The 144,179-nt window shown below is 38.1% G+C and overlaps 1 protein-coding gene across 4 annotated transcripts; it reads right to left on the reverse strand.

The window, feature by feature from the left end:
- Positions 1-10,116: 10,116 nt before the first annotated feature.
- On the reverse strand, positions 10,117-98,578 carry SMAD2 (SMAD family member 2). 4 transcript variants are annotated; one of them, XM_054460445.2, is made up of 11 exons: positions 98,445-98,578; positions 64,234-64,522; positions 38,166-38,255; positions 36,934-37,127; positions 36,012-36,146; positions 32,745-32,819; positions 19,456-19,509; positions 17,345-17,557; positions 14,519-14,656; positions 14,196-14,340; positions 10,117-10,825 (listed from the first exon to the last, which is right to left on the reverse strand). In XM_054460445.2, exons 2-11 carry the CDS (start codon positions 64,467-64,469, stop codon positions 10,702-10,704), a joined length of 1,404 nt encoding a protein of 467 aa, XP_054316420.1. In that variant the 5' UTR covers positions 64,470-64,522; positions 98,445-98,578; the 3' UTR covers positions 10,117-10,701. The 4 variants fall into 4 exon arrangements, with proteins under 4 accessions (XP_054316420.1, XP_054316419.1, XP_054316422.1 ...); XM_054460444.2 differs by lacking the exon at positions 98,445-98,578 and adding an exon at positions 98,007-98,336; XM_054460447.2 differs by lacking the exon at positions 38,166-38,255.
- Between the last annotated feature and the right edge of the window lie 45,601 nt (positions 98,579-144,179).

The raw sequence follows: 144,179 nt of genomic DNA on the forward strand, positions 1-144,179 counted from the left end.
AAGCTATCTAGGCCTTGTGATTATATGTGGGCTTCATAGCAGAACCTACCTGGCTTGTGGTTATCAATTTTCTGCTCACCATACAAGCAGTAGCTCAATAACACTGTCCAGTTTTCATGTATATCCAGACACACAGGTGAGAGTTCTGTTCCAAGATCTCATTTTGACCTTCTTCAAAGGTCTTCTTCATCTCTCCAAATTGAATGTATTCTTCAACCCTGGGCTTACTGTATTCTGCCCATCTTCTTCCTGGACCAAACTGTTCAGAAGTTAACTTCTTTTTCCTGTCATCACATCTCTTTCCTCAACTACTTTAGAACTTAAGTAATTTTATTTTCTCATAACATTTAGAAAGGTGCAGAGGCAGCCAACAAAACTATTGAAGACAGAATGTAAAAACTGGCAAATCCCCATCTCAAATTCCATTTATTCTATAACCAATGAAGTCATGCAGTTTGGACGGGAGTAATACATTCTGTTCTCATGTAGCTTCCTAAAGAGCATGCTTAGTCTATTGTTCATTTATCACTGAATCTGTTATCTGCTAAGTCTGATTCAATGTTCTTGCCTTCTATTAATGTGATTTTAAGAATTACTGCATGTCTCACTATGGCAAAATAGCATGACATTTGTTTTACAAAATCAGTTAAACCAATTCTACAAATATTTCCATACCTATTTATTGCAACAAAAGATAATTTTTATGTGTAAATTAGCTTTTTGGGTTTTTCTATTCCTTTATTTGTAAACTTATAATTTTTAGGTTGGGCTTACTGTGCACTTTGATGAGAACGGTGAATCTGTCAAAGGGGAAGCTGGATAACTGTATGTTGCAAACATGTTCATGAACGTTCTTCACCCAAACTTAGACAAACCTGGAGCTTAAAATAATTGCATTGGATGACATCAGTTTGATACTGATGCCTGCTTCCTGCACTAAGTGGCTTTCAATCTATTTTGAAGAGGGAAAAACAGAATATGCCAAGTAGGGAGACAGCCCAAACATAGACCTTAATACTTCTCTCATACTCTTCAGCTACTTGATGAACATGTGGAATTATGGATGCTGGGGCCATTATAAAAATCTCCTGATACAGAACAGTGTCACTACTTCAAGCCAAGCAGTGGTAGGCAAAGCCAGGCTGAGGTGACAATGTAGGAGGATCTCGAGTCAGCCCTCAATGTTGTTGTTCAATGTTGGGAAGTTCCTTTTAGATTATTTATATAGTGGCAGGTGGTAGCAATTACAGTAAATTTTCTTGGGTTTCTTCCTAATAAAAAAGTGTTGATAAAACTGCACCAGTCCCAAGGCTATTCAATGCCATGTAAAATAGTGTATTTTAGCATTTGAGGTCCCTTTTTGTTGCATACTAAAGCATGTTTAAAATGGTTTGCAGAAAACAGTCTGCTAACCAGTACTGATTCATTCACAGAACTGAATTCTTACAAGGCACAAAGGAAGTGTGGCTGACCTAAATATTTCTCATTTTTAAAATTATTCATACTGATTATATGAGATTATATCTTATCTAGTATTTTTCAATGGAGCCTTAAAAATGTTATTTTGTTAAAAGTATACTTCAGCAAATTTCAACTTTGAAGATGTTTTTGTTTACAGCATAGATCTTATGTATTAGAGCACTAATGTGGCATAGGCAAACGCTGAAATAAATAAAAATGTATAAATAGCATTGTGCAGTGTGTGGTGTGTGCCTGCTGTGGGGCTATATTAAGTAGTATAAATTTATCTCCCGGGGGGATAGGATAATCTTTTATATAACACCAAATTAAAAAAACAAAAACATGTACTCTTAAAATCATACGTCCATATGTGAAATACAATCACTTTTTTTGGTTTCCATATAATTTAGGGAGTGAACACCAAAATGTAATCCCATATAAAAAAAGATCAGTTTAAATAAAAATTAAAACAATTAAAAATTAGTCCCATAGTAACATGGTAAACAACTCAAATGGCTTTCTTTTAATGCTAGGAAAATTGTCCACCTTTCAACGGTGACAGGGCTGTTAACACAGGTAAGAGCAAACAAGGTAAAAAGTGAAAGCACATACAGATGATGCACACAAATATATATAAAAATTGACCAGAAATCACAGGACATGTAAGCAATGTTTTCTTAAGCAGAACTTTTTTTGTACTTTAAATAGACTAAAATATTTGGTGTAGGTGGGAGAAAGACATCAGTATTCAACAATTTTAACTTGAAAACCAGCTGTAATAAAGCCTCAGCTCATTGTTTAAAAAAGGAACCACATCGTACTTTTGACAATCATAGAACGAAAGCTTACAAAGAACACATTTAATATCTCCATCACAGTGCACCAAGGATGCAGCCACTGAGGACTACCAGAGGGAAACAAGAACAGGGTCTGCATCCACCATATTGCGTTACAAAGTTAATGCCAACAGAGGAAAAAAAAAATCTCACCTCACGTGCTCAATGTTCTAGCTGGTAAGCACCTTATGAGTATGAGGCTAGAATTGAGAGAAACTGCTCAGTCTGCATCAGGACACCCAATTCCTTCACTTGCCATTGGCTGATGCATTTAATCATTTTAACACAACATTCACGGAAAAACGTTAACAACACATTCTGGCTTCTTGAGCAGAACAGACTGGGAAACGCAGTAGACGCCACAGCATCAAAGGCCATGTATTTCCTCACAAGAAAAGAAATCTGCAACCACAATTGGTTTCCTTTTACTATGAAAAATGTAAATTTCAGGTTAAGTTTAACCCCATAAGGACGCATGATTTGTACTTACATATACACATAGGTTCAGAAGAACTTAGCTATCTAGTTGGCCTCTTCTCTGTTCCATTAAAACATCAGTTACCTTAGCTGGATCACTAAGTGTGAGTCTCACCACCATACTGGTACCTTCAGCTATTACCTGTGTTATAAATCTCATGTTCCACTTACAGTACTAAGTGACTGGATGGCACATATCCCAATAAGTATCAGAAATGTTGACAGCCACAGTGCAGCTGAGTTTAGAAGCAACTATGACAACATAAGGAAGTGAGGGTAAATCACAAGAACACCTAAGGTGGTCAGCTCCTTCTGGTGTGCCTGGGACTTGCTTGGGTTTAGCAAAAACTTTACAAGATTAAAAATCAGAGCAAATGAATTTCTTAAGTTCAAGATATGTACTCTCAATGGAGAATAGCTGTTGGGCAGTGGTTAAGGCCTCTGATTTGCTACTTATCAGAAAAATCCACATATACACAAAACTCTGCTCAAAGTTTTGTATCCAAGGAAAGTCCCACATCCAGGGAAACCCTCAGTCCCAGGCACTTTAGGGCAGCTGGTCACCCTGAGAACACTACCCACTCTTTCCTTAGTATCACTAGAGAAAAGGTAAGAACTTTCAAGGGTGTAACCTTTAAGGGCATCAGTCCCCAAAATATTTTTAAATCACTAGCTAATGGCTAGTTCTTCTAAGCTTGCTAAAAGGCTAGGAAGTCCAGAAATACTTTATTTAAACGTGTTAACTTTAAGAAGAGTTGGTAGTAATCAAGCAAATTAGTGAGCAGTGTATAAAAGCTCGCTCTTGAAACCTGTTTTCAGACAAATCTTCTAAAGGTTCTTCTAGCTTTGTCCAGTTATATGGCATTTTACTGTATTCTCTTTTTGCAATTAATCCAGTTTTGTATGTCTTTTCTTTTTTTTTTTTAGGTGAAAATATTCTATGCCAACTGTTTTCCACAGTCCTGCATTATATATTAAAACAAAGGCTGCCAGCTGGAGACACAGCCCTCCGATTACAAAGCCCCAGAATGTTACTTTTAACTATGCTCCACCAGGAGATCTGGCCTTGGGAAAAGACGGCGAAAGGAATATTGTCAGATATGAACAATTTTTATTCTGCCTACAATGCTGTGATCTAGTTCAACAACTGCAGAACTGTTCTCATCTTAATCGCTGTAGTTTTTCTTTCTTTACTCTTTTGTATAAAAGGTTAGTGTCACAGCTTCATTATCACTAATAAAAAGATACAAATATGCCTTTCAAGTCAGGGCTGGAAAAGCAAAAATGAGGTGTGAGGTTAAACTGGTCTAAGAAAGTACCAATTTGGGTTCTGTATTTTGTCAAACAGTTGGGTTTTTAAAAAAATTCAAAACTCATGCATGTTACCTACTTGTTATGTGTGAATTATTTCTCACAATTTTAATTAATCTGTGTGTATATTAGTTATATAAAGCAATGGATTTCCACATTCTTAAAGCAGGAATCTATATTCACCAGAAAAGGACCCTCCTGTTTCTCATCAAATTTTTTTTCGGCTTGAACAATCCAAGATTGGGAATAGTAAGAGTGGCAAACAAATGTTTTCTTAGGGACTTACTGAGAAAAGAAAAAACTTACTGGGAGAACAGAGACTTAGTAAAATTTCTATTACTACAGACAAATGCTAAAAACCAACTTTATAATAACAGCATTATAAAGGATAGAACTTAATATAGAACCAGAAATATGGCAAGTTACCTAATGATTAACATTGTAAAATAGTCAAAAACTTTAAAGCCACAGAGAAAGGAAAACAATTATGAAATGGAAAATATATAATATTTAAGTATTTTTATAACTCTAAAATTTCACTTTTGTCCTTAAATCAATATATTACGGATTTCATTGTTCAATAAATTACCATCTTTAATTAAAAATAAGTAAACCAAAGAAGATATTTTGGAGAAACTAAGAGCTGTTACTGTTTGGAGGGTAAAAGAATATTTTTCTTGAAATGTTTTTGAAGAAAAATCTAAAAGCCCTCTATGTTGAGTTAATACACCTTCTGACCCCCATCATCAGTGGCATTATTCTTCCAAGGGACTCTTACATCTAAGCAATGGTGAAGTTCTGGATTCATTATGGATCTCATGGCACTAAACCAACTGGCACTGAAGTTAAGTTAATATACTCCAGCAAGATCACCTGTGGGTCAAGGATGGCCCAGAGAATCTTGGAAAATCCATTTATGTTGAGCAAAGATCTGAATCCCCTTCAATCAGGCTGTAAGATACTAGAAAATTTGACCTTGTAGTATTATTTCCCAGGGTAACTTAGGCAGCAACCTTGCACCAGAAGAAGAATTAAAGAGGGAGCAATCTAGTATTACCAACAACAACAAAGTTAACCCTAAGTTAGTACATCCCAGAATCTGCTGGATGTATAATAATTTAGTAACGGTGTATATGACAGAGCTTTCTTTGATGTTAACAAATTTTGGCTGTGATTCTTAGTTACCAAGTTGCCAAAAAATGGTACACTAACTGAACTGCCAAATGGCAGATTAAGAAAATTAATGTACTCCGATGGTCTGTCCATGAAAGGAAAATGTATACAGACAAATTATGAACATTTTACCGGGATCTGAGATTTAAACAATGGAACAATTGTTTTAACTGTTAGAATGACCCCAACTGTTAAGTTTGTCTATGAGTGTATATGTATATATAAATTCATACACATACATTATTTATTTCCTACTTAAAAGGACTGAGGCAGTTCTGCTATATATAGTTAGCTACAATATTCAAGATAAAACAGTCCTTACTCAAAAAATTACATGAACACACGAGATAAGTTCTTATCGTAAATGCTATCATGAGGCTATGTAGTATAGCTCATATTTCCTGGTTGTAAGGCTCAAAACACAGGAATTCCACTCCAAGAGATAATTTGCCCCTCAATCCCCACATACAAAGTATAGTCTAAACAAACAAAATGGTAATAAAAAACTGAAAAGGAAGATATAAAAAGAACTCAATAGCAGGATTCTGACTACCTCTGGAGACCACACACTATCATTCCTGACTGTCTTAAATACAACAATCCAATACGCCCCAAGATGGAAATCTGGTATTGTAGGGAAAACATTGGCTGCAACTGTCAGAAAAGTTCATAATCTTAAACATAAATATAATTTATGCCATTTGCCAGTCACAAAGACATTTACTGAAGAGAATTTTTGAGCCATTTGTAAAATTAAAATGATTGATCAATTTGAATAGCAACCTTCATGATGAAGAAATTAGGACTCTAGGTATGAAAAGCATGTTCCTTTTTTGTTAATAAGTTCAAAGAAGAGAAACATTCTGATATATGCAGATAAAAATATGGCTAGGACGGGCGCGGTGGCTCACGCCTGTAATCCCAGCACTTTGGGAGGCCAAGGAGGACAGATCACGAGGTCAGGAGATCGAGACCATCCTGGCCAACACGGTGAAACCCCGTCTCTACTAAAAATACAAAAAATTAGCCGGGTGTGGTGGTGGGCACCTGTAGTCCCAGCTACTCGGGAGGCTGAGGCAGGAGAATGGCGTGAACCCAGGAGGTGGAGCTTGCAGTGAGCCGAGATCACACCACTGCACTCCAGCTTCGGCAACAGAGCGAGACTCCCTCTCAAAAAAAAAAAAACAAAAAAAACCATGGCTAACAAGAAAGAGGATAACCAGCAAGTACCACCTGGATGTGTGTTGTCAGGTAGAAAGGAAGAATAAAATTCAGGTAATGAATATAATAGATTTAGCAAAGTAAAGTATATGAAAAGAAGAAATGTTTGATATGTCTAAATATCAATGCCTTCTATCAGAGTAAGAAAAAAGGTATTCATTGTTCATGTCCACAGACTAGATATCTAAAGAGATACTTGGTGGGCAGGGGCTTGGGATGAAAGGCGCAAATTGGAATGTTCAGCTTTTAAAGCAAAGACTGTACATGAAGACATATTTTATGTACAGTGAAGATTGTCTTGTGTTACTTTATATCCCAACATAAACCTACCCCACCCTCAGACCAAGAGGGTATCTAATGCTGAATAAATGCTGAATCTATTTAGTAGTTAAAAAAGAGAAGGATCTTAAAGGTATATACGGGAAGCTTTTAAGAGGTAGAGAAACCAACTGGGTATATATTTTCTTTTATTTGATTTCAACTAGCAAGAGACTAAGACTGATGTTTGTTTGCCTGTTTTACCTTCAAAGTCTTAGTCTTAAACTGACAAGGGCACAAAAAAAGTGAAATTAAAATAATTTTAACAAAAGGGAAAGCGTTTGACAGTGTTTAAAAGACAGACAAATCAAGCAAAACTGAATGTGGCTTAAGGTAAAAAATACAACTAGGTATTAAACAATTTGTAAAAACTTACAAAGAAAATTTAGCTTTCAAGAAAAATTAGGTAGATTTCCTTCTGCCAAAGTGACAGGTCCTGAGAAAAAAAACATAACCTCTACAAGACCAAGCACAGCTCAAGGGTCAGGGCCCCATCCTAGTCATCTTTTTATTATTCAATATCTATCACAGTGGCTGGGCAAACAACAGACATCCATAAATGTTTACTAACTGAATGTGTATTATAAGGTATAATCGGTATAATTGATATAGCTCAAATCTAATCATGAAAGCTTCTTTAAAGTAGGATAAAAAGAGCACAATCAGTGGTATTCCAGAAGGTAGGCCTAAACCCAGTTATATTTTTCTAATCTCAACCAGTGGTTATAAAGACTTTCTGAGCTTCTTTTTAAAGCAATGAAACTCTTTCCAAAAGAAACCCCACGCAGTTCTTCAGTACAGAATAAAGATGCCACTGGCTAGACCAAAGTCAGTGAGAACTCCAAGAGCCTCCCCTAAGCCAGCCCCCAAGATGTCTCTGTGGAACCTACTGGAAAAACTATTACTCATCTTAGAAATGTGATAGAAAGCATGGTCATTCAGTTCTCAGGTCATCATTCCTAGAAAATTACCAGTATTGTGAAGAATAAATCCTAAGTAATGTTGCTAATTTAAATAAAGACAAAAATTCAACAAAGAGGGGATTCTATCACTTAGAAAAATGAAAACCACACCTATAAATGGGGGGAGGGGCAGAAAACAAAAAAAAAATCAGGCCACAGTAGATAAAATACAAAAAACATCATCTCATTAAAAAGCATCAAACACATTCAACACAAATGTAATTACAACCATGAAGTAAACTGCTCAACAGGTGTAACTGCTCAATAGGTGTTTTCAAAGAGTTGAGTCCCAATTTCATACTGTACAGAAAAATCACACCAGAACTGTAGAGATGTGCTCCACTACTGAAACAGCATAGTAGGCGCTGCTTCACGTTAACACAGTAATGCAAGAGTAACCGCCAAGATCAGGACCTTCTACCACTTTCAGAGTTGTTTTCTGCCCCTACAACTGTTCCCTAACACCATTACAAGTTCTCAAGTAAGAAAAAGAAGGGCAGAGGCTCCACTGAGTATCTCCTACAGGCCTGATAGTGGTATTACCTAGGACATTTACTCTGCTCACAAGATGGGTAGTAGAAGACATAATTACTGGACAGCACGAAGTCTGAAAGCAAGCAGCAGGGCACTAAAACAGTGAGAGTTTACACAAAGGCTTGTTAAATTAAGTAGTACTGATGTGGTGCAAATGAAATTTTTACAGCAAAGGTTGAGGAAGAAGATATATTAGTGAGAATGACATGAAGCAGACTATCACAAAATAAGGCCACCTTCAAAATATTATAAACTATGGAAGAACCATTCTGATCTTCAAGTTTGGATTTGTATAGAGGTTTCTGTATAAAGCATTAATACCTAATCAGGAGTTTCCTTTAGTGTGAACCTTTTTGCATTTGATGCTATTCTCTTTGCCAGGAATGCTTATCTCCCCTGGCTCATCACTTGGCTTGCTTCTTTAATGTCAGGTGTTAGCTCATGCATCCTTTCCTTAGAGGCTTTCCTTGATGTCCTACCTGAAGCATCCCATTTGTTATTCTCCAGTACAGTACCCTGTTTATCTCCTTCACAGACAAGTAAGATGATTAAGGGTTAGTGTAACTGCTGTCTCAGCAAAGGCAGGAACTGTAGTTGTCTTATTCACCTTTACCCAAAGACTAAGAAAGTTCCTGGTACAAACAAGTGAACAATAAATATTTGTTGAATGAATAAAAAATTACTATACCAAATTTACATGAACACATACATATACACACAAATACAGGAAAATGGGGAGTACCCAATAGAAAACCACCAAATGTTGAAAGTATTGAAAATGATACCTATAGAGACAGGTGGATGTGATTTCAAAGAACAAGTACCAAAGATAGCTTCAAAAATATGAAAATTTATGAAAAGACGACCAGGAGTGGTTATTTTCCATTTCTACTAAGATGCAAACAAGAAGAAATGTTTAAACTGCAATGAGTCAACATTAGACATAATAATTATTTGCTGCAGAATGAACTAGCAACAGAGTTTCGGAAAATCTCCTCTCACTACAGAGTATGAAATATTGTCAATCACAAAACCAGGATCAGTTAAGAACAGCTCAGACTGCAGGTAACTTATAAGCTAAAAAACTTGCTAAATAAATGGCTTTTCCCCCAATTTTTAAAATTCTGAATTCATAATTATGTGTAGAATAACAATCAATTTATAAATTGAATACAACGTACTTTAAAAACAGATGGCCCATATCTGCTGATCGTACCTCAGCATCACTTTTCTAGGTATTTTGCAGAAACAATTACATTTACAAAAGGTCCATTTCATAATACAATCTGGTAACTAAACCAAATCAAACTACTCGAAGAGCAGAAGGTCTGCTGTTGAAATATTTTAAAATACCTTTGGAAAAATGGTATTTATAGATTAGCTTTTTTAAAAAGGGATAAATATGTGGAAGTAATTCTAGCATATCCCTGAAAATAATTATACTGCCACCTATGCATTCTTTATGAGGTGGAAGGATAAATCAACAGACTGCTAGATTATACAAACCAATTATTCCTGTTGAAATTTGGGCATAAGACAAAGGGACTTTCTCCATATGAATTCTTACTGTACCCCAGAATTAACTGGTGCCAGCAGTATCAGTGCAACTATTACTGGTGATGATGTCATGTTATGCTGTTTTGATTATGAGGACAAAAATAGGAATGGAAAAGAGGCTTGGAAAGGTTTTCGGTATGGTTTCCTTATAATAAGATTTAGCAGTTAAAAACAAAAAAACAAACCAAAACAAAAAACCACAAAAAGAATGACTGTTTAAGCCCCACTGAACACATTAAGGTCAAGGATTTCAAAAGTTAATCCACTTTTCTTCCCCCAAGAGTTTATTTTTGGTAAAAGGCAGAAAAATTAGTTTTTCTACAAGGAAAATCTGCTTCTAAATAATTTGAAAATCTTGATATATATTATATATTAAAAAAGACACACAAAAATAACAGAGAAGTGGGAATAACAGATTAGGTACTGTAACTTTATAAAGGTTTGCCTAGATCAATAAGCAGCGCACACACACACCTCATCTATGCAAACTAAAAATGTATATAAACAGCACAATACTGTGATACTGGATCATGATACATTACCTGTACACATAACTACTACTGTTATTAATAAACCTTTGGGACACTCAGTTTTATGCCCAATAAGACATCATTAAGTCTTTAAAATCTTCTCTTCCTCTTTAATGGGAGAGTATTTCTAGACACTAATTTTCCCATCTAATATTCAAATATAGGAAACAGATTCCACAAGGTGCTTTAACTGATGAGACCTCAAGTGCTGTTTTCTCTCTTGAACTTTTGGATAGTAAACAGTCCATAGGGACCACACACAATGCTATGACAGAAGAGTTGTTACATTAAGTCTTTTCATGGGACTTGATTGGTGAAGCTTTATGACATGCTTGAGCAACGCACTGAAGGGGATCCCATCTGAGTTAATACTTTGTCCAACCACTGTAGAGGTCCATTCAGATGAAGTTCAATCCAGCAAGGAGTACTTGTTACCGTCTGCCTTCTGTTTAAAAGAATACAGGAAAATGATTATGAAATTCAAGTCCACAGGCAGGGAAAATGGCTATGTTTAGGTACACTGCATTAAAAATTTACAGAAATTAAAAGGTTGTGTATATAATTTTGGACACGATTATTCCGAAAAACGGTTGATCCTCAAAGTCAAAGTACTTCTGATGACCTTGTTTTAGAAGTGATTTACAAGAACATATTTTTCTCATCAAACTAAAATTAATAAGGTGATCTTATTATTCACCATCGTCCAAAATGGAACACCTGAGAGAGAATGTAGATACTATTAATATCAGGCCAGGGCCAGGCATGGTGGCTCACACCTGTAAGCCCAGCACTTTGGGAGGCCGAGGCAGGCGGATCACAAGGTCAAGAGATTGAGACCACCCTGGCCAACATGGTGAAACCCCGTCTCTACTAAAAATACAAAAATTAGCTGGTGGTGTGTGCCCGTAGTCCCAGCTACTCAGGAGGCTGAGACAGGAGAGTCACTTGAACCCAAGAGGCAGAGGCTGCAGTTAGCCGAGATCATGCCACTGCACTCTAGCCTGGTGACAGAGTGAGACTCTGTCTCGGGAAAAAAAAAAAAAGGCCAAAAGGAGACACGTGAATCAGGATTGTCCAAGCAAACCAAGACATAAAGTAACTGTACTTATCAAATCAACCACAGAATAGTAGATACTCAAATATCAAATGGAATCTACATAAAAGTATACCAAAGCAAAAACAAAATTTTGGCCCAAGCCAAACCCACATCACAGAGAGTGTTAAAAGCTGGAATTCAACTTTCTCTGCCAAAGCCAATGAACATCCCTCTTAGCAACACCATTCAGGCTTTTAATAGTGCTTCAACAAAAGGGGCAACTCTAAGAGAATTACAAATTATTCAATGACATCCTGTCACTTCCATGCACTGATTTTAGTTCCATCTTATTTGCTATACAGAATAAAATCAATAAATCCACTTGCTTCTACAAACAGCCCTTCAAATATGAGAAAAGCTCATTATCAACTCTTCATCTCCAAGCAACACATGTTCAATGTAATTTAAAACTGTACTTCCAAGGATGTCATTTTCTGAGGCAGATGGTATCAGTGCCCCACTATACCCTTTGGATTTTTCAGTGTGCTCTAGACAACTTCCAACTGCAGGTATCTGCATTTCTGTGCCCAGGAACTTCTCTGATATACCCAAAAAAGGCTAGAGGTGCCAGGAAATAAGCATCCCCAGGAGCAGCCCTCAACCAAGGAAACAGAAATTGACATTTACATGCCCAGCACTTCTGTTCCCCTGGGTAGGATAATTCTGTAGACTGTTTACTGTTTCCCAGAGGTTCCCCAAGGGTGTCAGTTCTAGTGACCCACCCACTGTGGTAGATGGCCTAACAATGGTCCTGGCTGCCCTGTTCTCCCCTGTCCCACTTCCCTTTCTAGAATAATTCATAATCCAGGTCACCCAAGGGGAGTAGGTTTAAGAAGGCTGCCACTCGATTAAATACGAATTCTTCATACATCTAAATTCCCTGTTTACTACATTTCCTAATTTTTGTGCTAATAACCAAGATGACATTAAGGAAATTTTTAAAAAATAGTTTTAGAAACCTAATCATTAGGTCTATTTCCTCAGCTCCAGAATGATTACAGACAGTAAGTTTCTGGTAGCTACCCACATATCCACAGATAGATGGATATTTGCCATTTTGATTTGTAAATGTTACAGGAAACTACTTGATTTTCCAAAGTCAGATGTACCTGACTCCCAATACTCATAAAAACATACTGCATATTACTGCTTCTGTAATTACAGATTTTACTTTATCTCTGAGTTAAAGAACAGCAGAGTCCACAGTGAATGAAGGGCAGTATCTTTACCAAGTAAAACTGTTCTTAGCAGATCTATAGATATACGTGGAATTCTCTCTGTAATTCACTCTTACTTCCACTAAATTCCTACCGTATTTTGCATTATTCTAACCTTTTGAAGAACAAAAAAAAGTCTGACCTGAAATCTTATTAGACAATATAATTTAAATCCAATTTTGCTATCAACTCAGGTCAAGTCTAAAGTTTTAAAAAACGGCATTCAGCATTCTTAACAGGTAACAACATCTCAAAAGGGTAATAATCAAAACAGAACTACAGGAAAATCACAAAATGAATTATTCTACCAATATAACTCAGAAAAAAATAGTGACAAGTTTTCATTCTCTGATACAAATATATAACATATATTTTTAAATGTATTCAACAAGTAGACCTCACATTTCACAATCTCAAAGTCAGATTTCTGACAAAACTTAAGATAGACAAGCAAGTCCAAAACAAATAAATTTGGAAGGGACTAAATTGCTGGAAGAAGCAGGAATACAATCACTATATTACATGAATATTTCTCAAGCAGGCATACGGAGTAAGCAATACGAATTGAAGAAAGACTAAGTATTTTACTTAATTCCTACTCTTAAATATGGTCAAGAAGTCTTCTCTCTGATGTGAAATCCAATCAATTGTTTAATTCATCAATAATCTAGACTATCCTATCCACTGATGACAAATTAGTTTTTCTAAAACTTAAACATAGAATTGTTACTACTATCCTTATAAAAGAGGTTAAGAGTCCAGGAGAACTATCTTCCAGTCCCATCTCAACCACTTATAATGTAACCTTGGGCAAATTATCAGCTTTCTATGTCTATTTCCAAATATGTATTAGTTTGAACCATTTGTTACCTGCAACGACGGCAATTTCATATATTTCAACCTTACAAAGAACGAACTGACAATAGAAATAGTAATTTTTAGATATTACACTTAAAACAGCACAGTGCCTGGCACATTAGCAAGTATTCCCTCTACTTTTGAATGAAGTTCCTCCTCTTAACCTACATCTACTTTGTCTCAATTTATTTGTCCAGCCTTATTTTTCTATTCTCCAAACTGAATTGCTATGCTGTTGTCAAGATTATCACTTCCCAACTCCGCCCACCCCATTTATGACTATTGAAATCCAATGCATCTTTTACAACTAGATCATGTCCCATCAAGTTTTCCTTGAGCACCGTGTGCGAACATCTCTCCTTCCATAAACTGACATAACCCTTCATATACACCCCTTTTATGATATTTAACACTCTGAATTACGTTAAAATGCATGCCTGTGCATGTTTTAATATCTTCCATAATGGCAACTCAGTAATTTGCAACAGTTTTGAATTTGGAGGCCTCCAACTTTATTTTACATAAAGATCAGCTGACTCTATAACCTCAATGAAAACAGATACAAATGAACTCCAGAATATGCAAGAATGCAATGAAACATAATTACACTGTGGAAATTTAAGAACCAAATATGTATTTCATACCGGTATTCTGCTCCCCACCCTTTCACAAAACTCATTCTTATGGTGCACATTCTAGTTAGCTGATAGACGGCTTCAAAACCCTGATTAACAGACTGAGCCAGAAGAGCAGCAAATTCCTGGTTGTTGAAGATCTTCAGATTACAGCCTATGATTAAAAAAGGTAAAAGAAACTGTCAAAAGAGTATCATTATTAAAAAGTAATTTTAAAAGGGTTACAAGTTTTAGAATATGAGCATGCAATCATCTACCGATTCCTAAAATTAGCAGCAAGAAAAACTAAGCAAGTTGACACGATAGGTTTATTTACATTATTGAATCCATACCTGGTGGAATTTTACACACTGTTGCAGGGTGCCAGCCATATCTCTGATTACAATTGGGGCTCTGCACAAAGATTGCACTATCACTTAGGCACTCAGCAAAAACTTCCCCACCTATGTAATATAAGCGCACTCCTCTTCCTGAAATAAAATACAAATGAGATTAGTTTTGTAACATTTACTATTTCAGTGTGACTTTGGAAGCATTTTCTTGGAAAAATTCTAAAATGATTTAAGGTATTTCCAGGATCTTTTTCACAGATAATGTCTTTCTGAAGTCTAACTTTAAATATACTACTGTATATTTCTCCCAAGTATTTTCTAACAATAATTTTATTGATTTTAAAATACATGTGTACTGACTGAAAGTATTTAAACAATGTAGAAAAAGTACACATAGTAAAATAGTTTCACACAAATGATATATATTAAGTAAAAGACTGAGTTAATTTTGAAGGAATTCACTAATGTTTGGAGAAATATATCTTCATTACAACTGTATTTTCTTAGAGATCCCACTTACTGTTAAGAAAAAAGATGTAAAAACATCAAGAGGTTAAGAGTCATTTGCCATTTTAAAAACTATATATTATGGTGGAAACCAAACCTCTAGATGTATAAGCATGATTAGGTGAGAAAAAATTCTACTGGGAGATTTTTAATATACTTCTTTCAGAATCTGAGAGATCACAGATGCAAAATAATATGAGATATAAGAATTAAAAAAAAAAACAATTGTGAGAGGCAGAGTTCTAACATGACACCTGAGAGTCTCAGCCCTGAAGTGCACATACATTCTCTGTTAATCAAACACTAGGTACTGCTGTTAAGGATTTTTTCAGATGTAATTAAGGCAGCAAATCAGTTAACCTTAAGAAAGGGAGATTATCTTTGGTGGGCCTGACTTAATCAGGCAATCCTTTAAAAGGGACTAGACTGTCATAGGCTAAAGTGATTCAAAGCATGAGAGGTATTCAACACAAGAGACATTCTCCATTGCTGACTTTGAAGATGGATGGCACCATGTGACAAGAATTCAGGAGGCATCTAGGAGCTGAATTCTGCCACAACCATGTGGGCTTAGAAGAGGACCTCAAGCTCCAGATAAGAACACAGGCCAGCTGACACCTCAATTTTGGCCTTGCTAAACCCTGAAAAGATCGCCTAACCCATGTCTGGACTCCTGATCCACAGAAACCGTGAGGTAAAAAATTGGTGTTTTAGGCCACTGAGTTTGTGGTAATTTGTTACACAGCAGAAGAAAACTAATAAAACAACTAACATTCCAGATTTAATACAGAACCTGGTACGCTGGTTCTGTTAAGACTATGGAATATTTGTAAAACAGTCATGCATGTGGTCACTGAGAAAACACTAAGTCCAAAAAGTAGAGATTTTTCAGGCTATATTCCCTGATCAATATATATCACCTATAAAACTAGAAATCAAAAATTTAAAAAAATCTAATAATGACAGCAATCTAAAACTTTGGAGAGAGAAGAGAATAAAGCAGAGAAAACCCATTAAATTTTTTTGCAGAACCCCAATTAAGACACAAAAACAAAAAACTATTTTAGTTAAAGCACCTACAGCGATACTGGGTATCTTAATAAGATTATCCAAATTTATACATCAAGCAAGATTTGAGAACTTCCACTTGGAACCAAGTAATAGATCTTCTAGTCACTATCATTTTGCAGTATCAAAATCACACTTTGATAACCACCATTACTTCTCACAGGAGGTAATGGTTAATTAGAAAAAAAACAGAAGCAAACTACTGTTAAAAGAAGTTACTTTAAGGTGATGAGAATGATGTTCAATTATGAATGGCTCTCACACTTTTTCACTTCATTGTTAAGGAAATACTGAGGACCCCAAAGAGCTTTTGTTTATGTGAATATTATGGAAAATGACCGTATTAGATATAAAAACTGAGATTTAAAAAATTCATTTAAAAATCAAATCCATTACATATTAACAATGTTTATAAAAAACAACTGTATTTCCAAAGCAAAAAAAAAAAAAAAAATAGAGTGGCAACATTTCACCATTTTTGTCTATGAAAAACAACTATATTTCCAAAGCAAAAAAAAAAATAGTGTCAACATTTCAACATTAATGTCTAGTGTAACAGAATTGGAGTCTCATTATCAAATCTACATTTCATCTCTTGCAAAATCATATGCATGTAGGCTCTGGAATACTCCACTGTACAGTCATGAGAGAATGAGAGTAGAAATGGCAAACAGCATCTCAGTACTACTATGAAAATAGCTTTGACCTCACAAACTAGCTGAAAGGGTTTCTGGGACTACCAGAAGTCCCCAGACCACATTTTGAGATGTCCCTGAATTATATTTTGAACTATATTAAATGCAGTTCTTGTTTTAGATATCTCATTTCAGATGAACAGCAAGCACATTTCATTTAATATATAAACTCACAAAGGGGGAAAAAACCTGGGAGCTATATAAAGAAACTGAGAAAAAAAAATCATGATTTATAAAAAAGTATTAACCCCCAAATCTGAACATGGCAATTTTATGACTGGTAGAGACTCAGCAAATTAAACTTATCTTAACACATATTTATTGAAGAACTTTCCAGTATCAAGGGTGCCAAATAAAAGTTGAAGAGTTTGCAGCTGAAGCATCACCAGGATCTATTAGAAGCAGTGAAGCCTGTGCACTTAAATGTGTCAGCAATTAAACCACCAGAGAGAGAGCTGGTTTTACTGCACACAAGCTCTTGATGTGGCACACCATGCAATGCCTACATTATGAGTATACAGCATTGATTTTTCACAACAAGGAAAATAAAACATACCTATATGCCTTCTTGTCATTTCTACTGTGGCATTTCGGTTAACATTGGAGAGTAAACCTAAGCAGAACCTCTCTGAATTTGATGGATCTGTAAAGCCATCTACAGTGAGTGAGGGCTGTGATGCATGGAAGGTTTCTCCAACCCTCTGATTTAATTCATAATATGCTATTGAACACCAAAATGCAGGTTCTGAGTAAGTAACTGGCTGTAAATCTGAAAAAGAAAAAAAATAAAAAAATAATAAAAGGAAGAAATGTGTGAACAATTCAAGCCAAAAATAGATTTAATATAATCATCTTTACATGCTCTATGCCAGCCTGCACTGGCAAAAGCTCAGGAAGTAGACATAGTATCTGTATCGGTTTCCACAGATAATACCAGATTTTCAGTATTTTTCACACAAAATTCCAGTTTCATAGATCATACCAGACTTTTTCAAATTTCTCCCATGTCATTAAATCACTTTATGTTGGATTCTTTGTTTTACCAGTAGTTTTAGTCTAGCTCCTGTTCAAATACAAAACAATCACACGCAAAGTCAGTCAACTTGCCATACTTGGTGCATTTCTAAAGCACGTAAAAAAGCTAATATGGGGTAAGATAAAGCCAGAGCAAAGATTAATGAGTCAAAAGCCACACAAAGAAAAACAGTAATAATAAAAGGATACAAAATATGACATATTTTTGACGTCTGTCCATTTTAACATCAAACTCTTGGTGAGATACCCTAGCTACAAAAAGAGAAAACCCACTCATACATAAGAACCAGAAAGCAGTAACACACAAAGATCATGCAAGTGGAAACAGACCATAGAGTCAAAAGACTACTTATTTCACTGGAAAACTATATATTTAGCTTCTGTAGTTTTGACTAAAACATATCATAAGGAATACTGCAAAAGAAAAAAACCTCACAATTTTGTAGAATAAATTCCAAACATGTAACAACCAAAGAGAAATTGTGAAATAGCAGGGTAAAATGAGGGCAAAAATAATAATAGTAATACAGAAATGTATATATATATATATAGTCATCTCTTGGCATTTACAGAGGATTGGTTCTAGGACCGGCTCCCCCTAACTAAAAACCCTCAGATGTTCAAGTCCCTGACATAAAAGGGTGTAGTATTTGCATGTAACTTAAATTCACGTCATCCTGTATTCTTTAAATAATCTCTAGATTACTTATAATACCTAACAATATAAATGCTATACAAATATTTGTTATACTGTATTTCAAAATTTGGGCCCAGTGCAATGGCTCAAGCCTGTAATCTCAGCACTTTAAGAGGTCAAGGTGGGTGATTCGTTTGAGGCCAGGAGTTTGAGACCAGCCTGGGCAACAGAGTGAAACCCCATCTCTACTAAAAATACAAAAATTAGCTGGGTGTAGTGGCATGCACCTGTAGTCCCAGCTACTCAGGAGGCTGAGGCAGAGAATTGCTTGAACCCAGGAGGCAGAGGTTGCAGTGAGCCGAGATTACACCACTGCACTCTAGCCTGGGCAACAGAGCAAGACTCTGTCTCAAAAAATAAATAAAAATAAATAAATAAAATTTGTATTAGTTCTTATTGTTGTATTGTTATTTTCATTTTCTCCCAATTATTTTCAATCTGCAGTTGGTTGAATCTGCAGATGCTGAACTCATGGTTATGAAGGGACCACACACACACACACACACTTGCACATATATGCGCACACTCTCATATATATATATAAAACCCCCATACTATGTATACACGTATACATATTTATGTCAATGTGTATATATAATACACATACCTCTTTTATTAATTACATCATAAAATAAACATAACCATAAAAATCTAGCCATAATAGGTTATATAATTTTCTATGAGGAATATGATTTCAATAATAAATAGATTATACTTATTTCTTATATCTGCCAGCAGAAAAGACTTTTAATAATTTTGAGGGATGGTGTCAATATTCTTTTTAAAAAGCACTACTTTAACCGCATACAGAATTATTTGGCTATTCATTAGGATCCCTTTCTCGGATATATAAAAAATAACTCCTAGAGATGATTTTTATTATTAAGTAGGTGATACAGTATAAACATGATGAGGGGAACACATTTGCAACTTACCCAAGCTATGATTAACAGGGGAAAGAGTAGTAGGAGATAGTTCTGCTGGAGAGCCTAAAACAAAAGGATTTAATTTAAAAATAAATGAAGTATTTCCAGAACTTCTGATCAAGTAATCATAAAACTAGCTTTATCTGGTTATAATTATCAACAATAATACAAAGATAATTTAAATACCAAGAATTCAGAATATGTAAGTGCTTAAATTTAGTTTAATTTGTGGGGGGTCAGGGGAAGAGAAGGGAGGGGTTCCAGTATAAAAGGTGCAACAGTTTTGGCTTCTAGCCCACCAGTTCATCTTCCCAAAGATATCTAATGTTGACAGTTCCTTGGGTATCTTTCCAAAATATTCTATGAACCACATAAGCAAATACATTTTTGTTCTGTGTCCTTTCTTTTCATATACAAGTGGTAACCGTTTTTCATCTTCTATATTATTCTATCAGATTGTTCACAATGTGTTTCCCTATTTGTCTGTCTACATATCGATTAGTTACATAACATCAGGATCCCATATTGATGGATATTCAGGCTATTTTCAATCTTTTGCTATAAGAACCAACACTTTAAGACTGCAATAACTAATCTTGACCGTTTTGCATGCTTCCAATCACATCTGAAAGATACATTCTTAAAGAAACTGCCAGGTCGAAAGGTTTGTGTATTTGCAATTTTGATAGATTTGGGTAAAATTATCATTCATCAAGGTTGTACCAGTTTACATTCCCAGTCACAACATAGTAAAGGGATGCCTGACATGTTATTGCTTCTAGATGAAAACATGGTCACAAGTACAGTTTTAATTTTGAGTAGCTTTACACGTTTATATTATATTTCCTTTCTGTAATAGTCTGTTCTTTTCTTTTGCAATGTTGATCATTTTCTTACTGATTGTTTGAAAGCTCTTAATACATATTAGGGTTATAAGTCTTATGGTATGAGTTACAAATATTTAATCATTGGTCTTATGACTCTTAATCCTAATTTTGATCATGTAGCACTAAAATAAAAGCCCTTCTACATGATTTATCAATCATCTTTGGGTTAGCGTCACACTTTGGGATAAAACAGTGATGATGGTGGATATCTTACTCTTGACTTTTAGGGTAATGTTTCTACCATTTTCCCATTAAGCATGGCATTGGCTTTGAGGCTAACAGCAATAAAATATTTATTTAGGATTTTTGCATCAATAGTCTCAAGCAATACAAGCCTGAAGATTTACATGAGTGCTATGTTTGTAAGGCTCTGTGGTCAATGTTATGACAATCTAGCAGCTTTATCCTCTGCAAAGGTTTAAATAGTATTATAACAGCATATTCTTTAAAAGTTTGGTAGAATTCTTCTGTGAAATTATTTATAGTTAGTAACTTTCTAGGGTTTACTATGAGACATTACTCTATGAAGGTTGACTTGTTCAGATAGCTCTATTTTCTGGAGTCAGTTCTGGTAAATTACACATTCTTAGAAAATGATCTGTTTCTTCTTTTGGGTCAACAGGCTAAATCTAATCAAGAAAATAAGGGGGCACAAATATACAAAATAAGAACCACCAGAGACAACATATGAAAAATCATGGCGCAACTAGTCTGCTCAGTTCCATGCAACTCAATTTTAAAACAATTTGCTATAAACGTTGTTAAATAATCTTATTAAAAATATAAAATATATTTTATTTTATTTTATGATCATCATTCTCTACACGTTTAGGGAAAGTTACCTAAAAGAGCATGACCCAAGCTTCAAATGTATACCAAGAACATAATTGTAGAATAAGATAGGTCAGGCCGGGCATGGTGGCTCACGCCTGTAATCCCAGCACTTTGGGAGACTCAGGTGGGTGGATCACGAGGTCAGGAGTTAGAGACCAGCCTGGCCAACATAGTGAAACCCCATCTCTACTGAAAACACAAAATTTAGTCGGGCGTGGTGGCGTACACCTGTAATCCCAGCTACTTGGAAGGCCAAGGTAGAAGAATCGCTTGAATCCAGGAGGCGGAGGTGGCAGTGAGCTGAGGGCATCCCACTGCACTCCAGCCTGGGCGACAGAGCAAGACTGTCTCGAAAGAAAAACAAAAAGAGTAGGATAGGTCAGACCGTCTTACACACCTCCTCCCTACCACACACTACTATAACCATGACATAAAATACCACGCAATAAAGGTGAAATGGTAGCCCCTAGATAAATAAATGAATCAGGGAAGAGATGCTTAATTTTTAGAAGACAGAACGGTCTTCCATAACATAATTAAGTTATGTTCCTTTTTTCTCAGTTTGAAAAATCTGCTGGCAAGTCACAACAGGTACAACTAAGAAAGGTCAAAATATATTTGGAACAATGAGCTAAAATTCACTGCTGTTTCCTGAAGCCAATATAAAATAAACAAAGCCACTATTAGAAATGGAGGAAACTGCCCAATTATTCAAATCTTTTAACTGTTTACTCCTCTATTAAATACTTAGAAATGACCAGTAGGATCATTTAAATTAACAGGCGTTCAGTCAGATGTGACAGGTTAGAATTACAGATTACAAAAAAGACAAATTTTAAAAACTTAAAATAAGCTAACAATTAATAGAAGCCTTTAAAAAAAAAAAAACAAAAAACCAGAGGCAAGGAACTGATGATTAGCCTATGAATTATTCATACATAAATGCTGCTATTGGAGTCTCACCTACCACAGGCCTTCCACTTAGAAGAAATATAAATATCCTACTTGAGATCCAGTGTGAATTAGCAGTGTCTACTTACAGCTAAACCATCTACAGAAATCCCTGTGCATGTATCTTCACATACACATTTACATCTATTTGTAGGATACATTTGTCAAACCTTTGACAAATTAACAAATGTCAAATAAAATGTGTTAAACTTTTATAAGTGCCAAAATACCCTCTCAAAAATGTTTCATCTCACTAAGAATTTATAAGCTAGTGTTTCTTCACACCGTGTCACTACAAGTTGACATCTGCCAATATGATAGGTTTAAAGGGAGCAATTTTTTAATTTCTTGTTTTTGTTGTAAATAGTGTATTCCTGTTCTTTTAGCCAATTCTATTAACTGATCTTTTTCTTCTTGATTTGTAAGTTTTTAAACTTAAAAATCAGTTCTTAGACTTGTCATCCATTTGCAAATATTCACCCAGGTTTTTTTTAAAAAATCTGTTATATCTTTAAAGGTGACATTAAATTGTTTTAATTTAAAAAAGACTTTTTTTTAGAGCAGTTTCAAGATCACAGCAAAACTGAACAGAAAGTACAAAGAGCTCCCATATGACCCCTGCCCTGCTTCCCCAAATTCCCTATAACATCCACAAACCACAATGGTCCATTTGTTATAATAATGAACCTACACTGATACATCATTATCACCGAAAGTCCATAATTTACATTAGGGCTATGTTATACATTCTCTGGGTTTTGACAAATGTATAATGACGTGTATCCATTTACAGTTTCAAACGGAGTAGTTTCACTGCCCTAAAAATGCCCTGTGCTCCACCTAGTCCTCTTTCCCTCCCACAAAGCCTCAGTAACCACTTATCTTTCTACTGTCTCCATAGTTCTGCCTTCTCCAGAATGTCATATATAGTAAGTCTTCATTTAACATCTTCCATAGGTTTTTGGAAACTGACTTAAGCAAAATAATTGTACAACAAAACCAACATTCCCCAATCATCAACACTGTAACGAAATGATATTACTTGAGGACCTGTTGTACATTAATTGGATATATCAGTTTATTTATCTAGTCACCTATTAAAAACATCTTGGTTGCTTCCAAGTTTTGGAAATTATAAATAAAGCTGCTATGAACATCAATCTGCAGGTTTTTGTGTAGACCTAAGTTTTCAATTCATTTGGGTAAATACCAAGGAGAAGCAAGACTGCTAAACCATATGGTAAGAATATAGTTAGTTTTGTAAGAAATCACCAAACTGTCTTCCAAAGTGGCTATACAATTTTTCATTCTGATCAGCAATAAATGAGTGTGCCTGTTGCTCCCCATCCTCACCACACCAGCACTGATGAACTCCCTCAGCTTTTGTTTGTCTGAGAAATTTTTTATTTCTCCTTCATTTCTGAAGGACAGCTTTACTGGTTATAGTATTCTTGGTTGGCAGGGGTACTTTTTTTTTTTTTTTAGATGGGGTCTCACTCTGTCACCCAGGTTGGAGGGCAGTGGCACAATCTTGGCTCACTACAACCTCCACCTCCTAGGCTCAAGCAATTTTCTCACCTTGGCCTCCTGAGTAGCTGGGACCACAGGTGCATACCAACACACCCAGCTAATTTCAGTTTTGTTTTTTAAATCTTTCAGCACTTTAAATACACCACCCATCTCTCCTGGCCTGCAAACTTTCTGCTGAAAAATCTGATTGTCTAATGAAGACTCCCTTGTTATGTGGCATGTTGCTTTTACTCTTGCTGCTTTTATTCACAATAGCAAAGATACAGAAGACAACCCAAGTGTCCCATCAACAGATGAATGAATAAAGAAATGGAGGGTTATACAATTGAATGTTATCCTGCCTTAAAAAGGGAGATCCTACCACTTTTGGCATGGATGAATCTGGAAGACATTATGCCAAGGGAAATTAGGTGGACATAGAAAGAAACACGGCATAATCTCCTATGTGGGTTTTTTTTTTTTTTAAAGCCAAATACACAGAAACATAATAAAATTGTGATTACAGGTTGGGGGGAAAATAGGGAGATTATAGGTCAAAAGGCATAAAGTTGCAGATATGTAAGATATGCCCAGAGATCTAATGTACAACCTGAGGACTACAGTTAAAATATTGTGCTGTATACTGGAAATTTAGTGAGTTGATTTTAGGTGCTCTCATCACACACATAAAAAGGTGACTATGTGAGATGATGGATTTAGTTGACTACGGCAACCATTTCACTACATACACCAAATATCATGTTATATACCTTAAACATACACAATAAAAATGTATGCTTTAAAAAGTCTAATTTACTGAATACAGACCAAAGTGTTCACAAACCTTCCAGAAAACTGGGAATCATCCTGGGTTGCTTCTTCAACCTTAATCCAAATATGATCACTAGTCATATTCTAAGCCTCGGCAATATGTACCAAAAGCACCCACTTCTCCCCCATGTCACACCTAAAACCAGCCAGAGATATAGTGTAATAAACAAGAACAGGAACTCTAGAATCTGACATCCTACTGAATTTCTCTATCATTTTCTAGCTATTTTTTAATGAGGTTCATTACAGCATTTTTTTAAAATTTCTGGTAAAAGTTGAACCTTTTAAAATTTTAATTTTTTGCTAGATGCAATTACATGTAATGCTTAAGTTTTCCTGTTTTGCCTAACTATGCTAATTTTTTATAATGAACATCCATTTGTTGTATAATTCGAAATGCTGTATCATAATCTTATGTGTAGAACACTGTTTAACTTTTATCTGACACAGAATAATGGCAGAAATAAGAGATTAAGCTTCCCTGCCAAAGTGATACAACATTATAATTGTCAAATTCAGCTTATGAAATATATAATGCATGAATGACCATTTTTTCATTTCTTGTTTTAAAAAACTTAATCCCCAATGCTATAGCATCTTAGGTTTTATATATTTCCAATTTTTCTATGAGAGCATAATTCTGTTCATAATGAGAAAAAAGGCTGCTTTTGTTTTTATTAGAAACTCCTACAGAGTTCCCCTTATAGTTAGTATGTAGAAGATTGGGGAAAACCTTTGCTTCTGAAATAGCAGTAAGAAAATAGTGGATAAACAAAGAAAAATTCTATTTTTCTTTAAAGTTATCACACAGATATAGATCCAAATAAGTCCACAGGAACTAATTTACAGAGAGGGATGAGCTCCTCCCCAGTTAACAGAGAGTGGTAATCACTTTCACTACTGACAGTATCTGCCAAGTCAGGACACAGACAAAGGACTGAGCTTGCCAAAGGAGAAGCCAACTAAAATTTCAATGGCCATGCAGACTACAGGAATCTAAGAAGCTGCAAGCACAGAGCTCCTCTTCACCAGTCAGTTCCAATACATGTCTTTAGCTGAGTACATGGTAGCGTAGGAAGTCCTGGGCAAGGCTGGAAAGAAATAAGAATATGCAGTCTTGCCATATTCATATCTGAAAGTTCTGATAAGGTAGGGAACTGACCCTCCCTGAAACCTGAGTGATGTGACATTAAAGCACCAAATTATCACCTTTCTAACTCAAATCCTAAGGGCAGGGAAAGGATCAGCTCCTCAACTTAGCAAATGGAGAGAGAAAAGAGTTGGTCTTTCCAAAGAAAGTGTTATCTATTTTAATCTCTAATATTATTCTATATACAACACCCACTATCCAATTAAAAAACAAGAGATATTCAAAGATGGAGGGGGAAAAAAAATGACTCCATAATCAAGAGATAAAACAGTCAACAAAAACAGGCCATGTTACATATTAACTGGACACAAATTATCAAAGACTTTAAAATGGAAATTATATAGCTAAAAAATAAAGGATCTGAAATGAAAAATTTATTTAATTGGATTAAGAGCAGACCCAAAGTCAGGGTCACATACAATTATCACTTGATTTTCAACAAAGGAGCCAATGTAAATCAATGGAGAAAGGAATGTCTCTGCAAAATGGTGCTAAAACAACTGAAAGAAATGTCTGTAGTAAAGGAATAAAAAGCAGCAAAACTGGTAAATATGTAGGTAAATATAAAACACTTCTTTTTATCCCTTCTAATTTTCTTTAAAAATCAACTTGATATCAAAAGCAAAAAGTAACACCGAACTTTGGGGTTTATACACTTTTATTAAGTAAAATACATGTCAATAATAGTACAAACAACAGAAGCAGATGAATGAAACTAGAGTGGTGTAAAGTTCTTAAATTTTACATGATGTTGTAAAATATTACAACTTAAATAAACTTCTAGGTATAACATAAGTACAATGTAATCACAAGAATGCCAACTGAGAAAATAATACTAAGTGTTACTGGTAAAAAGCCAAGAGAGTAAATAGAATGAAACAAAAATTATTTGATTAGTCTAAAAGGCAGGAAAACAAACAGATAAAAACCAGAGAGAACAAATAGACAAACAATTGCAAAATGGTAGCCTAAACCCAGTATCAATAATTCCTCTAAATATAAGTGGACTAAATTTTCCAACTAAAAGACAAAAGTTGTTAGATTAAATAAAACCAAAAATATGCTGTCCACAAGAAACACACCATAAAGATTCGGATAGATTGAAACAATTAAAAATATATCATGTAACCAGAGGTAAGAAAGAAGATATGGTGATGTTAATATAAAATGCATTTTATAATTAGGGTAAATTAATTAGGAGGATGTAGTAATTCCAAACGTGTATCATCTAATAACAGAGGTTAAAGACACATGAAGCAAAAACTGACAGGACTAAAGGCACAAAGAGATGACTCTAAAATCAGAGCTGAAGATTTTAACACTTACCATAACTGACAAAATAAGGAAATTTTAAAAAATCATAAAGAATTAAGAAGATTTAAACACCATCAACCACCCTGACCTAAATGACATTTGGAACACTATAGTACATACATTCTTTCCAACTATATATGGAACTCTTATCAAGATAAGTTACAAGTTATAGCATAAAATAATTTTCATAAATTTCCAAGGACTAAAGTCACACACACTACATGCTGGACTGTTAACAGAATTAAATTAGAAATCAATGAAGAATCTAGAAAATCCTCACACTCCTAAGAAAAACCCAAACTTCTAAATAACTCATGAATCAAGAAGAATCAGAAAATAATTAAGTGATAATTTCAAAACAACATAAAATTTGTAATATAGAGCTAACATAAAGCTTAGAGGGAAATTTATAGCTTTAAATGTGTACATTATAAACAAATCAATGATCTAAATGTATACCACAGGAGGCTAGAAAAAGACCAGATTAAATGAAAAGCAGACAAAAAGATGAATACAAACAAAACAGAAAAGAGACAAAGACAACAAAAAATGACCAAGACAAAAAATTGGTCCTTTGAGACTACTGATTAATCCATTACAAGACGTTCTAATAAAAAATTAAAAAGTCAAATTACTAACATTATAAATTTTAAAATGGATCTCACATATATGAAAGGAATAACAAATATCAGAAATAACTTTATATCAATACATTCTCCAGCCTGGGCAACCTGGTGAAATCCTATCTCTAAATAAAACACAAAAATTAGCCAGGCGCAGTAGCATGTACCTGTGGTCCCAGCTCCTCGAGAGGCTAAAGTGGGGAAGATTGCCTGAGCCTGGGAGGTTGAGGCTGCAGTGAGCTAACCAAGCCACTGCACTCCAGCCTAGGCAACAAAGTGAGATCCTGTCTCAATTAATCAATCCTATGACTTAAATGAAATGAACACATTTCTAACAAAATCCAAGTTTATCAAACACATACACAAAATTAAAAATGTAAATAATTCTCAATTTAAAAAACCTTTTCCTACAAGAGACAGTTTCTCTGGAAAAATCAAACTTTTTTTTGAATACAAGGTCTCGCTGTTGCCCAGACTGGAGTGTAGCGGCGCAAACATGGCTCAATGCAACCTCAACCTCCTGGGCTCAAGTGACCCTCCCACCTTAGCCTCTTAAGTAGCTGGGACCACAGGTGAATGCCACTACCCCTGGCTAATTAAAAAACAAACAACTTTTTTTGTAGAGATGGGGTCTTGCTTTGTTGCCTACGTTGGTCTTGACCTCCTGTGCTCAAGCAATTCTCCAGCATTGGCCTCCTAAAGTGCTAGGATTACAGGCAAAAACCACCATGCCCAGCCCTATCAAAAATTTAAGAAAGAAATAACACCAACCTTAAAGAAACTCTTTGAGAAAACAGGAGAAAGCCCTTTCCAACACATTTTATGATATTAAAACTAATAAACACATTACAAGGGAAAAAACCCTACAGACCAATCTCTCATAAACATAGATGGAAAAATTTTCAAAAATAAAACAATTCAAATCCATGAAACTATATGATCCTCTTTATAAACGCAGAAAAAACATTTGACAAAATTCAACAGCCATTTATAAAACACAATTAGAACATTAAGAACAAAAAGGAAAAAGAACTTCCTCAATCAGATACAATCTCCAAAATATCCACAATTAACATCATACTTAAAAGGGGAATTGTGAAATGTGTTCTTCCTATAATCAGAACAATGCAAAAATGTCCATTCTTATAGCTTCAACAGTTTATTGTAGGTCTTAGTTAGGACAGAAGAAAAAAGCATAAAGACTGGGGAAAAAAAGACAAACTGTCAGCCGGGCACGGTGGCTCACGGCTGTAATCCCAGCACTTTGGGAGGCCGAGGCGGGCAGATCACCTGAGGTTGGGAGTTCGAGACCAGCCTGACCAACATGGAGAAACTCCGTCTCTACTAAAATACAAAAAATTAGCTGGGCGTGGTGGTGCATGACTGTAAACCCAGCTATTCAGGAGGCTCAGGTTACAGTGAGCTGAGATCGTGCCATTGCACTCTAGCCTGGGCAACAAGAGTGAAACTCCGTCTCAAAAAAAAAAAGAAAAAACTGTCCTAATCAACAAATGACATGGCTGTGTAATGCAGAAAACCTCAAGAATCTACAGAATTCTAGAACCAAAAAGTCAATTTAACAAGAATGCAGGAGAAAAGGTTAATATACAAAAATCAAGTATTTCCCATATCCTAGGAACAACTGGAAAATAAAATGTAAAAACAAAAACAAATATAACAGCACTAAAAGTATAAAATACTAAAAAATTTATCTAATGAAAGACATGCTACATCTACATCAAAAACTGTTTAACACATGGCAGAGAAAAGGCATTGTTATTAAGACTATTATCCTGAAGTTGTCAAACCTGACCCCTCATTTTTGACAAAAATCTTACTTTCCTATTTCATAGAGATGATCCTAAACCACAAAAATCAAGTGCTTCTGTGTCTGGATCTCAATTCTTCACTTTCCTTCAAATCTTTGTGCAATCCACTATCTTCCTTTTTCTTAATGGTTAACTCCTCTTAACATTTTAACTACCTTCATATAGTGCTTATTACAGGTTAGGAACACATAGATGCCTTATAAATATTAGCCCTATTAATATTCTATGAGTTAAATGCTATTATTGTCCCTATTTTACAGATTTAAAAACTAGGTCACCTAGCTAGCATATGTAAGAGGAACATTTCAAACTCAGGTAGTCCAGCTCAGAGTCTCACTATGCTACTTTGATTATATGCATTTAGTTAAGAGGAGTAAGTCTTGTAAGTGGAGTGTATGGGAAAACTGTCTAGGAGTACACAAAACTACTAGTTTACAAAAAGAAAAAATTAAAACGTATTTTCTATTTATTTAATCTCATCCTTCAATTTCGTATACATGTTTAAATGTACATGAAGTACCTGTATATAACTTACAAATAATTAAGTGTACATATTAGTAGGATACTCTCAAAATCTTAATACTCACTGTATTAGCTTCCTAGGACTTGCTCTAACAAAATACCACAAACTGGGTGGCTTAAAACAACAGAAATTTATTTTTTCAGAGCTTTGGAGGACGTAAGTCCCAAGTCAGGGTGTCAGCAAATCCATGCTCTCTCGAAGGCTCAAGTGAAGAATCTGTTCCATGCCTTTCTCTTAAGCTTTTGGGTTTCCCAACAATCCTAGGAATTGCTCAGCTCGCAGGTGCTAACTCCAGTCACCTGCCTTCATCTTCATATGGCACATTCCTCCCTATCTTATAAAGACACCAGTCATATAGAATTAGGGCCCATCGTATTTCAGTATGACTTCATCTTAAACAATTACATTTACAAAGATGCTACTTCCAAACAAGGCCACATTCTGAGGTATTGGAGGTTAGGACCTCATTTTATCTTCTGGGACACAGGCAGATTAAAAAACCCTTTAAGTCTCTTTGTGTATCTTGGACCAAGCACAGTGTATGCAGAAGATACAAAACTGAATTGTGAGTTATGAAATCCACATCTTATGATCTATTATATTCTATTTCTCTATATACCTGTTTGAACAAATATGTACATAAAAATCATGACTTGAAAAGGGACTGATTATACAATACTACAAAAGTTAATCGAACTTATAAATTTCTTACGATGTCCAGCCTGATCTCTAATATCCACTATAAAGGAAGAATAAAGTCTTGACCAGCGAAATCTAAATTTAAAAAAAAGAAAAGAGTAACAAGTGCTTGTTCGTACAGTTACTTATTATGCCTAATTTATCCTCTGGTTGCCCTTTTAAAAAATTTCAATTCATTATTTTTAACAGCAGGTTATGAAGATGAATTTAATTATGTCCTTCCCTCTGGAAGGTATGAACCAGAGTTAGAGAGGTGGCCAACTTTGTTCTAAATTGGAGCCCTGCATCAGTCAGAATTGTGTTTCTTGCCATGGCCCCGAGAGAGAAACTGATATTGGGTAAGAGGCTGGCAGCCAAACCAACTGTTGGCATCTCATGAATCATATATTCCCATTGCCATACAGTAATTTTAAACGTGTTATTCAGAAAGCCAGTAACACTGCTCCACTGAAACAGAAATATTAGGTTGGGTTCAAAGTTAGCCCCAACACTGCAATTATTTTAGCTAGCTGATTCAGCTTATTCTCCACTTTTGTACTTTGATTCATTTATCATACATAACGAATACTCGTATTATTGCTCCTCCTGTGTGTCAGCTATATTGTTGAATAGGTGTCTGTGCACTAAATTAGAATCCCTGCAGCCTTTTTTTCTGGCTTATTTCACTTAACATACTGCTTTCAAGGTCCATCCATGTTGCCATACATCATGCTATACTGTCATTCCTTTACATGGTTGAATAATTATATTGCAGAAACATACCTCATTTTATTTATCCATTCATCATTTGATGGACATCTGAATTGTTTCTAACTTTGAATATTAAGGATAACGCCTGCATAAATGGTCATGTACAAGTTTTTGAGTAGACATGTTTTCAATTCACTTGGGTACATAGACGGCCACAATATGTTAACTCTGTATTCAACTTTTTGAGGAACAGCAAACTTTTCCAAAGTGTTGAACCATTTAACATTCCTACTAGCAATATATGAGGACTCCAATTTCTCCACATCCTCACCAACATTTGTTATTGTCCTTTTTTTGATTATAGCATCTAGTAGGTGTGAGGTAGTATCTCACTGTGGTTTATGATGTTCAGTATCTTTTCCTATCTTTCACTTTTAAATGTCACAGTAACAGCTGTCCATCACAGGCAAAAAAGAATATTATTGCTTCAAGAAGAGTGTCATCTAATTTTAGTAAAACATACGTGGAAAGTCAAATATCATTTGCATTAAGATGTATAACATGTTATTTCCAATGTTCATTAGATTATCTACCTTTCTTAGTTATCTGGTACTTCTAAACACCCAAATGTATGATTAGCTACAGCAGAAACTTCTTTACCTGGGAGTCCAAAAAAACGGATTTAAACAACAGAATTATTGTAACCCCTCCCTCCCCTACCAATGTTAATCCACTTAAAGATAATTTAGATTATCATAACCAAGAATACATTAGTGTTAAGATATGGAGAAAGACTGATGGTATAATTTGTCAGGTTGTGATATTAAGATGTCCAACAGTTAAGATACAGACAGGTAAAATGAATCAAACTGGGACAATTACAATGACATCAAACAGATTTCACTGGTAGTTTATTAGTTCTGCTGAGTTATACATTTTATTACATAAGACGTGATTTAAAGCTTTAATTTTTTTCTTCATCACTGTTTGGAGTTGATAGCTAAGTATAAGAAATTAATCTACTATAATTCAAAACTCACTATTAGGTTAAAAAAGCAGTGAAAAGCTGACCCCCTTCCTTCACATCCAAATTCCTCTGAAAATCTGTTATTTGAGTAATTATGGTCTTTTATCACAGAGAGATATTTAGTCATAGGGTTACTAAAATTTTCAACAGAAGCAAATACTTAAAAAAATAAAAGCACGTGCATGTTTTCAAATTTTCATTTACTCTAATAAAAAAATAACAATTATTATGCAGAGTAGCATACGTTAATTTTTCTGTGACAACATGGACCCCTTTGGTAGTTCGGATATGTTAAATCAAGATAGAAGATCATCGTTTTTGGTATGCTTCTCAACTTCTCTAAATTTAAGAGTTAACATCTTTTGTGAATTTCAAACAATACAAGAAATGTACATCTAATAACTGAGGAATTTTCAAAGACTTTTTTTTACCTGTGTCCATACTTTGATTCAACTGTTGGTCACTTGTTTCTCCATCTTCACTGATATATCCAGGAGGTGGCGTTTCTACAAAAGTTTAAAACAAATCAAGTATAGCTGCAACATAATCTCACTACCTTTTCTCTCAGCTACCAGAGATAACCAATGAATCACTCCAAATAACAAATAACAATGTTATATAATATTATAAAAAAGTAATATTGCATACTGAGGGTGTATAATTCAGGATCTTGTCCAAATTTTGCGGTGAATCCTTAACATCTACTTTTAATAAAATCCTACTCTCTGGACGTACACATTATGTACGTATCTTGCTCATTCCTATATGTACATATTCTGGGGCAAGAGCCAAAAACGTAACTTCAAAAATGCCCCAGATCTGAATCAGTAGGCTGCAAAACCATCAGTAACTACAATTTTTTGTTGTTGTTGTTTAATCTAATGAACATCGTTATTTTATGAGTACTTAGAAAATTTAAAAACACACAAGATTTTGGATTATAAAAGTATTAAATAATACAGGCTTACAACTTACACTAAGTTCTATAGGGTAAAATATGGTAGAGTATGGTTCCAGATTGGTCCAGGCTGAATTCTACCTAAAAAGTATGTTTCTCCAAGGATTCCTAACCGGTAAAGTCTAAGTGTTTGAAGCAGAAAATTCAATTCAAATATAGACTACTGTATAAAGAGGTAAAATGCTCCCTGAAAATAACCATTAGGATTCTAATATGTTATTTCCAACATGTTGTCTGAATAAAACACTTATGTTCAGAAAGGTATCTGAATAGCTGAATAAACTGCATGTAAAATAAAAACATGTATACAATTTAATCAACTGTAATCCAGGGAGGAAAAATAAGTTCAAAAGACTTTCATCAGTTTAACATTTACACTGCCGAACAGTTTTGAGCGATTCAAAATAACAAAGACACATATCCAAACAGAATTTTAAAATTATCAAAAGAAAAAGGCCAGGTGTGGTGGCTTATGCCTGTAATCCCAGGACTTTGGGAGGCCAAGGCAGGCAGATCACCTGAGGTTGGGAGTTCGAGACCAGCCTGACAAACATGGAGAAACCCCGTCTCTACTAAAAATACAAAACTAGCCAGGCATGGTGGTGCATCCCTGTAATTCCAGTTACTAGGGAGGCTGAGGCAGGAGAATCATTTGAACTCAGGAGGTGGAGGCTGCTGTGAGCCGAGATCACACCATTGTACTCCAGCCTGGGCAACAAGAGTGAAACACCGTCTCAAAAAAAAAAAAAAGAGAGGGAGAGAAGATACAGGTTAAGGGTCTCCTTCAATAACCTTTTACAGTATCTATTCGATAAACTAACCACAAACTTTAAGTATCAAACTTTTCATTTAAGTGTCAGTACCCCCAAATTTTTAAAACAAAAATTCTAAGAATAAACTATCTTCATATACTCAAACAATAAAGAACATAAAAATAAGTGTACATATTATGCATATTTTAAAAGTTAAAGCTAATAAAGTTAAACGGTGCTAAGCTTTTTGAGTTTAACCTGTATCTCAAAGATCTAATCAGAAAGAAATGCTGAACCTTAAAATACGTTATCCGTGTTTATTTTTTCCATTATTGTAATAAATAATAAAGCTATTAGCATTTTTGAGAAAATGTTACGATTTCTTTTAAGTGGAATAAAATGTGAACCCTTTGGTTTTGCTGTTGCTTGAAACTGGATAAAGCCCCACTGTCTAGAAAAGCAAATGGGTACAATCCACTTCTGATTTTCTACTTTATAAAATACTCAAATCTCAATAATTAAAGGAATAAAAAAGAAAGGAAAAATGAGCCCGAACATCTTCACAAGTGAAAGCCACTAAACACTCTAGTGAATATCCTTCCAAATAATTACTGGATATGCGTGTTGTCCCTAAGACTGCATGCTTATACCTAAGGTTAGTATTGCTGGCTGAATAACAGTCATTTCCACACTAACTACTTAAAATGCCTCCCTTTCCCCACACCAACATTCACAAAACTCCACTCCCTTTTCTACCTAGCAACTGCCCTGTTTCACAGTCCCGGGTTTTCCCTCCTCCTAGTATATCATACTACACCCCACCCTCTCCCTCTCTTAACTTCAGTAAGTTTGTATTTCCTAGCAACCCAAAAAGCAGCTTTAAAAATCCTCTTCTGGAATAAAACAGTAATCAAAGAAATATACATTAAAACAATCAAAAACCACTTCCCATCTGTAAAACCAGCCATTTTAAAAAAAACTTATCTTTCTTAGTTATCTTATCTTTTCTTTTTTTAATTCCTTACATTTAAAAAATTATCTTCAATGAATAAGCATTATTTCCATGATGGATACATGAAAGAAATAATTGTTTAAATGTATTAAAACTGTATTTTCAGAATTTTGTAAATGCTCTTAAGTTCCTCACATATTTTTAGTGTATAAAATAAGAGTGGAATAAAATAATATTATAAAAGGAAGAAAGAAATCAAGACACTACAGCTTAATCCTCATCCTAACATCATGCTGTTTCTGCTAGGGAGAAAAATCAACCAAACAAAAAGGAAAACATACAAGAAAAGTAACAAAGTATTAGTTCTCCAAAAAAAAAAAAAGAAACCATAAAAAACGAAAAGGCCAGATACCATATCGTGGAGTATTACTGGATCACATAAAAATACGTCAGAACAAAATTTGAGAACCATGTAGCTGAATTCATTTTTCATCAGAAATTACTGAGATGCAGACGAAACAAAATTAAAAGAGGTTTTCTGACGTTCGGGTCATAATATGTAAGTGTTGCTATGTCTATAGAACTAAGTATTATATTTCTTATAGAAATGTTGTATTTCTGTTAAATATTACCAAGTTATCTAAGAAAAAGTGATCATTGGGTGGATTTTCAGTTACATGTGTTTCGGGGGTACTTTTCTCCTACACCATTTGTTTTGCTTACATTCTGCATCTCGCTTAGCTTCAACAACTAAGACAAACTTACTAAGATCTTTTCTTTTCTGCTTCTCACAGTACTTTGATTAAAGTCACTGCAAAAGAAAATGAAATATAAAGTAAAACTCTTCTCCAAACAAAACTGTTTAATGTACTAGGCTTATACATTTCACAAAATAATCACCCAACAAATTCGATTTTTCTATTAAAAACTCAAAAGCATTTTTAAAAAAGTGAAACAACAATTTACTAAAACTTGAATGTTTATGAACAAAATTTATATCTATCCAAGTTTTAGGAGATTCAGAAGGCAAAAATACCTGGAATATAATTACTCTGTGGCTCAATTCCTGCTGGGAAGTTAGTGTTTTCTGGAATGGAGTGAGTATAGTCATCCAGAGGCGGAAGTTCTGTTAGAATCTCGGTGTGTCGGGGCACTAATACTGGAGGCAAAACTGAAAAAGTTCAAGAAATACAAGTTAATGGCAAAGAGCAAAGGGGAGTGGGGGAACCTTTTTTAAAGTTTTCAACAAGAAGAAGAGAAGTTGTAGCTTAATTTTTAAAGCTAGGGTCCACCTATTCGATATATACTAGTTATTGAGAAAATGACAAATCTGATTATGGCTTTAACTTAGGTAGTCTATTATCCAAATTTCCAAGTTCTAATTTATCTCAAACTTTTGGGAACAATGTGATCCTGGTAATATTATATTACCATAAAAGTTCATAAATCCCCATTGGAAAAGTTAACATTGTCTTTATCTGTAAAATCAGATATAGGAAATTTTCCAAAAACACAGCTACTGCTATATTTTTTAATAGTTTCAGGTAGACAGCTAACTAAATGAAAAGTCTTGTTACAAGCTTTACTAAACGGTGTACATACAAATGATGTCATTAAAGTACTTCTAAAACACTCCAAGTGCAAAATGCTTGAAAATGTTACTGCAGCAGGGACATGTAGAAGCACATCAGCATAGCTCTGAGCAGACTGCCAATCTACAGGATTTCCTGGATATGCACTTTCATGCCAAATCATATGCTATTCCAAGAAACAGATATGTTTTCTCATTAAAAATTTTTAAAAATAAAAAAATTTTAATTACCACCAAATAATATGCACAATTTAAGGTAATTTATTAGAATTTACACTAAAATTTTCCTGGGTCACAAGAGTACTTAAATATACTGAAGTTCAGGCATTTAATTCAAAACCAAGAAAAAAACTTGCAATGTTCCTACCTGGTGTCTCAACTCTCTGATAGTGGTAAGGGTTTACACATACTTCATCTTTTTTAAGATTAAAAGCATATTCGCAGTTTTCAATTGCCTTGAGTTCATGATGACTGTGAAGATCAGGCCAGCGCCATAATCGGCAATATATAACATGTGGCAATCCTTTTCGATGGGATACCTGGAGACGACCATCAAGAGACCTATTGGGAAGCAAGGGGAAAAGAAAGGAGGGAATTAAAAAAAAAAAAAAAAAAAAGTGCAGTCAAATGGGCTAAATTAGTACAGTAAAAGCATAAAGAAAAGAATGACAGCCATTTAGTTAGTTTTAGTGAGAATCAAGAAGAAAAATGTACTATTTAATGGATCTGATAAAAGTATGCAGCAGCACTAGCAGATGTTTCTTATAAATATGTCACATAAATGACTCAAATGCCAATGAAAGGCTAACAACTTGGGAAAAACTGATTTTTTAAAAAAGAGAGTTTATGCAGTTATACTTGAAAAACTTTGTCAACTTCTATGTTTAGTAAATCAAACTCATTTTAGAGATGCTTCTAAGGATATTAATTCTGGAGGTGACCAAATAGTCAGAAAAGGAACTAGTGTGAAGAATGATAAATACCAACAATGATGTGATAGTAACTTCCTCAGACTACTGCAACTCTTTACCCAGTTGTGACTGTTTTGAGAACTGAGGTATATTTATGTAGTTCACAAATAAATGTGGATGGTGATGAATATGATGAGATGAAATGAACAAATACCATATACGCAAAAAAGAGAATGAAGTGATTAAAAAAAGTAACATAAAAATGAGTTAACCTACTGTTAATTGTGATATAAGGGGTTCATTAAGTATGTATTTATTAGTATAAAGATGAGATTCTGATAACAAGAAATTTAGCAAAACTGATCATGTATCTACTTAAAAATTAGGCCAACAACAGATTATAATCTGATCTCCAGCTAAAATAAATATATAGTTATCAAAATTATTATTCTTTAGGGGATACAGTAATTTAAAGAAGATTCAAACTAGAATTGCATTGATTAAAACATCAGCTGAAACATTTAATATATTTTTTATACTGGCAAGCAGATATTTTAAATGCTATGCCTTATTTTACATTAAGGAAACATCCTAGGCAAAATTATACTAAGCAACCCCATATAGGTCTTTCAAAATATACCCCCCTCCCACAAGATCTCTAGGATTCGACAGAGGGCAGAATATTCACCTGGTTTGTTCAGAGAAGCTGTAAAGGCCTGTTGTATCCCACTGATCTATCGTATTTGGTGTACTCAGTCCCCAAATTTCAGAGCAAGTGCTGTGCATAAATTGAAAAACAAAAAATTGATGTGAACATGGAAGCATGGTTATTCAAAATACCATGATGTAAAACATGGAGAATGTACAGAATACTTCCTTCACCCAGAAAATATACAATTGCTTCACTTTTTCACAGGCATGTAGTGCTGGTTACTATATTTTCTATATGAAGGAAGCCAATAAAATGGAACATGTGACTCCAGATAAGTCATGATTATGTTTTTAAAATGTGAACACCAATGCCCTCTAGCTCAATGAATCATACCTATATGCCCTTACCACTTTCCTGTATTCAAAAGATCTAAAACCTCTGCCATCAACTTTACTAAAAGTGCTTCATTTTGTAATCCAGTTTTTAAAAAAATTATCTAAAAACAGATTTCAACTGATTTTTAATATAGAAAAAAAATCCCAATAAAAATAGACATACATCCACAGTTAAGATTTTCAGGTTATCTGGTCATGATATTTTTAAGTTTTACTGAAAATTATTTTGCTCCCATCTCTAGAATAAATAAAGAAATAGACTTTGAAGTCATTCTAATTTAGTATACCGCCTTAAAATTTTTCTCCCACATTTCTCTCCAGAATATGGGCAGCTCAGAGATAATTCTCCCTTTTTCCCTACCTCTATTTCATTTCAAAGTAACTTCTAGTCAGTGGGAGAAGGGAAAGAGAGCTTAAAAGGAAGTTTTGGAATGGAACTTTGACAGCCAATGTCTCAAGTACTAAGTTGTACTTGTCTGAAAAGTCCATTTCTTACATATTACAAAATCATCAAAACTTCAATGCAGATAAAGGAGTATTTCAAAACATCTTCTGAAAATGAATCAAGCAACTGATTAAATTTCAAATTTACACATTGTTAGTGAGCTTAACTGGATCAACAGTTCAAAGGGCAACGGTGAGAAGTGCTGGCTTCCTGTGGCCAGGCAACAGAACCACCTGGCATCCTTGGCTTTAGTGCTACAGGTGCTGTCACATAGCTATCAGGCTGCAGGAACACAACATGCCCTGCTTTGGGGGCTACAGTGACTGGACAGTTCAAAACAAAACCTGTTCAGAAATTTTCCAGCACCAAGTATTTTACAGATTCTCTTGCTTTTTCAGGCTGAAAAATTTACCAGACTATAAAAGTCAGAAAACGCCAGGTAAATTAAGGCTTAGACCTTTCCTTTTCCAAAGATATACTGATTTAAAAACCATGACATTAATGGTTTATTTAAAAGATATTTCAAATATCTATTGGAAACATATAGCACAATGTAGTTTAAATCACAATAGAATCACCTCAATTCTACAGACTTCTGAGTTTGAGTTTATTAAAGAAATGGTATACAGGAGACTATTCTTTGAAAATAATTAACAAAAGTGTAGCACAAGAGGTTATTCTGCTCTGCTATCAGAACATTTCACTCAAGTTATTCTGGGACTGACATAAGAACCAGAATCTAAAATAGAGCACGAAGTTTACGTTGTACTTTATTTAATCCTTGAAAGGATCAGAGAAGAATAAACAGTAATTGTTAAGAACTTGCAATCAATCTAGAGGCAGACAGATCTAGACCCCAACCCTAATTCGGCCACTTTCCAACTGCTGCCATAGGGTATATTTAAGCCTCAATTCCATCATTATCATGCCTAACAAAATTGGAAGGTTTATTTTAAAATATTAAATTTGCTTCTAGCTAGTAAAATCATTGCCTGTTTACATAATAAAAAATATTTTTAAAAATAAGCCAATTTATAATAAAATATAGAGCCCTCTGTATCCAAGGGTTCCACATCCTCGGATTCAACCAACTGTGGATCAAAAAGTAAAAAAAAAAAGTAAATTTTTAAAACTAAAAAATACAATTGAAAAATACAAAATTTAAAAACAATATGTATAACAACTATTTACACAGCATTTACATTGTATTACATATTATGCATAATATAGAGATGACTTAAAGCAGGAGTCTCAGAGGCCACAGACTGATACTGGTCCACTGCCTGTTAGGAACCAGGACACAAAGCAGAATGTGAGCAGCAGGGGAGAGACCATTACCACCTGAGCTCCGCCTCCTGGAAGATCAGCAGTGGCATTAGATTCTCATAGGAGCAAGAACCCTATTGTGAACTGCACATGCGAGGGCTTTAGGCTGGACACTCCTTAAGAGAATCTAACTAATGCCTGATGATCTGAGGTGGAACGGCTTTATCCCAAAACCATTGCCGTACCGCCACAGTCAGTGGAAAACTTGTCTTTCATGAATCTGTCTCCTGGTACCAAAACGGTTGGGAACAGCCGATTTAAAGTATGAGAAAATGTGCGTAGGTTATATGCAAATACAATGCCATTTTATTTTTCAAATAAGGCTTACTGCAGTCTTGACCTCCCAGCCTCAAGTAGTTCTCCAGCCTCAGCCTCCTGAGTAGCTGGGACTATAGGCGTGTGTCACCACGATTGGCTAATTTTAACACTTTTTGTAGAGACAAAGTCTCTTGAGTCCTGGACTCAAGTGATCCTCCCACCTCAGCCTCCCAAAGTGCTGGGATTACAGAAGTGAGTCAACATGCCCAGGCTTACAATGCCATTTTTTATCAGAGACTTGAGTATCTACTAATTCTGGTATGAGTGGGAAATCCTAGAACCAATCCCCCTTAGATAGTGAGAGTTGTATAAGCAGCATCTAGATAAATGTAATTATAACTGTGTCAAACTATACAAAGAAACATTTTAAACATAACTAAAGAACACAAAAGTGCACTGAGCAAAAAGAAAAACATACGTCCCTACACAGGAAGATACCATCATAGAGGTATTAATCCTACCAAATTTATATATTTGATGCAATCTCAATAAAAATAAATGTTTTAAAAATCCAGGTATTAGTCCAAATACTGTAATAAGCCAAAACAAATAGGTATGACCAGAAAATTCTAACAAATAGTAAAGACCTGTCCTACCAGATTCTGAAGCACATAATAAATTCTCAATAATCAAAACAGTATGCAATTAGTAAAAGAATACACAAAACAGAATGGAGGTTCTACTTCCAGTAATGGCAGAACAGCCTCAATTAGGCTAACTTTCCTTCATATAACAATGATAAACTCTGAACAAAATAATCAGCTATTTGAAAATAGTAGAGACAGATCAAAAACAGACAAAAGCTGAAGGCAGGTCCAACTGTCAAAGCTGCAAACTATATTGGATGAGAGCTGCATTTCTGTGGCTGTGTACCCAAGGGCACTCCCCAGCCACAGCTAGGCAGGGCAACTAGAATTCAAACAGAACACTGCAGGGGGATTGTTTTTAGAAAACTGCAGTTTTACTGACCTAGAATCAGAGGACACATTTGGGGCTGCCAGAGAGTTTGAAAAAAGAAGGAAGGTACCCTGTAAAGAAAGAGGCACAAGGGAAAAACATCAAAATGTGACTGTGAACTCTGCCCAAACTCAACTTTGCTCAAAGATATTTTTTAAAAGCTAAGTATACAGAGATACAGCATATTCACAGATGAGTCAATATTAAGATGTCCATCTGACCTAATTCCCTAATGATTGTTGCCTATTTGTTTTATATCTATTACGGTGACCATTTCAGCAAAAATATTTTTGTAGCAACTGACAAGCTGATCTAAAATGTATATGGAAATACTAAGGATCTTGAATAGCAAAACAATCTTGAAAAAGAATTACTGACCCATGGATGAATCTTGGGAATATTCTGATCAAGAGAAACTGAACACTAAAGTATCTACACTGAATGACTCCACTTACATGAAGCTCTAGAAGTGGCAGAACAAATTCAAAGTGAAAAACAACAGTAGTTGTTTCCAGAAGAACCGCTAGGAAAGAGTATGAAAGAACTTCCTGGATGATTGAAATTTCTTTATCTTAAAACACTGGTATATGCATTTGTTGAATCTAACTAAACTGAATATATGATTTGTGCACTTCACCATAGAAAAAATTTACCTGAAAAAAGGAAAAACACAAAAGAATGCAAAGAAAAGTAAAAACCAAAACACAAAAAGTCCCAACAAAAAATTCATAGAACAATTTAGCATATGATGAAGGCACCCTATGAATTGATATGGAAAGGTCTAAAATATGCTACTCCCTGTATTAAAAAAGGACAGGTAAAAAGATCTGTAATTACTCACTAATATATGCATAAAGACACACATACATCATGAACAGTAGTTACCTGAGGTGCAGAGTGGGAAGGGAGAGGTTCCAATGTATGTTTGTGTATATGCATGCTTCTATGTGTATACATACATAAACATACGTATTTTTGAGCCATGTGAATGTATTGCCTTTCACCAAAATTGTAAAAATAAAACAGAAGAAAATATTGCCAGAGAATAAAATCCAAGTCAATGTCATCTCGACATTTCTATAAAAAGATATGGTTCTAAAACATTAGAGGCACATTACTTCCTATACTGCATCATTTAAAGCACAGTTTGGGCATTACCATAAGACACAAATAATAACATGCCAGCCTGAGCCCTGATCATTCTTTTCTCACACAATGTCCTTTCTGTCTCACATGAACCTTTGGTACCAATTTTCTTCCACGTGCATTTATGTTAACTGCCCCTTCCTAGCCACCTTTTAACTTTACCACTAATTCTTTAATATGTCTAGCAAACGAGGTCAATTTTTAAGATGCCTTTGGTAGGTTTTAATGAGGCAGTTTTAAATCACCCACTCTTCCTTAAAGATTCTATCTAACCACAGTGTATTTCCCCACAACACCCTGAGCTCCCAAAAGCCTTTGTGTACCACCCAGCAAACAACATATTTGGTGACCCAACTGGTATTTTCATAGTACAAAAAGTGGATTATAATATTCCTAGTCACATTAAATCATAACATCCTAAATAACACTGGGGAAAAATTGTATCTCCCAGGTTTTCATTTTGTTAATAAAAAGTGTAAGTTATAACTTGTAGGTATGGCCAGTTTCTAAAAAATATTAAAAGAAACAAATGCAGGAAAAATTTTAGAGAAGTAGCACTGATTCTAACAACTATATAAAAAGCCTTTTACACATTCAATAAATTTCACTGATCTAAGATTATCTACTTTAAAATGCAACATTATTTGTGTAACACTTGAAAATCCTCTTTCAATTTTATTTATAAGGGGCATCTCAAAGTGAAAAAAAATGTGCATCTTACAAACAAATATTTAATGACAATTGTCTTCATAAGCTAGCTACTTTGTATCAAGCACCGTGTAAGGCTAAATGGATTAGGGACCTCAAAGTAACCTGCAAGTTATGTAAAAATAGTATCCATCGCCTATTAAATTGATGTTAATTGGAATTTTGTGGGTTATATAACTGAATATAAATTTGTCTTTTGGTTAGCGTAAGTTTGCACTTAAGTATGTTTCTATACATTTAAATAATATTAAAGGAAGTCCACAAGAAATGTCTGTACATTACTCAAATGTGAAAAACAGAAACCTGTACAACATCAAGCTGTTTACAAAGTACTAAGGATAGAAAATAGGTCTGAAAATGTTAAACTAAGACTACTTGCTATGTAAAATCAACATATCCTAAAGAGATTATTAAGTTATTATAACAATGACAGCAATATCCCAAACACATTGGCTCAACATTTCGTAAATTTATTTGACCATCTAACTTCAGGATATTCTTAAAACTCTTATGTATTGAAAAATATCAGCAAAAATTGGTCTCATAAATTCTGCCTGAACAAATTTGATATTGTTTACTAACAAATTAATGTGAAATATTACAATATGTTGAAATAAGATGTAGCAGACCATTAACTAACTACAATGATGTCCCTGCATCAATACACAGACAAACAAGCATACGTATGTTATCTCATGCAAAGTCCCAAAGTTCTTTGCATCGAACAGTTTCTTAAAGACAGATTATCCCCCATCAACTGTGTAATGTTCTTGCTTATATATCTAGCTTGAATTAAAAAGAGGTGGGGAGAAGAGGTAAAACAGCTATTAGAGTCATAAACATACTAATATAGCAACTACCTTTGTTGGCATACAGTGTATTAATCACTAAACAGGATGACTTGGTAATAAACCTAACAGAAATCCTTATCAAATTTCCCTAGTAATAACTTTTACAATAAGTATTTCAGTAAAACACATCAAAGATTTTCTTCATCTAAGAATAAGCTGACTTTTGAAAACTGAAATTAAAATTTAATATCTAGTGTACAATTTACAAAGTATACACTCACCTACATATACGCACATCTAAATTAACGTTTTGCACTTTGTTCCAATCATCCAGATATTATGTTTGTGTCAATATACTACTTTTTTTGCATTAAAGATATAGATATTTATTCACATCTTTGTTATGGAGAACGAAAAGAGAAGCAGTGAGAATTAAGTTGAAGAAAACACTACCAACTTTGGGCAAAAAGTGGCTCATATCACAGAATCTGGTAACCCTTTAAACCAGTTTTACTGTTCCTACCATATCTGCAAGATTTACTGCTGCAGTTAGACAACCAATAACAAAAGTAATAAACCCCATTGTTTTACTAACTTATTATTTTTCATGATCTTCTTGCCTAAACAGTGTATTTTTTTTTTTTTAAACAAATCAAAAGGGATAACAACCTAAGTTGCCACCTTGGTAAGATTAAAAGCATGCTGAACACTCAGTAAAATTAGTTAATTAGCAGAATATTATCAACAAAAGGAACTTTCCTGAGGCTCCAGCTCTTGATTACTGATCTACTCATTTAATACAGACTTCTAGGGGAGTAATTTGTAACTATGCATCCGTAATTATTTCTACTTAAAATAATCCTTTCATTTTTATATGTGACTTAAGACTAAAAGTTTAGATTTAAACAGCTCAGGAATGAAGAGTGAATCACTGTAATAATTTTTTTAAGTCTCCATAATTACAAGTACTATGTGTGGCTGTATATTTTATCTTGACTACAAATATAATTGAAAGACACAAAATAGATTGTAGTATTCAATTACAAATGTTTAAATGTCATTTATCACATCACTGAAAACAATGTGACTGCTTTGATTAAACTTAAATTTTTAATCAATGATTAAGAATGATAGCCTTTTATTTGTCTCAGAATCCAGTCTCTTCCCTATATTTTGTTTGCAAAATGTAGACAATCCTGATTGAGAAACAAGTAGGTGCAAATGATTTTTTAAGTTGCTGCATTACAGATGCAAAAAACTGTATCTCTAGAGAACTGGAGATATTCCTGAATAAAAATTGAAAATATAAAAGAAATATATTAAGAAATTTATTTCAAAAAGGTTGAATCATCAACAATAGCTAATAAGTGCTCACATTCCTTCATAATTAAGGCATAATTGGGCAGTAATTAAATCTGGAGACAGTTTAACAGGGTCCTTAACTGGCTTAAACCTTCACTCTGTGTAGAAAATGTTTTTCGATTTTATCTTGTAGCAATGAAATAGTAACCATTCAAAAACAAACAGTCACCAAATGTGCATTCCGATATGTCAGGGTTTCATTCTAAGTTTCAAATCAGAACAGAGCATGTCTACATTCCAGATACCCAAGCTGTACACAGCTCTAAGTAGAGCTCACCACACAATGCTGTGGTACTGTTATTTGTATAATTTTATAAGAACACACACGAAACAGAATTTTAAAAAATAAACTAATACCAAGTCTTCCTAATCAGTAACATAGTAAGTCCAAATATATGTCCAGATATGTGAGGAATAGCTTTATTCCAAGGTCTTTGATGCTCATGTAATAAGTACAATTTTAACAACTAATTCTATTACGAAAGATTGCAGAAAGCTCTGTACAGCTGGATCCCCATACGTTCTTAAGAATCAAGCAAACAGCCTGGGCAACAAAGTGAGACCCCATCTCTACAAAATAATTAAAAAATTAGCCAGGCATGGTGGCACGTGCCTGCAGTCCCAGCTATTTGGGAGGCTGAGGCAGGAGGATGAAAGGTTTGAGTTCAGGAGTTTCAGGCCACAGTGAGCTATGACGCACTACTGCACTCCAGCCTGGGTAACCGTGAGATCCCATCTTAAAAAACAAAACAAAAGAATCAAGCAAACTTTTGGAGAGGAATATCTCAGAAAAGAAAAACTCAACAGTTTCCAAGTATTTATTCCAACTTCTCAGATACTTCCACGAACAAGCTTTCCATCTTCTCCTGAGTTCTGTATGATAAAAAACTTCAAACATCCATTAAAGTTACGAGTAAGCACCCTACACATTCATCAGCTAGATTCTGCAATTTGGATTTGTTTTCCTTTGCTGTATCATGTATCTACTTAACCTCTCTATCCATCTCTTACTTTTTGGAACATTAAAAATAAGGGTGTACGTGGGCAGCCTGGGCAACATGGTGAAACCCCATCTCTACCAAAAATACAAAATATTAGCTGGGTGTGCTGGTGCACACCTATGCTCCTAGTACTCAGGAGGCCGAGGCTTGAGCCCAGTAGGTGGAGGCTGCAGTGAGACTGCACCACTGCACTCACTCCACCTTGAATGACAGAGCTAGACCCTGTCTCAGAGAGAAAAAAAAAGGTTGCAGATACCACAAATCTAGACACTTAAGAATGCACATAACTAAAGTTCGCTGTTCTTTTTTTCTTTAAGTGAAATTTACACAGCATGAAACACATATCTTAATGGTACCATTTGAGTTTTCTCAGATGCATACATTGTACACTTCTCAACCCTGTCAAGATTATCACCCATGTCCATTTCTCAATGTCTGGCATCCATGCCCTCATCCCCAGAGGCAACCACTAAACTGATCTTTTCACCATAGGTGTCCTGTCTTCTGGAAAGTCTATGAATGGAATATGGTACATATTCTTTTGGGTCTTTTTTGACTCAGCATGATTTTGAGATTCATCCATGTTAATGTATATGACGTGTGTGTGTGTGTATGTGTGTGTGTGTGTGTGTGGAGTTGTTTTCCATTACTTGAACAAGCATGATTTATTTAGTCATTCTTATATTGATAGACACCTGACCTGTTGCCAGGTTTTAATTATTGTGAATAAACTTGTCATGAACATTCAAGAAAGTACATGTCATTTTATAGAACTATGATCTCTTTTTTTCTCGGGTAAATACCTATAACTGAAAATCTTGAGTCAGTGGGTAGATGCATGTTTAGCTTTTCAATAAACTGGCAGATCTTCTTCCAGAGCAGAAGTACGATTTTACAGTCCTCCCTCTTTCCATGTATGAGAGCTCCTGGTTATTCCAAAGCCTCATCAACATTTGGTGTGGTCAGTCTTTAAATTATAGGTAGTCTGATGATTGTGCAGTGGCATTTCATTGTGGTTTCAATTGTCATTTTCCTGAAGCCTATCGATATTACACACTTTTCCATTTCTTTACTGGACCTTTATCTTCAGTGAAGTAGCCAACTACCGTCCATTTTAAAATTAGGCTATCTTTCCATTACTGAGTTATAGAAATCTTTATAAATTCTAGATTCAATCCTTTCAGAAATGTTTTGCAAATATTTTCTCCCACTCTGACTTATTTTTTAACAATGTATTTTAATAAGATGCTTTGTATACCGATGGAGTCTAACTTAGCAGCTTTCATGGTCACTACTTTCTATATACTTTGAACAATTCTCTGTTTACCCCCAAGTCACAAATATTCTCCTATATTTTCTTATAAAAGCTTTATAGTTTTAGCTTTAATTAGACTACAATTTATCCAGAATTATTTTGTTTTCACTGGTGTAAGGTGGAGTCATGTTCATTCTTCCACATGGATATTCAGCTGTTCCAGCACCATTTGTTGAAAGACTTTCGTTTCCCTACTGGGTTGCTTTGGCAACTTTGTTGAAAATCAAATAGGCACACAGTGTTTATCTATGTGAGGCTATCTTATCTGTTTTTATGTCAGTATCACACTGTACAGATTACTATGGCTTCAAGGTGAGTCTTGAAGTCAGGTAATTTAAGTTACCCTAACTTATTACTGAGTTTTCCAATTCACAAGTGTATCCGTCAGTTTACTGCATGATAATTCCAACATGTAGGTCTTCTAGGGTTGGTCTCCTCATTATAAAGGGTCACATTTTCTTTGTTCTTTGTATGTTAAGTAATTTAGGATTGTATGCTAGACACTGTGAATTTTATCTGATGGTAGGTAGAGGTTCTGTTACAATCTTCCAAAAGTCTTCATTTTTGTTTCACCAGACAATTAACCTGGCTGCATTCAAACCACAAACTCTGTCCTGGAGCAATTCAAATCAGGCTGATTATCTGGCTGTACTGTCTACTGTACACATGTGGGGTCAGCAGGTGATTTTGGCAAAGTTTGTAGGCAGAATCCAGGGCTCTCTTTCTGAAACTCTCCTTGCTGATATTCACTCCTCACTCTCCAATAGCTGTGATTCTCCCAAGTCTTACCTATGGTGCTTCAAGGCCAGAAAGACTTGGTTTTGTGTTGGAATTTTAGCTACCCTGAACATTTTGCATGGACAAACGCTGTAAAACAGAAAATTCACCTATGCCATTTCCTTCTTCCAAGTGTCAATCCCCTCTAAAACATGCCTATTTTTGTTTATTCTCTAGTACTTCATGTTATTTTTAGAATTTTGTGCAGTTTGTTATTGAGGGAGTGTCAGTCTGGTAAGAGCATACCTGGCCATATGAGAATCTCAACTCCCTCTTCGTTTGTTTAATTTATCTCAGCAAGGTTTTAGCATTTTGAGCAGAGGTCGTGTGTGTATGCGTTTAATGTATTCCTAAGTATTTTAGCACTGATGCTACTATTCATGAATTTTCTTAACACCCCCATTTGTCTGCTGCTAGTATTTACAAAAATACAATTGATTTTTAGACACTGAATCTATGAAGTGCAGCCTTGCTAAATTTACTCATTTGTTTTAGTGGCTATATTTATAGATTCCTTAGGATTTCCTACATAAATAAGTATGTCATCTACAAATAGAGTTTTGAAACATTCCTTCAGATCTTTAAACCTTTTATATTTTGTTTTCCTGACTCACTGCACTTGCTAGGTCTTCTATTAAAATAATGACACAAGAGTAGACATCCCTGTCTTGTTCTTGAGGGAAAACACAGTATTTCATGATTAAGTATATCCTTAGCTGTTGGTGTTTCTTAAATACCTTTTATCAGACTGAGAAAGTCTCTTCATTTCTCATTTCCTGGGAGTGCTTATCATGAATGGATGATGAATTTTGTCAAACGCTTTTGACCAAGTGAGGTGATCTTATAGTTTTCCTCCTTGGTTCATGCAGTAAATTACATAGTTTTTTTTTGTTTTTTTTTTTTGCCCGACAGGGTCTTGCTCTGTCACCCAAACTGGAGTGTGGTGGCATGATCACTGCTCACTGCAGGTTCAACTTCCCGGGCCCAAGTAACCCGCCCACCTCAGCCTTCCAAATAACTGAAACCACAGGAATGTACTACCATGCTTGGCTTTTTTTTTTTTTTTTTTTGTGGAGACGGAGTCTTATGTTGCCTAGGCTGGTTTCAAACTCCTTAACTCTCAAGCAGTCCTCCTGCGTTGGCCTCCCAAAGTGTTGGGATTAGAGGCGTAAGCCATCGCATCTGACCTGATTAACTTTTCTTTTTTGGGGGGTGGGGGACAAGGTCCCAATGTCTCATGCAGGCTGGAGTGCACTGGTGTAATCATAGCTCACTTCAGCCTTGAACCCCTGGGCTCAAGTGATCCTCCTGCCTCAGCCTCTGAGTAGCTGAAACCACAGGGGCATGCCACCGTGCCTGGGTGGGTAACTTTATCTGTCTATAGAAATGGGATCTTGCTTTGTTGACCAGGCTGGTCTTGAACTCCTAGGCTTAAGCAATCCTCCTGCCTTGGCCTCCCAAAGTGCTAGGATTACAGGTATGAGCCACTGCACCTGGCTTACACTGATTAATTTTTGAAAGTTATAAACTAACCTTGTTGGAACAGAACTCAATTATGATGTATTCTTTTCTCATGCATGTTAGCGATATATTAATCTTTAACTTTTCTTTTAGTTGCATCTTTGTCAGGTTTTGGTTTCAGGGTTATGTGAGCCTCATAAAACAACATTTTTCTGGGTTTGTCTATAAGATTGGTGATATTTGTTGCACAAATGCTTAAATTTACCAGTAAAACCATGTGAGCCTGAAGTTTCCTTTGCAGGAAAGCTTTTGATTATGAAGTCAACTTCTTTCATTGTTATAGGGCTACCCAGATCTTGTATTTCTTCATGCATCAGCTGGGGGTAACCTAAATTTCATCATTACATTTAGTCATCAAATTTAATGGCATAAAATTGTTTATAATATTTGCTTATAATCTTTTTACTGTCTGTAGGACCCACCATGACAATCCCTCTTTCAGTACTAATATAGGTCATTTGTGATTGTGGGCTCTCTGTCTTTTTCTTGATCAGTCTAATAAGCGTTTATCTCTCCAAAGAACTCGCTTTTGGCTTTCTGATTTCTACTCTTATTTTTATTATTTCTTCTTCCTACTTACTTTGTATTTTATCTTTTTAGGTAACTTTCTTTCCTAGCAGATTATTTAAAACTATAAAATTTTCCATTAGGCACTCTTTCAGCTACATCCCACATATGTGATATGCTGTATTTTCATTATAATTTGGTTTAAAATATATTTTACCTCATTTTTCCCCTAAATAACCCGTAGGTCAGAATTTTAAGGTTTAATTTCCAATTCTTAACAGATGTCTTATTGGTACTAATTTCTTATTCTATTGTTGGCAGAGGTGGCAGAGAACATACTTTGGATTTCAATCTTTTAAAATTGATTGAGACTTGTGCCCTGTAAACAGTCTTTCCTGGTGAAGTTACCATGAACACTTGAAACGCTTGTATTTCTACTCATGTTGGGTTTAGTATTCTACAAATATCACGTAGGTAGTTAATAATGTAACTTAATAATGTAACTTAAAACTTTTATGTCTTTACTGATTTTTTTTTTGTTCTAATTGAACTCTCCAATTGTGGATTTGTGATTCTGTCCCATTAATTCTACCCAGTTTTGCTGCATGTATTTTTAAGTTCCTTTATTTAGCAGATACAATTTATTGTTATGACTCCCTGATGTTGGTGATTTAGAGATGTCACTTTACAATATTCTCTGTTGCTGATCACCTGTCATTTGTATGTTGCGTGCCATTTTTCACCAGCTGCTTTAAGATTCCCTCTTTCATTAGTTTGGCCATGATACATCTAAGTGTGGTTTTCTTTTTATTTAGCCTGTTTGTGTTGAATAAGAAATCCAACTCCATTTCTGATATTTGACTGCTGATAGGTTTCAGGCCCCACCATTTCCTCTTCCCCTTCTGCCTCGAATCTGGGCAAGCTGGTAAGAAAGCCCAGGTGCTCTACCTGTTGATATTACAGAAATTTAAAACCAGGAAAGTCTCAGCATATGTACAGTGTAAAAACCAGCCCACAGCCCCATTCTCTAATCACCATAAAACCCCAAGCCAGTCTCCTATCACTGCTCTCTCAAGTCATTTTTGGACCAACTTGGAAGCCTGCCATGCTCTACTCAGACAGCATCATTATGTGAGTAATAAACCTTTTCATGCCCTCTTGGTGCATGTAATATAGGTGACATCATCAGTTTCACATCAAAATCAAATTTTATATATAAAATCCCATCCCACATATAGTTCACACTTATTAAGCACCAACTATGTACTAAGCTCTTACACATATTAAACCACTTAATCCTTCAACAGTGCCATGAATCAGGCACTGTTGTCCCCATTGGACAAATGAGGTAATGGAAACAAAGAGACAAAGTAACACGTCTAAGGTCCTACAGCCAGCAAGTGGAAGAGACAGAGGCCACATTCTTAATTATTAACATTATTCCACCCCATATATAGTTACTAAAAAGAAACAAGTAATATAAACATAGCAAATCAAAGCTAAAACAATAAAACTGGTATAATATCCCAGGTATGTAAAACATTTACAGAACATGTTTAATTATAAAAACAAGATTTCACTGTAAGAGACATTTTCTCAGGAAAGAAAATTTCTTCGGACAAGTAAATTGAGAAAGCCCCTTCCAAATTAAAATAAGCAGCTTAGGTTTCCAAATATTAATAACTAAATAAAAAACAGGGGGAGACAACAGAACTTCCATAATCACACTCCTATAAGAATAAAATTGACACTTCTACTCATCTTTGATATAGTATAGCCTTTCTTAGAAGGAGGACCAGGTGATGATTGAAAAAAACTTTCTCAATATTTTCCACCTCCACCTCCAAATGCTGTATTAAAAACTCTACTCTGAGATACTGTTTGATATTTCTGCTGCCCCTGAAAAAACAAAGTATCTCCCACGCACAAAATTGTCTCTACTATTGAAAAGATTTAAATATCAATTCTAAAAATGGTTGAAGTATTTCAAGCCCTTCCAAATACAAACTTTTTACTTTAAAAAAAAACAAAAGCTAACACTGAAAGGGTTCAGGTACATTTACTTTAATAACATAGCTTATCGATTTTCTAGATTTAGTCATATATATCCCCCCCCGACAGTCTCACTCTGTCACCCAGGCTGGAGTGCAGTGGCACAATCTTGGCTCACTGCAACCTCTGCCTCCTGGGTTCAAGCAATTCTCATGCCTCAGCCTCTTAAATAGCTGGAATTATGCCACTTGGCCCAGCTAATTTTTGTATGTTTAGTAGACACAGGATTTCACTATGTTGGCCAGGCTGGTCTTGAACTCATGACCTCAAGTGATCCACCTGCCTCAGCCTCCCAAAGTGCTGGGATTACAGGCATGAGCCACCGTGTCTGGCCAGTATACACTGTTTTTAACAATTAAAAAAAAAATAGTAACGTAAATGACAAAATAAATAAATATAAAATATAAGTACATGTTATTCTAATCTTAAAATAAGTGCATAAAATCTGGAATACATGGTTGGTCTCTGTATCTGTGGGCTCCACATCCATGGATAGAAAATACTAGAGGAAAAACTAGATAAAATAACAATACAACAATGAAGAATACAGGCTGGGCATGGTGACTCACGCTTGTAATCCCAGCACTTTGGGAGGCTGAGGCAGGCAGATCGCTTGAGCCCAGGAGTTCAAGATCAGACTAGGCAACATGATGAAACCCTGTCTCTACCAAAAATACAAAAATTAGCCTAGCATGGTGGCACGCACTTGTAATCCCAGGTATTCAAGAGGCTGAGGTGGGAGGATCACCGAAGCCCAGGAAGCAGAGGTTGCAGTAAGCCAAGACTGCACTACTGCACTCCAGCCTGGATGACAGAGCCAGACGCTGTCTCCCCACTGCCTCCAAAACAAAGTATATGGGGGGGATGTACATAGGTTATATGCAAATACTATGCCATTTTATATAAGGGACTTGAGCGTCTCCAGATTTTGGAGATATGGGGTATCCCAAGGATACCAAGGGATGACTTTACATCAAACATAAAACAATGATTGCAATACAGAATATGATTCCATGAAATTCAACTTTTTAAGTTATACAGTTTTATAATGCTTGACTTTGATTCTAAAAGTTTTTATAATCTGACAATTTTTGACAATTAGCATCCCACAAAACAAAAATCAACTCAAATTTGTATAGCACTCTGAATGTGATAAACTGCTTTTATGCATAGCGGTTATGTTTAGATAACATGTTAAAATGTTTAGGCAAATGTTTAAGCACATAGATTAATGTTTTATACCTGTGGATGCAAATTATAAGGCATCATATAAAAATTACAGGAAAACCCTTTTGAATTACTTAACTTCATTATAAATTTGTGTTCAGTATCTCTCAATGTCCCTATCATCCTAAACATAAATATAAAACCTTCTTTCATTGCCCCTAATCCCCATTGTCCTAGCAAATTTCAGAGAAACTATATCTACATACATATACATATATATATATATATATAACCATAAAGATAAGCAAAGTTCTAAAAGACAAAAGGCTGGGGTGAAGGAGTTAGTGAGAAGTCTCCTTATATATTTCAGTTCTAATTTAAGTATTATTAGTGATCACAGTTTCATAAGAGCACCAAGACCATTTCATAGCGCTTCCCATAATAACCCAAAGTCAGAGTTAAAAGTTGGATTTTGAGAGTAAAGACTAACCTACCGCTTCAAGGAAAACGATGATGATAATAGAAGAAAACTGTAGTTGTAACATTTCTTTGAAAATAAAGCATCACTGGCTAATTTAACCAGTATCATTATATGCAAAAACAAAAACAAAAACAAAACAAAAAAAAAAATGCTTTTGTTAAAATGGCATGTATTTCACGCAGACACAGGTAACATCCCTCTTTTCTCCCCACATGTTCTTCCTGTCCGCAGCAACCACTAAATTTGGAATTCTCAATTTTCAAAAAGAGGATACAGACAGCTCATGAAACAAACTAGACTTAGTGAGCTCCCTCCCACCATCACTCTAGTCATTGCTCTCCAACAAGCTCTTCCCAAGCTGCTTTTATCCTGTCTGCACAAAATCCCAAAAAGATTTCAACACTTTCTAGTCACATCCAGATATTTGTATTAATAATAAATGTCTTCAGAAATTAAAAATCCAGCCACAGCAAAGCCAAAATCTTACTATCTCATTAATTCTTTTCACGCTACCTCTTCCAGTACTCTCCAGCTATTATTTTTAAGGCCCCTCCCGGTTCTGAAATAGCAGGAAGAGGGAGTCTGAGAGAAAAGGGGCACGATCTTACGTGGCTGGCTGGACTGTAATCTGATGTGACAGTAATGTGTGATGGAGTCCTGTGGAGGTTGGAAGTCTAAATGCGGACTCTCACCTACAGTTAGTTCCTGATGCAGGAACTTCTCAGGCTTGTCTGCTTGGATCACTGTGACCCTCCAACCAAGTATGGCCTCTTGATCCTTTCAAGGTAAGCCAACTTCAACTATTATGTCTTACTAAAGTCTACTTTGTCCATGGGGGTAATTCTTCCATCTTTGACCCATCAAACTCTGACAAAGTGCTGGCCACTCCCATTGTGCCCTTTCTTCATTCTACCGATACAGGGGCAGCTCCAGCCTTTATCTCACTTTTTAGGCTTTTTCAGATAGAAGTCAAGTACCAGTCTATTTCTCTCTCAAACCTCAGCAGACACATGTCAAACTGAGAAGTTCTCGTCAAGTCCTTCAAATTGGATTAACAAAAGGGAGAAATACCTTAACATATACTACCCTCGCCAAAAATCTTTTCACTATGGGGTCCTTCTCCTGAACTCACGATCTTTATACAGCCTACAGGTGAGTAACAGGTTTTAACTGTAGCAATGCTTGACTCGGTATCTTTTCTGCAAGTTCTGCATGAACACTGTAGCACCTCAATTTTGAATGTAGGTTATTGGCAATCTACTGTTCTCAGATTTGGGGTAAATACCAGATTTGGTAAATACCAGAACATTTCCTATTATAACATTCTGCTACAGTTCCACTTCCAGGTAAAATATAAGCAGGTCACAGCAGTCCAATGTTCTTACTGGAGGGAAAAAAAAAAAAAAAAAAAAAAACCTTGCTCAAAAGACAATGGAGAGCTATCAAACTAATGAGATCCAGATGAACTAAAACTGCAGCAAAGCAGCTTTCTAGGTGAACTGACAAATGCCTATCACTTCCTCCCCTGGGGTCATGTGCAGAGTCTAGGTGCAGGCTAAAGGCTTGGTCTGAGAAAAGAAGCTCTGAGGAATAAAACAGTAGAACTTTTGACAGTTACATGAATATTCCCCCTCAAGACGCTTATCAGATCTTAAAGCTGAGGCTAAAGAGCTCATACTTTCAAAGTCATCTCATACTTCGAAAAAGTAGAAGTGAATCTCCCAGGGTTTCAGGGGTTAGGTGACAGTCTAACAAGCTTTCAATCAAAATCCCTGGAGCGCTTTGTTTGCAGAAAAGGTATAATCCAGTGGCAGACTAAACCAAATTAAAATGGCAGTCTAGCCCCACCCAGCTCAATCACTAATTAGATTAAGGTGAGCATCCTCTCTATCTACCTGGTAAAGGTAGGAAAGGTCAAATACTCTGGGGAGAGCATTATTTGCAAGATCTTTATGAGTGAATTTTATATAATGTACAAAACATATGGCATACAATAAAAGTTGTATGACATGAAAATGCAGGAAAATTTGACAAAGAAAAGAATGGACAATAACAGAAGCAGACCAACAGATAGATGATCCAGACATTAGAACTGCCACACAGAAGACTTTAAAGTAACTATTATAAATATATTAAGGAAATAGACAAAATGGAGAATTTCAACAGATTTGTGATCTATAATATCAAAGGAACATATTATAACTGAAGCATATATTTGAAATTAAGAACTTACGTAGGCTTAACAGACTGAATACAGCACAAAAACAGGACCAGTAAACCCAAAAGTAGATCATTAGAAAATATCTAAATTGAAAAAGAGAAAAAGAAAAAAAAAAAAGGAAATGAAAACAGACTGTAAGAGACGTTTTGATTTTAGCCCAAGTACAAGAGAAGATTTAAGCAAGATATCCGAAACTGCTGTTTTACTATTATCTCACCTCTCTCCATAGTCCATGTGTGGGTATTGTCTATCTCAAGCACTTTGGATAGTGATACATTTACTTATATTGCCAGTGAGGACCACACAGGCCTGGAAGGACTCTACTACAAGACAGGAAGGGGAAGGAGTAAACAGTATGGTTTTTCCCCAGAATGTAGTCACATAAGAATGTCCTGGGTATGACATTTTGGGTTGGATGGTAAATACTTTAAAAAAAAAAAAAAGGCCTGGGTAGCCTAGAATGGTTCCAGGTAAGACTGGAAACAGCCGGACATGGTGGCTCACACCTGTAATCTCAGCACTTTGGGAGGCCGAGGTGGGCGGATCATGAAATCAGGAGATCGAGACCATCCTGGCTAACACGGTGAAACTCCGTCTCTACTAAAAATACAAAAAATTAGCCAGGCATGGTGGCAGGCACCTGTAGTCCCAGCTACTCAGGAGGCTGAGGCAGGAGAATGGCGTGAATCCGGGAGGCAGAGCTTGCAGTGAGCTGAATCACGCCACTGCACTCCAGGCTGGGTGACAGAGCGAGACTCCGTCTCAATTAAAAAAAAAAAAAAGATTGGAAACAGACCAAGGATGTTGGGAAAACAAAAGATTACTGTAACTTTTTAAATGCCTATTTTAGCTAGGTTGACTCTTTCCTGAAGCTAATATGTTAAACTAACAGGACAAGAAAAGCGGGTATATTGTTCATTGCATCAGGTGTTATATGATAAAATTACAGAAATTGATTAATTTGGGTATAATTCAGTAATTTTTATAAAGGGACAAAGGTCCTAGGGCAGGTAGGTATTTTCCCTGATAAGGCAGGTGATAAAAATGCCCCATGCAAGAATATACCATATACACAAGGGACTTTGAATACCAGGTCCCGAAGCAGGAGCCCCCTCAAAATACCTAACTGTAAATGTAGGCACCAGATAAGGTCCAGGGTTTAGCAAAGTGCCTTCCAAAGTGTGTTTCACATGATACTTGACCTCATCACAAGTGCTTTCACATTTATAAACAGTATATGACAAACTGGATGCTAAGGCTGACAAAAGATCCCTATTCCCCATAACCTCAAAGTTCTAATTCATATTTATAAAGTTTTATTGTTCTGACTTTATCAACAAATCTTATACATTTAATAAACTAAATTATACATCATGCAATGTTGCCTGGCAAAAACTTTTTCTAAGCAGAGACAACACATTTTAATGTCTACAATTTAATGTGAGTTCTCCTGAAAAACAAAAATAGAAAACGAAGACCTAGAATATCTGAATATTTCCAATAAATCATACTCCTAGCGATAATGTTTTATAGCTTATGAAGCTCATTTACATTATTTCAATGGACCCAAAAGTCATACTGTGAAAGTACTCAGATAGCACTACTGCCTTTCACAGCTGTGAACAGTAAAAAGTACAGTCATATTCCCCAGGATCTACACTCATCAACACTAAAGAAGCTGACACAAAAACAGGTTATCAAACTTGAAATTCAGAGTTCCCTCCACCATAGTGCTTCATACATATTACGATACAGACAGACACGCACACATGCCAATGTATGAATGAGAAGAAAGAATTATCCTATTATGAAAAAGCACTCGCTTAAGAATGGAAGAATACCACAGTTTGGGTCCAAAAAGACTTCTCTTTAGCTATTCCTGGTTACCTAGAGAAGCAAAAAGGTATGAACGTGAGGTTAGAAATAAAAGATGACAGTTTTTTTAATTACAACTGCTCTATTCCAAGATAGTCTGCATAAAGTTACTAATTACTCTGATGTTTAAAACTCTTTAAGAGGTGGCCGGGCATGGTGGCTCATGCCTGTAATCCCAGCACTTTGGGAGGCCAAGGCGGGCGGATCACCTGAGGTCAGGAGTTCGAAACCAGCCTGACCAACGTGGAGAAACCCTGTCTCTACTAAAAAATACAAAATTAGACAGGCATGGTGGCGCATGCCTATAATCCTAGCTACTTGGGAGGCTAAGGCAGGAGAATTGCTTGATCCTGGGAGGCGGAAGTTGCAGTGAGCCGAGATCCCGCCACTGCACTCCAGCCTGGGCAGTAAGAGCAAAACTCTGTCTCAAAAAAAAAAAAAAAAAGTTTCTAAGAGGCAAAACAAAATCCAAATGTTAATGGCAGCATTAAAAAGAAACATCCTGGAAGGATACATAAGGCACTAGTAATACAATGTTCACTACAGAGGAAAACTGGGTGACGAAAGGACAGGGGTGGGAGGGAGACTGATTTTTCCACCGTAGAATCATGGTTGATTTTTCAGTTATGTACATGCTACTTTATGTTTTTAAGTAACTTTTTTTTTTTTTTTTTTTTTAAAGGGACAGACTCTCACTATGTTGCCTGGTGTGGAGTGCAGTGGCTGTTCACAGATGTCATCACTGCACACTAGCCTGGAACTTCTGGGCTCAAATGACCCTCCTGCCTCAACCTCCCAAGCAGCTGGGACTACAGGTGCATGCTACCATGTCTGGCTAGAAATATACTTTTTGAAAGCAAAAATAGTCATAAACATACAAATATCAAAAGAGAATGCTAAAAAAATAGAATTGCCTTTTAACAGAAAAAACTGACTTCAAAGAAAAAAGACAAGAATAGTCTTGTCATAAATAGACAAGAATTAAATTGCCCAAAAGTCCTATTTAAACATTTAATTGTGCTGACTATAAAGGTGATATACTTTTATATATAAATATTAGAAAAAAAATACAAGACTTTTCTGGGTCACCCATACTCATTACTAAAAATTTGGTCAATTAATCTCTAAAAGTTTCATAATTAAGTGTTAACATTTTTAGAAGTATGCTTTATCAAGCTAAGAAAACTCTTATTTCTAATTTGTTAGTATGAATAGCAAATTTTATAGAAAGCCCTTTCTGGATCCATGATGATCATAAAGTGCTTCTTAAATATGATTATGTGGTATCTTATACTAATAGATTTCCTGTAGTTGAGTCATCCTTGAATGACAACAAACATTACCTAGACCTTTTTTTTTTGAGACGGAATTTTGCTCATCGCCCAAGCTGCAGTGCAGTGGCTCAATCTGGGCTCACCGCAACCTGTGCCTCCTGGGTTCAAGCAATTCTCCTGCCTCAGCCTCCCGAGTAGCTGGGATTACAGACACATGCCACCACACCCAGCTGTTTTTGTATTTTCAGTAGAGACGGGGTTTCACCATGTTGGTCAGGCTAGTCTCAAACTCCTGACCTCAGGTGATCTGCCTGCCTCGGCCTCCCGAAGTGCTGGGATTACAGGCGTTAGCCACCATGCCTAGTTATGTTTTTGTGGTTTTGTTTTTAATAAACCACTGAATTCTAGTTTCTGATATTTTATTTATGACTTTTGCATCTGTGTTTATAAAGAGTGGCATAAACTTTTCTTTCACTATTCTTAAATGTGGTATAAAATAAGCTTAAGTGTTCTTTATTAAAGAAACTAAAGGTTAGGACTGGGTTTTTTCTAATTCATATTAAAAACAATACAGATTCCAATGGACTGGTACAAAAAAAGAAAAAATGATACTGAAACAAACATCAGGAATCTTTGACAATATTCTGATTATTTCCTTGGGATGAAAGATCAAAAATGTGATTACATGGTCAGAGTACCACCTTAGGAAAGTCCTTTTAATTTATGCTTATGAAAATAAATTTTGCATTCCTATACATTTATGTATAATCAATATTATAAAATAGCCATTTTAGACCCCATGGTCCTTACTTTTAACTTTACAGAACTCCATCCCTTACTTTTAATTTTACAGAATGTTTAACACTTCAGAGTCCCTTACTTTTAACTTTACAGACCTCCATCCCCACTGCAATTTCAATTTTGCTTTATTGTGGATAATAATATATTGAAAGCTTTTTCCTTATGTCTGATTCTTTACCTAAGTATCAACTGCCATTCTGACTTCACGACCAAGTTGTCTCCCATCCCTCGGACTCAAAAATGTTTGAGATGAAAAAGCTTCCTGAAATTTTTTATTATTTAGCTCACTGCAGCTTTTATTGAGGTTAAGCTCTACCTATAAATTACTCTGTGTCACCACAGAAAATGGTGGGAAGGGAGCAACAGTGACGTATCTATAACTACAGCTTTTAAACTGCCAGAGGCAACAAGAGTAATGAGATGAGGGGAGTGGGAGGGACACAAAGCCAGGACTATGTTTCTGCCCTAACTTTAACCCCACTCTAATATTAAGGGGCTGAGAGTAGAGAGGAGGAACTGTTCAGTAAACATTTCAACAGAAAACATTTGCCATTTCTTAAAATTAAGCAATTTGTTTCCCGTTCTTCATCAGTTGAACTTAGTTGTATTTTTTGGCTTATAAAACTATAAAAGCACTTTACTAATATTTTACTTGAAATCCTGAGTAAACATGCTTACAAATCCATTGTGTATCACATTTTGAATAATTCTGTTTAAGCTAAGGTTTGGATTTATCCATAACAAACCTTTTACATCCCACTTCCCATCTTTTACACTCTACATATAAATGAGTTCCCTGAATTCCAACTAAATTTCTTACGTTTAAGAATATTTAGTTGTTAAGAAATGACTAATAATCTGACACAATTTAATTGTTCTACTACTAAAAACAAGCTTTATAAAATATATGGCACTAAGCTACAGTGTGTAAAAAGTTAAAATTTTTTTGATAGACCATGATCAATAATAACAAATCTCCATTTTTGCAACATCTAAAAAAAAACCACCAAATTAGGCAAATTTCTACTCTTCAAGGAAACTTTAATACTGAAAAACAAGATAATGGACAATTATCACTTCACCTTCATTAATCAGGTGAAAGGGCAGAAAAAAATGGTTTTAATGATGAAGCAGCTCCAGAATATGAGCTCTCAGAGATCTCTATCTCCAAAAGAGGCTGTAAAAAGAATGGGAAATAAGGAAAAGAGCTATGACTAAGGTGACCTCCTCCACAGGTTAAATACCAGCAATGGCCAATTTTAGTACTGCTGTACCTCTCTAAAAGATTAGACTCTCTCAGGCTCTGCTCTGTGGATAACCTCACTGCAATGGCAACTAGAGCCTTGTTGAAGTTGTGCAAAAACATGGCTCTATCTCTGCTGTATCACACAGCTCCCTTCAATCAAGTGATACCAGTCTCCCGGCCTCCATTCTTGACAGCCTGAAGGAGTTTTCTCGCTGCAACCCACGTTGCACTTGAAATTAATCTGACTTCTGAGCTTAGACCCTACGGCACTTAAACGGCCCCAACCTCACCAGTCACCCTCAGGTTAAGTGTGAACGCTGGCACAGCATGCAGTGACTCCTTACTACCTATACACACTATGGCCATTTGCCACCCCTTACTTTATACTCTAAGGATACCCAACTTGTTTGGAACGCTTCACCAATCCTCCCCAACCTCCCAATCTCCACACCACCGCACTACATGTGATGAAACAGGCTTCTCCTAATTCCTCCTTTACCCCGCTCAACTCGAAAGCACCAGTATTCCTCCAGAAGGAAACTTTCCACAAGCCTCCTCTGGATATAGCCCCAAGCATACTTCTTTTATAACATCTACCAAGCCTTACGAAACCATCTTTTTCTAAGTTTATCTCCCTTACTAGGAAGTAAGTAGTTTAAAAGCAAACAGTGTATCTTAACTCCAGTAAGGAAGAGCACACCAGGCACGAGTGGGCATATGATAAATGGTTACCTAACTGAAATCCCACGCACTACACAATGAAGAATGAAATATAGCTTGACTTCTCAGCCCATTCACCAGGAAGTCCTCAGTTCCACTTCTAAAACCCATGCCAAATCTGTTTACTTCATGTGCTAGCACAGCTGCCATGCCAGTCCAGCCTCTATCATCTTGCATTTAGATTCCTCACAGCCTCCTAATTTTACTGCTTCCATCTACCCTACTATACACATACCACTCTCCCACAGCCAGAAAAATCTTTGTAAAAATATGTAAGATCCTCTTTAAAATCCATCAGAATAAACTTACTTGCATCCTGTTATATTCAGACTAACATTCAAACTCTCACCACACCCTAGGATGCCCTCTATAAGCTTTAGGCAAGTCTTGTCCTCCATCTACACTGGGCTCCTTTTAAATATTCTAATACAAGAAGCTCACCTCAGTGTCTTCACTCTGGCTCTTCCCTCTGCCTAGAAGACTCTTCCCTCAGTTGGCTGCTGCTTCTCGAAGCTCCACGCAAGCATCACAATCCGACCCAAAGCAGCTTTTTAATTCTTCATTCTATCATATCACTGCATTTGGTTGTCTTCTTTGCACTCATTACCATATCAAATTATAATTAATTTGTTTACTTGTTTATTGTGTATTTCTATCCCTTAGGAAGGCAGGAGTTTTGTGTTTTGTTAATCACTGTATCCCCATATGTCTAGAAACAGTGCCTTCTACATAGCAAACACTCAATAAGCATTTGTAAAACAAATCAACAAACCAAAAAAGCAACCTTTAAGATATACATAAAACAAGTAAGGGAAAGAAATGGATGGTCTACCAGACAAGGCAAGAAACATTCTACTGTTAGTATTTGCAACTAGACAGGCTGCACTGGTGTTATTGGGATCTGTTATCTACAAGCATCAAAAGTGTACTTCTCAAAGTTCAAAGTCAAGTAGAATGGTTTCACATGCTATATGCTAGCCCACGGTATGACACTGCAAACAATCATTTTAGAGAATTCTTACATTTCTTAACACTCCCCCCAAAACCTGTAATGTACACAAGTAGTAAAACATACTTTAAAACACCTGTCACTTTATTAAAAAACAATACTTATGACAGTGGTACTTATCTGTAAATGATTAAATTTATCCTCAGAAAACTTCTGACTTTTAAAGTAACAGGTCCTCCTAACCTAAGAGGCAGGTCTTTAAGACAGGTTCTGACTAATGCCTACAACATTTAAGAAGCCACCTAACACACTACTTTCTTGGAAGCAATGCTGCAACACAAAGAAAAACCATATAAAATTCATTAAAAAGTGAGCAGCCTCTTTTCACCCCTGATGAAAGTTTTGACTAAGGGAGGAGAAAGCTGTAGGCTGCTACTATGTTAGTGATAGAAAAAGCTTCAATTCTTTATTCAAGTATCATTCAATCACAGAAATGAGGATAACATACAAATTTAGGCAATGAAGACAATAAATCTAAGTATCTTATTTAGCTTGATTAAACCTTCTCACTATTCAAGAAAATAATTTATAAAACAAGTCAGCTAGCAAAAACAATTTATACAAGGTTAAAAACAGTCATATTTCAATTATCACTTTTTACAGGCGACTTGAAAGGAACACAAATTCAGTAACTTTCCTTCAGATTCCTTGACATAATTTGATCAAACTTGGGATCTAACAAAACTTACCTTGGTATGGTAACACATTTAGTATTACAGTTTTGAGTGGTGATGGCTTTCTCAAGCTCATCTAATCGTCCTGTTTTCTTTAGCTTCTTCACCAGACTTTTCACTGCTTTCTCACACCACTTTTCTTCCTGCCCATTCTGCTCTCCTCCGCCTGCTCCTCCAGACCCACCAGCTGACTTCTTCCATCCCAGCAGTCTCTTCACAACTGGCGGCGTGAATGGCAAGATGGACGACATGTTCTTACCAAAGGCAGCAAGCCACGCTAGGAAAACAGCCTCTTGTATCGAACCTAGCAAAGATATTGAAAGGATGATGTAGAGACTACCTTGAACATCAAGTAATAATTTCAACTTATCATAGAAAGCAAACTGCAAAACAAGAGAAATTCAAATTATGACTTTCCCAACAGACTTCTCCGCCCATGAAAATGTTATCCTTATGAATTTAAATGAATGATGGAAACAAACCCTTCTAAAAACAAGAATGTTATAAGGACTCCTCTTGTGGGAAAATACAGTAATTCTGCAAGTAAAATCAGAATTTAACGATTTTTCACCACCAATACTATTTTAAACTCTTAATAGTGTCAATTAAAATATTTTCACAAAAGGTTTTCTTACTTTTTAGAACTTCAATCTACTCTCAAAAGACTATACAAAAATACATTGAAAATTTGTAAGCCCACTCTCCCCCAGGTTTTAAACTTTCATAACTATTAGGAGGCAAAATCTACAGTTACAAGAAGGGAAAATGCGTCAAGTGTGAAGTAATCAAGAATAAAGAAATAAACATGGCAAACAGAGTCCGTGGATAAAAGCTGTAGTCCGGTTTCACCTGTCCTTGAGAGAAATTTTTTAACACATATTGTTTTCATTTTCATCTAAATAACAATTTGCATAGTGAGTAAAGTCAGATAGTTTCTCTTCCCAATTTAAGGAATTGTACCTTGTCTTTTCTCTTCCATAGGAATCATTTTTATTAAGCTGTTTTGTCTATTCAGCGTCATTTTACAAATATAAACATGTATACATACAAATAACCACATTCCCACCACCTTATTCCTGTACAAAAGTAGCATAATATTCCTTGATTTTGTATATCTTGAAATTTTTATTTTTTTATTTTTTTTTGCTTAATTCCCTGTAGGTCATTCCTTATCAGTTCACACAGAATTTAGAAAGCACTGTCCCCTGAATTTTCTAGACTCCACTACTGATACTGATAAGTCCCACATAACTTTTATTCCTGATCCTTTAATTGGGGTTTAAAAATTGTTTTGCTCCAGAAGATCTTAATATCTTAGCTCTTACGCTTTTCTTTCCTTTGCCTTCAATTTTAGTGAGATATAGGAAAAAGGAAAATGAATGTGTTCAATTTGCCATATTTAATAAAGTTCCCAAAAGGCATCCTTTTTAAAAAGGAAAGAGGTCTGTAGTCTTTACATCACACACCCCAAATACTGAAATTGTAGTTTTCAAAGTGTATCTTTATGAAAACAATGATGCTTACATTTTCATTAGTTTGTTCCTTAATAATCATAATGATCATACAATAGTTTTTAAACGTAGAGGAGGAAGTACAAATTAAAATAATAATAAGGCATCATTTCATGCCCAATCTAGCTGGCAAAAACTGAATTAATTAAAATACCTACTGCTAGAGAAGATGTGAAGAAATTGTTATCATTCCACATTGCTGGTGAAAAGGTCAAATGTGACAGCTTTATTCTAAGTAATCTGGCAATGTGTCACGTGTTACAACTAGTAACAGGATTATACGTGTATAAACAAAAATCTAGGATATTAATACGGGTTGCAGATATACCAATATGCAGAAAAGGGGGTGAAAAGATGAAAAAGGCTGAATGATATGGCCATTGTGTATGTTTGTGCGTATGTGTGTACAAGAAACTGGATAAAACATTTTTAAAGGAAAAAAAACAGTTTTTAAACACACTTTGCACATATTTCTAACGTTAAAGAAGATCCTAACATAAGATGCAAATTTATTTTCCATCAAAGAACATGGCTAATTTTCATAGATCATATGCTAAGATTCATTTCCAATGTATACAAACTGCATTCCTGCTCTAACCTCTCCATAATTCCATTATTTTGGTTTGCACCACATGGAAGAATAATTTTTTTTTTTAATATTCCCTCTTCTCAGGATGGTCAATGACTAGGGAAGAAGACTGCCATGATTAAAATACACATGACAATTAAGAGAAATTGCAATGGGGATTACAGGTACACAAAGAAACACCACCTAACTTTGCCTTAGGTGTCAGGAAAGATTTTCCTGAGGAAATATTTGCACTTCCTTGGCAGCTTGCCATTTATTCATTCCTTTTTGCATTCAACAATTTTTTTTTTTTTTTGCCCATCTATTGTGCCTGTATTTACCTGTTTATTCTCAAATCCAGTCTGTGTTATTCACCTGCAAACTACACTGTTGAGCTGGGACGGGTAGGACAAAAGAAATCCTTTGTAGCAAGGTATTGGCAGTGGGGAATGGAGAAGGGGTAAACTTCTAAGGGCAGAGAGATCAACCAGCAGAGAATTGCAACACACAAAAGGAAAGAATAGATATTAGAGAGATAGAAGGAACAGAGTTGATTAAGAAAAAGTTACAAATTACAGGTTCTTGCTTGAAAAACCAGTTGAATGAAAATACAATTCGCCAAAATACGAAGTATTTGGGGAACATAAGTGTTTTGTTAGTCAAACTAAATTTTCTGTGACTATGAAATTCCAGAAGGAGGTGCCCGATAAGCAGGTAGAAACAAAGGTGTGGAGCTTAGCAGAGAGATCAAATGGTCACGTGGTAATGAAACGCAACGCTGGTATATGGGAGAGCTCAGAAAGCGCCAAGTTCAGTGAAAAAAAAATTCTAAGAAATACATATAAAGGAGTTATCAAGTGTTGAAAAAAAGTGGATGATTAGGGAGAAAGGTGTCATGAATACAAAGGACAATTTACAGCAACACAACATGGTAACACAACTTTTAAGTGCCAACATTAGGATCTGAGTCAAGCAGTATGATGCCAGAGAACAAGTACTTAATTGTGTCAATGTATTGTGTTGCACATAACAATCTGGAGCTAATCTGGAGACCTAAAAAGAGCCATTAAAGGCTGAGCTCTTTATACAATCAACACAGCTATCTGTGCCTGACAAATTAGTCCATTAGATAGGATTACAATGACACATTTAGCTCCAACTCCTTTCTCAATCTACAAATCATTTAACTAGTCTTTCAGTCACCACCTTCTACCTTCTTTGATGCAAACAGCTTTCTAAAATGCATACTGCGTGTCACCCTACTACTAAAAATCCTTCAATATTTGCAAAAAATAACAGTAAAATGACTTAATATCCTTTAAGAACACATAAACAGTGTAATGCTTCAGAGAACAGATTTTGAAGCAAGTTGGCCAGGTTCAAATCCCAAGGATGCCACTTACTAGCTGCATGGCAACCTCTATACACCCCAGTTTTCTCAGCTGTAAAATAAGGATAACAGTACCTATCTTAAAGCCAATATAACAACCTCTATAAAAATGTAATATGAGCTACATATGTACTTTAAGTTCTCTAAAGACATTTTAAAAAGTAAAAGGAAATACGCAACATTTTAATGATGTATTTAACCCAATATATCCAAAATGCCATCATTTCAACCTGCAATCAATACAAAAAAATGTTCATACTAAGTCTACAAAATCTGTTGAGTACTTTACACTTACAGGACAACTCAACTAAGACTAGCCACATTTCAAGTACTCAATAGCTACACAAAGGTACTGCCTACCCATATTGAATGGTCCAGCCCTAACTACTCAAAATTTCTGCCTACTCTCCCTATCCCATATTCTCCATAAACTGTTCATAAATGCCTCTATTTAACGACTGTAGGATCCGTAGTGATGTGACATTTTTCAATTCCTATTATTTAAATTTATGTTCTCTCTCCCCCTCCCCATCCTCTTTTTATCAGTTTTGCTAAGTGGTCAATTACATTAATCTTTTCAAAGAACCAACTTTTTCTTAGCTTTGTCAATTTTCTCTATGTAAGATTACTTTCTATTCACTAATTTCTGCTCGTCTTCATTATTTCTTTACTTCTACTGTCTTTAGGTTTGATTTCCTATTCCTTTTCTACCTCCTTAAAAAAGCTTTCTTTTCCAATGTATAGACTTAAGGCTATAAATTTCATCTTAGCATTTCAGCAGCAGCATTCCAGATCATTGTAGTTCACCTTCATTTTCAATCAGTTTAAAATATTTTCTAATAGCCATCATAATTTCTTCTTTAAGTCATATATTATTCAAAAGCATAGTATTTTATTTCTAGGCAGCTAGGAATTTTCTAGTTATTTTTATTTACTATAACACAAACAACATATTCAATTATTAAAATCAATGATATTTGCTGAGGCTTTGTTCATGGCCCCAGCTTATGGTCAATTCTAGTACAATTTCCATGTGCAAGGGAACAGATGGTTAATATCACCATTAATAGTTTCAATGTTCTACGTATGACAATTAGATCAAGCCTGCTAATTGTGATGTATGTATGTCCTATATACCTGCATCCATTGTGATGGCATATCTGTCTGTTTTAGTTCAAAATAAAATTTTTGGTTTATAGATGTTTGGGCTATTTTACTGGGTACAGATAAAGGACTGTGATAACTCTGGTGGATCAATCCCCTTACACTATAAAATGTAGTTCTCTTTTCCTACTACTGTTTATTGTATTAAAGTCTCCTTTGCCTGATTGGTATAGCCACACTTATTTCCTTCAGTTAGCATTTGGATGGTATACCTTTTTGCATCATTTTCTCTCAATCTTTCCAGGTACTTATATTTAGGTAATTATTATTTGTCCAGTCTGATGATTTTTGCCATTTACTTGAAATATTTAGCCCATTTCCATGTAATATAATTACTAATTTAGTTGTCTGCTTGTTTTATATTTTCTTTCTTGTCTTCTTCTGAATTTATGACATATTCTATATCCAATTTTTTTCTGTATTCATTTGTTACACATTCTTTTCTTTCAGTGGTTACCCTAGATATTTTCTTATTCATCCTTCACTTAACATAATTTCATACATATACTCTTACTACTTCCTCTATAATGCCAGAATCATAGAACACTGCTGAGTAGCAGTTTTGCTATGAACGAGACTACCTCTGGTTTGTCCCTGTTCCTAGGATAAGACTCTGCAGAGCCTTCATTTCAAAAGCTAGCAGATCCTTATCTTCTAGGTACCTAGATACTATAAGAATTGCTTTGTTTTTAAGAGACTTCTGGTTTAGCTCTCTAGCCTAAGCAGCTTCAGAATTTGGCAAATGTCTATGGGGGAAGAAACTGGGTGTGTTGAAAATCATCAGTGTGTATTCACCACTTCCTCAAACGCTTTCAACTCTCACCTATTGTTCTCAAGTCGCTTCCCCTAGAGAATCTTTATCTCAACACCACAGGACTAGAAAATATCCCAATCTCCTTTTCTGAGATTTTGGTTTATCTCTTCCGCCCAGTTGAACTACGGAATTTAGGAATATATTGAGGGGGTTCTCTGTGTTTAAAGGCCCCTCATATTTCCAATCTGCCACTCAGGCTGCAGCCCAAAGGCTGTACTACTCTGTACCCAGGAAAAACAATGATCAGCTGCAGACCTCTCAGCTCACTTGTGAAAGGTATTCCCCCAGGGTGCAAAATTTTGCTTTCTTTAATCATTTTTACACCCATTGTTCTCTATCGCTAAATATATAAATTTTATAAATTACCTGGCTTTTCTAGTTGTTTTATTAAGTGTCTTGGACTACCAAGAACTTCTGCATCCTATCCCCCAAAACGTTCTCATTCCATTTGAGTAGTAAGTCTTCCACAGCTATAAATCTATGAGTTGAAATAATTTGTTGATGACTTTAATTTCTAAATAAGACACAAGATCACTTACCACTTGAGGACAGAGATGGAGACTTAAGATTTGAGAAGAACAGGAAAAAATTTAGAAACCTAGCCCTGAGAAAATCAACCATAATGAAACAACAGAAAACGTGTCAGGTATATATTATCAGACTATGTATTTAAAAAGTATTCCATAGAAGGAATTCCACTTCTGATTAGGATGTAGAAAGTTACAACAGAGCATCACTTTCGTTCTAATAATCAAAACTAGCCAGATAAGCTACAAAATCATGGTGTCTCTGAACCAGAGAGTTGAGGATACAAAGTAGCCTAAGAAGAACTAAATTCCAAGTGTTGAGCCTTGAGAGAAGAGAGGCTGCATGGATGGTCTCTTTCCTGGTGGAGTGGCTAGTGAGGAATAATCCTGCCATAAATGAAAGTAAGAAGAAACCAGCCTACATGTGCACTGATATGACATATTAAATTGCAAGGATCCCACAGAGCAAGTGTGCATCCATCCCAACCACTCATTCCCATAGGTTTCCACTAAGTACTTGCAAAAAGTATGTCAAAGGTTGGGGAACAAGGCTGGAAAGCTGAGGGAGATCCCCTAAGGAGCTTAAGATTTCCCACAAATGCAAACAATCTACCCTCATCAATGGGGGATGGGGGGAGGGACAGACAAGAAAGATGAGAAAAAGATGATCCCAAGAGACTCTAGACATTGAGCTGCCAAGCGCTGTGGTAGGACAGGAAAGATGAGAAAAACTTTCACCCAGATACTCAGGACATTGACCTACCAAGGCTGAAATGAGTAGTGAACTTGAAGACAGGGTAGGATTGCTAAAAGAAACCTCTGGAAGGTATTAATAGCAGAAAGATCTCTCACTGGGCACAAAAGCTTGGAGGCAGGACTAGAGAAAGAGGGGGTGGGGAAAAGAAAATAAGAATGACCAAGGAATTGACAGCTGAGCTATAAAGAAATCTCTCATGGTTCAGAAAGCTGATGGCTCAGCTATAAACCAAAAAGAGATCCAAAATCACACTTGGACAACACAAGAAATGATGGACCATTTTCTAAAAGTAAATATTATTTACTTCAATCTCCATTGTTTTTATACAAATGTTCAGCATTCAATTAAAAATTACAAGATACAGGGAGTAGCAAACAGTCAAAACATGAATAAAATCAGATAACTATAATAAAAATGCTAAAGAAACTGATGGAAGAGATAGCAACATGAATAATGAAAAAACTTCATCACAGATATCAAAGTTACAAAAGAGGATCACAGGAAAACGTTAGAAATGAAAAATACAGTATTAGAAATTAAGGATATCATTAGATGGGCTTAACAGAAATGAGCAGTGAACTTGAAGACAGGCCAAATTAAAGTATGCAAATTGAAACACAAAGAGGGAAAATACAGTGTGGGGGGAAAAACTCAGAATATCCAAAACCAAATGTCAGTTGGGTTTAATTGGGGTGCCAGAGAAAGATGAAAGACAATGGGGAACAAAAAAATGTATGAAGAGATAATGGCCACAAACTTTTCAAGAGATGACAGACACTAATCCACATATGGAAAGAAAACACATTCATGTTCAACCTGCTGAATATTAAAGATAGAAGTAAGGATGAAAGGCCGAGCTAGGATAACAATTAAAATCCCTGGGAGTCCCCGATAGAAAGAGAATCTGCACTCATTCACAAGCTCTTTTCCAAGGGCCTCAACTGAGTGCTCTTGAAAAAAGGCAGAAAATGGGAGAGAGCTCCTTCCTCCCACTTGGTGGCATCTCGTATGAAGCAAATGCCTTCAACTATGACGGGAGATGCAGCAAAGTCTACCAAACCCAAGGGCAAGCAAAGACCCCCTGCCTCAAAGGGAAGAGGAGAGCAAAAGACATGTGCTGTTGAGGTGGGGGATTTGTGGAGCACAACTTACTTGCCCATCTCCCACACACAAACATACCTTTCACTCTGTAACAATAACCACCATATTCTACTGCCAGGGGAAGGGAGGAAACATTGCTACCACCAGTCCCAGACAAAGGCACACAGATGCTGAGGAATGAGAAGCAACAGCTGTCTGATATTGAAAAAGGGACAACAAACCGGCTTGGGCCCAAGATCCTGTACTAATACACAGCAAAGGTCTGTTACTACTAGACGCAAAAATCCTTAACAAAATATTAGCAAATCATATCCAGCAACATAATAGAAAAGGTCATCATCACTAAGTAGGATTTATCCCAAGCAGCAAAATTGGTTTAACATTCAAAAATCAAGCACCTCATTTATAGTATAAAGGAGAAAACACACCTATGATTATCTCAAATGAGCAAGAAAAAAGGTATCTGAAAATGTTAATTCAACACTCATCTATAATTTAAAACTCTCAGCAACACTAGAAAAGAACGTTCTTCAATCTGAAAAGGACATCTATGAAAAACCTAGAGCTAGCATATGTCATAAAGAAACATTAAATCTCTCCCTTACAACTGGGAATAAGATAAAGATGTCCACGGTTACCCTTTCTATTCAGTAATGCATTGGATATTCTAGACAGGACAACTATGCAACAAAGAAAAGATAGACTGGAAAGAAATAAATAAAACTGACTTTATATTCTACAGTGATATGACTGTCTCCACAGAAAAGTGCATGGAATCTACAAGTAATCTACTTACTGGAACTAGTAAGTAAATTTAGCAAGGTTTCAAGATAAAGGGTCAAGATTTGGAAAATAAAATTTCAAGAAATATGCTTGAAACAACAGATATTTTCTACATATCTAAAGAAAGATACTCAAGATCTCAACACTAAGAATTACAAAATATTGCTAAGAAAAATGAAAAACACTGAACAAAGAGAGACCATGTTCATAGACTGGAAGACTCATATTGTTTAAATGTCCATTCTTTCCAATTTGATATATGGATTCAATGTAATCCCTACCAAAATTTCAGCAGACTTAAGAAATTCATATGATATAAAATTCATAAGGAAAAAAAAACGAGAATAACCAAACCATTCTTGAAAAAGAAAATTGGAGGCCTTACACCACCTTATTTCAAGGCTTACTAAAAAGACTTAGTAATCAAGAGTATAGAGTAGGCATAAGAAAAAAAGATCAGTGGAACAGAACAAGTCTAGAAATAGACCCACACATATACAGTTAACTCATTTTCCAGTAAGGCCCAAGGTCAATCTAGTTTTCAACAACTTTTCGACAACATGAAAATAACAAGCCTCAACCACAAGTGCATACCATCTTCAATGGGAAAGCAGAATCTTAAGCTCTTAGAGGAAGACAAAATACATTCATGACTTTAAAACATAAAAAGCATTCACCACAAGAGAAATACAGTTGAACCACGCATGGTGGCTCACACCTGTAATCCCAGCACTTTGGGAGGCCAAAATAGGAGGATTGCTCAAGCTCAAGAGTTCAAGACCAGCCTGGACAGCATGGCGAGATCCCATCTCTACTAAAAAACAAAAAATACAAAAAAAATAGCTGGGCATGGTGCCTCCTGTGCTCCCAGTTACTCAAGAGGCTGAGGTGGGAGGATCATTTGAGCATAGGGGTGCGGAGGCTGCAGTGAGCCCAGATCACTCCATTGCACTCCAGGCTGGGTGGCAGAGCAAGACCCTGTTTCAAAAAAAAAAAAAAAAAGAAAAAAAAGAAAGAAGGAAAAAAAAAAAAAAAAAAATACAGGCTGAGCATCCCAAATCCGAAAACTGAAATCTAAAATGCTCCAAAATCTGAAACTTCTTGAGTACCAACATGACACCCCCCCGCCAAAAAATGGTCATTGTACTATACAGCTATAATGCAAATATTCTAAAAACTGGAAAAAATCTGAACCACTTTGGGTCCCAAGCATTTTGGATAAGGGATACTCAAATCTGTGTATGTAACATAAACCATCGAAATTTAAAAATCACAGAAAAAGGTAAGCTCAGCTTTTTTGTTAAACAGGAAAAGAATAACAGACATGTCATAAAAGAAGACACAGGAGCACATTAAGAGGTATTTAGTATCACCAATCATCAGGAAAACGCAAACTAAAACCATAATGCAATACCATTTCACACCATCTAGAATGGTTTAAAATTTTTCTGACACTACTAAATGTTGATGAAGATGTGGAGTGTATTAGTATACTACTGCTGCTGTAACAAATAATCACAATCACAGCACAAATTTAGCAAAATCAGTTTCAATGAACTGAAGTCACAGTGTTGGCAGGACTGATTCCTCCTGGAGTGTCTGAGGGGAAGTTCATCCTTGCCTTTTTCAGCTTCTAGTGGTTACCTGTAGTCCTTAGCTTGTGCTCCCTTCCCTTAGCTTGTGCTCCCTCTCCCACCTTCAGAGCACATCATTCCAATCTCTGCTTCCATCGTCACACTGCCTTCTCTTCTGTATTCAAATCTCCCTCTACAGCCTTCTAGTAAGAGCTCTTGGCATTACATTTAAAGCCCACCCAGATAACCCAGGATAATCTCCCCATCTCAAGATCCTTAATTTAATCTCATCTGTAAAGTCTCTTTTGCCATATAAAACATTCACAGGTTCTTGGGATTAGAACCTGAATATCTTTGGAGACCATGATTCAGTCTACCACATCAAGCAACTAGAACATTCATAAACTGCCGAAATGAAAGTATAAAATGGTATATAGTACATTTGGAAAATCGAGAAGTTCCAAAAAGTTAAACACAGATCTACCCTGTATCACACATTCAGGAAAAATAAATACATATGTCCATAAAAAGAAACCTGTATAAGAATGTTCATAGTAGCCATGTTAATAATTGCCAAAAACTAAAAACAGCCAAAATATCAAAACAAAACAAAAAATTATAGAGTACTCATAAAAAGGAATACTGCTCAGGAACAAATACGAATGAGCTTATACACTCCACAACATGGATCAGTCTCAAAAACATGCTGGGCAAAAGACAAAGAAATATAGACTGATTTCATTCATGGCTTCCCACAACAGGCAAAACTAATCTAATGACAAGTCAAGATGACCGTCTCAGAGGCACTGAGGAAGATAAGTGGAAATGTTTGGACAGAAGCACAAAGTACCTTTCTAGGGTGACAAAAGTGTTCTCTATCTTTGTTTTATTCCCTCGCTCCTGTAAATCCACTGTTGAATTCCTGAATGTTTTCTATCTTGAGAGGTAATCACACAGGAGTACAAATTACCAAAACTCACAGAACTGGCCGAGCCCAGTGGCTCACACCTATAATCCCAGCACTTTGGGAGGCTGAGGCGGACAGATCGCTTGATTTCTGGAGTTCAAGACCAGCCTGGGCAACATGGCGAAACCCTGTCTCTACAAAAAATACAGAAAAAAATTAGCCATGTGCATGTCTATAGTCCTAGCTACTTGAAAGGATCACTGGAGCCCAGGAGGCAGAGGCTGCAGTGAGCCGAGATCGTGCCACTGCACTCCAGCACCCTGGGCGACAAAGTGAGACTCTATCTCAAAAACACTCACAGAACTGAACATTTAAAGTCTGTGCATTTTAGCAATGTAAATTACAATTCAAAAAAATTAAAAAGGTGCCTGGACAAACACATTAAGAAGTTCCTAAATAAACTAAGTTAAATAGACTTCTTTACTGAAGAACTTCTCAAAAGCTTCAACATGCCAATGCACATTGCAAATTTCAGAAGGGAGGAGGTTGCAAGTGACCAAAGATGTAAGCTTAGAAGTTTCCGTTCACAACATGCAGATAGCCTCTGCAAGTACATGTAGGCAAATGTTCGTGGACGGAGGGTGGAAGGGGTATTGTTTTGAGGACAAAAATTGAGAGCCCAAACGACAGCCATCACAAACTCACATGAGGCACTGACAAAATGGTTGTTGTAACAGAGCTATACAATTGACCCTTGGACAACATGGGTTTAAACTGTATAGGTCCATTTATACACAGATTTTATTCAAGAAACATTGCAAAATGTCTTGGAGATTTGAGACAATCTGAAAAAAACTCAGATAAAGCAGGTAGCCTAGAAACACTGAAAAAAACTAAGAAAAAGGCATGTTATAAAGCATAAAAGATATGTAGATACTAGTCTATCACTTACCATCATGAAATACAAAAATCTACTATAAAAAGTTAAAATTTATCAAAACTTACACAAACACAGACCATACATGGAGCCATTTACAGTCGATAAATGTAAACATTCAGATGAAGTATTAAATCATAACTACATAAAATTAATGGTAGTACATACTGTACTACTGTAATAATTTCATCGCCACCTCCTGTTGCTATCACGGTGAGTGGAAGTGTTGCGAGTATCCACTGTGTGAGGCTAATCATCTCTGCATGAGTAGTTCTTCTCTCCAGTAAATTATCACAGTAAAAAGTGATCTCTCACATTTCTCATGTAATTTTCACCATGTGTAGTGCAATACCATAAGCCTTGACTAATACCATGAGATCCATACGATGTGCCACTAGTGATGCTGAAAGTGCTCCCAAGAAGCAGAGAAAAATGACATTACAAGAAAAACTCCAATTGCTTGGTATGTACCGCAGACTGAGGTCTGCAGCTGCAGTTGCCCGCCATTTCAAGATAAATGAATCCAGTGTAAGAACTACTGTTAAAAAAAAAAAAAAAGAAAATTTGTGAAGCTGCCACTGCAGCTAGGCCAGCAGGTGTGAAGATCTTGCACCTTTTGTGAAACAACTTTTGATCTCACATTGAAAACGCAGGTTTTATGTAGGTACAGGATTGCTATAAAGAAAGGCGTACCTAAAGACTATTATAAGGTTTGAGAAAAAGTGGAGTCATTATATGACAATTTAAAGCAAAATTAAGGTGAAGGATCTAAAGTTGGAAAATTTAATGAAAGCAAAAGATGGCTGAGAATTTAGAAACAGGCTGGCTTAAGAAATGTCAAGATAACAGGAAAGGAGCTTCTGTCAACCAAAGTAGATGAGTTCCCAGGCGCCATTAAGAAAATCATTGAGGAGAAAGCGTATCTGCCTGAACAGGTTTTTAATGCAGACGCAAGTGCTGTATTCTAGGGGAAAAAACTGCCACAAAGGACATTTATTAGCAAAAAGAGAAACAAGCACCAGATTTGAGGTAGGAAAGGACAGGCTAACTCTACTGTTTTGTGCAAATATAGCCAGGTTTATGATCAAGACTGCCCTTCTCTATAAAGCTGCTGACCTCCAATCCTTGAAGGGAAAAGATAAACACCTGCTGCCACAACAAAAAGGCCAGGGCAACCAGAACCCTTTTCTCTGGATTCGTTCCATCAATGCTTTGTCCCTGAAGTCAAGTCCCCTGCCAGTAAAAGACTGCCTTTTAAAGTTCTTTTGACATTGGACAATGCCACTGGTAACCCACAACCCCATGATTCCAACACCAAATGTGTCAAAGTGATCTACTTGTCCCTGAACACATTAATAACATCTCTAAATCAGGGAGTCATAAGGACCTTTAAGGCTCATTACACATGGAAAAGATTGTCAATGCTACAAAAAAGAACTCTGATAGAGTGTCATCAAAGTATGGAAGGATTACGCCATGGAAGATGCCATTGCTGTTATAGAAAAAACCATGAAAGCCATCAAGTCCAAAATGATACATTCCTACTAGAGAAAACAGTATCCAGAAGTGCCTGACTTCACAGGATTTACATCAGAGCCTATCGAGAAAATCATAAGAGATTGTGGATATGGGGGGAAAAAAAAGTGGGGAATGAAGGGCTTCAAGACATGGATCTTTTTAGAGAAATTCAAGGGCTAACAGACTCCACACATCAGAGGAATTAACAGAAGACGACATAACAGAGATCAGTGCTTCTAACCTAGCTCCAGATGAGGAGGAAGAAGATGCAGAAGAAGCAGTGCCAGAAAACAAATTGACATAGGACAATCTAGCTATATATATATATAGGGTTCTAGTTATTCAAGGCTGCTTTTCACTTCTTTTATAACACAGATCCTTCTATGACATGGGCACTGAAACTAAAGCAAAAGGTGTGAGGACTGGTACCACACAGAAACATTTTCGGAGAAATGAAAATGCAAAAAGTCAGGCAAAAATTGATTATTTTCATAAAGTTACACTGAATGTGCCTGACTCCCAGTCTGCCTCTTCCACCTGTGAGACAGCATGACCAACCACTCCTCAGCCTACTCAGAGTGAAGACAATGAGGATGAAGACCTTCATGATGATCCACTTCCACTTAGTGAATAGTATATGTATTTTCTCTTCCTTATGATTTTCTTGGTAAGTTTCTTTTCTCTAGCTTAAAGAATACAGTTTATCATGCATGTGACATGCAAAATATGGGTTAATCAACTGTTTATGTATTGGTAAGGCTTCCAGTCAACAGTAGGTCGTAAGTTTTAGGAGAGTCAAAAATTATACACAGATTCTTCACCGTGCAGGAGGACAGCATCCCAACCACCCCATTGTTCAAGGGTCAACTGTGTATTTACTAAAAAAGAAACATTAAGTAAAAGCTCAAAAAAGAACTTTAAATTATCAAAAGAATGTTCTCAAAAAAGGTCCTCAAACTGAAGATATTCAGCCCTTGGTATAATTTGCTAGAAAATAATGGCCATAACTGCCAGGCGTGGTGGCTCACGCCTGTAATCCCAGCACTTTGAGAGGCAGAGGCGGGTGGATCACGAGGTCAGGCATTCGAGAACTAGCCTGACCAACATGGTGAAACCCCATCTCTACTAAAAATACAACAATTAGCTGGGCGTGGTGGCGAGTGCCTGTAGTCCCAACTACTCGTGAGACTGAGGCAGGAGAATCACTTGAACCTGGGAGGCAGAGGTTGCAGTGAGCCAAAACCACACCACTGCACTCTAGCCTGGGCAACAGAGCGAGGCTCCGTCTGGAAAAAAAAAAAAAAAAGAAAAGAAAATAATGGCCATAACCTAATATAATCATACTCACACCCCTCAAAATAGAAAAAAAATCAATGCGTCCTCAAGCTCAATTCAGGAGACTGGCCCCAAGGCCTCCCTCCAGGAAGAGGCAACACAGTATGCCTAATTTCATAAATTTCATAAATTTGGCCATGTCAACCCTTTTTAGGGATGTATGGAATGCTACATAACAATACTGCATTGGCAACCTTGGGAGTCCAACTAGGGTTCAAACACTAAAAAATTTGAAAGGAGTCAATAATAGGATTATGTAACTTTCTTTAGCGATATAGTAGAAATGATGGGAAAGTGAGGTTTGCGTAGAATTAGGGAACTGTAATGCAAATAAAAGAGCAACAGTGAACTTAACAGTAGCCCGGTTAAACTGTCTATAGTGGTAGACCTATAATACGACACATAAATAAGCACCGTAGTATGTAACTTGATAAAATAAAGCAAATACACAAAACTCCATCAAACACATGTAATAATCTACCAACTAACAACCTGGGACTATCAGGCAGCAAAAAGTGTACCTGGCTACCTTTGGCCCCTGTTGGATTCCTACTCTGTGCCACAAAGTATGCTCTAGAAGAGCCAACTACAGACACCATAGTATCATGCGACACAGTCTTATCCTAGCACAGAGAACAGGATTAATTCAACCTTTGGAAGGGAAAGGTGTCACTAAAGTTGACACCAGAGCGCAAGCATTGAGAGAGACAGTACACCAGGCAGAAAGTTCAGCATGTTTTCTAAAGACAGGAAACGTTTTAGGAGAGATGAAAAATTTAGGTTATCACTAAAATATGATGCACAGGAAGCACTGTGGCAGAAGATGAGGGGAAAATAAGGCCAGTGCAGATTAAAGAGCTGAAGACAGAAATTACTGCTAATGATAGGAGTATTACTTCATTTATTTCAGTGACAATTCACATTTTGAATGACCTACTGGACGTGCAGTTTAGGGAAAAGGATTGAAACACAACTAACGTGACCAACTACCTAATGTAACTGAGTGGCATGTAACGGTACATTCATCACTATTTGGAATGAGGAAAGAGAAACAACCCTGAAGGCTAAAGGGTCAGTTTTATACATGCCTTTATGTAAGTAACTATGTTCATCACATGGCCAGGAGGCAGCATAAAATATAGTAGACTCAGGGGAGCTAGCAGTCAGTGTACAAGTAAGAGTGTGTGCCTGAGCTAGGCAGAGACAACTGGTGTCTTGAAGAAAAGCAGAGCAGCCAATCTCTAGGCTTGATTTCTGAGGACTGTCCAGGCCTGTTCCAGCTCCACAATTATATCCTCAGAACAAAACCTCTTTTTGAGTTAGCATGAGTAGTATCTCTGTTCCTTGTGAAAAACTGATAGAAAAAGCAAAATATAAGAAGAATCTCCCTAGAAGTATCTGTATCTTTGGTTCAATTATTCCATTCATAAGAATTTAGGCTAAAAAAAACAATAAAAAATGAAACTTCTGTATAAACAGCAAAAAAAAAAAAAAAAAAGGGATTTCCAGCATCAGGAGGAATGAGAGTAAACAGTTTCTGTAACACTTCTTTTTTTGAGACGGAGTTTCACTCTTGTTGCCCAGGCTGGAGTGCAATGGCGTGACCTCAGCTCACTGCAACCTCCACCTCCCAGGTTCAAGCAGTTCTCCTGCCTCAGCCTCCGAAGTAGCTGGGATTACAGGCACGCGTCAACACGCTCGGCTAATTTTTTGTATTTTTAGTAGAGATGGGGTTTCACCATATTGGCCAGGCTGGTCTCAAACTCCCGACCTCAGATGATCCATCCGCCTCGGCCTCCCAAAGCACAGGGATTACAGGCATGAGCCACAGCGCCCAGCCTCTGTTACACTTTCGTTAGGAGAAAAGTTTCTTATGAGTTAAGCTGTATTCCTGGGGATCTAAAAGTTTTCTATAAAACCTTTACAATATTTTTTCTTCACTGAAATGAAACTAACTTAAGTTTAGGCCTATTCTGGGTCATCTGAATGGTCACAGGACCTGGTATTGCCACATGATTTCAGTGTCCCATATTCTTACAAGAGGAGTTAAAACCATTTTGGAACTAAGTGAACACTTAAAGTTACCAGCCTTACCTTTGCATGTCTCAGTAACCATGGTTGGCTGACATCTGTCTAATATCTCCGGAGAATTTTTAAATTATGTAGTAAAATAACATTTGTTGTAAGTAATGCTGCTAATACATCTCAATTAGTTAAGCTTTTATTTTAAAAACTGAAGTATTTTTAGCTAATATTTTTGAAGTGTAAATAGACTGAATGTAGGCTGACAAGGAACAGATAACAATGTGTTCCAGGTTAAAAACAAATGAAACACAAAAAAGAAAACTAGATTTATGATCAAGTTGCTATCAAAACGTGAATGAGTCATTTACAGAATATACAGATTTCCTTCAATGGTGTGACAGCAAGTTCTCTACTGAAATAAATTTTCAACATCTGCAAGAATTGAAATCTAAGTTCAGACACTATTTCTAATTCCAGCAATAAGTGATACTTACATAATGCAGATTTCAAAAGAACACAAAGACTATCTTTACAGCTGAATAAGTCAGCTTACCAAATGATACCTTAGTAAAATTAGGATTGTAAGATTACTCACCGGAAAGTTTCAATAAGGTAAGAGGTCTAATTATCCTGAACTTGTAAAGCCTTCAAAAGTTATTAACTCTATACTATAGTTTGACAAATAGCATTCTCTGCACATTTAATTAAACAACAGTGCATACTCTTTCCAGAGTCCTCAACTATGTGGTCCTTTTCTTACTGTTTTTATTCTGACATAAACCCTATCACTGAGTACGTATTACAAAAAAATCTCCAAATCCTTAGAATGACTTTTCATTTTATGTTGTCTTTTGGAACACACAAAGCTATATTTTAATTAAAAATCTTTTATGCCACAACCTTGCTTTTCAAAGAAATCTTGCTGTGCCTCTAAATATAGTAGGAAACATTTATTGAGTGCTTAAGCCTAAGAGTCCAGTAAGCAAGAATTCCGAATCCTAACAACCAACTGGGGTTAGGTACTATCATTTACAAATGAGGAATGTGAGGCACAAATAAATACCCTGACGTAACACAGAGAATCCCCTCTAGATATTCTTATGGACACTTTAGTTTACTTTTCATATTAAGTTTCTAAAAGAAAGATCAGAAATTTGGTTTTAAGAGGTGAGATAGTGATCTAACCATCTCTCATAAGGACAGCCTGTGTATTAAAGTTTACCTTTCGCTAAGTCACAATGCCACTTCTGTCGCATAACAAAATCCTACTAAATAAAGGTCTGATCACATGCATTCTGTTATTTGTTCACACTTAACATCAATGTAAGAAAATATTAATTACTACTGCTTTCTAGTTAGTCTTGATATTTGCCAGGGTGAGCCCCCTTCCTTATTTTTCAGATGTGTAGTATTGCTGGTTACTTTAAGTGTAGCATGTTCTACAAAAATCCTATAGGATTTTGATTGGAAGTGCAGTGAATTTATATTAGTTTATGGAGAACATATTTACGATATCAAGTACTCCTACTATGCAAATGAGTATTTCCATTTATTTATTATCTATTGATAAGTTGCATATTTTCTCCATAAAAAATCTTACATCTTGTCAAATTTACTTATTTCTCCAGGTATCTTGGTTTTTATTGTAAATGGGGACTTTAATTGTACAAAAATATTACACTCAACACTCATGTACTTTCCATCTAGCTGTCGTCATATCTTAGCATTTTGCAGTACTTGATCAGATATAAGAAATAAGACAAGATATGGATACAGCTAAAGCCCCCTATGTATTCCTTTTTGATACCATTTCCCTCCCTCCTGCTTCTCAGAGATTATCACTATCCTGATGTTCCCCCATGGTCATTTAACAGTTCTGCTACATAGTGTATCCACAGAATACAGTTCTGTACATTTTATAAATTTATATGAAAGTCTGATACTGTTCAGTCCATGCTGACACATACATAATCCTAAATCCTAGTTCATTCATTTTAGCTGTCACATGGCATTCCATTTTATGACTAGCACAGTTCATCATCCATTCACTCTGGATGACTAGTTAGGTTTCCAATATTCCTCTCTCACAACCTACTATGAATAGGCTGGTATATATAATTTTATACCATGTAAAAGCTCTTCTAGGGCAGAAAATTTCAAACTTTCAAACTTTTTAACCAAAAAAAGTCCCACAGTGAAAAGTACATTTTACACGCAACCTAGTATATACACACACACTTTGATGAAAGAGACATTTCACCATATGCCGCACTCTACAATTTCTCTAAACTGAGGGTTGTGAACCATGAGTGGGCATGAAATCAATAATTCTAACAAATGTTTACACTAATGTAACCACAATCCCAAAAAAGACAACATTTCCAGCATCTCAGATGTCTCCCTTACGTTCCTTTTCAGTCAATCTACCTTCCCCTGTTAGGCAACTACTGGCTTCTATTACTGAGTATTAATTTTACCTGTTCCAGAAATTCATATAGATGGAATTATACCGTATGTACTCTTCTGTGTTTTTTAACACCCTTTCAAAAGTTCTCTTGTATTCGTTTTCTAAGAGTTTTTGTCATGAACAAGTACTAAATGTTATCATATGCTTTCCCGTTGTCCATCAAAATTATCATATGGCTTTTCTCCTTTAATGTGTTAACATGATGAATTTCATTTACGAGTTTTCTAATGCTTAATCATCCCTACATTCCTGAGACAAACCCTAATTAGTCATGGTATTTTTGTTTTGAGTAAATGCTAACATTTTACGAACTACAATTTTTATTGCCTTGTTCATTGGTGAGAATGCAGCCTATATCCCCTTCTCACACTATCTGGTTGGGGTATCAATATTATAGTAGCCTTGCAAAATAATTTTTCTGTAACATTTTTTATAAGATTGGAGTTAATCCCTCACGTTTGGTTGCAATTGCCCATACGGGGTTTTCATTTGTAGTCTGGTGTTTTGCTTGAGGACTTAAAATTTCATATTGGTACAGGTATATTTATTTATTTATTTTGTTTTGTTTTGTTTTGAGACAGAGTCTCACTCTGTCGCCCAGGCTGGAGTGCAGTGGCACGATCTTGTCTCACTGTAACCTCTGTCTCCTGGGCTCCGCCTCAGCCACCTGATTAGCTGGGATTACAAGCGACTGCAAACATGCTTGGCTAATTTTTGTATTTTTGATAGAGATGGGGTTTCACCATGTTGGCCAGGCTGGTCTCAAACTGCTGACTTCAAGTGATCCGCCCGCCTTGGCCTCCCAAAGTGGTAGCCATCACGCCCAGCTTGGTATAGGTATATTTCTAAACATGACTAAGTTTTTAAATCATAATCTAGTGAAGTTTCTAATTCTTATTAAGCCAACTTGGTAATTTATTTTGCTAGAAATTGTCCATTTTACCTGTTTCCAAATTTAAAGAAATAAAACTGTTTACAGTATTCTTGCAGTTTTAAAATCTCAGTTTGTCTGCAGTTATACCACCCCTTCATTTCCAATACATTTGTACATTCTTTTTCTCCTCTATCAATCTTGGCACTCTTTTCAACTTAGTTACATGCACTAAATCAAAGACACTATTTTTGTTGTTGTCGTTGTTGAGACGGAGTCTCGCTCTGTCGCCCAGCCTGGAGGGCAGTGGTACGATCTCGGCTCACTGCAACCTCTGCCTCCTGGGTTCAAGCGATTCTCCTTACAGAATGTATCTTCTGTAATTGTTGGGTGCTTGCTAATTGTACTCTTCCAATCCTTTATAACCTTGTAGTTTTTTAAATCTACCTTTTCATAAATTACTGAGAGGTATACTAAAATTTTCTACTACGATTATAGATTTATCCCTGTAATTCTTCCAATTTTACCTTATAAATTACACCTAGTATATCTTTTCCATTCCTTTGCTTTTAAACTATGTCATCATACTTTTAGGAGTATCTCCACTTGTAAAATACAGTTGGTTGGATTTTTTAAATTTTTGTTCTCCTTTAGCCAGCAAGTTTAATCTGAGATTACGTATTGGGTTTATGGAGATATTTCAGCTTATTTTCTACCATCTTATTTTGTGTTTTCTAATACCTATGCATTTTTCTTTGCTTTTTTCTTCTTCCCTGCCTTATACTGGAGTGATCAATTTCTCTTTATTTCCACCCCTCATCCCCACTGACTTGGAGTTATACGTTATTCTATTTCAATTCTTTTGGTAAAAATTTTTTAATGGAAAACTTTAACTCATCATTGCACTGTAGATGAAAACAGCCTATTGAAAACCATAATAAAGAATTTTTTTTTTAAAGATATGGGTTCTCCCTATGTTGTCCAGGCTTGAACTCCTGGACTCAAGCGATCCTCCTGCCTCAGCCTCTCAAAGTGCTAGGATTACAGGCATGAGCCACCACGCCTAACCAAGGGAATTTTTAAAAACCAGAAACCTCATGAAGATAGGGAGAAGAGGTAAGGAGAAAACAAGCAAAATTTTAATGGCTGGAAAATGGGTGAGTAGTAATTGAACAGATCAGAAACTACTAACTAGGCTAGCTGTAGGGAAAGCTGAAAACCACTGATTAACACAGAATCCTCAAAAAGTTAAGGAACCAACAGCAAGTCACGGCAGGAACCAAGGGCCAGGCGGGGGAAGGAATAATAGGTAGCACTTGTTAAGAGCTTTGTAGAAAGGAATTCAGTTCTTAGATTTCCGCCCCTACTGTCTCTGGATAACTAATCCTCTGCCTCAATGTTTACTTTCTGCAAAGGGGAAAACAACATCCCTGGACTAGGAAATGGCCTGGGTATAAGTAGGAAGAAAAGAGGGTGTGAATGAACATGAGCATGCTATGTTAAATGTCAACTCCCAAACCCCTTCCTCCACTGGGTTCTGGCTCCCAAATACCAGCAGCCAGATCTCCGCCGTTATTCAGATCAAAAGACTTCACGAGGGTACCTGACAGACCCAGGAGGAAAGGCATATAGATGCTAATATTGGGAGTTTACCAACAAACAACCTGCCTGCTCAGATCCCTCTCCAGTGAAACTGAAAGGAGACAAGTTTCACCCACATGTTGAGTTTTTGATCAGCTTTTTAGATCCCCACTTCTTAAGAATTACTTTGATTATCTGAGGAAAAACGTCAAACAAAACCAGAAAAATTCAGCTTCAAGAAAAGACTATACAGAGAAAGAAAACATTTTTAAAACATCAGCATGGCCAGAGAAATAAGACTGAGCAACCCTGAAGAAAGAGCAGCATGTTCTAGAAGGCAGCATTCAGAGAACTTAACAGCTCTTGCATAGCTTGATAGCTCACGACAGCAGAAACAGGGGAAAAAAATCAATAGAAGTGCTAGAAGATAAAGTAGAAGAAACCTTCCAGAAAGTAGAAAAGAAAGATGGGAAACAGTAGAGAAAAGTGAAAAAAATTGGAAGGCTGGTTCCAGAAGTCCAATGTCCCAACAGCAGTTCCAAACAAAGAGATGCAGTGTAGGGGAGTCAAATAGATAAATTAAGAAAAAGCCCCTGAACTGAAAGATGGGAGTTTCCAGATGGAAAGGGCCCATCAAGACCCCAGTAAAATAGATGAAAACAAACCTACATGAAGGCCCATGGTAGCAAAACCAGAATGCCAAGCACAAAGAAAGGGCCTAAAGTTTCCAAGGAGAAAAAAAAATAGGTTGTATAGAAATCAATCAAAATGGCTTTGGTTCTGTCAACAGTATACTGTAAATAAAGTCAAGAGGGCAATGGCTTCGTAATTCTGGGCTTCATAATTTTTCAAAAAAAAATTTCCAACCTAGACTTATGTTACCCAGAACAAAGGCACTTTCAGACATGCAACATCTCCAAGTATTTACCGCCCCACCCCCAACACGCTCTCCAGGAAGGTCCTGAAGAATACGTCTCATCAAAAGGAAATACTAGTAAAATAAAAAGGAATACGATCTACACTTGAACCCAGGAGTGCAAGGCTGCAGTGAGTCATGATCACCCTACTACACTCCAACTAGACAACAGAGTGTGACCTTGTCTCAAAAAAAAAAAAAAAATACACACACACACACACACACAGAATAGGAGATGCTAGTGAGGGTGAATCTCAGAATGACTGCTGCATACTAGGTGTAGAGGCAACCAGTGCAAATCGGAGCAAGCTAAAAAAGACGAAGCCAAAACAACGGCAGCCTTCTCTCCAAAGTGAACACTGTAAAAGTCAATGGAAGCATAACCTTCACTGATTAGAGCCATAATGATAAATGGATGAGGGTGACTGATGGGGCCATAAAGAACAGCTTTGTACCAATCTTTACCAACATCTCAGCAGATTGCTGATTCCAAAGATTACAATGCAAAAGAAAAAAATTTTGCCTAAGTGGAATTCTTATATTAGTACATGTTTATATTTGTATGGATTTCTTTAGACCAGTGCTATCCAACAAAAACAGGATGCAAACCACATATTGTTAAATTTTCTATCAGCCACATTAAAAAAGTAAAAATTGGTGTGCTTTAGTCAGTTCAGGATGGTATAACAAAGTACTATAGACTAGGTGGCTTATAAACAAGAGAAATTTATTTCTCACAGTTCCGGAGGCTGCAAGTCCGAGATCAGGGTACCAGCATGGTTAGGTTCCAAGTAAGGCCCTCTTCTGGGTTGCAGACTGCCGCTTTTTTCGGGTATCTACACATGGAGGACAGAATGCTAACAAGGGTCTCTTTTATAAAGGCACTAATCCCATTCATGAGGGCTCTACCCTCCTGACCTCATTGTCTCCCAAAGATCCCATTTCCTGATGCCATCACAGTGGGAATTACAAGATGAAATCATAATTTAATAATTTTATTAATCTAACCCAATATATCCAAAATACTATTTCAATTCGCAATCCGTATTAAAAACCATTGACATATTTAACATTCTGTTTTTGTACTGTTAGAAGATTGGTGTGTATTTTATGCTTGTGGTCCATCTCAATTTCAAGAGCTCAATAGCCACGTGTGGCCAGTGGCTATCATACTGGACAGAGCAACTCTAGAAGGATAAACGAGAAGCTAGTAACAGTGATTACATTTCTGGAAAGCACAACTGGGCAGCAGGAGGTAGGAGACGTAAAAGAGGCTTACTTTTTTCAGTATTTACTATTTTGTTCTCCTTGACTTTTATACCATGTGCATGTGTTATTTGAAAAAATGAATAAAGTACATTCCCTAAAATAAATTACAAATGTAGATATTCTTTGAACTACTTCTAGAAATCTATCTTACAGACATACCTGCAAAGGAGCAAAATGCTATATAAACGAAGCTATTTGTTGTAGCATTGTTTTTAATACCACAAGACTGGAAATATCTAAACATTCAACAAAGGACTGATGATATATTCAGACACCTGGCCAGGCACAGTGGCTTACGCCTGTAATCCCAAAACTTTGAGGGGCCGTGGCAGGCAAATCGCTTGAGCCCAGGAGTTCAAGACAAACCTAGGCAACATGGCGAAACTCCATCTCTACAAAAAATTTTAAAAATTAGCTGGATATGGTAGGCATGTGCCTGCAGTCCCAACTACTCAGGTGGCTGAGGTGGGAGATTAACTTGACCCCTGGCAGTCGAGGCTGCAGTGAGCTGTGATCACACCACTGCACTCCAGCCTGGGTGACAGAGTGAGACACTGTCTCAAGAAAAAAAAAAAAAAAAAAAAAATTTACAGACACCCATACAAAAGAATATTATACAACCCACTCCTCCAAAAAAGAAGAAAGGCACTCATTACATACTGGCACAAAATAAGATGTACTATTAAGTGACATATGCGACCACTTGTACTAAAAGGTAATATACACACAAATTGTTCACAGATGCATAAAATCTCTGGAACACCACACAAAAACCTAGTAAAGCTACTTGCCTTTGAAAAGGCAACTGTATGGCAAAGAACAGACCAATAAAGAGACTCTTCACTGGGTATCCCTGAATTTTGGATTGCAGTCATGTATTATGTACACAAAAATTCACTATTCCACATGCAGCTGTAGATGTTTTCATGTACCCTGCCTTGCCTTGCTGTGATATTAAAGTCCATCTAAAGCCTACTGTTTTTCCAGTTCCTCCACAGAGAGGTCTGAGGCTTCTTTCTCCAAGAAGCCCCAGATGTTTCAATGATATCAGAACACTTTTCATTTTTTTAATTTTTTTAAGCACACAGTTCCCACAGTTCTGTCTCCTTTCACTGAATGGCATTATAACCTCAGCCCCAACTACTGAATCTTATCTCTAGTAAATCCCCCAAGGCCACACTTTCCTTAAAGTTGACTGATTTTTCTAAGTTTTTAGTATCTGGACACTTTCTCCCTCCCTTTAAGATCAACTATATACATAAGAGGAAACTTTTATATTTTATCCAACATTTTCATCTGTTTACAGTAGGAATAATGGGCCTAACTTGTGTCTGTGTCATTTTAAGAAATTCAGATAAAGACAGTATAAACAATAACAGCAAACACTGAAGAAAGTATGATCATTAAGAAAAGACTGCTAAACTTGGCAGTTCATCTGGAAGGCCAGTAGGAAGGGAAATGTGAAAAAGAATGGTTAAAAAATATTTTTGCAAAGTTGAAGTCAAGAACAGATAGTGATTAAATGTAGAAAGCAAATGTAGATTGCACTTTTAAAAGGTATGGAGGGAAGAGAAATTTCAAATCTTCAAACTGCAGGGAAATACAAAATATTCCCCAAATACCTATGTGAATTTTTATTTAGAAAGAAAACCAAAGTTAATTATTTCAACAAAAATACTTTAAATATGATGGTGCTGCCTCATCTAGAACATCTAAGGTCCCACTAGAAATAATATAAAATCACTGTACAGTCAATCCTCCTTATCTGTGGGTTCCAAACACATGGATTAAACCAACCACGGATAAAAAATATTCAGGAAAAAATTGTGACTGTACTCAACACGTACAGACTTTTTTCTCATCATTTCTAAAACAATATAGAATAACAGCAATTTACATTGTATTAGATATTAAGTAATCTAGAGATGATTTAAAGAATAAAAATAAAATGTGCATAAAACAAATTCTACACCATTTTATACAAGGGACTTCAGCGTTCTCAGATTCCGGTGCCTGCAGGAGAGTCCTGGAACCAATCCTCTACGGAGACCGAGATTTTTAGCAATCTACGTTCAAACATATTACAAGGCAGAGAAAAAAGCAGCAGCATCAATGACCTGGAATTCTGCAACTGTTTTAGTCAAATAAATAATTCATTAGTAACCAGGATAACAGAAAACCTCAAAAAAATTAAAATACATAAAAGCCAATTTTTTAAAAACAGATTTTTCAATTCTCACTGTAACTATGTTCTTTCCAAAGTGTAAGCTAGTAAGGAAAGACACTGCCAACTGGAGACCTAGGTTGGCCCCCATGGAGAACGATGGGTGATGTCTTTTAAACAAAAGCAAACAGAAAACATTCATGTGTTCAACTTTATGGACTGTCAAACCTAATGCAAGCTTGAATTTAATTCAAGAAAATTATTATTTTAGCAAAAGTCCACATTAAATAGGGACTGCTGTGTAAAGAGACTACTTTTTTTTTTTTTTTTTTTTAACCTAGGAGTTATATTCCTATCACCTATAATGAGTTTTGTGGAATCCACAACTCTATAATCAACTTGTAAACATATAACTGACGTATTGGTTTATCATTCCCAGATTATAAAAAAAAAAAAGCACCCATTACAACACTACACAGGCCCAGACTCAAATCAGCACAAACACAAAGTACAAGTACTCTAATTGCTCTTCAAATTCCCAAAGTCTATCCTGACCCTCTTCTGAAGCAGCAACTAATACCACGTCAGTTCACGTGAGTGGGGTCCTCAGACCGTAAAAGTTCAATTAAAGCAGTCTAGAGTAGTGCCACCCAACACAACTTTATACAATGATGTAAATATCCTTGGGTATCTGTGCTGTCTAATACAGTAGCCATCAGCTGCATATGGCTATCTAAATTTAGATTAAGTAAAATTTAACATTCAGTTTCTCAGTCACAGCAGCCACATTTCAAGTGCTAAATAGCCACATGTGGCTGGCAGCTACCTGTTAAGATAGAGCAGGTCTACAGCAAAAATTTCTCCAAGACCTACTGTTCTTCGGTGGTGCTTCAAAGGCTTCCTGGTGGTGAGGATGAGAGGAAAACTGATCAGGCAGGACTTCAACAACTGCCTATTCTTCCTTCCACAAAACAGCTTTACTCCTTTTATCTGTTTTACATTTTGAAATTCTGCATATCTCTCTAAAGGCTTTCTAGTTGCTGTTGTGTGTGCAGGTGTGCGCATGTTTTAAGTCTGACTACTACTGGTTTCGAGCAGAAATGACCAATGCACAACCTCAGGCCAAAGCTGGACCCTCCTGATAACTAAAACGTTTTTAAAAAAAGTTCAATTGATTAGCTAACATGAACTACAACCTAACTACCTGTCTATTAAGAATTTTAGGCTGGGCGCAGTGGCTCACGCATGTAATCCCAACACTTTGGGAGGCCAAGGTTGGCGGATCACCTGAGGTCAGGAGTTCGAGACCAGCCTGACCAACATGGTGAAACCCCTTCTCTATTAAAAATACAAAATTAGCCGGGCATGGTGGTGCATGCCTGTAATCCTAGCTACTCGGGAGGCTGAGGCAGGAGAACTGCTTGAACCTAGGAGGCGGAGGTTGCAGTGAGCCAAGATCGCACCACTGCACTCCAGCCTAGGCAACAAGAGCAAAACTCCGTCTCAAAAAAAAAAAAAAAAAAAAAAAGAATTTTAAAAGTTGATCTCAATAAGGAAAATTTGCATTCACTACCACAGATAAAGTATCTCTAGTCAACAAAAAAGTTTCAATAGTTCACTCAAGTCAAGGCAGAAGGCTCATGGGCCCAGCTTCCACTGCATCATTTATGAGGATTTTATATAGGGTACTCTACAAAAAAGATTCGCCACTCCACATTTTTTTCTTTCTTTTTTTTTTTTTTTTCCTGAGTCAGAGTCTCGCTCTGTCTCCCAGGCTGGAGGGCAGTCACAGGATCTCGGCTAACTGCAACCTCAGCCTCCCTGGTTCAAGTAAGTCTCCTACCTCAGCCTCTCGAGTAGCTGGGACTACAGGTACCCGCCACCACACCCGGCTAATTTTTGCATTTTTAGTAGAGACAAGGTTTCACCATGTTGGCCAGGCTGGTCTCAAACTCCTGACATCAAAGTGATCCACCCACCTCAGCCTCCCAAAGTGCTGGGATTACAGGCGTGAGCCACTGCCTCTGGCCTCACCACCCCACATTCTGAAATGAAAGACGTGATGAGGATGGAACGTTTCCTTGATATTTACAAGACCTTAACCATTATGTCTTTACAGAATTTCTGGAAGTAGCTGAAGCAGCATATGAAAATGTAGTTTACTTTTAAATACAGGCAAACTATAAGATCACAGATTTACTATGCTACTTCCTCAGATCAAGAGTCTTTTTTGACTTAAGAGACTCAAACTAATGAACAGATGGAATACCAGTGGTTCACCCAAGATTATTCCTACTGAATACATTAAATGTGAAACTACATCCCCCCTCCCCACAAAATGAGAGAAGGTATGACACTGTAGATTATTCAAGGAAATGCAAATTTTTACATTAACGTAGACACGTGTACTAAACAGAAGCAACTAAAGTCTATCCTCGCTTTCCACTACTCTACAGCCTTGAGGCCACTGTAAAACCAGATTTTGAAAAATGACAGGGCTACCTAGGATAATCAGTGACAATTTCACAGTAAATTCACAAACTTTGGTAAGAATTAATCACGTCAGAATTTCTATTTTCTTAAGAGTACAAACCTAAAGATACATCAAGCACCTGTCCTACCAATGTGCCTCAGTTACAAATAAGAGGAACCCACTGAGCCAAGGAGAACCACTCACACTGTACAATGTGAGGCAAGCACAGAGGACACAGAATCGCCCTAATATTTCTGGCTATCTGACCAAACTAAAGGCAGTGTCTAAATCCACCTGGCTTGGAAAAATTATATTATCTCTACATGAAATTGCTGAACTGAAGCTGCGAGCTATCTTTGAGATGTAAATCTAGAATCAACATTGAATTATGTCCTAACTGAATACATCACAATTACACCAACATGAAAAAATGATCAAAATTGATCAATGACAAGCAATAAGCCTCTAACTATGCATTTTTAAACCAAAAAGGCTAGTACTTTTGTGCTACTGCTAAAAAAAACCCCGATTTTTAAAAACAGCCAAGGCTACATATTACAAGGTCACCAATAATTATCTGATGGTGTAGATGGTTTAAAAAGTAACCCTGAGATAAGATTACAAGAAAGGGGATCAAAAAAATTATCAATGCCAATACTGGGCAGAAGTCACATTACAAGAGTCAAGAAACCCTCAACAGAGAGACTGGCCAACTATCCACTCTTGCTTTATCCTAGAAATCTCGAGCATACTCTATCTCAAAGCACAGTGAAAAGCATATGCTACTGTCAAAGCACGAGTGAAAATTTATATGATACTCCTGCAGACTAACAAAAAAATTACTTACACCGAAGAAAGGGGTGGCATAGGGTGCTACCACACTGAAACAGCCTTTCTTTACTGCTGGCTACCCTTTCAGCTTGGAATCTGAATGGCTGGCTGAATGGCAAAACAAATGAAAAACATCTTGGTCGTAACAGGTACTGTGGATCTTTCACGAAATAAGCCATAAGCTATAGCACAATCTTCAACCCCTTTAAGAACATTTCTTAATCATCCTGAGTGACAATCTAAAGTATATTATGTAGATTATTGCACTCTTAAAAAGATTTTCCCAAACATGATTTAAGCTAATTGATGAACATTCATTACTATGCTTTCAGGTCTGGTCCTGCACTCAATGGCCCCAGACATGCTAGTCAGGCTTTGACTATTTTTGTGTCTTGTAGATTATCTCTATTATCCTCACCGGGCTGTTATCTGTTTTTCCTTACAAGAGACACTAGACTAACATCCTACTGCCCAGCCCCCACCACACCCCCTCTAAACCTCCCACAGTACCCATAATCTACTTGTTTCTAATCTAGTGCAGGTTTAGAAGCCAGATAACTTTGCTTGTTAGAAACACTTTAAATAAATGCCAACACATTCTTATTAAGGGTCTCCAAGGCGCTCCTAAGCTTTAAGCTATGGACTGGGACAATTTGGCTATCCCAGGCCTTTTTTGTTCATTGTCTGCTTCTCAAATACATTTTACAATAGGTCAATAATAACAGTGTAGGCAAATCATTTAGATTAGAAAGAGCCCAAGTAACAAACCCACAACTACAAGAGAGGAAGAAATCATTTGGGAGGACCCTTATGTCTCAGGCAATGTTCTAGGTACTTTAATTGTGATCACTGAATAAGAGGAAGGGGTTATCACTTCCATTTTCTGTCAGAAAACCAAGGGTCAGGGGTTGGTAGTAAATTGCCCAATATTGTAACTGAGAAACAAAATATTAGGCTAGGGCTCTGTGATTCCAAAACCCAAGGCCTTTCCACTACATGAGACTGCTGTCCAATCCTGGGTCTTGGTTTAACTAATTGTTTTTACACTTTATTCCTGATCCTTTCACTGAGTTATTCAACTCTGCTTTCTTTCCTTAACCAGTTTCTGTAATTAAAGGGCAATAAGTGATCAAATTAAGGTCAGATGAAGCTTAGCTCTACAAGTGTACATCTGTTCAGCAATAAACACGTTTCTGAAAGATTGGCCATATCTTCAGTTTGTATAGACTGTGCAAAACTGGTGCCAAGGTCCCCGCAAAATACACAGATTGTTCCCAGTGACACTGAGTTAATACTTCACATCTTCCCTAGTGCTATATGCTACATGTGAAAGGAAGCAAGGCAAGCTCACTTTAGGAATGGCTCAGTAATGCATGTGCCCTTGATTTGTACACTAACAATTGTCTTACTCTAAACACTGCAGAATCGGGCAAGGGACATGAGTTTCCACTTTTCTAACTCCATTAAGGAACAGGGGAGTACTTGTTTGCTGTTAAGAGACTTTATTGCCTAGTCCAGAGCCTGACACACAGAAAAAGCTGTTTGTTGAATAAATGAATATATTTGTTGAAAATAAATGCATCGGCCGGGCGCGGTGGCTCACACCTGTAATCCCAGCACTTTGGGAGGCCAAGGCAGGCGGATCACCTGAGGTCGGGAGTTCAAGACCAGGCTGACCAACATGGTGAAACCCCGTCTCTACTAAAAATACAAAATTAGCCGGGTATGGTGGCGCATGCCTGTAATCCCAGCTACTCAGGAGGCTGAGGCAGAGAAGCACTTGAACCCAGGAGGCGGAAGTTGCGGTGAGCCGAGAGCGTGCCACTGCACTCCAGCCTGGGCAACAAGAGTGAACTCCGTCTCAAAATAAAATAAAATAAATAAATGCATAACCTCTCTTAACTGGTTGTGAATTCCTTACGTTTCACATTTTCTGACATACGTTTGGAATACTTGGGAAAACATCTTACCTCTCACAGAAACTAAGGGTCTAAAAATGGCTCTTCTACACCCATCAAAAGACTAAGAATCTAAAAGACATGCCCCCCTCTACCCTCTAAAAATGACTCTTTGTCCTAAGAATATGAATAAATCTCCATCTGCCAGACTGCACTAAATACAGCTTTTATATGCATTACAAAAACACCTGTATAAAAAAAGCTGCTACAAAACGAGGTTTTTGGAGCCCTAAAGCACAAAACCAACAGAATCAAAACCAAACAAGAATAAGGAGACTTTTAAAACTGACAGTATTTGCAAAATGTAAAAATTCAATAGGTCTTTGGCCAGCAGTTTACACAGCTAAACTGAGTTTTTCCATTCACATATATTCCCCCAAATGTGAAGTAAAGATTATAGCAACATGATTCTAATATTTACAATGTGAAAATAAAAAGGGGACAACAACCTCTGGCCATCTTGAAGAAGAATAGAAACAACCTTTGTTCCTACTAAAGTTCTGTTGAAATACACAAAACCATCCCCAATATTCCTACACAAGAGTTAAAACACATACCAAGCCTGATAAGCCACAAACAGGAAATTACCCTGCACAGTTTCTTAAAAGACTATTATTTCATGAAACTTACAGTCTGTGTAGAGACATGACCACTTATGACTAAGTAAACGTAGGTTACAACCTTGAAAACCCAAACTTTTGTTGAACACCTACAATGCTTGTGGCCGCACTTTAGAAAGTGTGGCTAAGTATAAAAACCAAGCTCTAAGAGCAATTTCTTACTAAAACCCCAAAATGAACGTTTCCAATCACATTACATGAATTAAACCTGGCCAGTGAACAGCCTTGAACTCAATTAAATCCAGTAGAGTTTAATATTTACAGTAAAAGTGGGCACACTCTTTAGAAATACCGAAAGATGGGAACTATTTATATTTACTACCACAGCTAAGTTTACGGCAAAGGCTAAGGAACTTTAAAAATAAAAGTATTACTTTTGAATTTAATATAAACGTTTGCTAAAGACCTTCTGGCAGAGGAAATTCTTCAAATATCTTGTATGGGTTTTCCGAAAGCAAATTTTTTAAAAACCCTCAAACTATGGTACATTTATGAAGCCCATTTTAAATTATTTCTCCCATCTCTGCTTCGTTTGCTTCACTAATTCATGTATTAAAACTGTTGAAACTCCATTTAACTATTTGACTAACTTCTCCGTAAGATGGAAACTTTTTTAAAGGGTGTTAAAGTAGAATAGCAAATTTTCAGCATAATAAAAGCAAATTTATTACAAGGCTCAAGGAAAACATCCTATCAGCGATTCATTCATACGAAACTATCAAGTTCAATTCATATGAAGTCAGAAGAGAAAAAAAGAATTTCGGAAATTAAATCACATTTCAAAGACCATTTCTAAAAAGATGTAATTACTCCAAGTTATTTATTTATTAACAATTATTTTACACATGTCGTTTTAAAAGTTTCACAACCCAAATTTAAGATAGTCCAAATTGTAACAAACAAGACATGACTGATGGAAAATGCTGCTTACAAATTCGTTTTACCTGGAAATTTCTTTTTTAAAGGTATGGTTGACAACACACTGGTGGTACTTTGCTTTTAAAGGGTCAAGAGGAAGGAATAACAAAACCAACCCAGGCATTCTTTTTCTGTTTAGGATCAAAAGGAAATTTTAAGGACAAGTAAAAGACAAAAGTACCTGACCCAAGGACAGTATCCCCCTCCAAGAGAACAAAATAGGTTGCAATTTTAAAAACCAAGTTTGAAATACAAGAAATCACTTCGAGGGCTTTCCAAAGGCGTGTGATAAAAACTAATAGGCTCCACCCGCAGAACAACTTTCACAAGTGAGTGAAGGATGATCACAGAGTTATCAGCTGTGTGCGTGTTTGTGAGTACACACAAGCCATGGAAAACCCGAGACTACCACGGTTAACAAAGGTTACGAGACCAAAAAAAAAAAAAAGTGGAGGCAAAGTATTACGCGCCCCTAACAAGGCTTCCCCACAACTCCTGAAACAAGAGCTCTGGCCCTTCGGCTTTAAAAATCAGAACCACAAACTATGGAGTGTGAGAGCAGCGAGGGGAAGGGACGCAGGCAGCCCCCGCCCCCGCCAGCCTGGGCGGCAGCGCAGTGCAACCGAGCCCCGTCCCTTCCCGGCTCTCTGGCCCCGAACCCGCACGCCCGGGCCGGCGCACCCACAGCCCCCGAACTCGCCACACCCCAGCCCCCACCCGCAGCGGCCATGTGACACGGCCCATCGCCCCGGCCGCGGACGCACGCAAACACTTCCCTAGCTGGAGGCCCGCGGGCGCCCAGGCTTTACCTGCAAGGTGGCGCCAGGTCCCGCCCCGTCAGATCCGGGGGGTCCGGGACCTTTTGTTCCTTCCTCTTCCGATGGGATGGAGGGGGCTGGGAGGGGAAGAGGGTAATGGGCGATTGGAGTCGGAACTGAAAACACTCCCGGCCGCCGTCTTCCCGCCCCGCCCCCAGGCCCGGGCCAGGCCGGCGGCTCCGGCGCGCGGGAGCGGAGGGGAGGGGAGGGGAGAGGAGGGAATGGAGAGAAGGGGAGGGGAGGGAGCCTGGCCGCCGCCCGCGGGGAAGGAGGGGGTGAGGACGGGCGCGCCCGCGCTGCCCCTCCTCCCCTCAGGCGCGCGCCCGCAGCCCTACCGGCCGCCCGCACGGCCGCGCCCTCCCCCGCCGGCCCACCTCCGCTTCCTCCCTCCGCCCTCGGCCGCCGGCCGCCGCGGCGCCACGCACCCACCTCCCGGCGGCTGGCGGGCTGCTGGCTGGCGAGCTGCTCCTCCGCCGCCGCGGCCGCGCGAGTAGACCCGCCTGCCACCCTGGGCCGCGGGCCCCGCCGATTCGCCGGCGCAGCCCCGGGGCTGGCACCCTGCCGCCCGCTGATTGGCGCCTCCAGCCGCCCGTTAGGGCGCGAGGCACGCCGGCCGAAAGCCGCGCGGGGCGGGTACGGAAGACGGAGGGAGCGGAGGAGGAAAGGAACGAGGCCGAGCGCCGCGGGAAGGGCCGGGGGGCGAGCGGGGCGCGGGGAGTCGCCGGCCACCGCCTCCCACCTCTCTTTGCCTACGGCCCGCCCCGCCTCCCGGCCGGACCGGCGGCGCCCGCAGCCAATCAGCACGCGGGAAGCTCGGGGTGTGAGCCGCGCGTCGGGGGCCTCGAATCGGAAGGGAGACGTCGCTCGCTGATTGGTCCCGCCTCCCCAGTCTAGCGTGAGGCGAGGCGGGGCGCGGCCGGGCGGGGCGGGACGCCCGCGGTTTCGCTTGAGTTGGGCTCCGGCGCGCTCCCACCGGGGCTCAGGGGCGGGGAGGGAGAGGCCCGCGCCCTGCGGCGCATTAAGACGATGCCTGATCACCGCCTGATCCCTCGCCAGCGTTGTGGGGTGGGGTCTGTGGGGGCCTGCCGCGTCGTCCACCGTCCGTCGTGAGGCCGGCAGCGGACACGTGCTCATCCCACGGGGAGGCCCCGAGCAGCTCGGAGGACGCGCCTGGGAGAGAAAAGGAGTTCGGGAGAAGCCCGAGGACCCGGCCCATGACTGGGCGCGCCCTATGCAAATGAGTGGGCGGGGCCCTCGTGCTACTGAACGAGGGCGGGTTCGCGATGTAAATAAGCCCAGAGGTGGGGTCTTTGGAGAGCACTTAGGGCCCGGGTAGGGGATGCCAGGTATAAGTGTTTAACCTAAATTTTGGTTCCGTCTTCAGTAAAAATGATATCAGTAATCCATGTCCCGAAGGGTCTTTGTGAAGTCTAAAAGAAACGCCTGTCACGATGTCCCTTAATTGCTGGGATATCTTCCCTTCCCCTTTTCTCCACTGTTGCAGCGATTAGGCCCCAACTTGCACATCTGCCCTACAGGAGGCAGCAAGGCCCTAAACTTACGGCTGCCCAGGGCATAACTGCACCCAGGGAAAACCTTGTTGCTTTTACCCTTAGGAACACCCGAGCCTCTACTGACAAAATATGGAGCCCAGCTAATCACATCAGGTGTTTACTATGCACCCACTGTGACACAGGCAGGGAGTACCGTAGAACTAAAGTTGAAAATAAACAGGTTTCACACAGGTGTCAGAGACAAGACTAGAACACAGTTTTTTTGGCTGCCTGTCCAGTAATTCATTCTCATGTGTGGCTTAGTTTATAGATTTAATTGGGGACTTCAGATAAGTGGGAAAGAAGCACTAGCAATACAGATCAGTAATCAGGAAGTACCAAATGAGCACTCCAAACAATAAGAGTTTTTGAAGTATACTCTTTCTTCTGAGAAATGAACGTGTCCCAGAGGAGGGTGCCTTCAGATGGACCTTAAGAGAGATGTGGCCATCGCCTGAGTCATACAAGTTTTCCAGATGCCCTTTCAAAATCTCTGTCCTTTCCACCGTCTCTGTCCTCACACATAGAGGAACTTTTCTCACGGGAAGGTTGCGATGAAGAGCATAAACCCAGGAGTCAGGCACGTTGTAGCTTTGAGTATGACTCTGTTCCAGATCTGTAATCTTTGGCAAATGGAACTCACCTGCAACGATACCTACTTAAATATAGTTGTGTGATGATTAAATAATAAATATGAAAGTAAATAGCATAGGGCTTTGAAGTTCAAGGAAAGTCAGTGATCATTAACTTCTCTTCTGTTGCGTGCGAACATTTATGCTAAGACGAACCTACTCAGCAGAAATTCTTCCTCCAAAAATTCCCTTCCAGGGTGGTTTCTTCCATTGTTAGTTTAGAGGCAGCTCTACGAACTCCTTAATAAAAATAAAAAAGTTTGTGAAGGACACCCAGGAAGCCAATTGGTGGAGCTGTCCCACCTCCTCTGCCTTGTTTCCTCTTTCCAGAGCCACTAGGGAGGACGGTCCAGGGCAAAGGTTGTTCAACTTACAAGTAGGAAGGCTGTTTCTAGTTTTTGGTCTGTCTTCCTGCTAATACAAGTCAACAGTTGTAATATGAAGTACCATATTAGAAGCTACCCTGGTCACACAAGTATTTTCTCCTATGTGAACAGGGTGTGGATTTGGGTGTCCACCTGAGTAGTAGGAATAGGAACAAAAGCAGGCCTGGCTGGGATTCCAGAATGTGCTCCTAGTATGGGAGTTAGGTACTCTGAGGTTACATTAATTAAGTGGGTAGAACGCCTGAGGTCTAAGTTAGACCATTTCTCCAAAGTCTCAGACTTTGGGTCCATAACTCTTCCATTTAGGAAGCCTTCCAGGATCTATAATTGAGGAAGAGGGAGGAGGGACAATCTGGCTACCAATGCAGTCCCCGAGGGGCTTAGAAACGGGAGCATGCCTACTGTCCCCTCTGCTAGAAATGCATCTAAACCAAAGTGGGTCAAGACAGAAACTGAAGGCACATAGAGCAGGGATTGCCATGGCAACAAACAGCTTGGAAATCCACTAGGGTACCTCAAGATCTATCAGTAGGTCCCTATTGTATAAATTAGATTGAATGAGTCTTATTTTTATATGGATAGAGACCAAGTTTAACCCTTCATTAAACATGACACTGCAAAATCAATTACATCTAAATCAATTCAGAATCCAATTCAAAAGTAGTTAAGTGCACTGGAAAGACACGTAAGAAAAATGATAATGGTGGTTGTTTCTGGAAAGAGCCTGAGGGTCATAAGTGGAAAACTTAAATTTCATCATTATTTCTTCTATAGTTTGATTTTTTTGAAAAAGCTCACTGCCTTGGTTCAGACTTCATTGTCTTTCATTGGAAGTATTGCTTTAGCTCCTCAGCTGGTCTTCTTGTCTCCACTCTTGCTCCCTTCCAATTCATCCTCCTTCCTGCTGCCAGAATTTTTTTTAATAGCATATTTTCTAAATGTAAATCTGATATCACTATCTTGATTAATAGTGTCCTTCTTCCAGTTTTTTTTTCCCCAGTGTAAAATCAAGACTGTTTAGCATAACCTAAAAGATCCTTAATGATCCATCCCAGGCCAGTCTCTGTAGTGTCACATCTCAACGCTCCCCACCTTGCTCCCTTTTCCCCAGCCAGAATGAAATCCTGACAGTTTCCATAATCACCATGTTCTCTCATTCCCCAGTGCCTATGCTGTGCTCTTTGTTCTGCTAGAAAGCACTTGCCCTATGGTGCCTGACCAACCTCTGCTCATCCTTGGAAGCTCTGTATAGAGCTTCAGTACCCTCATTCATTCACTGAACTCTCTATCCATACATACAAAGACACACACAGACACACACACACAGTCATGATCTTTCAAAAAACAACTCATATTCTCCCCTCTCTGGTAAATCTTTAAAGCCCTTTCTGGTTTCCCCAGCCCAAAGCTATACCATTCACATATGAATTTTCTCTTATACTTACAATGATATACATACCATTACTTCATTTTGATTAATATCTTGATCCATTCATTTAGTCTTGAGCAGTTTTTTTTTTAGCTTCTCCTGTGTATATATATTGTCTCCCCATCTAGATTGTAAGTTCCTGAAGGACAAGGACAACTTATTTTCACTTGTCTTCCCCTACCCTTACCAAAATAGTAATTGAAGAAAGATGAAATACAGCATTTGTATAAAAGAAAAACATCACAGATCTGCAAACATTCTACACAGCTTTGCGCCCATTCTTCCAGTTTATAGTGGCCCTCCATACAGCTGTTGGGTCTCTTTTCAACATCATTTGCTCATCCTAGTGGGATTAAATTGCAGTGAGCATTACTACATCTTAAGGAAAGATCCCGTTATTTGCAACTGAGAGGACCCTGATTAAATGAGGTAACTTAAGTAAAGATTTTAAAGAACAAATGCATGGGCTTAATTTTATTGTAAATAATAAGGAAGAAATCCAACACCAGCTAGATGTTTATATTGATACAATGAAATTTCAGGTTCCAAATGAATTTATGTTGCAGATTTGAACATATGCGCCCTCCCCCCCCAACCACACAATCCTTATTCACGTTAGTTTTTGCTAAAAAGAAAAAGTATTTCACATCTGATAGGAAATGCAGGAGACAGGAATAAGGCATATATGAGAAAAAAACTTCAAATTTAACAAGTGTTCATCAGGTGTCTGTCATGCACCTACCACAGAAGCATTGGTTGATCATAGTGGAAAATTCTCACTCTTGGGCCAAAGTCACTCGAAAAAAATAAAGACAGGATTTTTTATAATTAAAGAGAGAAAGAGATTAAAAGAAAAGTTGGCTCGGATAAAGACAAAAATATATGGCAAAACAAATTATATTTCTCATCATTCTCCAGGCATCTTACTACTATATTTCTTATCTCTACACTTAAATGGATAAGTAATGATTAGATAAATAGATCATTGGATAACCCAGTGACTGTTCAAATATTATTTGGAAAATTACAATACAATTCCAATGCAATGAGCTCTCCCATAAAGGCATTTAAATATCTGAGATCTACATACTTTGAGAAAAGAATAACAGAGGCCAGTGTCTAAACCCTGAAAGAACAATATACAAGTTGTTTGAAGTTCTGTTGTGAGGGGAGATTATTTGGTAGTCATATGCCAACAATTGGGCCTTATGCTTTCATTATAATTGTCTGTGGGTGACAATATTGACTGAGCCAGGCTGCTGCTAGGCAGGATAAGTGTATGAAGGTATAATACTGTTGGAAAATTTCAAGCTTATTAGCATAATTGCTCTGATGAAGACTGAAGAGCTTACTTAACATAGCTGACTAGAGTAGACAATAGATGTATAAGCAGTGTCCTAATTATTGAATTAATGAGTCCCAATTGTTTGTCCTTACTGTAAATGGTCCTTGCTATGAAACAGACATTTTGCTGAAGGAGTCTGACAATTGTGTTAGCTGACAAGTGGCCAGAATGTAATTAATGGTGGGAGAGAGCCAATTACTACTGGGTCCTAAAGACTTCACTGGTGAGTTTCAAGGAAAAATTGCATAGCTATATAGTAGTTTCATATCGACTCCTCTTTGCCTTTGTAAAATCGTGGAGCCTGATTCAGTGCTCTTATTTTGCAGTTGAGGAAACTGAGGCCCAGGCTTACTTCTCCAAAGTCCTGTGACCACTTAGTGCCATGGATTGTGCAGGTAGTATCCGCCTTTTCTGCTCTGGCACTGCCCACTGACTTTTCTTCCTGTTCGTGGTCTGCATGCACACCCATGCTGCAGAACAACACTTCTGAACCTTTGCTGCTCTACAAAACTCCAAGTTCCCATTACTTTGTATGCATATGTCCTCACTAACTATTTCGTGGTGAAAATAGAGGCAAATTTCCTACCCACGCCTGAACCCCCAATGATGGACAGATGTATCCGTCTCCAGACCAACCCTTCCAGCCACTTTCTTCAAAAGCCTTGCCTATCCCTCTGGCGAAGCTTTTTCCTCCACTTACTCTCTGTTCCCTTGACCACCCTGTCTAGGGTGGTCGTACGTACACATGTCCCTCCCAACATACACATGTCACACTCTACCACATCACCTTTAAAATTTTTTCTTTAAAAACTTTTATCATTTTGTAGAATCATCACGTCTACTTATTCTGTACTGAATTATTACTTGTCAGCCCTTAACACTTAATGTAAGCTCTAAAAGATCAGGAAATATGTCTATTTTGTTCACCATAGTATCCCTAATTCAAGCATATATGGAGGCACTCAATAAGTATTTTTGAATGGATGAATAATTTTCACTCAAGTTCACTCAAACTCAGCATATCCAAATGGAACTGATCACCTCCTTCTGTTTTCCTATCTGGGTATGTCTTAGCCCAGTTCCCTAGAAAATAAACCCTGATGCAAGGATTAAGTATTGATGCTTTTTTTTAGAAGGTATAATCCCAAGGCAACAGTATGAGGAAAAAGACAAGAAAAAATGGGGAACAAGGTACAGCAGTGCATTACTGTGCTAAACACTACTCCATGAAAAGCCTTAAAGAAATACAGCCTGTCTCTTGGGCAGGTGCAGCCACTTGGCCATACAGGACATCTCCAGACAGGCAGTATGAAGAAATCACACCATGAAACAATGTGAAGAAGGAAGGAATTTTATCTTTGTGTCTCCTGTCTCCTGTTGGTCGTAGCTTTTCCCTCAGGGAGTTAAAATTTTCTCACTTCCCAGTTGGGTTATCCGTTTTCTTTGACAGTCACTCAGCCAGGTCCCATGCCCTGGAGTTCAGAAGCGGTGGGAGGAAACTGTGGGTATGTGGCTGGTTGGCTTCAGGCAGTTAAACCACAAGGCACTTAACTAAGTCTCTAGTGGTAGCAGCTGAAACAGAAGAAGAGGTCAAGGGTCCCAGAGATGGTAAGGCTCAGAAAATCTGAGAAGACATGTAAATTACGGCTGACATGGGGTAATCATTACTACAGCAAAGGTAGAACCAGGTTTATTTTATCCACTTCATTATACACAGCACCTATCACACTATGTGCTAATTAACTGTTGAATAAATGCCTGCATAAATGACACCACCACCTGTCGGATCTACTTAAACAGAAACCTTGGAGTCATCCATGGTCTTCCTTCTTTCTTAATTCCTGTATATCAAAGACAAAATTTCCATTGGTTCTACCTTTTTAATATATCTCAGATCCAATGCCTCCTCTCCAAGCTCACTGCCTCGGTTCAGATTTCACTGTCTTTCATTGGAAGTATTGCTTTAGCTCCTCAGCTGGTCTTCTTGTCTCCACTCTTGCTCCCTTCCAATTCATCCTCCTTCCTGCTGCCAGAATTTTTTTAATAGCATATTTTCTAAATGTAAATCTGATATCACTAGCTTGATTGATAGTGTCCTTTTTCCAGGATAAAATCAAGACTGTTTAGCATAACCTAAAAGATCCTTAATGATCCATCCCAGGCCAGTCTCCGTAGCGTCACATCTCAACACTCCCCATCTTGCTGCCTTTTCCCCAGCCAGACTGAACTCCTGACAGTTTCCCTAATCACCATGTTCTCTCATTCCCCAGTGCCTATGCTGTGCTCTTTGTTCTGCTAGAAAGCACTTGCCCTCTGATGCCTGACCAACCTCTGCTCACCCTTCGAAGCTCTGTATAGAGCTTCAGTACCCTCATTCATTCATTGACCTCTCTATTCATACATACAGAGACACACACACACACAAACACGCACACACACACACACACAGCCATTCAGTGTTTATTGTAACAGCCAGGGTTCTTAGTTGCAAGCAACAGAAGAAATTGATGTTGGCTGACTTAAGGAGAAAGAGAATTTGGTGAAAGGATATTGGGTGGCTGACACAATAGCTGGGAAGGCTGCAGAAACAGGCTCAGATAATAAGCAGAAGAAACAAGGAAGGCTAAACAGCAGCCAGGAAGACAGCCAAGACACAGGACCACATACTGGGGGAGGAAGGCAACCATCACTGCCACCACCATTCCACACAGGATGCCATGGCCTTCACTTCCAAGTCAGTGTCACTGGGCATTACCCACCATTCGCTACCCACCACTCTCACTATCAGCACTGTTGTTCCTGGCAATCAGATGTCACTGCAGTGCCTGTTACTGCCACCAGAATTGTTTCTCCACCACCCGTATTTTGCATTACTAGAGCCCTGTCTTTGAAGCCCGGGGCAGATCCTTTAGGTCAACCAAGCTTAGCCTACGTTGCATGCTCTACTTGCAGGCAGGGTTGAGAAAGTAAGGAGCTAACATTTTGGTAGGCTTCTATATTATATTGGGGATCGGCTTCTCTCCAGTAATCCTCAGATAATTATCTAAACAAAATAAAGGGGGCCAGGTTCTGGGGAGCCCCTAAATGAGAAATGTCCACCATGTTCTCAAAATTGCTCAACAAATAAAGTGTGCATCTACCTGCGCCATGTTGTCTTCGAGGCACCAGGGATACGAAAATGAATAAAGTGACCACTTCATACCCACTAAGATGGCTATGATCAAAAAGACAGAAAATAACCAGTGTTCCTAAGGATGAGGAGAAATGGGAATCTTCATATATTGCTGGCAAGAATGTAAAATGGTGCAGTCATTCTGAAAAGCAATCTGGTAGTATTAACACCTCCAAAGATTAGACAGAGTAACCACATGATCCAGCAATTCCACTTCTAGGTATATACCCAAGGGAAATAGCAACATATGTCCACCCAAAAACGTTTACGCAGATGTTCATGGCATTCATAAGACCATGAAGCAGAAACATCCCCAATGCCCACCAATTGATGAATGATAAACAGTGGCGTATCTATACAATGGAATATTATTCAGCCATGAAATTATTGAAGTATTGAGACATGCTGCCATATGAATGAATATTGAGACTTGAACCATTATGCTAAGTGAAAGAAGTCGGTCACAAAGGTCACATACTGTGTGATTCCATTATATGTAACATCTAGAATAAGCAAATCTATAAAGATAGAAAGTGATTCGTGTTTGGCAAGGTCTGGGAGTGGAGATGGGGTGGGAAGGGGAGTGACAGCTCATGGGTACAGAGTTTCTTTCTGTGGTAATGAAAATGCTGTAAAATTAGATTGCAGTGATGATTGTATAGTTCTGTGAACATACTAAAAACCATTGAATCATATACTTTAAATGAGTGAATTGTGTGCTATGTGAGTGATGTCTTAATAAAGCTGTTTATAAAAAATGAATGTAATAAAAAAAGCCTCCTTTTCCTCAATGAGCTGATGTGCTTGTGGGACAGCAGAGTTAACAAGGTGGCTGCTGGTGGCCGCTGGTCATGCCTATAATCCCAGAGCTTTGGGAGGCTTGGAAGACTCACTTGAGGCCAGGAGTTCAAGAACAGCCTAGGTAATATAGTGGGACACTGTCTCTACAAAAACTGTATTTAAAAAAAGAGTTAACAAGGAAACAATACAACTTCAAGTGGTGGCAAGGCTTTCCCTCACACCTACTCCTTCTTTCTTCACGCCTTAAGATGAAAGATGTACCTTGCTCCTTGCCACAGCACTTGCTTACTATATTTTGAATTGTCCTTCTCTGAACAGTACGATCCTTGAGGTAGGAACAAGTGTGTCTTTGAACTTTGAGTCACCAGGGCTAGCTGCAGTGCCTAGCACACAGTAGGCTTAATAGTTGTTTGTCGAACGGTGAATAAATGAGAGAGCCAGAACTGGAACCTGGGTGTCCCAAGACCTAGACCAGATTCCTTCCAACTACACCCGACTATATTGATGCCAGAAACAAATGCTTTCCAAATCTGACAGCTAGCCAGAGAGATGTCTACAACAAAAACAGTTGCGTTTTCTACAAGCTGTCAGTTTCCAGGTATATGTTTACGTTTTACACTGTAAACGTAATTTTGCTGTTTCCCTTAATTATGCTATGTCCTTCGAATAATCGTTTCACTCACCTCACTTACAGCTCTCTCCCTTGAGTTCATCACACAGCACCAGCTTTGCTGTCATCTTTAGCATCCTGTAATTGCGACTTCTCACCGGTGCACTTGGCTGGTCAACACTGAGTGGGGGGCTTTCTGGCCTGTGTGCACAGGGTATCAAAGGCCCGGATTTTAGAGATTTGGCTTTTCACTTACCAAGAAGCACAAAGTAGAACTATATCAGCAAAGATTATGTAGAAAATTATTTTTGTCACGGCCTCTGGATATTTAAATTTGCAACAAATGTTCCGTACTACTTTTAAAAATCAGCTTTATTGGCTGGGTGCGGTGGCTCACACCTGTAATTCCAGCACTTTGGGAGGCCAAGGCAAGTGGATCACCTGAGGTCTGGAGTTCAAGGCCAGCCTGGTCAACATGATGAAACCCTGTCTCTACTAAAAATAGAAAAATCAGCCAGGTGTGGTGGCGAGCACCTGTAGTCCCAGCTACTCTGGAGGCTGAGGCAGGAGAATCACTTGAACTTGGGAGGCAGAGGTTGCAATGAGCCAAGATCGCACCACAGCACTCCAGCCTGGGCGACAAGAGTGAGACTCTATCTCAAAAAAAAAAAAGAGCTTTATTGAGATATAACTCATATACCATAAAATTCAACCAGTTAAACTGTACAGTTCAATGGCTTTTAGTATACACAGAGCTGTGCAACCATCACCACAATCTAATTTTAGAACATTTTCATCACTTCAAGAATAAACCCGATACTGGTAGCATTCACTCCTCATTCTTCTCTCTCCCACTCTTGACCCTAGCCAACTACTAATCTACTTTTTTGTCTTTATAGATTTGCCTATTCTGAATGTTTCATATAAATGGAATCATATAGTATGTGGTTTTTTTGTGACCTGGCTTCATTCACTAAGCATGTTTTCAAGATCCAGCTTGAAAAACTGATAGTACATATCAGTATTTCATTTCTTCTTATAGGTGAATAATATTCTATGATATGGATATACCATATTGGGCATTTGATTGTTTCCATTTTTTGTCTCTTATGAATAATGCTGCTGTAAACATTCACATATATTTCTCTACTACTTTTTAAATCATAACTTTGTTTCAAAAATTCCTCCACCCCTCTGATGCTCTTGTCTCTCAGTAGGCTCTCCAGTACTTACAAGGTTCTTCTAGGCTTTTTATAATTGATTATTAATGGTTATTGAAGGCCTAAAGTTTACCTGGCAAAGATTCAGCCTTCCTGTTATTGTAATTATTACCAATATAGAAAATATTTCACTGAACTAATGAAACAACTGTATTGCCAATAACATTTTGTGGCCTGTTAAAAGATGCCAAGGAAGGCTGGGTGTGGTGGCTCACACCTGTAATTCCAGCATTTTGGGAGGCTAAGGTGGGAGAATCACTTGAGGTTAGGAGTTTGAGACCAGCCCGGCTAACATAGTGAAACCTTGTCTCTACTGAAAATACAAAAATTAGCCAGGTATGGTGGCCCACTCTAATCCCAGCTATTCGGGAGGCTAAGGCATGAGAATTGCTTGAACCAAGGAGGCAGAGGTTGCAGTAAGCCAGGATCACACCACTGCACTCCAGCCTGGGCAATAGAGTGAGACTGTTTCAAAAAAAAAAAAAAAAAAAAAAGATGCCAAGGAGCCATGTTCTTGGAGAGTCTTATCTGCTAGGGACTGTGCACTGTACTGTGAGGACAAGAATTAGGACACAGTCCTTGCCCTCTAGGATCTTCCATTCTGTTAGAGGAGACAGTTGTGGGGGATGCAACTCACCCAGTCTTGGTGGTCAGGGAAGGCCACTGTAGGCAGGGTGGTAATGCTAGGAGTTAGCCAGGAAAAGAGCCAAGAGAGCAAAGGCAAACACATGAGCAAGGGCCCAGATGTGAGAGGAGCCTGTTTGTATGAAAGGGAGGGAGAAAGGAAAGGAAAGAGAGGGGAGGGGCATGAGGAATTGTGGAAAGAAATGAAGCTGAACCAATAAAGAAGAGCCACATTGTTAAGGGCTTTGAAAGCCACGCTAATGAAAAGTTTCTCTGCTTGAAGGGGAAGGATTAAAAAAAATCAGCAGATCAAACAGTCACTGAATGTTTGACCCTCTCAACACAAAACAAACACAAAAACTTATTGAAAAATGTACAAAATGAAAAGGAATTTGTGAAATACTACTTTTTAGTCTTTGTGTTAGAAGTAAATGCGTTTCTCTTTTAATCGAAATTTTCAAATTTGGTATCAACTTGTAATAATAGTAATATTTAAAATTATTTTCTTTTTATTATTTAACAAATGTATGTGTAGACCCTCCTATGTACAAGAGATTACTCCAGTCTCTGAGGCTACAAAATGTTTCACAATGCTTGGTTCCTCACTTCAAGGCATTAAGTGTTAAATCACATAATTGGTGCATAAAGAAACCAATAATATTTCATATATTATACATATTTAATAAATTTCTTATTCAGAAGAAGAGGCACCACCAAAGAATTCAAAGTGTATCAACATTAGTGTCCCTCATTGGCACAATTATAATTAATTCAATTTTTTAAAGAGCCCTACACCAAGGGGCCTTCAACTAACAAGGCTCTTAATTATTTTTGCTTTGGAAATTTTTTATCCTCTGGTTCAATTCAGGGGTATTTTTTTAAAAAAAGCATTTATTAAACATTACAAACAAAGTAGTGTCCTATAGGCTATGAAGAATATAAAGGAATGGTAGGTATGATTCCTTCTCTCAGTGAAATTCCAGTTCTACTGGGAATACGAGCGGTGGCATCAAGGAGGTTGGGGGAACGTTTGTCGTCTCCTCTCATTGTGCCAGATTCTTAAAGCTCACTTTATCTCATTTGCTCTTCCAATAACCCCATTAGGAAGATATTTTTCTCATAAGCAACAGAAGTCCCCATAGAGGTAAAATAACCCAAGATCAACAAGCCACGGTGGACATTTCCAATTGAGGGAAAACCAGGAAATATATACCAAGTGTGGTCACATGGGCAACTGCACAGTTCTGCTGAGTGAAAATGGGTTTGAATTCTCTTATAGCTAGCCTTCAGGGGTCTTTCTTGCATCTCCACTCTTTGGTTCCAAGGAAAGTGACGAAAAGCCCTTCTGAGACCTGGGGCTGGGGCTAGCACTGTCTGGAGGCATCTTCACTCACATGTCTGGTGGGTGATGCTGGCTGCTGGCCAGCACACCTACACATGGTCTTTTGAGTCATTGGTAAAGGGGAATGGATATAGAGAAATAGGAAAGACCAGTGAAGGGAGATATGCAGTTAAGGGAAGATTTTAATCAAATGGAACATAGAATATTTTTATGGATTGAAGGGAATAAACCAGTAGAAAGGGGAAAATGTTAGTACAGGAAAGAGAACAGATAACAGTGAGAATGGTGCTCTAGAGTTGGTGAAAGGAGATGGGACCCAGTGCACTGGGAGGGTTTAGCCTAACACAGCAACTTGGATGGTTCACCTATTGCACATATCCTCAATGAGGACAAAAGTTGGCTCCTACTCTTTTTATGTACAAAGCACAGATACACATGCAGTGCATAATCTTATGGCATGAGACAATTAGGAAAAAGGTATCTAAAAAGACTCTTTAAGGGGCAATAATGAAAAGAAAAGGTTGAGAAACACTGATCTACGGTAACTCAAGAGAAGGCAGAGAGTATATGAGTAGATATCAGTGTTCTAATGTTCGGGTGTTTAGATGTTGGAAACATGTGGAAGCTCTCTTTTGATATTATCTATTTCCCAGTGAAATAAGGAGCAAGAAGAACCAAATATGAGAAGGAGAAAGGGAGTTTTACAGGTTTGACAAGAGATGAGAAAGTTTGAAATTGATGTCTTAGAGGGTCAGAGAGGGAATTGACTAAAGACTCACTTGATGTTGATGGACTCTTTAAGGTGAGATCGGTCAGCATGTTTGTGTGCTTTTCTCTAACTGCATTCAGATGCTCAGATTAGGCAGTGATTGGGTTTCACCAGGGTTGGGATTTTACTAGGGGAGTACAATGGCCGGAAATATGAGCAAGGGCATCTCCCACAGAGTGGCTATAATGGTCCTCAGTTCCCTACCCTCACTCTGCACTCCCCATAATAGCACATGTTGGCTTCTCACACCAAGCCCCTGCAGCTCTCTGTGGAAGGGCTTCTTGTTGGTCTGTGTTAGAATAGGCCAGAAGTGCTAGGAAGCCCCTGGGAATAACCTTTAGCTAACAATGGATGGGATACAATTTCCTTGCTCTTGAGGGGGGAATAATTCTACAGATGTTCCACACACCTGCTTAATAAATTCCCTGTATTCACTTCCTTCTCTTCCCTGTATGACTTTCCCACTCCCCTCCCGATGCTTCCTGGGATCACTTCTTAAATAAATGACTTGCACTCAAATCTTTGTCTCAAGGTCAGCTTCTGAGGGAACCAAACTAGGACACAGATGAACCATAGTTTCAAGCCAGGTGAGAAGAGAGTTAAGTACATGATGGTGCAGGTGGGGGTGGAAAAAAGAGAGGGTTGATAGACAGTGAAAAATGATGGGATCAGTGGATTGGCAAACCCAATGAGATCAATGAATTGTTGGAGTTAGGGTACTGGCAGTGGTGATTGGAGAGTAGGACACTTGAAATTAGGAATCTGCAGTTGTTGAAAACAATCCTTAGGGTATGACCATAGGATTGTGTGACTTGGTGAGGTGGAGGGTATGATCGTTGCAGGTGAGGAATGAAAGAATAGAAAGGCCAAGGTCAAAACCAGCTATGGCGGAGATTAGTTTCAGTCAGTTGCTTTCTACCTCGCCCTTAGAGTTATCATGAAGATTGAATGATACAATTCACATAAGAGCTTGAGTACAGAGCTTGGCACATAGTATGTGCCTAATAAATGTGATGGGCATGTGATCCAAACCAAACCCTCCCAAGGATTGTGTAACTTGATCCATTGGAGAAGTGCTCTCTTTTCTCTTTGGTCATGCAACACAAAGATGGAAGCAGAGACAAGATGGGGAAAAGATCGTGGCAGTGTTCACTTCCCTGCAGTCAGTTGTCTCTACAGCCAGTAGACTCTTTGCCTACAATTATTCAGTTGGGTTTTAGAGTTAACAAAACTAAAAATTTTAATTTTCTTATGCTTTCGTTAATTTGAGTTGAGTTCCTGTCATTTGCAACAACAATAAAAACAATCAAATGACTAATAAGGGAATTCACCTCTTGCCTCAGGCTGACCAAAGTGATCTAATACAGGGTTCGTTTGTGGAGATCCTTTAAAGCCCTAGAGAGGGGGGAGTGTTGTGAGGTTTAAAGAACATTTGACAATGACTCATACCTGAGTTTGTCTCAACTCTGCCATGTGCTAACGAAGTGGGCATTGTACCTTAGGGTTTCATTGAAGAATCTCTAAAAGTCAGCCTTGCTAACTCATATTGTAGCTATGTTTTTGAAGGCATCATCTACTTCACCTGTCAGTATCCTCTCTATGATACGCACAGCAGAAATTTATTTTAGAATGTGTTGCCGGAAGAACTTGACTTCTCTCAAAGAACTGGGAAGGGTTTTCTTTGTGGAAAGAGAACTAAGGAATCAATTGTGTTTATTCACTTTGGCTATATGGAAGCTCAGAGGCAAATATACAGCCCAATATGTGGGACCTTATCATCTGCAATGTGAATATGGAAATGTTATGTTTTCATCCTACTCTTAGGAATCTATTTTAATTTATATTTTCCTTAAACTCAATTTTAATATCTTATTTAAATTTTACTATTTATTATAAATGCTGTATAAAAATCCTTATTTATGGCATAAAGAAAACTATAAATAAATAGGTACACACAAGCTGGGCATGGTGGGCACACATGCCTGTAGTCTCAGCTACTTCGGAGACTGAGATGAGAGCATTGCTTGAGCCTGGCAGTTCGAGATCAGCCTGGGCAACATACACAGACCCTGTCTTTAAGAAATAAAATAAAAGATAAAGAATAAGTACACACACTAGTATTCAACTTGAGGAATATCCTTTCACCTTTTGTGTGATTCTTTACTGTAAAATGATACAGTTTAAATTTTTACTGGAAATGGTAAATTCAGAAGCATTCCTTTTACTAAAAAATATGGCAGTAATAGATGATGATTTAAAAAAAGAAACTAAAGTAATACAACTGGACTCAATAACAAGATAAAAATCTCCATGACCCAGAAACAAAGTAAATAGGGCTAAAATCATGGTGCTCTGGGCTTCTGGTGCAGAGGCAGTAGTCATGTCTAGGAGCTCAGTCCTGTAGAATAATAGGGACCAAGTGGATCCCACATGAGATGGGGTATTAAAGCCAGGAATATTTGCCTGGTCATGAAAGGAAGCTGAAAAAGAAAACTCTTCTTGACTTGTATGTGAGCTTATAGCTTTTATAAAAGCAGGAGGGCGTGAGGCTGAGGCAGAAGAATGGCGTGAACCCGGGAGGCGGAGCTTGCAATGAGCAGAGATGGCGCCACTGCACTCCAGCCTGGGCGACAGAGCTAGACTGCGTCTCAAAAAAAAAAAAAAAAAGCAGGAGGGAAGCCTAGGGAGGCAGAAGACAGAAACATAACACCACAACTAGGAAATGGAACAAGCTGCCTCCTGGCCTAGTGACTGAATCTGAAGCATCCTTAGTGTCATTATAGGGCAGGAATCCCCCACCGCAAACGTAAGACTTGGTTCTAGACTGAAATACTCGCATGAGGGTGGAGGAAACTAACTCGAAGCTATCACAAACCTGCTAAATAGGGAAGAGAGATAGAAACAAATCTCCATTTCGAAATGATCTTACAAACTAAAACCATTATAAGGCATTTGAAGAATGCTAAAACGCTAAGAAAGACCAGAGTAAAAATCAGTTATTCAAATATAATTTGCTTTATTAGAAATATATTTTAGGGGTTATTCTGAGAAAGACTAAAACATAAATATGCTTGGGATGCTAAAATCCATTTAAAAAAGCAAGCGACCAGGTGTGGTGGCTCACGCCTGTAATCCCAGCACTTTGGGAGGCTGAGGCGGGCAGATCATGAGGTGAGGAGTTCAAGTCCAGCCTGACCAACATGGTGAAACCCTGTCTGTACTAAAAATACGAAAATTAGCTGGGCATGGTGGTGCACACCTGTAATCCCAGCTACTCAGGAGGCTGAGGCAGGAGAATTGCTTGAACCCGGGAGGTGGAGGTTGCAGTGAGCTGCGATAACACCATTGCACTCTAGCCTGGGTGACAGAGCAAGACTCCATCTCAAAAAAAAAAAAAGCAAGCAAACAGGCAGAAATAAGAACTATATAGATAGGACAAAACATTGATGATAAATTTTGAAATAGAAATACAGATTTAAAAATTTAATAGACCAGAAATGGGCACTGTTGATGAACAAATTAATGAACTGAATTACAGTATTACAAAATTCACTCAGAATGCAGCACAAAATATATAACAAGTTTTAAATAATAATTAAAAGACATGGAGAATAAATTGAGAGACCACATAATACATCTAATAAGAGTTCCAGAAGAATAGAGGGAATAAGGAAGAAGTGATAACTGAAGAGGTGGTAGCTGAAAATTTGCCAGAATTAAGCAATGATATAGGTCCTTGGTTTGAAAGTGTGTTCCAAGTACCAAGTAGGAAGAATACAACTAAATCCCCACTTAGATTCTTTATAGTGAAACTGCAGAACATAAACAAAAATCTTTAATAATTAGTAACGAAAATAACAGATCATCTAACAATGAATGATAGACTAATAATAGGCTTCTAACTGGAAAAAAAATCAGGCCAAAGTACAATAGAATAATATCTTCAAAATGCAAGGAAATATATTTGGCAAGCTAGAATTTCATACACAGCTAAACTGCCATTCAACAGATGGCAAAATATAGGTACATACACATAACCTGAGAGAGTTTACCACCCTCAAACCTCACTAAAAGAGAACACTTAAGCCTTTTAATCCAAAGAAATAAGAAAGGAAGAAGAAAAAGAAGAAAATGAAAGAAAGATAACTAGAGGCATGGAATAGAAGAAAATATTATGAGGACAGAATAAGAAAATATGTTTCCATAAATTTAATTAATAAATAAATGAAATAAAAATCAAAATAACTGATGATTCATGCTTATAAAAGGGAGAGTAAGTTAATATTCTGAATAATAATAAGAAGATCAGGAACACAATGTTCAATAGGTAAAGTATATTCAAGTTCATGCCATTTTTAAAGAAGGAAGTGGTCTAATCACCTCTTTAAGGCCCCACCTCTTAATACCATTGCATTGGAGATTAAATTTCAACAAGAATTTTAGAGGGACATCAGCATTCAAACCATAGCACCACCTAATAAATAAATTAGTGTATTCTTTAACAAATAGTATTTGCCCTGGCTCTGGAAAAATATGGAACCTCAGTCATTGCCCTATCAGGGTTTAAATTTAGCAAAGAAGGACAACAGAAGCAAGAAATTTTTTCAAAGGAGAAACAAAATGTAAAATAGGCTCACCAAACTCCTACTGTGGCATAGTGGACAATTAATATTTTGCCTGCCAGCACATCCGTTTCTTTAGGGAACCACATCTCCCTTCTCTATAAACTGTTCCTCTTCTGCTTATAAGAATCTTATAGGGACTACCATATTCTTAGAGGACCTCAACCATATGGCCATAAGTGATTGGACCAGGAATGGGCATCTGACCTAACCTGTGTCCATCAGAACTCTACCCAGGGCCACCATGAGTCCATATGGCACTTTTGTGTATTAGAAAAAAAGTGGCCCTTCCTCAAGATGCTTTGTACTCTGTGTTAGGAAACTGTTGAAATCTACAGTGTTTATGGGGCATGTGGCACTCCTAGGTTTTTGCAGTAACTCCAATGGCAGTATTTTTGAACTTCAGACTACCAACAATATGACAGGCAGTATCTCTCCAGTACAGAGACAATAAAATTCAGGAGCTTAGGGCAGACATCCACTTTGATACATGGAAAAGGCTGGTCTGCAGTGAGACAGGATGAAGTCAATGTATGGAAAGAAGCCAAAATGCAGAACAGAGGGAGATAGTTCCAGTTATATTTGGGGTCATGATTCCAATTGTTCCTAGAGACTCAAGTGTATCCCTTCCTCTCCCATTGTTTGGATGTTCAACTCTTTCTTTTTTTCCACAAGCCAAAACATTCCTTTTTTGGCATCTGCAGGATCAAATAGAATTTTTGTTATTTGCAAATAATGCAGCTGTGAATTTAATTTCACTAATTTCCACATCCCTCAATTTTAAAGGCAAATAGGGGAGGGCACATTAGCTGTAATCTTTACTTGATCAAGTATGATTTTTACACAAAGGGAAACAGCTCTGTGTCTATCTATTCCAACCCAGTAAGTCGTTTCTCATTCTACGTCCATGCCTAAAAAGAAAATTACATGTTGGCTGCCTGCTTTAATTGTTTGTAATCACTGAAATTTGTAGTCCCATCCTGTGGTGTGTTCTGAGACCTCTCCTCATGGGGCATTCTTTCACTGTGTTTTGTTGGCAGGAGTGTAGCAATTAGAAAATTAGGAAATCTATAAAATCCAGAGGGATATAAGTTTGGGCATTTCTTTCCTTTAGTCAGTGTTGTTGTTAGAAATACACAGGGCACTGGAAAAAAAAATTAAATGGAACCATGGCCTCTACCACTGACATACAGAGCTAATCTGTTTCCAAGAATCACTCACTATCCCCATTGGTGAATCCCACTATAGGAGGTGAATCCAATTAGTCTCTTCTTGCAGGGAGAAGGGAAGAGTTCTTCTTGCCCTCTGAGCTTGCTTAGAGGCCAGTAACTTTAGAAAGTCATCTTCCTCCCAAGTGCACATGACTCTAATTTGTAGTTACAGCCAAATATGCAGAACAGGAAGATTAAACCTTATTCATGTATCTGCATACATACACCTGATCACATGCAACTAAAAAGTCATAAGCCTAATTTTAAAACAAACATAGCAGAACTGAGGTTATCCTTTTCTCCTTCAACATGCTTTAAAAGTGTGTTTGCTCTTTGGAAATAGGAAGGAGTCATCTGGAGCCATGTTACCTGGCAAATCAGGTAATCAAGCTGCAGTAATTAGGGGTTTAATAAAAAAGTATTAGTAAGCTATAAGACTGGTTTTCCACATGGCTCAAAAGCTGTTGCCAAAAAGAATTTTCAAAGGAAACCAGAAAAGAACTTCCATCAATGGAAGCATCCTTAGAATAATTGAGTAACCTTCTAAAAAGATTACACAGGAGGGGAACCACTCATTTGGAAAGGAAAGAAGAGGTTGTACATATGCTTGCTATTCAAAAATGGTTAAGTGATGAAAAGCACAAACAAGTGCATCTGCATGAGATACAGTGATATAAATACTTATGTTTCTAGAATATTCATCAAATGATTCCGGGAAAACTGGCAGTTTAGAAGTAATCAAGTTAGATCTTCTCCTTCCAGTATATCCTAGAATAGATTCCCAATATATTAAAGAGAAAAAATAAAATCATAAAAATTTTGGTGGCTGAAAAATGTGAAAGAAAATAGAGTTTGGGGACAAGTTTTCTAAGCATAAAATTATGAAAGAAACGGAAATTTTATAAGACCAAAAACATTGTATAGAAAAAAATGTGCACCAAGGCAGAGTTAATAGCCTTACTATATACAGAACTGTTATAAAGTAATAAAATATTTTATATTTATATAACATGAGATGTTTTAAAAAATGTTTAATCTTCCTAGTCACTACCAAAACATTGCAATTTAAAGATGTAGCTGGAGTACTATTTCTAAGCACATTAATGTGCTTCTCCCCCAACCTTAATGGTTCTATGCATTTGACCTTACCATGATCAGCCTACAAAATCCATCTGTGTTGGGTAAAGGGGAAGGAGAGGAATTAGGGGTGGGAGGCTGTCAGGTGGAACAGATAGAAGTCTTACTGTAACAAAAAACAAGAGTTAATAATTTGCTTCTGATATCCAAAATTGGGTTTTATAGCATGAAGAGACAGACTTTGTCAGAAGAAACAGGATTTCTAAATTTCTGTAGTCTCTTTCACTGTGGAAGAAAGTTTCATTCTGCCTATAACAGTTAAACTATGATGTCTGCTAACCTTATAGTCTAGGATGGAGAAGAGACAAGGAGGATATTACACAAACACAAATAGATACATAATATTAATATATAATTATTAATATATTTACATAAACATATTTACAGAAATATATTTAATATATTCATATAATATATAATTATATTTACATAAATATATCTATTTAATATATAAGTATATTTACATAAATATATTAATATATTTAATGTAATATATAAATTTATATATTTATATACGTATATAGTTATACATATAACTATATATGGAAATATACTTATATAAATATATTTATAAAATATAATACATATAATATCCTCTGTATATACTTATATATATGCCTATATATACACAGAGGATATATGGAGACAAATATAGATAATATATAATATATTATATAATATATAACATATAATATATAATCTATTATATAATGTATACATTTGTCTCTATAATATCCTCTCTGTATATTTATACATATACAGAGGGAGCAGAACATCCAAAGACAGACATTTCCTACTTAGGTGAAAGAACAAAGGAGAAAGACTGATGTAGTGCAAGAAGGTCAGGTGCTGGATCCCTATTATTTTCCTCTCCACATATGCCAGGCAGGCATTTACACATCTAAATAGACTTTGGGAAGTGCAAGGACATCAGGGCTAGCAGCTCATTTCCCTGGACACAATACAGGTGGGTAGAAACCCTACCTGTGGCTACTTTGAGCACGGAAGAAGCTGAGACAGGTTTGGCAGATGATAGGCAGTTAGATGGACCATGCGCTCCTGGCTCTCCATGGTCTGCTCACAGATAGCAAAGGATCCATGTGAAGCCAGATGCTCTGGTAGGGAATGCAACAGTGCTGAGAAGGTCAGGGGACCAGCAGAAGCAAGTGGGACTAAATTACTGGGCTCAAAGACCCCAGCAACATGTGCTAGCGCAGAATCCCAAGAGGCCAGGTCGGGGTAGGTACTATTCAGCAGTTACAGGTTCAGATACAATCCCTGGGCAGCTGACACCTTACAGGGGATTGGTCTCTGAGAAGTAAGAATTTATAAATTGAAAGTAGCCTGTTTAAACCAGAGGAGATGGGATACTATTCACTGGGAAGCCTTAGGGCTCCTTACTGTGCAATGAGGAGGTGCTCACGGGGAATATCAGAAATATATTGATGATATATTAATATCGAATATTGAATATCAGTACACTATTAAACCAAAATGAAACCACATTTTTTAATACAGCCGAGTGTGACTTGAGTAATCTGCAACATTGCTAACACAGTACTTTTTTCTTTGTTTCACTCTTTCATGAGTTCTGTTTTTTCTGTATATATTTCTGTTTTCCAAATGTCTATAAAAAGAATATAAAATACAATTACCCTTTTATAAAAACATGTATCACCTCTGAAATAAAAAATACAATACGTATTTTAAAAAATGTGTTTGTAGCTGGGCGAGGTGGCTTATACCTGTAATCCCAGGATTTTGGAAGGCTAAGGTGGGAGTATTGCTCGCACTTACGAGTTTGAGACCAGCCTGGGCAACACAGCAAGAACTTGCCTCTACTAAAAAATAAAAAATAAATAAGCCAGGCATGATGGTGCTTACCTGTAGTTCCAGCTACTCGGGAGGCTGAGATGGGAGGATCACTTGAGCCCAGGAAGTTAAGGCTGCCGTGAGCTGTGATCGCCACTGCACTCCAGCCTGGGCAACAGAGCAAGATCCTGTCTCTAAATAAATACATAAATAAATAATAATATATGTTTATATATCAAACAGGATCAGAAGAGACTCTAGGGTAGTGTTTCAGTTAAAACTATTTTCTGTAAAGTTAAGTGTACAATAAAAATTCAAAGATTAACAAATTTGGGCCTCCTTAATTTTGTCACTTACCCATATATTTCATCTTTTTTTTTAGGTGAAAACAAGCCATCTCCACTGATTTTCAATTATCTGTACTCTGGAAGTCCAACACACCCTTGCCTAATTAAGCATATGCTTCCTGGGATTAGTGCAGGAGAGATTTACCGCCTAACACAGCTCTCCCCAGTCCCAGCGCCATCTGTGCATTGAGCTGTGCCCAGAGTGATTTGGTGATTCACTGGAACCTGGCAAAGGGTCTGGCCAGGCTCCGACAGAAAACAGGATATGGTAATTCTCTCGAGGTTTAGCCTGACTCTGCTGTGGTTTCCTTGATACACTCTCCAGTTCCTCAAGACCAGCCTTTGGTTTTCATTGCTCTGCAGTGGTGTTTCCACATCCACGCCCTGGTTCAGACAGAATAAATTAGACAATACATTTGTGCGCTTATTACTTCTCCAAGAGGCCCAGAGAACAGAGTCTGTTACCCAAGGTCACACTGTTAGCAGTGGCAGAATGAGGACAGGACCCAGGCACCCAGCTGTTCATCCAGGAAGACTAGAGCATTTGAGGAAAATATTCACAGCCCAAAGTAATCACTTGTTACCATGAACAGTCATGAACCCCCCTTTCACTTTTATGATCCACTCGAGGGTGGCTCAAGTTCAAACTAATCTAGTCCCACATGGAATTCACTGCAAATGATTTCTAAATGTGGGCAGGATTGAACTGTATTTAAATACAGACTTTCTTCTCCCTGGGCCCCCCAAAGGCTGCCCTTTCCACAGCCTCCCTACCCTTCCCCTGTGCCTGCCAGTAACTGTGGTTTCTTGGTAAGGCAGTTAAGGTTCATTATCATTATTATTATTATTATTGATAGGTTATACAAGCACAATGTACAGAAGTCGAAAAGGACAAAAAAAGTAACCAGTAGAAAGTAATTCTTTTTCTTACCCTCAGCCATTCAGTGACCAAAACACTGGTATCAGATTTTTGGATATCTTTCTGGAGTTATTCCATGAATGTACAAGTATACATATTTATATACATATATGTCATTTTCTGAAATTGAGGAAAATATGCTGTTGCTTTTTCTTTTTTTTTTTGAGACAAGAGTCTGGCTCTGTCACCAAGGCTGGAGTGCAGTAGCATGATCTTGGTTCACTGCAACCTCCGCCTCCCGAGTTCAAGTGATTCTTGTGCCTCAGCCTCCCTAGTAGCTGGGACTACAGGCACGCACCACCACGCCCAGCTAATTTTTTTGTATTTTTAGTAGAGATGGGGTTTCACTATGTTGGCCAGGATGGTCTCGGACTCCTGGCCTCAAGTGATTCACCCACCTCTGCCTCCCAAAGTCCCGGGATTACCGGTGTGAGCCATTGTGCCCAGCCAGAGGTGTGCGCTTTACACTGTTACCCTTGTTTCATCTTCATTTAACATCTCTTGACTATTGTTCCATATTAGCATGCATGAACAAGATAGCTATGTATTTCTGATGCCAAATATACCTAGTGCTTTAAAATTTATCTCCAAAGCCACAGTATTCTGTGTCCATTTACAGTCAACAAAAACTGTCGTTTCTATTCCTGTCAAAGTTATGGCTGGGAGGATTTTAACAACTAATGATCAGGAGATAAGTAAGCACACCAAATATATAAATACTGGATACTCCCTGTATAAGCCCCATCAATTGCCATATATTAAGCGTCAGAACCTGGCATCTCAGAGTTGGAGGAGACCTTAGAATCATGTGGTCTGACTTTTTGCTCGGGAAAAGAATCCCTTTCACATTCTTCCTGACAGTGTCGCCTAACCTGTGCTTAAGCTCCACAGGCATCCCTCCTCCTCTAAAAATAAGACATTTTACTTCTAGGGCATTTAAATCCCAGCCTTATATATATATTTTTAATTCTTTTTTTTTTAGAGATAGGACCTCGTCGTGTTGCCCAGGCTGGCGTGCAGTAATCATTCACAGGCAAAATCATAGCTCACTGCAGCCTCGAATTCCTGGGCTCAAGCTATCCTCCTGCCTCAGCCTCCCAAGTAGCTGGGATGACAGGCATGCATCACTGCACCCAAGTTAGTTTTATATTAAAACTTGACTTCCTAGTGGCCCTTTGAGGATACTGATGGCTGCTGCTGTGGTACCTCAAGTTTTGTCTTCAGGCTGTCCTTCTCCAGGGCATTCCACTGCTCTACCAACACCCAGGTGTCCACATCTCCACTGGCCTGGGCAGGTACCTTGCTGCCACATTGTCTGAAAGAGAGGCACTCAGACCTGGCTGCAGCCACGCAGCTGGGGCCTGACCAACACAGAGCAATAGGCACACAGTCAGGCCTAGGGACTGAAGGGTATGGCTTGTGCCTTGCTTACCTTTTCCAAATATTTCCTGACTTTCCTTGAGAAAACCCAGAACAAGTATTACCCTATGGGTTTAGCGGCCATATTTTCTGAGCCAAAAACTGCACCTGCCAACCACCAACCAAATTGTTGCCTTCTGTGCAGCAAAGACCATCCCACGCCCACCTATGCAGAAAGGAGCAGGTCTAAGCATTGGTGCAGAAAGGAGCAGGTCTTAGCATTCCAACACCCCCCCGTGGCTCCTGGAAGTTCATGGGTAGCCTTTGAAAAGACTGCTTGGCCACCATTAGGAGTTGTGTTGATTTTGTGATTTGAAGTTATGGTATCAATTTGGTAAGAACTAAAATGATTATCCACATTTGTCTTGGGCTCACAGGGCTTTCAGTGATGTGCCCTCCACCCTGAATTTGAGGATGAAGCTGGATAATTATCACCCCGTGACAGTGAAAATGATGCTAGTCAGTGCACAGCTGATGAGAATAACCAGATACAGGTCTCTCCACCTAGCTATAGGTGGCTTTTAAATTAGTTGCTGAGAAGACAAAGGACACACCTACGTCGGACCTGTCCAGGGGACCAGTGGCTATCCTTAGGCTTGGATCAGAGAGTGAAGAAAGCCATAACCTCAGCAGCTCTAAGGGGCACTGTGTGATTAAAGAAAGACTTAGGGCCCAGCACTGAGAGATGTGTACACGGTCCAGATGGAGAGAGGCGGCAGGAGATTCATCAGCACTACCAATTCTGAGAAAGCGCATGCATCCAAGCAGGAGTGCTTTCATTCCGGTTCTGGGCTCATTCAGCAAGCTTCTGACAATGGATCTGGTTTCCCAGTTACGTGGAAATCAAGTACAGGTATCTGTGAAAAACAGGCAAATTCTGAGCATGCCGATCCTAGGAAGGACGTACTTCCCAGGAAATTAGTCAGCAGTCACACAGCTTTCTAGGTCCAACTTTATTAATCAGGAGAATGAGACCCTGTTACTGAACATCTGGTCAATTAAGGATAAATGGAAACCAACTGAGTTGCTGTGACATCTCCAAGAATATGACAAGCTGGGAAACCCTGCCTAGGTGCTGGCTAGTCCTGCTTTCTGGGACCCATTCCTAGGCTCCTCGATAGCTTTTTGGCACCTGACTCTCATTCTTTCTACTTTTCCTGCCCTCATCCCAGTTCCTTTCAACATTCATTTCAACTACCTGACAATGCATGTATTTCTGCCCCCTTGACTCCCTGGACCTCTTCTCTACTCCGTACCAGTGACACTGTCAGTCTCACCATCTCACTTATGGCTCTGCTCTGGTGAGCTTGTCCTTAGAACACCCTCTCTGCCATCTCACCCACTCTACAATCTTTAGCGAAAGTCCTCTTTGGGTCCAGACTCTATTCCGTCAGCTCCTGTGAACTGAACTTTTCTGGCTCTCCTCTTACTTATCTGATCACTCCTTTTCTCTCCTTTGTTTCCTAACTCACTGTATCAGTCAGGAATTACATTTAGCTTCATATAATAGTAACCCTACTACAGAGGCTTAACAAAATAAAGATATAAAGATATATTTTTTTTTTTTAGATGGAGTTTCACTCTTGTTGCCCAGGCTGGAGTGCAATGGCGCAATCTCAGCTCACTGCAACCTCGGCCTCTCAGGTTCAAGTGATTCTCCTGCCTCAGCCTCCCAAGTAGCTGGGATTACAGGCACCTGCCACCACGCCTGGCTAATTTTTTGTATTTTTAGTAGAGATGGGGTTTCACCATGTTGGCCAGGTTGGTCTTGAACTCCCGACTCAGAAGATCTATCCGCCTTGGCCTCCCAAAGTGCTGGGATTACAGGCGTGAGCTGCTGTGCTCAGCTAGATTTTTTTTTTTTTTTTTTTTGAGACAGTGTCTGTCTCTGTCACCCAGGCTGTAGAACAGTGGCAGAATCATGGCTCGCTGCAGCCTCAAATTCTTGTGCTCAGGTGATCCTCCCACCTCAGCCTCCCCAGCAGCTGGGACTATAGGCACACACCACCACGAAAATTAACAGCAGTTAATTTTTTTTTTTTGGAGAGATGGGGTGTCATCATGTTGTCTGGGCTGGTCTCAAATTCCTGGGCTCAAACCATCCTCTCACTTTGGCATCCCAAAGTGCTGGGATTACAGGTGTGAGCCACCATACCCGGCCTTGTTTTTCTTATTTCACATGAAGTGCATAGGTAGACAATCCAGGACTGGCACAATGGCTTTGCAATGTTCCCAGTTTCCCAGGCAGCTTCTATCTTTCTGCTCTCTCATCCTTAGCAGGTGGCTTTTGTCTTCATGGTTAGCCATGACTGCAAAATGGCCATTCAACCTCTTGCCTCCTGTCCTCCATCCAGGCAGAATGAGGGGAAGCCACAAGGAAGAAAGGCTGTCATTTACATGAGAAAAGAAAAACCTTCCCAGAAATCCCCAGCACACTTCCACTTAGGTCTCATAACCAGAGACGGTGTCACATGCTCATCCTCACTGCAAAGGAGCTGGGAAATGTATTTTTGGAAGCAGGAACATTGCTGCTGAGCGTTAAGTTAGTAAAGAAAATCAGGTGGGTACCAGGTTGGCAACTAGCAGGGTCTGCACACCTTCTACACATGTGATACTCTCCAAGGTTGAGGGAATCCTTAGTCTTTTGTTCTTTTCTGTATACACTTTACCTGTATCTAATTCTAGAAGCTTCCCTATGTCTGTCATCTAAGCCTTGGAATCCTCCTTGATTTCTTCCTCTCCTAAGCTCCATGCTCTGTTCAAATACCAAGTCCAACTATTTATTGCGTGGAAATAGTTCATATGTTCAGCTATTTTTGGGGGGCAGCCACAGTCACTACCCCCACTTAAAGGTAAAAGCCATACTCCTCAGAGGTAAAGGATGGCAACAGCCCCCTAATTCTAGTCCATGCCTTCAGTGTCTTCCCCATTCTACTCCTACGTCTCACTACCATACTCCTCTTTATCACCTACACTGTGACCTTGTCACTCCTCTGCTCGGAACATTTCGTGTCTCTATGCCACCCACCAGACAGGACGGCATTTGAGACTGCCAGAATTTGGCTCCCATGTACCATTCTAGACTTCATCCCACTACTCTGTTACTGAGCCCTCAAAACTAACAGGTGAATTCACCAATGCGTTCTGCATATGTCTTGTGTTCTCCAGCCTTTGCATCTTAGCTCACATTAATCATCTCTTCTGGGCTGCCCTCTGCCTCCTTTTATCTCTATTTCTGGGTCTACCTCAAATCCAGCCTCCTCCATAAAGCTTTTCCCAACCACTTTAGCCTACATGGCTTTCCATTTTTGCTTGGGGGAGAGGGGTACACTTTGATGATGCTGTAAAGAATACAAACCTTGGCCGGGTGCAGTGGCTCATGCCTATAATCCCAGCACTTTGGGAGCCCAAGGTGGGCAGATCACAAGGTCAGGAGATCGAGACCATCCTGGCTAACATGGTGAAACTCCATCTCTACTAAAAAAAGAAACAAAAAAACCACAAAATATTAGCTGGGCATGGTGGCGGGCACCTGTAGTCCCAGCTACTGTGGAGGCTGAAGCAGGAGAATGGCATGAACCTGGGAGGTGGAGCTTGCAGTGAGCCAAGATTGCGCCACTGCACTCCAGCCTGGGCAACAGAGTGAGACTGCGTCTCAAAAAAAAAAAAAAGAACACAAACCTTGGCTTCTGGGAGACCTGGGTTCAAATCTCAATTCACCCATTTACTTATCTCTGAGACCTATGATTGGGTAGTTAGCCTCACTAAACTTCTAGTTTCTCATATGTAACTTGAGTCAGAGATTATTAGTGCCAATCTCAAAAGATGCTGTGAGGAATAAATGGCTGACACATGGCAAGGGCTCAGTATCTTCCTGTGGTTATTATCACAGCAGACATTGTTGTTTACCCACCCAGATCCTTCTTAATAGACCAGCAGATTTTCAAGCAACTCTTTCTCCTACACACAGCCACCTTCTTCAGAGAGAGCTGATTCAATCTCCCACTATAGCTCAATTCTTTCTTTATTGCTATATCATAGTTGCACATATTTGTGGGATATAAGTGATACTTGACACATGCATACAATGATCAAATCAAGATAATTGGGATATCCAACACCTCAAACATTTATCTTTTCTCTGTGTTGGAAACATTACAATTCTTCTAGCTATTTTTAAATATACTATAAATTAACTATAATTACCCTATCATACTATTAAATACCAGAACTTATTCCTTCTATCTAACTCTATTTTTGTACCCACTAAGCAACTTTTTTTCATTTCCCCTTCCCCTCTTCCCTTCCAAGTCTCTGATAACCACCATCCTACTCTCTGCCTTCCTGAGTAGCTCCCACAGGAGCTAGATGGTCTAGACCCTGCCTGCTTTTCTGACCTCATGTTCTCCCACCAGAATATGATGCAGCAGCCATGCTTGGCTTTCTTGTTTCTCAAACAAGACAAACTTCCTGCATCAGGACTTTTGCTTTTGTTATTTCCTCTGAGTGGAATATTCTTCTCCTGCCTTTTCTCCTCCTTGAAGTCATAATTCAAATGTTACATCCCTGGAGAGGCTTTTCCTGAAACACTATCTAAAGTAGCTCCCAAACCCATTGCATGCTCCTGTTATGGGAAGTCAGGGACCCCGAACGGAGGGGCCGGCTGAAGCCATGGCAGAAGAACATAAATTGTGAAGATTTCATGGACATTTATTAGTTCCCCAAGTTAATACTTTTATAATTTCTTATGCCTGTCTTTACTGCAATCTCTGAATATAAATTGTGAAGATTTCATGGACATTTATCACTTCCCCAATCAATACTCTTGTGATTTCCTATGCCTGCCTTTACTTTAATCTCTTAATCCCATCATCTTCATAAGCTGCGGATGTATGTCACCTCAGGACCCTGTGATGATTGCATTAACTGCGCAAATTGTTCATAAAGCATGTGTGTTTAAACAACGTGAAATCTGGGCACCTTGAAAAAAGAACAGGACAACAGCGATGTTCAGGGATCAAGGGAGATAACCATTAGGTCTGACTGCCTGAGAGCCAGGAGGAACAGAGCCATATTTCTCTTCTTACAAAATCGAATAGGAGAAATATCACTGAATTCTTTTTCTCAGCAAGGAACAGCCCTGAGAAAGAGAATGTGTTCCTAGGGGTAGATCTCTAAAATGGCCACTCTAGGAATGTCTGTCTTATACAGTTGTAGATAAGGGATGAAATAAGTCTTGGTTTCCTGTGGCACTCCCAGGCCTATTAGGACGAGGAAATTCCTGCCTAGTAAATTTTAGTCAGACCAGTTGTCTGCTCTGAAACCCTGTCTCCTGATAAGATGTTATCAATGACAATGAGTACCTGAAACTTCATTAGCAATTTTAATTTCACCCCAGTCCTGTGATCTCGCTCTGCCTCCATTTGCCTTGTGATATTTTATTACCTTGTGAAGCACGTGATCTCTGTGACCAACACTCCTATTCGTACACTCCCTCCCCTTTGAAAATCACTAATAAAAAGTTGCTGGTTTTGCGGCTTGGGGGGCATCACGGAACCTGCTGACATGTGATGTCTCCCCGAGACACCCAGCTTTAAAATTTCCCTCTTTTGTAATCTTTCCCTTTGTTTCTCAGACCGGCCGATGCTTAGGGAAATAGAAAAGAACCTACATGAAATTACGTTGAATTATCGGGGGTGGTTCCCCCGATACGCTCCACTCTTTTTAAAACAGCTTTATTGAGATACTATTCACATACCATACAATTAACCCATTTGTGCGTACAATTTAATAACTTTTAGCATATGTACAGAGTTGTGCAATTATCACCACAATCAATTTTAGAACATTTTCATAGACCCCATTAGCAATTGCTCCTCATTTCCACCCAACCCCCCGCCAGGCCTAGGTAACCACCAATCTACTTTCTGTCTGTATAGACTTGCCTATTCTGCTTATTTCATATAAATGGAATCATACAATATACATTCCTTTGAGACAGGGTTCTTTCACTTAGCATGTTTTCAAGGTTCATTCATGTTGTAGCATGAAACAGTACTTCAATCTTTTTCATGGTTCGAGAATATTCCATTGTATGGTTATACCACATTTTGTTTATTTATCTATCCATTTATTTATCAAACAAATGGATTGATAAATTTTGCTTATCTGTTCATCAGTTGATAGGAATTTGGGTCATGTCCATTTTGGGGTTCTTATGAATAATGCTGCTGTGAACATTCATGTACAAGTTTCATGTAGACATATGTTTTCATTTATCTTGGGCCCTTCGTTATCTATTCCTTCTAAAACAGGGGTTAGCAATGTTTTCCAGCAAAGGGCCAGACAAGTAAATATTCTAGGCTTTATAAGACAGTCTCTAGAGAAATGACTTAACTCTACCACTGCAGTGAAAAGCAGACACAGACAACACGCAAACAGATAGGTATGGCTGCATTCCGATTGCATTTTATTTATGAACACTGAAATTTGAAAGGCCATATAATTTTCTTTTTTTATGGTTTTTAAAATTTTTAAATTTTTGTGGGTACATAGTAGGAGTACAAATGCCATGTAATATTCACATCATGAAACAATATTCATCTTTTGATTTTTTAACAACCATTTAAAAATATAAGAATCATTGTTAACTCACAAGCTGTATTAGTCCATCTGTGCATTCCTATAAAGAAGTACCTGAGGTTGGGTAATTTTTAAAGAAAGGAGGTTTAATTGGCTCACAGTTCTACAGGCTTTACAGGAAGCATGGCTCCAGGATCTGCTCCTGGTGAGGGCCTGAAGAAGCTTTCGATCATGGTGGAAGATGAGGGCAGGAGCAAGACAGAGAGGGGAGATGCCACACTCTTTTAAACCACCAGATCTTATGTGAACTCAGAGGAAGAACTCACTCATTGTCATGAGGACAGCACCAAGATATTCATGAGGAATCCACCCCTATAATCCTAATGTTGGAGGTGGGACCTCCTACCAGGCCCATCCCCAACATTGGGGATTACATTTCAACATGAGATTTGGAGGGGATAAACATTCAAACTACATCACAAACTACACAAAAATAAGTGGCAGGCCAGGTTAGGTCCATGGGCCATATGTTGCCAATGCTTGCTCTATAATATAATATGTTGATTTCCTTCAAAGCAGTTATTATAAACCTCATGTGGCTATTTGTTTTGCTATTTGCTCTGCATTTCCTTCCATGAGAATGCAATTATCATCAGATAGTAGACAATCCACATTTGGTTGGATTAATACATGTACTCTAATTTGTCTCATTGATCCCCTATCAATAGATATTTGAGTTGTTTCCAATTTTGTGAAGCTACACATGATGCTTCCAGGAATGAATCTGCCAATAGGTATAAATATTTTAAGTTTTAATGAATTTGACAAATTATCTTCCTAAAAAGTTATATTAGCAAACATATGAATGTGCCCACTTTCCCATACCCTATCCAACACTGAGTATTATATACTGGACAAACAAATAAAACAAAGATGAGATTTAAATGTATCAAGTATTAGTGATGGTGTGGATATTTTCTTAATTATTGGACCCTGATTTGTAAGAGCTCTCATGGATTTGTACATAAGGGAAATTAACTCCTTAGCTGTCAAATGTATTGCAAATACATTTTTGCAGTGTTTTTATATTTTGATTTTTTATTTCTTGGCTTTCAACTTTTTTTAGGATGCCATTTTTTCCATACAGAAAGTTTCCTTTTTTTAAGTTGTCAAATGTGTCAAATGTTTTCTTTATTGCTTCTAGTTTTCACATTATGCTTAGAAAGGTCTTTCTCATTCCAAGATTTTAAAGATGATTCATCTTTGTTTTCTTCTAGTAATCTGAGGTTTTCTTTCTCTTTCTCTTTTTTAACATTTTAATCTTTGAATTATTAGTAATGATCACTAGGACAGGTAAGTCTGGGAATTAGCTTTACTTTGTTCTAAACAATGAAACAGGTATCTGTATAAATCATCTTGTTTTCTGCTGATTTGAGATGCCAATTTTAGGATACTACATTTCCAAAACTACTTGGTATATTCAGGGTGATAGTCAAACTATTTAAACACAGATACAAGACGTACTCCCCAATCAGTCGGAACAGAGCATCAACATATCATGGCAAAAAACTGTGAAAAGGGACAGTGGTAGGCTGGGGCAGTCAGTGTGGCATGGGCCACACAGCTTGATTTCTGGACTTGGCTCCGGCTCCTGATCCACCTATCTAGTCCTGCTCTCCTATCTCCTCTAAGAACAGAACTCCTGGAGCTGTGGTCCCAGAGGGCCTCATTAAATGCTTGACCTAACAATGAAAACACATACTCCTAGGCTTTGAGTGGTGTTTCGTTTGATCATAAATGGCTTGGTATTTAAGTGACTCTTACTCAAGGATCCTGTTACACACGGCTCAGAGCATCTAATCTGACACGTAGGCTGTGTGCACGCACAGGTGAGTATGTACATCTGCCACATTCGTCAGCTTTTAGCATCACTGTCATCACTGTAATTCTGGCTTAACAGGCTATTAGGAGAGCAAAAAGTCTTCGTTATTTTGTAATGCTCTGTAATAGTTGAATAGCATCAAAATTAATCTGTTCCTTGAAGTATTCATCCATAAAACTCTCTAGGCCTGGCACTTTAACAGTTTCCTTCTTCTTCTTTTTTCTTTTCTTTTTTTTAACAGACAGAGTCTCACTCTGTTGCCCAGGCTGCAGTGTAGTGGCACAATCATAGCTTCATTGCAGCCTTGAACTCCTGGGCTCAAGTGGTTCTCCCGCACTAGCCTACCAAAGTGCTGAGATAACAGGTGTGAACCACCACGCCAGGCTGACAATTTTCCTTCTCAATTTATCCTATTGTTTTCCTTGTTGCTACTAACTTGAATTTGCCTTCTTCTTTAAAACTTATTTTGGATAACATATTTTCTTAGAAAATTGTCTATTTTGTTCAGATTTTTAAGTTATTGGGAGTAGTGAAGTTATTCTTCAATAATTACTACTTATACTATTTGTTTACAGTCAGACAATGTAGCCAGTATAGATTCTTCTTGGAATTCATGTAGGTTTTTATTGTGATCTGTTTGATAAAAATTTAACGTTTCAGGTAGGATAGGATAAAGGTTAAGAGCCAAACCATCAAATCATATGGGGTTGCAGCTCAGTTCCACCACTAACCAGTGACTTTTAGGAAAGTTTTTTTTTGGAGAGGGAGTCTCCCTCTGTCACCCAGGCTGGAGTGCAGTGGCGCAAACTTGGCTCACTGCAACCTCTGTCTTCCAGGTTCAAGTGATTCTTCTCTCTCAGCCTCCTGAGTAGCTGGGATTACAGGCGCACGCCACCATGTCCAGCTAATTTTTGCATTTTTAGTAGTGATGGGGTTTCGCCATGTTGACTAGGCTGGTCTTGAATTTCTGACCTCAGGTGATCCACCCGCCTTGGCCTCCCAAAATGCTGGGATTACAGGTGTGAGCCACTGCATCCCTGGCCAGGAAAGTTATTTAATGTCGCCATATGTAATAGAGGGATAGCAATAATGTTGCCGGTTTCAAATGGCTAATACATGTAAACCACTAAGAACAGTATCTGAAACATAGTAAATACTCAGTAGATGTTAGTTTTCTGTATTTTTTAATTTTATTTATTTTTTTGAGATAAGACTCTTGCTCTGTCACCCAGGCTGGAGTTCAGTGGCGCCATCTCGGCTCACTGCAACCTCTGCCTCCCGGCTTCAAGTGATTTTCGTGCCTCAGCCTCTGGAGGAGCTGGGAGTACAGGCACCCACCAGCATGCATGGCTAATTTTTGTATTTTTAGTAGAGACGGAGTTTCATCATGTTGGCCAGGCTGGTCTTGACCTCCTGGCCTCAAGTGATCCACCTGCCTCAGCCACCCAAAGTGTTGGGATTACAGGCATAAGCCACCGTGCCTGGCCGTTAGATTTGATTAATATCAGCCTGTGGTGTTCTCTCTTTTCAAGTATGCTTTGTAAAATTTTACTGTCTTAATCTATAGAGAAGCTTAACCAAAAAAAGTCTCCTGTTTCCTAGAGAGATTCTTCTTTTAGAATGTTCTTTATCTAATTTATACTTGATATTTATTTTTTCCTATCTTTATCTCTTTTCTCTATCTCTTTTCTCTTTTTCTCTTTCTTTTTTCTCAACGAATAGAAATCTTTTTGGGGTGGGAGGTGGATAGTGAGGCATATTATTCGTCTTCAATGAAACATTCTATTCCAGCTTATTATTTGCCCAATAATTTTATTTGAAAATTATCCTGAATTGTTTGCCTTTTTTTCCTGAGTGGTGTTTAAAATGTACTTGGAATTTAAGTTGGAAGGCAGGTCATTGATGGCAGCCTCTGACAGTGACATCTGCCTGCATGGAGAGATGGGAAGGAGGTAGCAGTAGAAAGGATCCTAAATGCATTGTCTCTGATCATCCCTCTTTGCACGCCTCTCATCCCACGGAAGGGGAGTTCTCTTCTGGTTTTGGCTATCCCTCCACTTTGGGACCAGTAGGTCATCTGGAAAGGTTTTTCAGTTATGAAATTGAGTGAGGCCAAATGAAGACAGCTTTGGGAGATCTCCTTCAACCCTACCTTCCTGGCCCCAAGCAACACATCTCCTTTTTCGTTCGTGTCTTGCTCACTGTTTGATATGGCTTGGCTCTGTGTCCCCACCCAAACCTCATGTCAAATTGTAATCCCCAGTTTCAGAGGAAGGGCTTGGTGGGAGGTCATTTGATCATGGGGGCAGATTTTCCCTTTGCTGTTCTCGTGACAATGAGTGAGTTCTCACGAGACCTGGTTGTTTAAAAGTGTGTGGCACCTTCCCCTTCACGCTCTCTCTCTTGCTCCATCGCGTGATGTGCCTGCTTCCCTTCACTTTCCACCATGATTGAAAGTTTCCTGAGGCCTCCCCTATTGTGCTATTTGTACAGCCTGCAGAACCATAAGTCAATTGAGCCTGTTTTCCTTTTTTTTTTAGACAGAGTTTTGCTCTTGTTGCCCAAGCTGGAGTGCAATGACGCAATCTCAGCTCACTGCAACCTCCGCTTCCCAGGTTCTAGTGATTCTAGTGCCTCAGCCTCCCGACTACCTGGGATTACAGGCGCATGCCACCATGCCTGGCTAATTTTTTGTATTTTTAGTAGAAGTGGGGTTTCACCATGTTAGCCAGGCTGGTCTCAAACTCCTGACCTCAGGTGATCTGCCCGCCTTGGCCTTCCAAAGTGCTGGGATTACAGGCGTGAGCCACTGAGCTCAGCCAAGACTGTTTTCTTTATAAATTACCCTGTCTCAGGTAGTTCTTTCTTTTTCTCTTTTTTTTTTTTTTTTGAGAAGGAGCCTTTCAGGCAGTAGCATGATCTTGGCTCACTGCAAGCTCCGCCTCCTGGGTTCACGCCATTCTCCTGCCTCAGCCTCCCAAGTAGCTGGGACTACAGGCGCCCGCCACCACGCCTAGCTGATTTTTTTTGTATTTTTAGTAGAGACGGGGTTTCACCGTGTTAGCCAGGATGGTCTCGATCTCCTGACCTCATGATCCGCCCACCTCGGCCTCCCAAAGTGCTGGGATTACAGGCATGAGCCACTGTGCCCGGCCTCAGGTAGTTCTTTATAGCAGTATAAGAACAGACTAATATACCATTTCTTATTCCATATGCATGGAAAGGGACCCTGTAACATTAGGAAGCAGTTGTCCAAAGACTACCCTCATGTCTGACAACAATTGCAAGTTTGAGGGTTCCCAAGACCACCCTCGCATTTGATAATTCACTAGAAAGACTCACAGAACTCAATGAACTCGTATACTCACAATTATGATCTATTATGGCAAAAGGCTACAGATTAAAATCAGCCAAGGGAAGAGGCCCACACAGCAGAGTCCAGGAAAGTTCTAAGCATGGAGCTTCTGTTTGTCTCCTTCCAGTGGAATCAGATAGAGTGCAACTTTCCCAGTAATGATGTTTGACAATATACACAAAGGATTTCCCACCAGGGAAGCTCACTCAAGCCTCAGTGTTCAGAGCTTTTATTAGGGCTGTATCACTAGGCCCGGTGGAATACGCATGTCATGGATCTCAGTCTCCAGCCCCTCCAGAGGTGGAGCTGATACCACGTGACCCAAAGCCCCACCCTAAATCACATTGTTAGACTATCTGGAGTGACCCAAGGCACTCAGAGAAACAAAAACATTCCTATCAGGCATGACATTCCAAGGAGTTTAGAGATTACCTCCCAGAAGCCCAAGAGACCTCTCTTGGGCAGGGTTACATTCTTTACAACACTTCCTCTGTGTACACTTTCATTTACATTTCTAAATCTGTACCTGCTCTGAATTAGAGGAAAAAGCTGTCAGACCCTGGTCCTCTCCTTTCTTTTGGATCAGTTTTCTTCATATCTGGCAGCCAGAGCTCCTGGCATCTAGAACGGTGCTGGCACCTCAGCAGCACTCAGTAAATATTTGTTGAATGGATGAAATGTGTATATATGAATGAATATCTTTTAAATATGTGGTGTGAGATTGTGGCCATTCTCTAGTAATATCACAGTGGAATAATTTTTTCTTTATTTTGGCCTTTGTTCTTTGGTGGATTTCAGAGGAAGTGGTGATGCCCTCTCTCTAGAAGGGGATCCTTTTGTTTTACAGATCAGGAAGCTAACTTCAGAAAGGATGTCACCGGGCCACTAATGAGGGACAGAGATGCGATTAGAACAGAAGTTTCCCCCAACTTTTAAAATTTCTCTAAGTCAAATGCTTTAGTTTATCTTTTTCTTACAAAAATGACAAAATTCTTTCTCTCTAATGAGTTTGTTACCAGACAGCAAAACTCCCTCATTTGGGACAGCCTGTAGTTGCCCAGCCAGCCTGTGCTGTTGGTATTAATGAGTCAGAAATCCATCAGTTCCAGGGCTGGAGTAGAATAAAACCGCTAAGGGCCTAGACACTGATTCCACCTTTGAACATTGGAAATTCATCATGTTTGCATTTATTTTGAGACTTGATTATCTAATTCGATCTCTCAAGTGTTCCATTGTATTTTGGTTTTAAAAGAGAAGTTCCCGCTTGGGTCAGTAGCCAAACTCTTGGCATCAGGTATGTTCTTCAAAAGGACTTTTTAAAGGTAATGCTTGACCTGACAGTTAAGATTACAATGAAAAGACAGTAGCAGCAAGCTCAGGAGTCCAGAATAAAAGATATTAACATAGTGTGTCTTACATGGCAGGGGTCCCCAACCCCCGGGCCATGGACCAGTACCCGTCCACGGCCTGTTAGGAACCAGGTGGCACAGCAGGAGGTGAGCGGTGGGTGAGGGAGCATTACTGCCTGAGCTCCACCTCCTGGCAGATCAGCGGCAGCATTAGATTCTCATAGGAGCGCGAACCCTATTGTGAACTGTGCATGTGAGGGATCTGGGTTGCACACTCCTTATGGTGATGATGCAAAGTGAAACAGTTTCATCCTGAAAACCATCCCTCCATACCCTGGGTCCATGGAAAAGTTGTCTTCCACGAAACTGGTCCCTAGTGCCAAAAAGACTGGGGACTGCTGTATATGGGGTTGTTCCCCTGCAACCATCAGTGTCTCCTGAGGTTCCTGTCACATCTCTGACCCAAAACTAACTGCAAGATTGACATTCACACAGCACTTACTATGTGCCAGGCAATATCATAAGTGCCTTGTAGATATTGAACCATTCATTCCTCACAGTGACTTGCAAGGCACTGTTATTGTCATCATCCCTGCTGGGGAAACTGAAGCACAGACAAGTTACGTAACTCATCCATGTTTTCTTGGCTGGTAAGTAGATCTAGATTCAAGCACCAGCAGTTCAGTTTAAGTCCAATATATTGCTTCTCTCCTTCCCACCATGCCCATGCTCATGATTGTAATACGAGTTATATTACATTAAAATAAACATTTAGGATATATTGGATTTCCATTGCTATGTAACAAATGACCACAAATGTGGCAGCTTAACACAACACGGATGAGTCATCTCACAGCTTCCCTGGGTCAGGTGTCTAGATATGGTTTAGCTTGGGTCCTCTCTGCAAGGTCTTGCCAGGTTGAGAGCAAGCTGCAGCCAGAGCTTCAATCTCATCCAAGGCTGGGGTCCTCTTCCAAGCTCACTGGTTGTTGGCAGAATTCAGTTCCCTATGGTTATAGGTCTTGCAGTTGCTTCTTCAAGGCCAACAGAAGAGCATCTCTGCTGCTCTAAATCTCTGACTTCTCAGCCTCTGACTTCCAGACCGTCTTTTGAAGAGCTCACCTGATTAGGTCAGGCCCACCCAAGATGATCTCCCCTTTAAATAATTGACAGTCAACTATCAGAGATCTTCATTGCATTTACAAAATCTCTTCATCTTTGCCATGCACATACGAGGGAGTCAGGGATGGGGCAGGAATCTTGAGGGCCTTTGAAAATTCTGCCAGTCATAACACTGAAGCAGAAAATGTCACAAAAGGGTAGAGTAGAGGAGGGGTGGGAATAACAGAGGAGCAATCCTTACATGTACGTATAGGAGCCTCAGGTCTCTCATTAGCAGCAGCTGGTAGAAGCTATTCCTTCCTCACCTCCACCACCTCCTTATGACTACTATCAACACGCTTTGGTGTGACACATGCTGGCTTGTCTTAGAAAACCTTTGCACTCTCTTTGCCACCTGCCTCCCCTGACCCCACCCACCAACTGCAATTCTTTCTGCTCTGCCTCAATTCTGCCATGAGCAACTCCACCCCAAGTTGTATGGCCTTCCCATCCAGGCCGCCAGGGCTGGGTACCCATGAAGGTATGGTGTCACTGAGAGCTGATTAAGGGCAGTAAGTGAAGGTGTTAGCGGCGATATCATCAAGAGGAAGCTAAGAAAAAAGAGGAAGTGTGCCGGTTTATGTTATCTTGGCTCTTCTGAGACATTCTCTAGTGTCTCCAACAAGAGCTTCAGACTCTTAGAATGATATTGTCGGATGATCGAATAACCATCAAATAAGCTGTTAATGAAAGTGTACTTCTCCTATGAATTATCTTGACCCCTCCCCACTATTTCTTACATACCCTTCACAGCGTTTGCCAGACATCATTCCTGCAAATTTGGAGGTAGGAAAAAAATGTGCTGGGGCTGAAGCAACAAACAGCTCTGTCTATGTCATGGGACAAAGTCAGTTAAGCTTTTCTAGGAGACAAAGCCTTACAGTGATGAGTCTGCACTTAGCAGCCATGGAGTCAAGGGTTAGGGAAGAGATGTTTGTTTGTTTCTTAAGCAATAGAGGTCCCTTCTGTTGTTTGATAAGACCAGAAGAGCCAAAAATAAAGCCTGGGAGATGTACTATAACAGCAGTGAGAACTCTTCTTTGTTAAAAAAATATCCCCACTGATGAAGCATCCTGAATGAGAGTGGAGGGAGAGTATGCAAATGATCTAGGGCCAGGAACGATGTCACAGACCTCTGTATCCACCACCTACCCTTTCTTCTCCCTGTGTCCAGTCCAGCACTGTGCTTATGGAATCTGAATAGAGATTGAATTTCCATCTGGAGTTTCCATTGCAGTTTGTTATAGACAGTGCTTTAGCCTTTTGGGGGAGAAGGGAGCTTATGAATTCTTTTCATTCATTCATCCATTCAACCAATATTATTTAATGCTGAAAAAGAGATTATTTCTGTTCTTGGGACACTAACAATAGACAAACTTTCTTTTTTTAATTTTTTCTGTTAAGTTCTGGGGTACATGTGCAGGATGTGCAGGTTACATAGGTAAACCTGTGCCATGGTGGTTTGCTGCACCTATCAACTCATCACTTAGGTGTTGAGTCCAGCATGCATTAGCTCTTTTTCCTAATGCTCTCCCTCCCCCTACCCCACCCCCTGACAGGCCCCAGTGTGTGTTATTCCTCTCCCTGTGTCCATGTGTTCTGATTGTTCAGCTCCCACTTATAAGTGAGAACATGTGGTGTTTGGTTTTCTGTTTCCGTGTTAGTTTGCTGAGGATAATGGCTTCCAGATCCATCCACATCCCTGCAAAGGACATGATCTTGTTCCTTTTTAAGGCTGCATAGTATTCCATGGTGTATATGTACCACATTTTCTTTATCCAGTCTATCATTGATGGGCATTTGGGTTGATTCCATGCATAGACAAATTTTCTACCTTTATTATGGTAGGTAAAACAGAAAGCAAACAATTATATAATGTAATGTAATATAGATGGAGAGTAGTGATAAGTGCTATGAAGTTCTCTTATGAGAATATGTAAAAGTTATGGTTCTTTTCTTAAAAAAAAAAAAAAAAAAAAAAAGAAGTTGGATTCAATGTTGCCTAGAATTTCCAGAGGGTCATATATCCTCTGAATCCTGTCCACAGAGCTACTCTCTAGCAGTGGCTCTCAAGCCCAGTTAAAGTGTGATTTAGTAGTACTGATATGAGGTTTTAGAGTCTTTATTTTTTTAAGTTTCATTGGCGATTCTACTGCACATTGTTCTAAAGGGTCTGATTTTAATCCACATTATAAAAAAGAAAAGAATAGACAAATGTAATTTACAGAAGGCTTACAAAGAAAGACAAGCATACCTACAAGACACCTAGCCAAAGGCCTGCACTGAGCTCTTCAGAATTTGGAGTCCAGTGGCCTGTGCTAAAAGGCTTTCCAGCCTTGGGAGACAAGGTCCAGTGTGCCTCTGAGGCCATCTGTATTTGCTTAAGCCCATCCTTTAATGCAGTACTCCTCCCCCTACCTTTTTAAAAATTCATGCCCCCCCCACTTTGGATCCAAATTAAAACTTCATCTTTTTCTGGATATTCTGAAATAAAGTCCTTGGTGGAGTGTGATCCCCAAGAGACAAGTGCTGTATTTTCAGTGTAACCTTATAAACTAGAACAAGACCATTCAGCCTTGTTTTCTAAAATGTTCATTATAAAAGCACCAAGATTAAGATTATATGTTGGTGTTTGCCATACTTTTCTAGTACATACCATATAATTATGTAATTGTACCTCTTTGCCCCTTTTCTGGTATCTCTCACCAAATGTAAGGCTTTGTAGCTTATGACTAAGGCTATGCATTTCTGTTCTCTGTTCTTTTGTGATTTCTAGGTAGAAGAATAAGTAGATGGGAGAAGGGAGGGAGAATCTGAACAGCAGGGATTCTTGTGTAAAGATGCAAACATTCGTTTTCATTCCCCCCTGAAACCCAATGAGAATGTCAGTAAAGAGATTTTAAAGGCACAGACCCATATCAATGGGGAAATGGGAGAGTAGAAAACAGCAACAACACTTGAAACTGGAAAAGCAGCTAGATAAGGGGTAATTTACTTAGCAGACCCAAGAAAATGGAGAGTAAACGGAATCCTAAGCCAACAGTGCAGAATGTGAGAAACCAACTCACTTTGTGAGCCAGAACCCCCATAAGGCTTGAGAGTAGGAGGCACAAGGCACTTCTGGAAGTGGAGGTGAGAGTGACGGGTGCTAAAATTAGGAGAATTGGTTTATGGTCTGTTTATGAAGCAGTCACATCTCCACATTTCTTCCCCAAGTCCGGGCAGCCAGGTTCTCCCCCATTCTGGACAAAGATGGGAGAGAGTAACACCAAGGGTCTCTGGTCTAGGAGAGGCAGGCACTGTAGAGAACAAGGATGGTGAAGTCCCCAGAAGCCATGTCCCCACTCCCCCAAATCTGTTGGCCAGACCTTCACCCTTTAAGCAGGAGCTCAGTAGAGTCCTCTTTGATCATCTGACCTGCCCCAGAGAATAGACATATAGAGACTGATACGGAAGTTCTACAAGGAAAAGATTCAAACACACTAAGATGAAGTTTGCAGCTGACAAGTTTATGTACAGCCCAGAGCTTCCAATAAGATTATTTGTCCACTGGACCTAAACACAAACAACATCCCTACTTCTTAAAATGGAGATAACAATGTCCCTATCGCATAGGGATGGATGGATGCGAGAGATGGATCCATCTGTCACATAGAGATGGATAAATGGACAAGCTGAGAATTACCAGACATCTAAATAAATTCTCTAATGTGAACAATAGAGACCAAAACAAATAGAAAATAAAGTTGCTTAGAGGCTCTGCTACTTAGAACAAGAACCAACACCACCCCATCTTCATTCATATAAATACAGCTATATATTTATATGGAAATAGATATTCATAATATGTTAAAGTGTGTGTATTTAATACATATTCACATACACATATACACAAAGAGTTACTGGAAATTTAAAAGACAAGAGTAAATCTGAGAAACTTAACAGGAACTTGAAAGTTAAAATTGAGGATATCTCCCAGAAAGCAAAGCAAAAAGTTAAAAGGGTAAAAAATTGGACAGAAAAGAGAAAATAATGAAACAAGTCCAGGAGTTCTGACAGTCAAATATAGAAACTCCAGAAAGTGAGAGGAAGGAAAAAATAGAGGAAAGGAAATCAAAGAAATAGTTCCATAACATTTCCCAGACCTGATACATTTTCTGGACTGGAAAGGCCATGAGTGTCAAAATGGACCCACACAGAGGTAGATGACTGGAAATTTCAAAACACTGGATTCAACTGGATCCTGCCATTTCCAGGGAGAAGAAAATCAGTTGTAAAATAATTGAGAATCAGGATGGCAGAAGGTCACTCAACAGCAACAGCAGAAGCAAGAAGGCAATGGAAGCTGGCATGGTGGCACACACCTATAATCCCAGCACTTTGAGAGGCTGAAGCAGGTGGATTGCTTAAGCCTAGGAGTCCGAGACCAGCCTGGGCAACATGGCAAAAGGGGTTGCATTCGTGGAACCTGGACAATTACATAAATGAGAAAATGAGGTAACTATTCTTGTAAGAACAAAAAGCACAGGAAAGTAAAGGTAACTACAGTCTAGTTCATGGCTCAGGTATAGACAGCTTTTGCCTCATCATAATAATGTAAAGGACAGAGTCTATCCCCTGCATCCGCGGATTCAGCCAACTGCAGATCCAAAATATCTGGCAATAGAAAGAATAAAAAATAATAATACAACAATAAAAAATACAGATAAAAACCAATACAGTTTAACGACTATTTACATAGCATCTACCTTGTATTAGATATTATAAGTAATCTAGAGATTATATAAACAGCAGGGAAGGATGTGCATAGGTTATATGCAAACACTATACCATTTTCTATCAGGGGTTAAGCATCTGCGGAGTTTGGAATCCTCAGGGATGCTGAAACTGATCCCCTGCGGATATCGAGGGATAACTCTATTGATCTGACCCAAATTACATTGTTATTGAAGTGAGAAGGAGGGGGTTGGGAAGACAGCCTGTATGTTGTAGGCATAGCAGGGAGGAAAGAGAGCTAGGTGCTGTCATCCACAATAGAACGTACCTAAATGATGGTTAAAACAGGAAAAAACAAAAAGTAAAACTCAGGGATATTATCTAGAGGCATAAATGTAAATATCAAAATAATCAGCAGAGAGGATAAAATAGTTGTTTCTGGAAAGAGGGAAATTAGAGGTGGTGAACAACAGACTGCTGGGTCTTTTTAATAACAAAACTAGAAGTATTTGGTTTTATAAAAATATATTGTGTGTATATGGAATAAAAATAGAAACTTAACAAAAATTTGTTTTAATTTATCAAATACAGAGTAACTGTATCTTTTCCTTTCACACACAAGTGGGGCTGGTCTGGAAACACCCAGACCAGCTTTGCTGCAGCTGTTGTTGCTGTCATTTTTTTTTTCCACTTGCATTTACTAAAGGCAAAATCCTATGTGTGACCTTTCAGGCCTGACCTCAGGCAATTGCAGAGGCGTTACCAGGCAGGCCCCAAGGGAAAAGCTGTTCTGGCACACCAGAGTTGCAGCACAGCCTGGAGGAAGTTGCAGTCAAGGACTCAGCCCCGAGGGGTAAGTAGCACCCACATTGTTACTCTTCTCTTAGATTTCAGAGATGTTTTCCCTGCCCTGCTTCCTATCTTATCTTGATTCCCCCTGTTGAGTTTGGTCTCTAGGAAATCCCTGCCTCAGACAAAGGTGTGCTCCTATGATGTGGTTTGTCTGTGTCTCTACCCAAATCTCATCTTGAATTGCAGCTCCCACAATTCCCACATGTCGTGGGAAAGGCCTGGTGGGAGGTAATCAAATCATGGGTCAGGTCTTTTCTGTGCTATTCTCGTGATAGTGAATAAGTCTCACAAGATCTGATGGTTATGTAAAAGGGAGTTTCCCTGCACAAATTCTCTCTCTTGCCTGCCACCATGTAAGACGTGCCTTTTGCCTTCCACCATGATTGTGAGGCCTCCCCAGTCACATGGAACTGTGAGTCCATTAAACCTTTTTCTTTATAAATTACCCAGTCTTGGGTATGTCTTTGTCAGCAGGGTGAGGACAGACTAATACACTCTGGTACATGCAAAGCTGCACATCTTGTGCTTTCCCTTCCCATAGAGGGGCCTCAGCACCCACATCCAGTAAATGAAGGTACTGGGCTAGCTGTTGTTGAAGGGTCTCTGGATGCAGCTGGAAAGTTACCAACAAATACAGCTCCTGTCCTGAACTCCTGCTGTGTTTATATTACCTTATCCAATGACTTAACACTTGCTATTAATACATCCTCACCTAAAGATGAGTTCTGTTGTTTTGTTTTGGGGTGTGTGTGTGTGGGTGTGTGTGTGTGCGTGTGTGTGTTGGGGGGGTGGGCAGAGACAGAGACAAAGACAGAATTTGGGCTTGTCTTTTCTAAAGAGATAAAAATAGCCTTGAGGGCAGAGACCCACCTTGTATCACTGTGCCCCACAGCATACTGGACATCCAGTCTGTGATA

This window comes from Pongo pygmaeus, chromosome 17 (genome assembly GCF_028885625.2).
Source record: "Pongo pygmaeus isolate AG05252 chromosome 17, NHGRI_mPonPyg2-v2.0_pri, whole genome shotgun sequence".
NCBI classification, from domain to species: domain Eukaryota; kingdom Metazoa; phylum Chordata; class Mammalia; order Primates; family Hominidae; genus Pongo; species Pongo pygmaeus.

Coding starts and splice junctions, on each gene's coding strand:
- SMAD2 (XM_054460445.2), bottom strand. CDS start 64,469: ATGTCGTCCATCTTGCCATTCACGCCGCCAGTTGTGAAGAGACTGCTG. Junction 19,510..32,744: donor GAATCAAAGTATGGACACAG/GTAAAAAAAAGT, acceptor CTTTTGTTTTAG/GCTCTCCAGCAGAACTATCT. Junction 14,341..14,518: donor AGTGTGTAAAATTCCACCAG/GTATGGATTCAA, acceptor TTTTAATCATAG/GCTGTAATCTGAAGATCTTC.